This window comes from Schistocerca americana, chromosome 8 (assembly GCF_021461395.2).
Source record: "Schistocerca americana isolate TAMUIC-IGC-003095 chromosome 8, iqSchAmer2.1, whole genome shotgun sequence".
Taxonomy (NCBI): Eukaryota; Metazoa; Arthropoda; class Insecta; order Orthoptera; family Acrididae; genus Schistocerca; species Schistocerca americana.
This window is the reverse complement of record NC_060126.1, coordinates 491005211-491149389: the sequence shown is the minus strand read 5'-3', so window position 1 is coordinate 491149389 and position 144179 is coordinate 491005211. Positions and strand designations below refer to the sequence as shown.

General features: G+C 40.5%; 1 protein-coding gene across 1 annotated transcript; it reads right to left on the bottom strand.

Annotated features, from left to right (window-relative positions):
• Positions 1 to 38987: 38987 nt before the first annotated feature.
• On the bottom strand, positions 38988 to 124319 carry LOC124545478. Its single transcript, XM_047124411.1, has 4 exons — positions 124244 to 124319; positions 116345 to 116418; positions 81561 to 81719; positions 38988 to 39945 (listed from the first exon to the last, which is right to left on the bottom strand). Exons 1-4 carry the CDS (start codon positions 124266 to 124268, stop codon positions 39763 to 39765), a joined length of 441 nt encoding a protein of 146 aa, XP_046980367.1. The 5' UTR covers positions 124269 to 124319; the 3' UTR covers positions 38988 to 39762.
• Between the last annotated feature and the right edge of the window lie 19860 nt (positions 124320 to 144179).

Genomic DNA, 144179 nt, shown 5'->3' with positions numbered 1-144179 from the left:
TGAAGTAGACTTAATCCAGATTTAAATATGGCAATGGGAAGATGTGAGATGGGCTCACCAATTTGGCTCAGACTGTGTGAGTAGATGCTCCTGTCAAGGTTCTAGAATATTTCTCTTGAGTGGGCCATAGGAATAGGTAAAACACTTTAAATATCTGCTAACACAGTATGTGGGACTATTGAATCAATCCTTGATGTATTGGTGCTGTAGCGCAGTGGTCAAGCACACCAACTGACAATTGGTTGTCTTAGGTTTGATTCTCACTGCTACCATTTTTTCCCTCACAATGTTAAACTATTCATTATAAAATCTGAATATATTTCAACAGTTCAATTTATATACATGAAATAAATATATTCATTTCAGTTGGGATTATTACCCTTGTAAATCAAAATTCTATAGACGGTGGTAAAAAAGCGAGTACACAAGGAAATTTAATATGAATGTTTGCAATACACATTTAGATTTCCATGTTTGTTATCCAGAAAGAGTGATGTGTGGGGTAACATGGGGAGTTAAAGATCTAGGAAAAAATTAATACAGTAATAAAAATAGTGAAAGTCATAAATATATAAACAACACACTTGATCTTAGTGCATTAGATAAAGCTAATATCACAATAATATTGAGTTGCACCTATCACGACAATATAGTGAAACACAGTCTGTTTATTTCTGTAATATTGTAGCAAATTGGTAATATTTTGAATGATTTGCAAACAGAGTTCACGAATGGGGCTTTTTGATTACAGAGATTTCACATGAGTTTAACATGCACAGTATACGGGTCAATCTGTACCAAGTGGTCCAGCACTGGTTGCTTGATCATCTCAGAAAAATTTTATATTTGCTGGGTAAATTCCCCAATGTTTAGTAGTCACAAAAATATCTTTTTTAAAAAAATTATTGTTTATTATTTTGAAATGGCGGTCATATTTGTTCCAGGCCTCATGGTTTTTTTTTTTTTTTTTTTGTATTTACAACCATCTACATTTTTTACAATTATTCAGTAGCGGATTGTCCTAAGCCTTTCAGATAAAATGCATTTTGTTCAACACACTCTTGGGCTACAAATTACTATCACTATCTCTTAGCTCCCGGCAGAGGTTCGAATCCTCCCTTGGGCATGGGTATGTGTGTTTGTCCTTAGGATAATTGGTAAAGTAATGTGTAAGCTTAGGGACTGGTGACCTTAGCAGTTAAGTCCCATAAGATTTCACACACATCTGAACATTTATTACTTAGCTGAATGTATTCTTTAATGTATTTTTAAAAGTTCAAAGTTATCAGCCACAAATTAAAAAAACTCCATTTTTGAACAGTAGTTTTCCAAAGAAAGATTAATTTCTCAGCTTTAATATTTTTCTGCTATTACACTGTATAGTATAGTTACTTTTTATAGAGTATCAATGGTGAGCAGCTTACACTTAAAAAAATACACTATTTTAGAAAATGGATTTTATTTAATTTTTTCATTTTGTGGCCTGCATTATCTTTGTTGGGGGACCAGAAAAAAATCTGAAAATTTCACAGTTAATAGACCTTTATGATATGAAACGTCAGTATAAATTTGAACTTTGAGATTCAATTGGACATTATGAAAAAAGTTTACAAACTCGAGTCAAAAATAAGTTTTTTAACATCTGCGATATCTGGTAGGCTAATCGAATAAAGTATACCAATTGCATAATTTAACACACCAAATTATACTAGGTAATGATTATTTGTCGAAACAGTGCTGTGGTAATTGTGTCAGCAGGCTAACAACTGCATCTGTAAGCCTATACAAGTCTGATTGTTGTCTTCTCACTTACACCAACAATTGTCTACTCACACTTATTTAGCTAGAAGTTCTTGAAGTGTGCAATTGAAAAATGGTGTCTCAGTGTTTTGTTGGTGTTATTATTAATTAAGCATGTCATAAAGTGTGTGTGGAGTGTATCCTAAAGACATTACTTTAATCAAAGATTACAGTGAAGAAGAAAAAGTATTGTTTTACTTATGAGTCAGCCCAGAGGTCACATCAACATACAAGTACCATGAAATGAAATACTTGAAAAAATTTCAACACCGTTTTGGTCAGTCTTGCATGGACCCTTTTGAGAAACATAAGGAACCTATAACAAAAGGTCTGTGAGAAATAACATTTCATCATTTTTCTAAAAATAAAAGCCCTTTTGTCAATCTCTTACTAGGAAAATCATTGTGTCCAACATGTTGTTCTAAGATGTTTGTAATTCACAAGAGAAAGGATAGTGAAACCTCTGATACAGAATTTTGTGACTTATCAGCAACTGTTAAAACAGTAGATGCAGCTTGTGAAATCCCGGGTATATCGCCTGCTAGTAAAATTAGAAAACTGAGTCAAGATAAAAGACCAAGTGCCTTGAATACAAAAATTGAGAAAGTGGCAGCTACAGTCAAAAAGAATTTAGAAGTTTCATTTCAAAATACAATTTGTACTAAAACAGATAGAAGTTCTAAAACTTCACCAACCAAATATGATGATTTGATAGAGAAACTAAAAACTAAATGCAGTACTTCAAACAAAGAGAATAAAACTAAGATTATCAGTTTACTGCCGAATTCTTGGAGTCGAGGAAAAGTTAGTGGTGAATCTAATGTGTCAGAATGTCTTGTTAAGTTAACAAGGCAATTAGTAAAAGAACAGGGAATTTTACCAGCATTACAAAAGAAAAGTGCATCTAATTTGGTAGATGAAAACACTGTCAATAAAGTTATTAAGTATTATGATGATGACAATAACAGCCATTTGATATCTGGCAAAAAAGACTGTGTGAAAGAAAATGGTTCTAAGATTCAAAGACAAAAATGGTTAATATTGTGTAATTTAAATGAACTATTTACTGAATTTAAAAAAGAAAATCCTAACATGAAAATTCGAAGATCAAAGTTTTGCAAGTTGGGACCAAGATGGTGTATTGTTGCAGGGGCATCTGGCACTCATAATTTTTGTGTTTGTTTGTATCATCAGAACATAAATCGATGATAGATGGGGCCAATCTTAGAGTTGACTATAGAGACCTTTTGGAAGTTATGGTATGCAATATTGACAGCTACATTTGTATGATCAAGGGAAAATGTGAAGATTGTCCAGGCAGACAAGACTTACTTGACACGCTTGAAGAATCCGAAGAAGATGATTTGATGCCTGACAATATAAAATACAAACAATGGGTGACACAAGACAGAACTGAAATGGTGACAGTCATAAAATCATGAGAAGAGTTTTTTGAAGTGTTGGTGGCTAACCGTGAAAATCTGAAAATGTATCATTTTATTGCAAAAGCTCAAAGTAAATTTTTGAAAGACAAGAAGCAAACCTTGGCAGTGGATGAGTGCTTAGTTCTTGCTGACTTTTCGGAAAATTATTCCTTTGTTGTTCTAGATGACGTACAAGGGCACCACTGGCTAAACAAACAGGCCACAGTTCATCCATTTGTATTCTGTTATAAAGATGAATAAACTAATGAGCCACAGCTTTTGTGTCATAAGTGACTACCTTGAACACAACACTACAGCAGTGCCCATTTTTCAACTAAAATTAACAAACTACATTAAACAGCACCACCCTTCCATAAAAAAAAAACTGATTTACTTTTCGGATGGGGCAGAAATTCAATATAAAAACAAAACCAAAAATTATTAATATCTCCTTTCATAAAGAAGATTTTTGGGTTTGGTGTAGGATGGCACTTTTTTGCTTCATGCCATGGGAAGAATGCTTGTGATGGTGTCAGGGGTACAATGAATCGAGCTGTCACAAAAGCAAGTCTGCAGTGGACCAATGACAATCATATCATAACACCTCAAGAAATGTTTGAATTCTGTACAAAACATATCAAAGGAATTATCTATGTTTTTGTACAATGTGAGGAAATACAAGAAGTGTATGACAATGTCTTGAAGGAAAGGTACAACACTTGTCAGAAGATTAAAGGCACCTGGTCTTTTCATTGTTTTGTACCCCATTCACACAACTTACTGAAGTGTAAGATCACATCAACTTCACCCGATAGTGAACTTCATCAGTGTGGAAAACTTATGCAACTGGTTCTTCAAGATAAAGGCATAGTGGCTTGTGAATAGTGGTGGATTGGCAAAGTTGATAATATTGACTGACAAAACCAAGGTGTACATATTCACCCTCCAGGACCAAGGATATCTTTTAAAAAAATTGAGAAGGATCAAGTTTGGATTCCACTTAAAAATGTACTAAGGAAGCTGTCACCCATGAAATTTACAGCTGTGACTGGGTGAACTAATAATGTGCCACCCAAACTGAGTGAACAGATTTCTCAAATGTTCAATGAGCGATGTACTAAAAACAAATAACAAGATAGCAATATAATGTAATTAGTAGGCTTATTTTCAATAAAAAAGTAAGTTATCATAAATATGATTAAATTATATACTGTAACATATATTTTATTCTATAAGCCTAAATATTACAGATGTTAAAAAATGTATTTTTGACTCGTGTTTGTAATTTTTTTCCCATAACTTCCAATTAAATCTCAGACTTGAAATTTATACTGACATTAACTGTGAAATTTTCAGATTGTTATCTGGTCCTCCAACAAAGATATTGCAAGCCACAAAGTGGAAACATTTTAAAAAATCCATTTTCTAAAATAGTGTATTTTTTAGTGTAAGCTGCTCACCATTGATACTCTATAAAAAGTAACTGTACTATACATTGTAATAGCAGAATATAATATTAAAGCTAATAAATTAATCTTTCTTTGGAAAACTACTGTTCAAAAATGTTTTTTTTTAATTTGTGGCTGATAACTTTGAACTATTAAAAATGTATTAAATAATACATTCAGCTAAGTGATAATGATGTTAATTAGTAGCACAGAGTGTGTTGAACTAAATACATTTTATCTGAAGGCTTAGGACATTCCACTACTGAATAACTGTAAAAAATGTAGATGGTTGCAAATACGAAAAAACGCATGCAGCCTGAAACAAATATGGCAACCATTTCAAAATAATAAACAATAATTTAAAAAAAAAAAAATTTGTGGCTACTAAACATTGGGGAATTCACCCAGCAAGTATAAAATTTTTCTGAGATGTTCAAGCAACCAATTATTTTTTTCTTGGACCACTTGGTGTAGATTGACCCATACTATTTGCAATATTACAGCGAAATGAAAATGACAGCAGTCATATAAATGCAGATTCCTGACCAGTTGTCATCTCATGCACAGTTCTGATTGTTGTTGTTGTTGTTGTAGTCTTCAGTCCTGAGACTGGTTTGATGCAGCTCTCTATGCAATCTATCCTGTGCAAGCTCCTTCATCTCCCAGTACCTACTGCAACGTACATCCTTCTGAATCTGCTTAGTGTATTCATCTCTCGGTCTCCCTCTACGATTTTTACCCTCCACGCTGCCCTCCAATGCTTAATTTGTGATCCCTTGATGCCTCCGGACATGTCCTACCAACCGATCCCTTCTTCTAGTCAAGTTGTACCACAAACTTCTCTTCTCCCCAATCCTATTCAATACCTCCTCATTAGTTACATGATCTACCCACCTAATCTTCAACATTCTTCTGTAGTACCACATTTCGAAAGCTTCTATTCTCTTCTTGTCCAAACTATTTATCATCCAAGTTTCACTTCCATACATGGCTACACTCCATACAAATACTTTCAGAAATGACTTCCTGACACTTAAATCTATACTCAATGTTAACAAGTTTCTCTCCTTCAGAAACGCTTTCCTTGCCATTGCCAGTCTACATTTTATATTCTCTCTACTTCAACCGTCATCAATTATTTTGCTCCCCAAATAGCAAAACTCCTTTACTACTTTAAGTTCTGACAAGGAAACCCCCCCATCACACCCCCCTCAGATTTAGTTATAAGTTGGCACAGTGGATAGGCCTTGAAAAACTGAACACAGATCTATCGAGAGAACAGGAAGAAGTTGTGTGGAACTATGAAAAATATAAGCAAAATATACAAACTGAGTAGTCCATGTGCAAGATAGCCAACATCACGGAAAGTATGAGCTCAGGAACGCCGTGGTCCCGTGGTTAGCGTGAGCAGCTGTGGATCGAGAGGTCCTGGGTTCAAGTCTTCCCTTGAGTGAAGAATTTAATTTTTTATTTTCAGACAATTATTATCTGTCACCAGTGACATATAGAATACATCAGACGTGTTTTCCTGTGGAGGAATCGGTTGACCTATGACCTTGCGATCAAATGTTTTCAGTTCCCATTGGAGAGGCACATCCTTTCGTCTACTAATCGCACTGTTTTGCGGTGCGGTCACAAAACACAGACACTAAACTTACTACAGTGAACAGAGACGTCAATGAACGAACGGACAGATCACAACTTTGTGAAAATAAAGAAATTAAAATTTTCACTCGAGGGAAGATCTGAACCAAGGACCTCTCATTCCGCAGCTGCTCACACTGACCACTTTTTTTTTTTTATAAAAAATGTCATTTTGTTCATTTTAATCTGATCGGGGCAGACGTCGTAAGACACCCTTTCAAGTTCGTTGTTGATCTATTAACTCAGTTTTTTTATTTCAGAGGGCAGCTAACCCGCTGACCGAACACGCTGAGCTACCATGCCGGCACCACTGGACCACAGAGCTCCTATCCTCATGCTCTCCTTGATGTTGCCTATCTTGCACATGGATACTCAGTTTGTATATTTTGCTTATTTTTTTCATAGTTCCACACAACTTCTTCCTGTTTTCTCGGTAGATCTGTGTTCAGTTTTTCAAGGCCTATCCACTGTGCCAACTTATAACTAAATCTGAGGGGGGTGCGATGGGGAGGTTTCCTTGTGAATGTGCAGTATGTAATACTGATGTCACAAGTGAATACAGTCAGCCACAAACTGACATTAGCCTAAGTATCTTAAGAATCTTAACTAATCTAAATTAGCAGAATGTTCTAATTTTTAAAAAATGATGAGAAACACTAGCCTACATTTCTGATCTTTAGTTCTAGCACTGGCAGTGGCATTTACCAAATTCTGCCAAGTTTTCTCATTCCACAGATATTAAATAACAAGTAATTCAAATGAATGCAAGCAACCTGCCTCTTGCATTACCATCTTTCCATCACATTTTCAATTGCTGGCAATAGCAAATCTCTGATTTCACTCTGTTGCATAACACTTTTCCTAAATAAATAAGTGGCAATCAATCCAGTTGTGTTACTATCTGTCACTAGTGTTTGAGTCCTGATGTCAGTAATTTCCAAATTTCACAATTTCTTACTAACCTCCACAAGAGTTCTCATAAGCCCCCTCCCCCCCCCCCCTTTGTATTTGACCCTGATACATGCATTATGTGGACAAAGTACCCTTTCTCTCCTCCAGTCTACTGGATGTGGGAAGGTATACTCCCGTACTCATTACTTGTGATCAGGTACTTTCTCATTGTTGTCATTATGAACTGAAAACCTCAGTAGCAGGTGAATACCTTTTCCTGTGAAGTTTGACATCATGTAATGTAGTGATAACAGAGTAAGTATAGATGAAAATTCAACTTAAAGTACATCAAGACCTTTCGTTCACAAATACCTGAAGTTTCCCAATCGCTTTCATCAGTGTCATGGCATTGTGGGAGTGGGGGGTTGGGATGGTGGGATGTGGGGGAGGTCAGAGAGGTAATGTTTATTTAATACATGCTGGTGCTGGTGTAGGGAGTGCAATGGTCAGTGAGGTGGAAGAAATTACTCATTCAGAGATAGTTTCACACAGTCAATTACTCTTTGGGTGCAAACCCACCACAGAGCCCCCACCCCTACCCACCTTCAGTGTCGAGCACTGGTGGGCATGAATGTCAGTGGCAGTGGAATTCTTGGACCAGCTATCTGAGCATGACCAGTCATGCTGTAGCAGGCTGCAAAGCAGAGCATGATGGGACAGTTGCCATGCTGTCCTCTTCTGATGAGTTGTTATGGCAGGAAATCATTGGTGAAGATCAACTACTGGTTCATTTTTCTCGCGTTACAGATTAATGTAGGTCTCTGTAGTCCCATTGGTACTGACTACGATGGGTGGGGGGGGGGGGGGGGGGGGGGGGAGCTATAATGATGATTGTAGTTGGTATCCTTCAGTTCTGTAAGTTATGGGCAACGTTGGTGTCTCAGAAGAGACATTTTGTTTGTGGAATTCAGTGTTGTTTTTCCTCTCTTGTGACTATGGGCTCTACAGTGGAGTATTTTCCTCATCATCATTTGTCAGGTTCCACAGAACCCAGGCTGGTTCCAGTCACTGTAAGAGACTGGAAGGATTCCCACAGGGAATTGCATCAAAAGTTTACTTTCCTTGTTCAAGGTTGGGATGCAATCATGTGTAAGGATATTTGAAAGCACTACAGAGTGAGTCACCTCTGACCATTATGTATGAAAAATCTGCCAAAGCTTCACGTATCCTTATGTGTAGCTCACCATACCGTTGTAGAGATGTTGTTGTTGTTTTGGTCTTCAGTCCTGAAACTGGTTTGATGCAGCTCTCCATGCTATCCTATCCTGTGCAAGCTTCTTCATCTCCCAGTACTTACTGCATCCTACATCCTTCTGAATCTGCTTAGTGTATTCATCTCTTGGTCCTCCTCTACGATTTTTAACCTCCACACTGCCCTCCAACGCTAAATTTGTGATCCCTTGATGCCTCAGAACATGTCCTACCAATTGGCCCCTTCTTCTTGTCAAGTTGTGCCACAAACTCCTCTTCTCCCCAATTCTATTCAATACCTCCTCATTAGTTATGTGATCTACCCATCTAATTTTCAGCATTCTTCTGTAGCACCACATTTCGAAAGCTTCTATTCTCTTCTTGTCCAAACTATTTATCATCCATGTTTCACTTCCATACGTGGCTGTACTCCATACAAATACTTTCAGAAACGACTTCCTGCCACTTAATTCTATACTCGATGTTAACAAATTTCTCTTCTTCAGAAATGCTTTCCTTGCCACTGCCAGTCTACATTTTATATCTTCTCTACTTTGACCATCATCAGTTATTTTGCTCCCCAAATGGCAAAACTCCTTTACTACTTTAAGTGTCTCATTTCCTAATCTAATTCCCTCAGCATCACCCAACTTAATTCAACTACATTCCATTATCCTCGTTTTGCATTTGTTGATGTTCATCTTATATCCTCCTTTCAAGACACTGTCCATTCCGTCCAACTGCTCTTCCAAGCCCTTTGCTGTCTCTGATAGAATTACAATGTCATCGGCAAACCTCAAAGTTCTTATTTCTTCTCCATGGATTTTAATACCTACTCCAAATTTTTCTTTTGTCTCCTTTACTGCTTGCTCAATATTCAGATTGAATAACATTGGGGAGAGGCTACAACCCTGTCTCACTCCCTTCCCAACCACTGCTTCCCTTTCATACCCCTCAACTCTTATAACTGCCATCTGGTTTCTGTACAAATTGCAAATAGCCGTTTGCTCCCTGTATTTTACCCCTGCCACCTTCAGAATTTGAAAGAGAGTATGGCAGTCAACATTGTCAAAAGTTTTCTCTGAGTCTACAAATGCTAGAAATGTAGATTTGCCTGTCCTTAATCTTTCTTCTAAGATAAGTCATTAGGTCAGTATAGCCTTATGTGTTCCAATATTTCTACAGAATCCAAACTGATCTTCCCCGAGGTCGGCTTCTACCAGTTTTTCCATTCGTCTGTAAAGAACTTGTATTAGTATTTTGCAGCTGTGACTTATTAAACTGACAGTTTGGTAATTTTCACATCTATCAACACCTGCTTTCTTTGGGATTGGAATTATTATATTCTTCTTGAAGTCTGAGTGTATTTTGCCTGTCTCATACATCTTGCTCACCAGATGGTAGAGTTTTGTCAGGACTGGCTCTCCCATGGCGATCAGTAGTTCTAATGGAATGTTGTCTACTCTCGGGGACTTGTTTCGACTTACATCTTCACGATGTATCATATCTCCTATTTCATCTTCATCTACATCCTCTTCCATTTCTACAATATTGTCCTCAAGTACAATGCCCTTTTGCAGACCCTCTATATACTCGTTCCACCTTTCTGCTTTCCCTTCTTTGCTTAGAACTGGGTTTCCATTTGAGCTTTTGATATTCATAAAAGTGGTTCTCTTTTCTCTGAAGGTCTCTCTAATTTTCCTGTAGGCTGTATCTATCTTACCCCTAGTGAGATAAGACTCTACATCCTTACATTTGTCCTCTAGCCATCCCTGCTTAACCATTTTGCATTTCCTGTCAATCTCATTTTTGAGACATTTCTATTACTTTTTGCCTGCTTCATTTACTGCATTTTTATATTTTCTCCTTTCATCAATTAAATTCAATATTTCTTCTGTCACCCAAGGATTCCTACTAGCCCTCATCTTTTTACCTCCTTGATCCTCTGCTGCCTTCACTACTTCATCCCTCAGAGCTACCCATTCTTCTTCTACTGTACTTCTTTCCCCATTCCTGTCAGTTTTTCCCTTATGCTCTCCCTGAAACTCTGTACAACCTCTGGTTTAGTCAGTTTATCCAAGACCCATCTCCTTAAATTCCCATCTTTTTGTAGTTTCTTCAGTTTTAATCTACAGTTCATAACCAATAGATTGTGGTCAGAGTCCACATATGCCCCTGGCAATGTCTTACAATTTAAAACCTGTTTCCTAAATCTCTGTCTTACCATTATATAATCTGCCTGATACCTTCTAGTATCTCCAGGATTCTTCCATGTGTACAACCTTCTTTTATGATTCTTGAACCAAGTGTTAGCTATGATTAAGTTATGCTCTGTGCTAAATTCTACCAGACGGCTTCCTCTTTCATTTCTTACCCCCGATCCATATTCAGCCACTATGTTTCCTTCTCTCCCTTTTCCTACTCTCAAATTCCAATCACCCATGACTATTAAATTTTCGTCTCCCTTCACTACCTGAATAATTTCTTTTATCTCATCATACATTTCATCAATTTCTTCATCATCTGCAGGGCTAGTTGGCATATAAACTTGTACTACTGTAGTAGTCGTGGGCTTCGTATCTATCTTGGCCACAATAATGCGTTCACTATGCCATTTTATAGTAGCTTACCCGCACTCCTATTTTTCATTCATTATTAAACCTACTCCTGCATTACCCCTATTTGATTTTGTATTTATAACCCTGTATTCACCTGACCAGAAGTCTTCTTCCTCCTGCCTCCAAAAACTTCTCTAATTTCCACTATATCTAACTTTAACCTATCCATTTCCCTTTTTAAATTTCCTAACCTACCTGCCCGACTAAGGGATCTGACATTCCACGCTTCGATCTGTAGAACACCAGTTTTCTTTCTCCTGATAATGACGCCCTCCTGAGTAGTCCCCGCCCGGAGATCCAAATGGGGGACTATTCTACCTCTGGAATATTTTACCAAAGAGAACGCCATCATCATTTAACCATACAGTAAAGCTGCATGCCCTCGGGAAAAATTACGGCTGTAGTCACTGTTGCTTTCAGCCGTTCACAGTACCAGAACAGCAAGACCGTTTTGGTTAGTGTTACAAGGCCAGGTCAGTCAATAATCCAGACTGTTGCCCCTGCAACTACTGAAAAAGCTACTGCCCCTCCTCAGAAACCACATGTTTGTCTGGCCTTTCAACAGATACCCCTGCCTGACGAAACTTGACAGCTCCCTGGCATTTGGCAATGGGGCAGGGGCAATAAATTCCATGTAAGATTTCTAATAAAGATACCTTAAATCTTTTTTGAAAGTCTATCTAGAACCTGGAAGCATTCATGACAACACTTCCATCCACTGTTCTTTTTGGCACTTCAGCACAGTCTTAATTTTATGGTGCCAACACACTATGAGACCATTGCTCTATGGATGGTCAGCCTTCATGCTGAAGTTCTGGAAACTGCAATGTTTGCACAGTTCTGAAAGTAGTAAGGATTTGAGCTGGTGGCCTTGGTCCATTGTAATTCATATATGACAACCAAAGAGTGCTACCTACATTTGTAAAAATATTTTTGCCATAGATTTGATGGTATTATCTACCAAAGGCATTGCCTCTACCCAGTGAGTAACACAAACTGATGCTGAGAGTATGTAGCAATATCTTTCTAACTCAGGCATACATCCAATGAGGTTGAGATGTACAATCATCAAACATTCTTTTGGTATTGTGTAGCTGTCATGTTTGGAGGAGGGGGGGGGGGGGTGCATGATGTCTGAATTTACTATCCTGACAGCTGTTGCCAGCTTTTGTCCATTCCATAACTAACTTCGTGGTTGGCTGTACTCTGTGATGATGCACATTGTGCAGGCTGTTGAAAACTGCTCAGCTGGCCGGAGTGGCCGTGCAGTTCTAGGCGCTACAGTCTGGAGCCATGTGACCACTACGGTCGCAGGTTCGAATCCTGCCTCAGGCATGGATGTGTGTGATGTCCTTAGGTTAGTTAGGTTTAAGTAGTTCTAAGTTCTAGGGTACTAATGACCACAGCAGTTAAGTCTCATAGTGCTCAGAACCATTTGAACCATTTGAAAACTGCTCCATAAAACTTTTGTCGAACAACTGGATTTAACCTGTTGCATGAGATATTGCTCCATAATTGTGTACCTGTTCCATGGATCGTCACCTGCTCCAGTCGAAGGCCAGTAGTGCAGTAGTGAGTAATATCATAATGTGGATTCTATTACTGTGCTTCAACAAGTTCTTCATAACCTATATTGAGTCACTGCACTAATATGCAAGAGGAAACCAGCCACAATGTTGTCATCTCCTTTATGATGTCATACATCTATGGTAAATTGGTTGATGAAATCAAGTTGGTGAAAGCACTGATGATTGCAGTCATTGCCCAGCTTGTGGATGGAGTGCACTGGTGGCTGATGGTCTGAAAAATTGTGAGAGATCTGCCTTTGATGTCTTCATGAAAATGCTTCAGCACTCCATAAAGAAATGCCTACAATTTCCTATTACAGGCTGACCATTTGTATTGTGTTACTATGAGTTCAATGAGAATAACCCTCAGTGGTTGCTGCTAGCCAGTGACTGTTTGCTTTAAGGCCCTGCCAATAGCAGTTTACTGGTGTCTGTCATAACAGAAAAATGTGATGAAGACACTGGATGTGTGAAAGTAATGGCTTGGTGTATACAATCTATTTGACTGAATGCTTGTTGCATCTGGCTGGTCCATGCCAGTGTCTGTTTGCCACATGAATTCTTTCCAGTCAACTGCTCTCTTACTTCTGCTGCCAGCAGTATATGATGACAGTGGAGACTGATCAAGCTGAGGAAATGACATAATTTATGGAAATTTATTGTTCTAGGTATCTGATGAATGAAGTCCTTGCAGTGATGTGTTGCTCTAATACCTGTCACGGAATGAGCGAGAAAGGTTACTTCCAGTTTGTGAAGTTGGCAATTTTCCTTTTTGATGATTATCTCACATTGTTCTGAAGCTTCAAAATTTATGGAGGTGATTTTCATACTATTGGAGAGATGGTGAGAACATAGCAATATCGTCCAAGTAAGAGAAAGAAAAAAGAAATCTTTGGAGAACTCCATCATTAAAATATCACCAAGTTTGTGCAACATTTTTCAATACAAAGGTAATAAAAATACATCCTTATTGTCCAAAATGCATAATTTTAGTACTTTTAGGTACATTTTCAGGAGTCATTGGCATTTGCAAATTTACCTGGTAAATCTTGTACAAAATCTTATATATTGCTTCACAGATATCAGTCAAGGGCTGTGGGTCTGGTAATCCTCACATATCTGGTATGAATCATCTTTATTGGCACTAAACAAATGAAGGTAGTCCATAAGATGCGTGAAAGGTGTACTGTTCTTGTCTGTAATAAATCATTGATGGTAACCTACATCTACATCTACATTTATACTTCGCAAGCCACCCAATGGTGTGTGGCAGAAGGTACTTTATGTGCCACTGCCATTACCTCCCTTTCCTGTTCCAGTTGCGTATGTTTCGTGGGAAGAACGACTGCCAGAAAGCCTCCATGTACGCTCGAATCTCTCTAATTTTACATTCTTCATCTCCTTGGGAGGTATAAGTAGGGGGAAGCAATATATTCGATACCTCATCCAGAAACACACCCTCTCAAAACCTGGACAGCAAGCTACACCATGATGTAGAGCACCTCTCTTGCAGACTCTGCCACTTGAGGTTGCTAAACATCTCTGTAACGCTATCACACTTACCAAATAACCCTGTGATGAAACATGCCGCTCTTCGTTGGATCTTCTCTGTCTCCTCTGTCAACCCGACCTTGTATGGATCCCACACTGATGGGCAATACTCAAGTAGAGTTTGAACGAGTGTTTTGTAAGCCACCTCCTTTGTTGATGGACTACATCTTCTAAGGACTCTCCCAATGAATCTCAACCTGACACCCACCTTACCTACAATTAATTTTATGTGATCATTCCACTTCAAATCGTTCCGCATGCATACTCCCAAATATTTTACAGAAGTAACTGCTACAAGTGTTTGTTCCGCTATCATATAATCATACAATAAAGGATCCTTCTTTCTATATATTCACAATACATTACATTTGTCTATGTTAAGGGTCAGTTGCCACTCCCTGCACCAAGTGCCTATCCGCTGCAGATCTTCCTGCATTTCGATGCAATTTTTTAATGCTGCAACTTCTCTGCATACTACAGCATCATCCGCAGAAAGCCGCATGGAACTTCTCACACTATCTACTAGGTCATTTATATATATTGTGAAAAGCAGTGGTCCCATAACACTCCCCTGTGGCATGCCAGAGGTTACTTTAACATCTGTAGACATCTCTCCATTGAGAACAACATGCTGTGTTCTGTTTGCTAAAAACTCTTCAATCCAGCCACACAGCTGTTCTGATATTCCATAGGCTCTTACTTTGTTTATCAGGCGACAGCATGGAACTGTATCAAACACCTTCTGGAAGTCAAGGAAAATGGCATCTACCTGGGAGCCTGTATCTAATATTTTCTAGGTCTCATGAATAAATAAAGTGAGTTGGGTCTCACAAGATTGCTGTTTCTGGAATCCATGTTGATTCCTACAGAGTAGATTCTGGGTTTCCAGAAATGACATGATATGCAAGCAAAAAACATGTTCTAAAATTTGACAACAGATCGATATCAGAGATATAGGCCTATAGTTTTGCGCATCTGCTCGACGACCCTTCTTGAAAACTGTAACTACCTGTGCTCTTTTCCAATCATTTGGAACCTTCCGTTCCTCTAGAGACTTGCAGTACATGGCTATTAGAAGGGGGGCAAGTTCTTTCATGTACTCTGTGTCGAATCGAATTGGTATACCATCAGGTCCAGTGGACTTTCCTCTGTTGAGTGATTTCAGTTGCTTTTCTATTCCTTGGACACTTATTTTGATGTCAGCATGTAACTTGTCTAGAGCTAGCCATCATGCTTCTGGAAAACTGGGGTCACTTGCATAGAATTTATCCCATGACCGTGTCATTTCTGATGCCTCTCTTTGCCTGTGGGACAAGCAGAACACTGGCTATACTGTGGCCAAAGGTTTATCTTCTGACATTGGTGTTATTGGTCTGCAGTAATGTGTAAAGATCCTAATGAGTGGCATGTACATGCTACTGGAACAAAGTTCAATTCTTCTTGACACCTGTGGCTGCAGCTGATTGCCCCAGGATACTGATAATATTTCTGTATTTGGCATATTGCATCTTTGTGTGCTTGTCTCACATTCTTCTTGCCTTTAGTGTCTGTATCATTTAGCTCTAATGAAGTCCTAGTTAACATTTTCTCTATATGCATAAGCTGCTTGTGATATCTGGAAGATATTTTTTAAAATGTTCCAGGTTCTTTAAAAGTGCATGAATATGCATAGTTATTGTAGTTGTTCTCACCGATAGATAGTGCCCTCCTTCCTCCTTCAATGTAACTATTCACTTTGTAGCACTTTCCAATTATTTTCTCTTGTTGGTTAACTTGGATTTTAAAGCTTGATTTTCCTAGTGTATTTTCGCTTGTTCTGTCCTTGTATCTTCGTATTTCTTGTTCATAGTGACCAGTTCCATCTTCAAGGTACAGCATGAGTTCATCAACTGTTTATTCACTGTTATATTGGTAACTTGTGGATGTGTGAGTGGTCCACCTATTATGCCCAGATCTGACTCTTCGTTTCTAGCATGATAGAGAGTGCTGCAGAGAGGTTAGGAGGGATAGAAAACTGTCTTAAAAAAATCTGCACTCAATAGCAGCTCATTTACATCAGAAATTGTAAAATGCCAGGTGAAAGTTTTGTGTAGTCTGAGGTCCACTGTGTTAGTAAGTGTTCCACACAATTTGATGTGAGTATCATTTGTGGATCACAGCTGAGAAATTGAATCTGAAATTTCCAATTGAGATGTCATTTTGGGAAGGGTGCTCACCATAGATCACATGTTGCTAAGGAAGCATGGTTTTGACATCTTGTTTTGGATGTACATCCTGCAGCTGTCCTCAGTAGGATGAGCTACACTGGCTTGGCCAACCCATCTGTCTGAAGGTGCTTGGAGCTTGGGCATTTCCATGGCGCAGAGCATTAGCCTACTCGGTTCCCAAAATGGCCATGCATAGAACATCCATCCTTGTCAACTGAGTGTGTGACTGCTGCATGCAACTAGAGTCTGGAATTCCCATTAACTGCTGTGGCATGTTTTTTACATGTAGTTTCACTGTCATGTACCTCAGAGAGTGCTTGGGTTCTTGACCAATTCATTTCCATTACAGAGATCTTGAAGACTGCTGCCAGTGTAGGTTATCATTGCCAACTTAATAACGTTACCAATGGTGTGTGAGTGCCAAAATTCTGTATGCAGTTCATAATCTCCTTCCCACGTATCATATTTCTGTAAAATCATTGCAGCCTATATTTGTTGGGGCAACTTACTTGGCCAAAACGTCCACATCATGACATCTGTCATTTATGTTGGATCAATTAATTCCAATAACGTCTATAAAACTGTGAAGGCATTTTGCTACCCAGTTTTTCTGTTTACTTCACTCCCCATTTTTGTTGTTCTGGTGTTTTGGTTAGGCTTTGAAGCAAAGCAGCTTGTGGCGACCATCGACTGCGAGTAACTGCCACCTATGAAGGGCAGAGTAAACAGTCTTTGGGGTCTTGTAGTTTTTTTGGTTGGGTCTTGTGGACTTCGGCTTCAATGTGACTTTTGTGAATTTCTGTAGTGTTTTTCTTGTGATTTGTGTAATTACACAAACTTAATAAGAGTGCCTGATCATAATTGGTTGAAATTTTCTGTGCACAGTCAGTTGCTGCAGCCAGAAAACCCACAAGCTTTTGCTGTGTCAGATTCACAAGTGGTGTGAAGCAATTGGACCATATCACTTATGACATAGGTGTAATCCCCATCATTACCTACCAGGGTGAAAACCTTAAAGTGTAGTGCATCATGTCATGACCAGCAAGGATTGTTTTCACAATGACAGACTATGAGTAGTTATCCAGTGTATCACAAAACACTCCAATAGTACTCAAGAAAGGGTCGCTGTTAAGACAACACTGTAACTGATAAGCAGTATACGAGGTCTGTTCTAAAGATTTCAGAACTTTGGCAACAAAATTTTTTTTCACTTACCTTTTACTTATTGTGCAGGGACTCCTTGAAAATACTGTCCTTCACAAATGATACACCCCTCACAGTGCCACTTCCGCTTCCAGAAGCAGTCTTGGTAGGCCTCTTGCTGGACCACATGAAGCACCATTTGCGAATTTTCTTTTAGCTCATCCATTCTATCAAAACTTTCTCCTTTCAACAGGGTTTTCAACTTTGGAAATAAAAAGAAGTCCACTGGGGCCAGGTCTGAATAGTATGAAGGATAAGGCAGCACAATGATTTTGTTTTCTGTGCAATAGTCACGCACCGGCAGGGATGAATGTGTGGGTGCATTATCATGATGCAAGAGCCATGAACTATCTCACCACTTTTCAGTCCCCAACCAAATTTTCTCACAGGCATTGTAACACATCCCAGTAGTATCATTGATTAACAATTTGTCCCTGTGGCATGAATTCATAATGAACTAATCCTTCAAAGTCAAAGAATACTATCAGCTTGGTTTTGACATTTGACCTGACATGATGAACTTTCCTTGGTCTTGGAGAACCTTTCCCAGCTCACTGTGAAGATTGAATGTTGGTCTCAACATTATAGCTGTGGACCCATGTCTTATCATCAGTTATGATTCTCTTAAAGAGCATCTTGTTCTTATTTATCCAATCCAAAAGCTCTTCCCAGATTGCAAGATGAAAGTCTTTCTGGTCTTGACTCATAAGCTGTGGGATGAACTTAGTGGTAAGATAATGCACTCCAAGATGCTGTGTCAGGATTTTGTGACATGACACAACTGAAATGTTACATTCTTCTCCAACCACTCGAACTGTCAGTCTTTGATTGGCACACACAGTTTCAGTGATGTTCCTGATATGAGTGTCATCAGTAGATGTCAAAGGGCACCCTGATGAGGGGTAATCTTTAACATCCGTCTGGCCATTTTTAACTGTGTGAACCATTCATAACACAGAGTATAGCTTCATCACTGTAGGCTTCTTGCGTCATTTGGTGTGTCTCTGTAAGGGTTTTCTTGACTTTCACACAAAATTTAATGCATGCATATTGCTCCTCTAACTCTACCATCTTGAAAAATTCACCAACTGTGTGACACAATGTTCTACTCAATACAGGACTGAACAATAACTAACAGACATACAACAATGAAACTTCCAGCAGTTACACAGCACATGCAGGGATGCCAACTACATTTCACTCCAACATACCTTTGGGGCTAAATAAGTTGTTCTGAAATTTCTTGAAGACCTGGTATATGCGAGGATGTTTCCTCCAGGATGGGGTAATGCTCTTATCTCATGGTTACTAATGAGGTCTTCTGGTGTCAGGCTATACACTGAGCTAATTATATTGAAGGTCACACGACTATCACCCCTACCCCCCTGCCCCACCCACTGTGGGGATCACTGCAACTGTATGTCATACACTCAAGGTCACCCAGGCGAACCTGAGGCAAATTGTCTACTTATAGACAAGGTCATAACATAATTTGATACTGGTGATACGGACTTCTGTGATATAAAATTGGTGGTAAACCCATATCTCTCTCAACCAATCAGAACACATTAAAATGGTGGGAAACCACTCTCCTCCCCTTGACCAACAAAGTTAAGCTCCACCCCTCCTCATCCTTTATGACTAGTTCAGTAGCATAGGACTATTCATTTGAGGGCTGTGCATCATAAGGAGATGTTCAGGTTTGCCTTAAACAAACAGTTATGAAAAATAAATCTATAGTGAACTGGTCAGGATAAAATAAGATTTTTTTTGTCCTTTTATTGAATTCTTTACAAAGCTTTTTTTTCTTATAACAATAATGTGCAAAACTATTTTTTACAATTTTTTGTCAATTTATTTACAAAGCTATTTGTTTATAACATACAATAATTTCCAAAGAAAACGTTCAATTATTCATAAAGTTATTTAATAGGATAGATAAAAAATCTACTCACTAAGCAGCGGGAGAGCACACACCGAAACGACTGTTGTGATAGGCAAGCTTTTGGAGCCAGTGGCTCCTTCTTCAGGCAGAAGTGTTGAAGTGGATGGAAAAAGGGTGAAGGAGAAGGAATGTAGAGGTCTAGGAAAAGTGGTAGATTTTGGAAAAGTCACCCAGAACTGTAGGTCAGAGGAGACTTACCCTATGGATGAGAAGGAAAGGTAAGTCCCCCCTGACGCATGGTTCTAGGTGACTTTCCCAAAATCTACCCATTTTCCTAGACCTCTCCAGTCCTTTCCCTTCACTCTTCTTCCTTCTCCTTGAACCCTTCTGCTTGAAGAAGGAGCCACTGGCTCCAAAAGCTTGCCTATCACAACAGTCTTTTATAGGTGTGCTCTGCCGCCACTTGGTAAGTAGATTTTTTATCTATCCAGTTAAATAATATTTTGCGAAGGTATTTGTTATAATATTGTGTTGGTTTGTTTAAATAGCTCTTTGTAATTGATGAACAACAAAATGCAAGTATTCTTTTGTAATGGCATATATACACTGGTTTATTTACAGAGCTATTTTTTTTTTTTACAGAAGACCTATATATGCAGTACTATCAAGTACACTAAAAACTTAGATACTAAGTTTATCATTGAATTTGTAATTGTTGTGTTTCATTCTATATACACTTTGTATATTTTGTATCACAGATGACTCTATCAACAATATTTACATTTTTAATCAAAATCTGTATTAATCAGAGTTTGCGCGCACACGCGCGCGTGCACACACACACACACACACACACACACACACACACACACACACACACACATTTATATGCACTTAGAGTGCAGCTGTGTATGTAGTACACAATATATACATACATGTATTGTGCAGTGAGACACACACATGGTCAGACACACAACAAGCAGTTTATCCAACTATTCCACATAAACTCACATCCACAACCATTACTTATAAACAAATGAATACACAACCACACACTCAATCACTCAATGAATACTGTGAGTACAGTAATGCCCCATCCTATCCCCAGAGGTGAGCCATTTGTCACCATGACGCAACAATCTCACTCAAAAACTTGCCTGGCTGGCTATATGTGGAGCAGTGCCAGTTTGTTTCAGCACCCACCTCTTGTATAGTCGAACATGAGAGCCTTAAGGGCCTTGCGATGCAAGCCCTTGGCTTTCCTATGGGTGGCAACAGCATGTATACAGTACGCATATTTTTTTGACCTTAACCCTATAAAATTCACAATCTGTGAACCATTCAGCTCGTCTTCCATCAAATAATAACCTTCTTGTTTTGAGGTGTTATTCGATAAGGTTTATTGGCCAAATATCAAGATGTGTCATATGCTTCAGGATTATACTTAATTACTTCATATGGATCACAGTGTTTCACCCAGATGGTGAAGCTATATGATCCATATAAAGTAAATTGGGTTCATAATTTTTGCTTCACAAACAAATAGTCAGTTGGTACATGTGGAGTTTCAAAAGGTCCTGAATACACATACAAGAACAGACAGGCTTTGTGAACTTCACTGAAACCTTGGCCATCTCCACAGCAACTAGTCTGTCATTGAGGATGGTGGCCTGCTTGAATTTCAGCCTGGTGATATAATCTCCGGTGCAATAACACCCATCCCAAAGGTAAACTAAATCAATTTCATGGTATTCTGTAACATTTTCCATTTTTTTTTTTTTTTTTTCAAAAGCTGAATTGTTCATTAATTTATGAAAATCTTTTTCAAAGTCACAAATTGCAAGAGTCCTCTGTTTGGTGTTTTTATCAATGCAATCTTCAACCAGAAATGCTGACTGAACAAGAAGCCATGGGTGATTCAAAAAAGTTCCATCCCCAAAATGAGATTTCTATAATGTATAATGTATCTCAACTTATTTTCTTCAATGTTGTAAACAACTTCAGGGGAGAAACGTTACATGGGAATAGGTGCTTCAGACACTGGCTGTGTGCTTCATGCACACGGGTGGGATGCATCAGTTCTACATCCAAAATATATCCCACGCCAGAGACAGTGGCTACATTTCAGATCTCTTTTACCAATCTGACAGTTTTATGATTGGGTAGCCATTGGAACCTTCCAATCTGTAGAAATTCTTGCACAGCATGCCTGCAGACATTGCTTATTACCAAGTAAAGGATGTAAGTTAAATTGTTTGAAAACTTAGCTTTCTAAACTAAAGATGCTGTCTACTTTTTGGAGATTAAACAATTCCACAGGGTCACAAAATGTCATAGATATGCTATGGATGACATTCTATGAGTGGGTAATTGTAGTGATCCTAGATGGTTACACTCTGATCTGAATTTAAGCTACTGATGCCAGGTTTTTCTTCTGGTTTGTTCATATTTCCATAACTGATTATTTCTACAGGAAAATTTGGTGTACTAACACACTTTTCAGTTGTTACTATTTCTTCATTTATTTGTTTATTTCCTTTTTTATTTTTTTAATCTGTTGACTATCTATGTGATCAGAATGTAAGAATAAGTAAACCATGGAAAGTTAGTCACACTAGGACGTTTATGGTTAATTTAGACAAAAAAAACCTTGATAAACACTTGATTAACACAAGCTATATTTTATGGTCATACATGAAGTCCTGTTTTTTACTGTGCAGTATGCGTGTCAGGGTTTATATTTAAATCTTTTAATTTCTATAAAATTTGTCTTTTCTTTTTGATTGCCTTTGGCCTTGTGAGGGCACCAAGGCAAGCGGACATTCTGATGTCTTTTCTGATTCAGTCAAGGTGTATCAGATTGCTAGAGAGTCAAACATGTTGTATTCACACACTTAAAACATTTTATGTTGTTTGTTGTAGCTGTTTGAAGTTTGAGAATGAAGTACAGTATTTGTGAATCAGTAGTTCTGTTTATGAAACTTTGAGTGAAAAACATTGCAAGAAATTAAAAAGTGGGTGGTATAACTTCACTTCAATCTACAATGCAAACCATTACCTGAGTTCTGGAATGTTTGAAAGGATCTTTGCTGGCTCTAGACAAATGCTGCCAGAGGAATATCAGTAAATTAACTTTTCTTTCTATCACTTTTACTATGACATATGCTCAGTGCATATGCGATATCCTTCTGGCTCAGTAGTCAATTATACCTCTCTTATGTATGTCTTTGCCCCAGTTTTGGGATACCAAATGTTGGTGACCTGTGAAAGGGTATGCAAGAAGCAGTGGATAGCAATATAAGGGTGTCCTCAGCAACCAAAGGGCAGCACTGTAGGCAGTTGGAGAACAGGTTTCAGCTAGGATGTGTGAGTGCTCTTTGGGCCAGACATTGCTGGAGGGTGATGGCCTAGCCTGTGAAGTATTATTGGTGCCATCATGCTGGTTGGATTTCAACTGTCAGCTTCTTTAGTGCAGGAGGAAGTGATCGTGTTTCAGGAACCACTGAGTGCCTATATAATGGTCTACATGGTGAGTCTTTTTGTAATGAGCAGTAAGTTTGTTCTTAACTGAGGTGTGATCCACTGCATCCTGAGTCTAATTGGGTCTACTAGCTGGTTGCTGTTTAGAGCCAAAGGTGATCATTTGTATTTTTCTATTAGGTTGTGCTTAGCTGATTTTCTGGACACGTATTCATGATGTGTGGTGAATGTGGATTATAATTTGATTTTGTTGTCTGCTTGCAAGCCTGCTCTTTCTGTCAAACTCTGCTATAATTTACATGTCTGGTGCATTATTTATTCATTTCTCACCAGCCTTCTGTAATTCATTGGTGTCTTGTATTTTATTAGATTTGTATTTAACACGCTTACTGTTTAACGTAACTGCAAGTTATCTGTTAACATATTATCTATTCAATGCTTGTCAGCCTTTCTTCAATTCACTGTTGTTTTGGCATTTTACTGGAACAGTGTGTAATGCCTTGAATGCTTGCCAAACTGATTTAAATCTTTGGTGTTTTGTATTTTATTATAATACTGTTTAAGGATTCAGAGTACTTACAAATGGAGGAAAATAGAAATTTTTTAATGACTTTATTAAATTATATAGTCTTTCCAGATTACATTGATATATACATTACAGGGTTTCAAATGAAAAGTGATGTATACAGGGTGTTACAAAAAGGTACGGCCAAACTTTCAGGAAACATTCCTCACACACAAAGAAAGAAAACATGTTATGTGGACATCGGTCTGGAAACGCTTACTTTCCATGTTAGAGCTCATTTTATTACTTGTCTTCAAATCACATTAATCATGGAATGGAAACACACAGCAACAGAACGTACCAGAGTGACTTCAAACACTTTGTTACAGGAAACGTTCAAAATGTCCTCCGTTAGTGAGGATACATGCATCCACCCTCCATCACATTGAATCCCTGGTGCGCTGATGCAGCCCTGGAGAATGGTGTATTGTATCACAGCCATCCACAGAACGAACATGAAGAGTTTCTTCATTTGGTACCGGGGTTGCGTAGACAACAGCTTTCAAATGCCTCCATAAATGAAAGTCAAGAGGGTTGAGGTCAGGAGAGCGTGGAGGCCATGGAATTGGCCCACCTCTACCAATCTATCGGTCACCGAATCTGTTGTTGAGAAGCATACGAACACTTCGACTGAAATGTGCAGGAGCTCCATCGTCCATGAACCACATGTTGTGTCGTACTTGTAAAGGCACATGTTCTAGCAGCACAGGTAGAGTATCCCGTGTGAAATCATGATAAGGTGCTCCATTGAGCATCGGTGGAAGAACATGGGGCCCAATCAAGACATCACCAACAATGCCTGCCCAAACATTCACAGAAAATCTGTGTTGATGACGTTGAGGGAATATGGTATAGTTGTAGGTAAACAACTAGAATTCTCTCATATACAGATTTATTCACACTTAGCGTCTACACAGATACAAGTCCGGAGGCTAACTGCCGTTAGTGTCCAACATGCTCTCCCAAAGCCCTCTCCTCGAAGATAGCACACTTACGCACAGAACAAATATCGATTTTTATGGCGCTCTAAGCCACATAGCCCCCCCCCCCCCCCGCACCCTCCCTCCCCCCGCACAGTATAGAGTACGTCCCTGTGAATGGGGGGGGGGGGGGGGTGAGAAGTTAGGAAGGTAACGCACAGTTCTTCTGCGTCAGGCGGAAGCAGTAGACTGGTAGGAGACCGGGAGATGAAGCCCGGTACGTCGACGGTGAAGTCAGCAAGCAACGCCGGCGGCTGAAGACGACGTCCCGTCCTGGAGTGAAGGTGTAGCACTTCGTCAGCCGGCAGGCGGAGAATCACCTTGCCAGAAGGCCTAACGAAGGCACGCAAATTGCCACACGCAGCACTTCTGCTCAATTTAAAGCGGCGCACCACACGAGATTCTGCACTTCCTCCCTCAATATTGTCACACGCGAGTACCACACACACTGTATCGCCATCTACGACAACAGATAATTTATGTATGTCATCAGGGTGCACATGTGTTGTGAATTCTTGGATGGCACCTGTACGAGCAATGGTAGGGAGGCAGGGAGGTGTGGGAAAGCCATGGCAGTGGGAAGCATCTGCTAAGAGGGGGGTGGCAGTTGCACTAGACTGTGCAGGAGACAACCTCGGGCGATCAGCTGACAGAGGAGGGAATGTGACCGAAGGCAACGAGGAGCCAGCGTGGGTTGAACGTAATGACAAAGAGCTGTCACACAAAGATGGTAACACAATGGTAGAATGCGAGTGGTTGGCCGTTCAACTGCGAGGGCTGTGAGGAGTGAAGCCCCGAAAAGATTGGCCACTCGAATTAGATGAACGCGGAGGAGCAGTGCTCGGCAGAGAAACACGCTGTGGAAAATCAATACCCAAATGCATGGTGTGGGAAGATGGATGGCCGCTCGAAGCAGGAGTAGGAGAAATAGGGGCAGAATCAGGGAGGTTCACCTGAGGCTCAATGAAAGCTGGTTTCACTCCGTTGAGTGAGACCGTGGTTACAGAGTCTTTTATGAGGAGATCCATGTTATTATCAGAGTGTTTGACGACCTTGTAAGGAGCTGTGTAGGGCGACTGAAGCGGGGCTTTGACTGAGTCATCTCTGAGAAACACGTACTCACAAGAGTCTAGCGTGTGCGGTACGTACACGTGCGGAGGTGTATGAGCAGCTGGAGGTGGCGGCTGAATTTTGCTGCAGTGCAAGCGCACCCGCTCGAGAAGTGAAGGGAGTTCAGAGGGCCATGGAAGTGGGGTCGGAGTGACTAATTCTCCAGGCAAAACCAGAGGTTGGCCATATACAAACTCGGCTACGGACCCCTTGAGGTCTTCCTTGAATGTCGCACGAAGGCCAAGGAGCACGAAGGGCAGTGCTTCTGTCCATAGTGAGTCATGGCAACGCAGGGCAGACTTCAGGGTGCGATGCCATCACTCGACAAGCCCATTGCTTTGGGGGTGGTATGCAGAAGTATGAATTTTGACAATACCACACATTTTACATAAGTCAGAGAAAACTGAAGACTCGAATTGTCGCCCCTGGTCAGTGGTGAGGTAAACAGGTGAGCCAAATCTAGAGATCCACGAATCTAAGAATGCTCGACTTACTGTCTCAGAGGTAATGTTCGGAATAGGCACAGCCTCAGCCCACCGAGTCATCCTGTCAATAGCTGTAAACAAGTAACGGAAACCCTCAGAGGGGGGCAAAGGGCCTACGAGGTCGACATGAACATGGTGAAACCAGCCTGGAGGTTGGGCAAAACAGCCAAGGGGTGGAGAAGTGTGCCTGGAAACTTTGTTCTGTTGACACACCATGCATGCCCTTGCCCAAGACTGACAGTCACGGCGCATGTTTCTCCAGACAAACCGTTCAGCTACCAGACGGGTGGAGGCTTTGACACCAGGGTGTGCTAATGTGTGTAGTTTGTCAAAGACCTGGCGTTAAAGGGGCTTAGGAATGAATGGCCGCAATGTACCAGTCGATTCATCACACCACACTGAGTCAGATATTCCAGGGAAAGTAGAGCGTACCAGTTGGAGAGAGGAGCTGTGGTCTGAAATTAACTGCATGGTATCAGGGTCTGCCGATTGCAACCGAGGTAGGTCCATTAAGTCAATTAAGGTTGACCGAGCGAGGTGGCGCAGTGGTTAGCACACTGGACTCGCATTCGGGAGGACGACGGTTCAATCCCGTCTCCGGCCATCCTGATTTAGGTTTTCCGTGATTTCCCTAAATCGTTTCAGGCAAATGCCGGGATGGTTCCTTTGAAAGGGCACGGCCGATTTCCTTCCCAATCCTTCCCTAACCCGAGCTTGCGCTCCGTCTCTAATGGCCTCGTTGTCGACGGGACGTTAAACACTAACCACCACCACCACCACCAATTAAGGTTGTGACAGCACCAACACGCGAGAGAAAATCAGCGACCACATTGTCCACTCCTCGAATGTAGCAAATGTCATTTGTAAATTGCAAGATTTAATCGATGTGACGAAAGCGTCGTGGGGGCGGATCAGGCGCAGGATTTTTTATGGCAGGAACCAACGGCTTGTGATCAGTGAGCACATAGAAATCTCGTCCCTCAACATCAGTTCTGAAGTGTCTTATGGCCTCGTAAACTGCAAGTAGTTCTCTGTCGAATGCTGAGTATTTCTTCTGCGCGTTGTTTAGCTTTTTTGGGAAAAACTGCACGGGGGTCGTAACATCGTTGTATGTCTGACTCAGTACTGCGCCGATAGCATTGTCACTAGCGTCAGTAGTGATAAACATTGTGGTGTCCGCCCGTGGGTGAGCAATAGTGACAGCGGAAGCCAACAGCTGTTTGAGTTCATTGTATGCCTTGTCCATGTCTGGTGTCCATGGTACCTGGCGGGTGCCAGAAGTTTGTGGGCCAGCAAGAGCATCTGTGAGAGGAGCCTGCACCGCAGAAGCGGCTGGCAAATGTTTCCGGTAATAATTAACTGTTCTGATGAACCTGCGTAATTCCCTGTAGGTCTGAGAGCATAGCATCTCGAGAACAGGCTTGATCTTGTCCTGTGGTGGTGTCAGACCGTCCGATGACATAACATAACTTAGGAATGTGATGGATGACTGGTGCAATTGAGTCTTTTTATTGTTCAGTTCAATACCAGCGGCTGCTAAAATATCTGTCACGACTTGAACACGCTCCTCACTCTCTTCTAAAGTAGAAGCAAAAACCAATATGTCGTCCATATATACGAAACAAAAGTCTAGATGGGATAAAGTTTGATTGATGAAACGCTGCCACGTTTGGGGTGCATTTTTCAACCCAAACGGCATAAATTTGTATTGGAAGAGCCCAAAGGGAGTGGTTATGGCAGTCTTTTCAATGTTCTCTGGAGCCATAGGAATCTGATGAAATGCGTGCTTACAGTCCAAAACAGAGAAGTACTTTGCACCTGCGAGCGCATGATTGAAGTCTGCGATGTGTGGGACCGGATATTTATCAATGATGGTGCGGGCATTTAAACACCTATAGTCTCCAACCATACGCCAAGTACCATCTTTCTTTTGGTCAAACAGGATAGGACTAGCCCAGCAACCGGAAGAAGGTTCAATTATTCCCTTTTGTAACAGATCGTCCAATTGTTCTTTTGCAATTTTCATAAATTCCGGCTTGAGGTGGCGCGGACATTGCTATATGGGCGGCCCATGGGTTAGACGTAACCGATGAACTGTGCCGTTGGTGACTACTGCAATATGTGGCGCGGCACGATAGTCAGATGTCCGTGAAGCGGAGCAGGCAGTGGCGGACGGGCTAAGCTGTGGCACTGAGGGCATGGAAGTACAGGTGTGCCACCCACTCGTAGGCTGCGTAAAGGCCGCACACGTGTTAACATGGGCGAGGTTGGTACACTGGTTCTTGGTAGCGGGCCGTGCCACTACGAGCGCTGTAGGCACGAGTGGGTGTGGCCAGAGAGCAGATGGCCGTAGTTCGTTGCCACAAGCTTGGCAAGTTAATTTTCCATTCGGAACGCAAGGAGCATGAGCACTCGGGCATACCCTATCATTACAAAAGGGGGTGCTGACACAGTTTACAGAGTTCACAACATTGTCGTTAATGTGTGCGGGCATGGGAACACCAGATTGGCACGGACTGACCTTGTCTGTAGCCGACGAGTCGCCTGCTTGTAGTGCCGTGAGGTGTTGTTGTGTGGAGGCCAACTCATGGTGTATGTCGCGGAGATGCAGCAGCGTTTCCCCATGTTCCATTCGCAACTTAGAAGACTTGGCGCACTCCACTAGCCACTTGTTTGTCCAAGATTGCAGCTCCAAGGATAGGTTTACACACTTCTTAGCACAGCACACATGTTTGGTGTTAGCCGAACTGTCACTCAGTGAAGCGAAAGGAATATGTTTGTTAAGGGGGGGGGGGGGGGGTAAAACACAGTATTTGGCACAAAATCTAGTGACAACTGATAGTGCTTGAGGAAATCAATTCCAAGAATAGGTTCTTCAATTGTTGACACTAGGAACGTTCACTCCAGCTTGCACTTGGGCGAAAGTTTCACTGTATACAAAGTGGAACTCGAACACTGTAGGGTAGACAAGTTCACTGCACAAAGTACTGTTTTGTGTGGTTGCACTTTATTGGTTGCTAGGCGAACCGGCAGCAAAGAGACGTCTGCGCCAGTGTCTACCAGGAAACATACACCTGATCATAAATCGCGAACATAGACTCGACCACACTTACTGTTATTGTCCGAAACGGAGTGCAACGTGGGATGGTGCCTGTTGTTTACATCGCAGGAGGTGGCACCGTAGCCTAACTGTGGTTGGAGTTTGGGTAAGAACACGGTGACTGGCATTTGCGAGCTTGCTCCCCGAATCTCACGTGGAAAACACAGTAAGGTTGGGCGGGCCTGTGCCCTTGTGGGTAGTTGCTAGGTGACGGAGTATGTGCCCCAGAGTCTTCCACAGAGGCCGATGCACTGTCGTTGCGAGGAGTTGAAGGTGCAGGCAGGGCGGCTAGTTTAAAAAACTTGTTATCAGCAGCACCAGACAAGGGCGTTGTGTCAGAAAGCATCTTAGTGCGGTCACGTCCAGAATGCAGTGCACGGAGCTCACGTTGTCTGGCGGAGTACGCTCTGTCGGCGGCGTGTATACGTTCATTTACTGGCCTATCTTCATACGCAGAGATTGCAGTCTGGACAGGCAAAGGCAGCTTTTCAGTCCAGATTTCTGCGAGCATGTCATCAGGCATAACTTGCTCATCGACGAGAAGACGGATGCACCGCCACAACTGGGACGGAGACCTGTCGCCGAGATGCTCTTCGTAGATGAGCTGTCGCACATTTTCTCTCCTGGTTTTAGAGATGCACTCCAGTATCGTTTGTTTTGCCACAGCATACTTCCCTGCTAGGGGGGGGGGGGGGTGCTTTGACCAGATCATAAATTAAATCAACGCGGTCGTGAAGATGGTTCATGAGGCAGGCGAAGCGTGCGTCGTCGTCCAAAGCACAGACATTGAATGTTTGCTCAACCAGGTTAAACTAGAACTCCGGGTGAGCGGGTTTGAAGTCTGGTAATTTCGGCAGATTCGGCACTGCAGTCACTGCGGAGGTGCGCCTATTACATCGTACGGAAGTAGAGCATGCAGAAGATTGCGAGTCCGGATTATTGGCATCCCGTAATGCGGGAATCGCGAAATTCACTTGACGCCGGGGGGGCGGCTGAGAAGCAATGGACGCTCAAACGGTGTGAGGATCGTAATCAAAATGTGCATCCTCATTGATGTGGTAGCTTGGAGAGAAGCCACAAGTGCTTAAGTACGCCGGTGAATGTCCGTTATGCACAGAGTATTCACTCGACCGTGAGTGGTGGGACTGGTTGTAGATGTCGGAGTAATTACTATCCAGCACAGAATTGTTGACCTGATTAGAAGCAACACAAGGATCCCACACACGTCCACTAGGATGCACACTCGGTGTGATATTTGCTGTTTGGCGAGCATTGAACACCTGTTGACTAGCCGGTGCGGAAGGATACACACGTGGCGGGAACTGATTCTAGTTTGAATTTACTACTGGATTTTCCAAAGTAGCAAAACCTCACTCGACACCACGAACTGTATTGAATTGTGTGTTCGACACAGGAGTAAAAATGTTCCAACCAACACTCTGTGGAGAACACGTGGGAAGATCCAGGCTAACAAAGCCAGAGTCCACGACCGTTGGCGGTTGGAAGAAATTGGCGGCACTCGATGAATTCCACTGCATGTTCTGGCTGAAGGATTCCAGTGAATGCTGAAAGGCCATTGTCTGGAGCTGAACAAAGGCCCTCGCGATCGCGGAGAAACCCGACGTGGTAGGCGCGTAAATAACCTTCGGGCAGTAACTCAGACGCGTATTACACAAAAAACGGGGTCACCAGTGAGGGAATATGGTATAGTTGTAGGTAAACAACTAGAATTCTCTCATATACAGATTTATTCACACTTAGCATCTACACAGATACAAGTCCGGAGGCTAACTGCCGTTAGCGTCCAACATGCTCTCCCAAAGCCCTCTCCTCGAAGATAGCACACTTACGCACAGAACAAATATCGATTTTTATGGCGCTCTACACCACAACGTGATTGCATGTGGATTCTCATCAGCCCACACATGTTGATTGTGAAAATTTACAATTTGATCACATTGGAATGAAGCCTCATCCGTAAAGAGAACACTTGCACTGAAATGAGGACTGACACATTGTTGGATGAACCATTTGCAGAAGTGTACCTTCCTTCAATTGGGCCAACTGGCAGTGAATTGAGGAAGTACAGTACATACTGACGAAACTAAAATGAGCTCTAACATGGAAATTAAGTGTTTCCGGACACATTTCCACATAACATCTTTTCTTTACTTGTGTGTGAGGAATGTTTCCTGAAAGTTTGGCCGTACCTTTTTGTAACACCCTGTATATACCAAATTTTAAAGTTATGGTCATGTATGCCAGCACACCAGTATTATTTCAAAAAGAACAGTGAACTTTCTGTTTCCAGCAATTATAGGTATGATACATTGTATATGTTGGTAACAGTGCAGGTTTCTAGTGTCTGTAAATGATTATCTTTGCTAGTATTTACTTTTGTTTTGCTGAAGCAGTTTGTTCACGTATTACTGAATGTTTGTTGCCCAAGTGCTACATATATTTGTGGGAGTACATATCCTTTAGCATGCAATAAATACAAACTATCCACACATCAATAAATTCAATAAAAGGAAATTCCATGGTAACCAGTTCACAAACAAAGCAAGCCACACTGCTGAAAGTAACCTATGTATCAGTTCTTCAGGGAAGAAACTCCAACACGACACGCCTCCTGGTGATTCAAATTTTTGTGTTAACAATGACGCTTTTTGTAGTGGACTTGTTGTTGTTGATGTGGTCATCTTATCTTCTTTGATAAAGGAAGTGGCAAAATGTAAACAATGTGATTGTCTGGAAATAACTGAACAACAAAGTAGCAGGAGGGGCTTAGCAGCAAAATTAGTTGTTCGTGTAGATTCTGCAATAAATCTACCTCGGAAATGACTTAGAACATTGTGCATAATTCATATGATGTGAATTTGAAATGAGTCTATGCAATGTGTGCAATAGGAAAAGGAAAAAGAGGCTGCTCAAATGTTTTGTTGTTTGATCGACCTTCCTCTTCCTTACAGTAGGTTCAGCAAGTACATAAAAATACTTTTAGGTATATTGACAGTTGTGTCTAAAGCATCTGTGAAATGTGCAGTAGAATAAACTGCAAATATTAGTGGGATCAGGGACATTGCTGTTTCACTTGATGGAACATGGCAACGTCAAGGACATCATTCCTTGAATGACGTTGTAAGTGCTACTTCTCTGGAGAATAGAAAAGTTGTTGATGTTGAGTGCTTATCTAAGTATTGCCCTACCTGCCATGTGGTAACACTGAAGGACATATTGAACATAAAATTAATGAGTTCAATGTTTATGGTGATACCTTGGTAACAATACTGGAGTGTTGTGGACATGTGGAAAAGAGGATGGGTGCTAGAAGAGAAGAGAAGAGAAATGAAAGGAAAGTTGCTATCTTATGGAAAATCTCTGCCTGGCTGAGTCAGATTGACAGAAACTTAAATAGACCTTCTTCAGAGTTATTGTGGACTGGCCATTAGATGAACTGCACCTCTGAATAATGTTACAGCAATGAGAAAAGCTGTATGGGCCACCTACTTTCATAAGCTGTCCACAGACGACCACCCTGTTCAAAGACTTTGCCATAAAGGAGCAGATTCTTGGTGTGGTTACCAAAAGGCAAAAGAAAGAGGTAAAATATACCATCATAAGCATTCTGTTCCTGAGCCTGTTATGAATCATATAAAACCAATTTTTAGAGACCTGAGTGACCCTGTTTTTCTTAGTAGCACTCCAAATACAAATGAAAGTGTCAACCACTGCATATGGGAAGAATTACCCAAGAATATTTTTGTAGAACTAAATGCATTAAAAGTTGGTGTACTAGATGCAGTGATATGTTTCAATGATGGAGTGATATAAAGGTGAAAGTCCTGAAAAATTTGGGCATAAAATGTGGCTCTGATATGGAAGATCAATTGCTTGTGTGTGACAGACAACAGGTACATGAAGCTGAAAGATTCACTCTTCAAGTTTGCAAAGAAGTAAGAAGTGCTAAGAGTAATGCCAAGAGGAACCTTGAAGATGAAGAAATGCTGCAGGATGAAGCCTATGCTTCAGGAATGTTCTGAGGCACAGTTTAATAGGACTCATATCTTCATTCGCAATTTCCCGCAAATTGTATTTTTCAGAATTCAGATACCAATATTTCCTAAAGTTTATAAAGCATTGCTCTAATTTTTTTCTGTAACTTGCAATAGTCCACACTTATTTAGTAGACCTAAGCTTTATTGGAGAATCGACTAAATTATAGAAAAAATAACATTTATACAGGGAAAAAAATTATAAAAATTAAAATGTTATATTTGATACTTTTTTATCCTTGTAATATACATAATAGGTGGAATTAAATAGGTCTAGTACCTCAGCCATCATGTCATGCATACCTGGTAAAAATTTGGTCTCCTTCACATTGGATTAAATGGTACCTCAATTTGAGGAAGTATTTTGGAAAAAAATTGCATCAATTTCTTTGTAATTTTTTTAAATAACTCTAAGCAGATTCAAAAATATTCAAAAAACATCTGTAAAACATATACATTATTAACAGTGCTTGAAAGAAATAGGTGTTGATTTTTAAGTAATATTGAGCCAGAAAAGTACCCTGTACCCTTAATCCTTTCATTGCTTGTCAAATTGTCTTATTCATTGGTATTTTGTATTTTGTTAGAATAGTGCTTATTCCTGCTTATAAATGTGTTTTACATGGCATATTACCCTTTATTAGTACCTTTATTTATTGAATCCAGGGGCAAACCTGGAAGGTAAGCTTTGGTTGGTCTTTTGGCATTCACAAAATCATTTTTTTATGTAAACTCCTTATACATCTGTTGGAAAGATGTCTGTTATGGTAAGACAACTGGCCAGCTCATTCTACACTCATGCTCATAAATTAAGGATAATGCTGATACATAGTGAAAAAATGCTCTGGTGGGTGATTTTTGGGTTTAAATCACCTCGGGGTATGACCATGCAGTGCATGTGACCTACAGTCATTGCTTGGTGGTGCTGGCAGCAGTCCACATATGCATAGGTGTGTTGGTGCATGTCAGAGTAAGGTGCAGCAAGTAAGTGTGCAGATGTTTTCAGACGTGCTAATGATGACTGTGTGTTGAAAATAGCTCAAAGAACACATACCGTATTTACTCGAATCTAAGCCACACTTTTTTTCTGGTTTTTGTAATTCAAAAAACCGCCTGCGGCCTAGAATTGAGTGCAAAGTAAGCGGAAATTCTGAAAAATGTTGGTAGGTTCCGCCACAACTAACTTCTGCCATCGAATATATGTAGTGCTACACAGGCATGCTTTGCAGGCACAAAGATAAATACTGGCGCCAAAACCTCTGCGTCAGTAAATAAATTTAAAAAAATAGGAGGAAGACGAGCTTTTTTCTCCGCCCCGAGTTTCGACCACTGCATTTTCATATATTATCCAACGAAGTAAATACAAATTCCGTATTGTTCATCTTTGAATGTAGCAGCATTTCAATGTACAATGAAAATCCGACTGGCAAGACTATTTGGGATGTTTGTCAATATGGCCAACTCTACATTCTGAATTTTTTCCTATCTGTGAGAAGAGATGGTTGCTAATAGGAACTTTTATGAATTGTGAATCACATGCAGTATTCTCTCCACCATAAGAATAATATGAATACAAACATTTTGCCATGTATTCTTTCATGTTTGCTGCTATCTTGTTTAAATCCTGTCTGCCTAATAAACTACAAAACTAGTGTGAGACAACAGCAAACGCGGAAGAATATACATATCATGTCATGTTTATTATTGTATTATTCTTATGCCTAATAGTGATACAGTCAGAAATGAAGCATGGCAATTGACTAGATTTTTAAATCTAAGATGACTCTAATTTCTGTGCAGAATGTAATGTACAAAAGAGACACGTGCAAAGATTTTCAAATGGAGAAAAATTTTCACAAAACTCTCGTTCAGAACATCATCTATCATATGCAGTCTATTATTTGGTTCTTGTTGGTCATTATCAAAGAAAGCAGCAGTGTAAGTAACAACAAATAAAAGTCTCCTGCCATTGTTTAGCTAATGAGATGATTCCTCTCTTGTTTTTTTAGTTGTAAGCGGTGGTAGCGTGCACAAAAGCAAGCCATGCCGCGAGCAGCGACAGGTCGTAAACACTCATTATCAGAATGTGACAAACAATGCATGAGTGACGTAAACACCTATAACAAAGACAATGGCACTTATCAGATAAAAGAAAAATAAGCAATCAGTTCAAACCAGACGAAGCATGTGAAAAAGGAAAGGTACCCGTATAAATACACATGGAGCACCTGACGCATAGCAGTGGCTACCTGGTAAAACTTAACTGCTAAGCTTACGACCCAAACCAAACTACTGTAGCTGTATCGTCATTCATTCGACCTAAATTGTGTCTCATATTACAATGGACCAACTTTGTTTCGATTTGGAGGTGTGGCCTAAAACTTTTCTCTCCCTTTGAATTTTGAGTCTCAGATTTCAGGTGCGGCTTAGATTCGGGAAAAATTTTTTTCCTTGATTTCGAGTCTCATTTTTCAGGTGCGGCTTAGATTCAAGTGCGGCTTAGATTCAAGTAAATACAGTATTGATGACGTTATATGAGGGGTAGAATACTAGGGTGACTGGAGGCTGGTCAAACACAGCAGGTCGTAGCACAGGCCCTCAGTGTGCCACAAAGTGTGGTCTCAAGATTATGGTAACGATTCCAGCAGACAGGAAATATGTCCAGGTACTACAAGACGGGACGTCCACAGTGTACAACACCACTAGAAGACTGATATCTCACCATCAGTGCCCACAGACGGCCATGGAGTACTGCAGGTAGCCTTGCACACAGTCTACAGACGACTGAACAAACATGGTTTATTCGTCCAGAGACCTGCAAGGTGCATTCCATTGACCCCTGGTCACAGGAGAGCCCGTAAAGCCTGGTGTCAAGAACATACATGTTCATTGGAACAGTGATCCCAGGTTATGTTCAGGTATAGTCTAAACAGTGATTCACACCAGGTTTTCATCTGGCATGAACCAGGAACCAGATACCAACCCCTTAATGTCCTTGAAAAGGACCTGTATGGAGGTCGTAGTTTGATGGTGTGGGGTGGGATTATGATTGGTGCACGTACACCCCTGCGTGTCTTTGACAGAGGAACTGTAACAGGTCAGGTGTGCTGGGACATAATTTTGCACCAGCATGTCCACCTTTTCAGGGGTGCAGTGGTTCCCATCTTCCTCCTGATGGATGATAACTCACAGCCCCACTGAGATGCCATCGTGGAGGAGTACCTTGAAACAGAAGATATCAGGTGAATGGAGTGGCCTGCCTGTTCTCCAGACCTCAACCTCATAGAGCGTGCCTGGGATGCTTTCAGTTGACGTATTGCTGCACATCTTCAAACCCCTATGACACTTACAGAAGCTCCGACAGGCACTGTTGCGAGAATGGGAGGCTATACCCCAGCAGCTGCTCGACCACCTGATCCAGAGTATGCCAACCCATTGTGTGGCCTGTGTACATCTGCATGGTGATCATATCCCATATTGATGTCGGGGTACATGGGCAGGAAACAGTGGCATTTTGTAGCATGTGTGTTCTGGGACGGTTTTCTCAATTTATCACCAATACTGTGGACTTACAGATCTGTGTCATGTGTGTTCCCTATGTGCCTATGCTATTAGCACAAGTTTTGTGTAGTGCTATGTTGTGTGGCACCACATTGTGCAATTATCCTTAATTTATGAGCATAAGAGTAGTAAATCCTCGTTACTTGTCATTAGGTATTTTCCACACTAGCTACCTTTGTATTATCTTGACATTTCTTTGTTTACCATTTCTGCCCATCAGGCTTGGCTGATTCCTCCTGTATAATTGGCTGGCTGTTGCTTTTGTTTGTTTACCTGTAACACCTGAAACTAAGTGTTTGCCTTGCTTTGGTGTTCAATAATTCAATTGGCTTAGTACTAGCAGGGGAATCTTTACATTTATACAGTAATAAATTTCCTTTATGATTTAATCCAACTGATTTCCTCTAATTCTGCTTGACTATGTCCAAGAACATCACCTACAGCCTGCCTTTGGTAAAGTTCAACCTAGTGTTTTGGTTGGACTTTGCAGTGTAAAATTCGGTGTATTTATAAGCCTGCTAACCTGCTTGTCTGTGGAGGCACATTTAAATATGAGTTTAATATCTCTCAAAATACTTACTAAAGGATTTCTTGTATTTTATCCAAATTTGATGTAAGCACCTTCATAAGCTGTAAAGCTTATCTGCATGGCCATCAGTCATTAATTCTGCTATTCTTTATTTGCCTTAAATGGTATTTAAATACTGTGCAGTGAAATTCTGTTCACTTAATGCTGGCCTGTTTTGGCACAAACTGGTCTTTATGCCTGAGATATTGTGTTCTTTAATGAAATTTGTGTCCAAAATTTAAATTAATTTGACTTTGCTGTGATAGGCAACTATCATAGCACCTTAAGCCATCTGTGCAGCTGCTAAGTATAATAAGTTACTTGATAAGTGTATGTCCTTGGCCTGTAACTGTCCATTAAATGTTTGATGGATTTAGGGAACATGCTATTAGTGGCTGTGAATCTTCCCTCACACCTCATGCATTAGAAGCATGGCTGGTTGTGAGGCTCTTCCCACAACTTGCTCTCTAGAAATGGCCTGTGTTTCTGGCCAAAGCATAGTTCACATTGCTTGATGCTTTTGATGAAGTAAGCCAGCAGCATACCTACAGAAAACCACGCACAGGAAATGTGGGAGGATGTCACTTGTGTCTCCAGAGATGGCCAGTGGAATGTGGTTTCCAGACTATTGGCTCTGTTTCTGCCTTCAGCCTTTGACCTCCTAACATGGAGTCCCCCTTTGTTCCGGTCATTCCATCTTAATCTGTCCTGATGACTCCTCCAAGCAGCTGGCAATCTGCTCACTTTCCCAAGGTGCTCCTTATTTATTCCATATCTCAAATTTCACAAATTCCATCCTGTTCTCTACTTGCATCATGAAATCTCCTTCCTTGGATGTCCACTCCTGAGTCCTTCACTCATACCCCTGCCAGCAGGATAGCAGTAGACTGAATAGTCTTTTGAGGCAATGGTTAAAATGTTTCACCAGTTATTTTAGGATCAAGGCTTCAATCTAGGAATCGGATCATGGGAGTTAGGGACTGTATAGAGACCAGTGTTAGTTTATGGTTTTTTGGGCAGAACTAAGTTGCTGAGAGAGGAAGACTAGCAGATTCTGATTCCAGGAGATATATAAAGCATTATAGTACCAATACATATTTTGTGTCTACTTATGTGATGAAGTGACAGGAAACATATAACTACAGTAGTTTACAGCATTAATACCTCAACAAACAACTACAAATAAATACAAATATATTGCTCCTTGCCATATTGGTTAAGCATTTGTCATATTTTACAGTAGCTACTGACTTGTGTGTTATAAGTAGTCACTTTCCGTATAACATATTAAAAGGGTATTAAACAAATTTATCCATGAATTAAGGGTTTTGGGGAAGAAGAAATGACAGTTGATTATGAAAATATCTATGGTTAGGCCTGTGGGCAGCAGGAATCCGTGAGTTAGCAGTAATTCAGAAATAGTAAGATGCATCAGAGTACTCATTCTCCACTAAACTCTTGTAAACCCATAAGCCTGCTTGTGCCCTTTTGTTATTTACATACCTTACTTATTATCTATGTATCTATCTATGGCTCAATGAATCATTGTGCAGTGTGGGGATATTGAACTCATTGCAATAGTTTATATCAGTTTTATGTACCTTCAGCAGAAATGAACACTACAAGTCTCATTTAGCTGAGATGAAAATACCATTTTTCTTCAGTATCCATAGGCACCCAAGCCTACAATTATTTGTAAATAATAAAGAAGTGTATGATTCAATATAAATTATAACAGAAGGAATATTTAATGTTCAACAGCAAACCTATGGTGGCAGTGCTAGAGTCACACTATATCCTTGGCTACTGCACACTGACTGTATTTTCACATAATTTGACCAATATTTTTTATAGTTCTATCTTCCTAATCTTATTAAAAATTGACTTGGTTAGCATCCTTGTCTTTCGTAGCAATTCTGAAACTTTGGGTACTTAATACAACAGTTCCGCCTAATAATAATATAACATTGCACTGGATCACAGAATATGTGAAAATAGCATGCTACATGTGAAAACAATTTTTTTCTGTCATCAGGGATGGCATATATTCTCTCTCTTGCACCATAGATTATTCATTGTTGTTACTTGGTAGTTATAAATGAGTCTTATAACTGTATTATTCAGATATTTTTACAGCCATACAAGAGTAAGTACATTTACATCTACAAAATTATTTGGTTTTTCAGAAATGAAGGTTGGTAATACCAAAATTATGAAGACATGGGGCCCTTTAAGACTAATACAAAGTATGACATAACAGTCTCATCATTCCAGGTGACATTATTATAAATATATATTTTCAATACAGACTTTCACATATTCAGTACATACTTTCAAATTTTCAGTACATACTTTCACATGTGGAAATTTAATCTATAGGGATGTAGTTGCGTCGGTAACACAAGGAAATGAAAATATCACCTAAAAAAAGAATGCCTTCAACAACTGATATTATCCCAGAAGTCACTACACTAGCACTCTTACTTTTTTGCAGCAGGAATATTCCAGTGAGAGTAAACATCAGACAGCCAAACACTGAGGATAGCACCAACTGAAACAAAGAGCCACCTGTAAATGTAGTTTGGAAAAAGTAGTCTGTCAAATTTATAATGCAAAATATATTACTCAGCTGTCATTTACCAAAATTTTCAATGCTGTATTGAATTAATAAGTTTTGGAATGTACTGCATGGTATTTCTAACAGATATGTTACATTAAAGCACTTCACTTGTCATGGCTGAATCAAATAAAGATGGCACCCACAGTTGATGCAAGGGACCTGTGTAAGTGGGTAGGAACAGGACTGGCTTACATCAGGAACTACCAGTGGGTACAGGAAGTACTTTCTCTCTGGCTTTGGGACAGTTATCACATATCCCAGCCCAGAAGAGACACCAGAGTTGTAAAACCATTGACACAGTGGAAAGACAGAGACAGTGTAGCATTGGTGAACTGATTGTTACATGACTAGGCCACACCTTTATTGGGGCTTACGCGATGGGGACAGATGCCCTGGCAAAAGAGAGATGAGCAAAGCCCATATAAATATACTTATTTCTAGACAGATGAATGCAGTCTGACAGTCACTAGTTTCAAGAGGAGGTCTATGCTAGTCTTTGAGTCAACATGAGTCAACAAGCCGCAACCACTGGACTTTGTCACTCACTAGCCACTGGCCTACTATCCATGCTAGATTTGAGGCCACTAACATGGTGCCCTCCAACTGGTGATCTACCTGCTGGCCTACTTTGTCACTGTAAAATGTATACTTTTACAGCTGAAATGTCACAGTTAGTAAAATGTTTCAGACTGTTATACTGTGGTAAAACTGAATTCACCTTAAAACCCAATGTTTTATCCCCATATGCAGAGAAAATTTTCAAGGGGAATCATAGCCACTTTGAATATCCAATCCACACCTTGGCTCAGGCCTGACTACAGCAAAATTCCACTTCTGTGTGCTTCAGTGCAGTGGCATGATATCACATGTTTTGAATGTGAAAGTGCAATTTACCTTTGTTGACTGCTGTCATCTGCTGTTGCTATCACCTCATGATTGAAGACTGGTACACAACTTCTTCAGCACCAGAATCTGGATGTCATTCAGTTTCACGCCATCCCCCTTTCTATTAAAATATGTGGAGTGTTTTACAATTTTATGGTCTGTCTGTATAATCTTTCATGTATCCACTTGTGGCTGCCAGTACTTGAGTCCTATCAAAATGAATGTGGTAGTCTCCTGGCTGCAAAGCATGTTCCACAACAGCTTATCTGTCAGTCTCTCTCTTCTGCAACTGCCTTGTGCTCTTGTAGTCATTTTTCGACCATTTTTTTGTAGTACCCACATACACCTCCCCACAATTCACAGAATCCTACAAATTACTGCTCTTTCCAGCAGTTTGTGACACCCTTGGCCAATTTTGAGTGGTCTTGTACATCCAGGAGGGTTTGTATATTACCACAATGTTCCCCTTTCTCACGATTTTTCCTTTGAGGTCAGTAATGTCCTTAATGAAAGGCTAGAAAACTTTCAACTTCACCAGTACTTGACCATAAAATAAATAAATGTCATGTGACTAGGGCCTCCTGTCAGGTAGACTGTTCCCCCCGGTGCAAGTCTTTCAATTTGACACCCCTTCCTCCGACCCATTCGGGAACTGAACCAGCCCTTAGTCATGCTGACCACTCAACTACTGGGGACAGACACTTGACTATCACTATAATTTATACACGGTGGTCTCAATGCTCTTTTCACCTCAGTGGATGAATAACCATTCTTGAGCAATGCATTTGTGAGAAGTTTTAATTCTACATCAAGCAGCTCTGGTTCACAGATTTTCCTTGCTCCATCTACCAATGCCTTTATGATGCCTCACTTTTGTTTTGGGTGGTGGTTCAAATACTGGTGTAGGTACTGGCCTGTGGGGTGGGTTTTTGATAAACTGTTTGGCCCAAGCTACCATCTTCTTTCTTGAAAACTAGCATATCAAGAAAATTCAATCTTCCACTTACCTCCTCCTCCATTGTAAACTGAATGTTCAGATCAATCCCACTCTGATGTTTGTGAAAATGATCCAGTTCCTCCCTGCCAAGCCGCCACAAAACAAACATATCATCCACATACTGGGACCAAATAATTGCTTCCTTGTTTCCATTTGTCTACTTGTTACTGCCAGTCTCCTACCGTAGCTGCAGTTCAAGTCCAGGGCTGGGCAGCTGCTCAGACACCTTCATCTGTGCAGGCACTCTCTGTCACTGCCTGCCTCTGCTTGCAGGGGTAGGCTGCTGTTGTGAACTGTTTCATCCACAGTGGGTCTTCAGCAAGGTTCCACACACTGTGGTGCACCCTGCTCTGAGCTTTTTGGCTGTGACAGGTCTGTGTGAATGCCAACATGAGCCATCATATTCTCTTTGTGTTGGCAGCCTTCATGACTCACTGAGTGAAACTGCAAGCTGTTGGTGAAATTAGGCCACTCGTCTACCACAGCACCTCTTCACTGTCCATCATTATGACTGTAGTTGTTTGCTGATGAATAAAATGAATGTTTAAAAATGCTGTTTCCGTTATGATACGTCAGACAACAATGAGACATCTACTTATTGCTCCATGGCAACCTGCCCAAGATGGTGAAGTACTTGTTTCCTAACAACCTTGTTTTGCCACTCACCATACGGTACTCATAGACACCATCCACTCCTGACCTCTACAAGTGATGTCAGAAGCGGTTACAGGTGTCTGCACTGCAGTTGGATCCAGGACCATGTCTCTAGCAGCAGTATCTAGAAACGCAGTGGGGTAAGTGGACTGATTCCCCCCCCCCCCTCCCCCCCCCCCCTTCCTCACTATTTCATTTGCAATGGTAATGGTTGGGAAACGACTGTCACAGAATGTTGAAGGTGGAGTTTGTGGAGCTGGAAGAACAAGCTAATTGTCACAATTCCACAGAAATGCTAATAGGATTATGTGGTCAAGTGCCCAGTGAGGTGCACCCAATGCAACCTACTGGGTGCACCATGTGCCTAGTCAGCACCAGCTAACTGTCACAGGAGGTGATCAAGTCTTTGATGAATCAAGTAGCACAGTTAGAGACTGCTAACATAGATATATAGGCAGCTAGTTGCTGAGAGAGAGAGGGGGGGGGGGGGGGGTAGGTCCTCATACAGTTTAACTACTAATTCATTAGATTCAACAGCCACCACTTTGCTTACCATTTTTTCTGGCAGATCAACAAAGGATATGTTTTCATTTGTTGATGACCTAGTGGCAACCAAAAGGCTAGATATCTGAATGGACTAAGAGTTATTACAGATGACTTAATGCGTGAAGGAAAGGCGTTAGTGAGGCATCATAGAAGTTTGAGGGGTGCAATTACATCTGAGTAACTAAGGGAGGATCTTGTGCAACACTACAAGAAGCAAAATAGCTTAAGATCCTTTCATGAACAGCTGAGTGACATATTGCAGAGGCATAATGAGTCATTAGAAAATTTTGTTAAGAGAATAAAGAAAATCAATGTGAACAAACATGAGCTGACAGAGAGTGATGAAACATAGGAAGTTATTTTCAAGGAGGTGGAACATCAAGCACTGGATGCTTTCCTAAATGGACTACAACCCAATATGTCAAGGAGGGTAAAGGCATGAATCCCAAATGTCCTTACTGCCACCATCAGGATAGCAACAGAGCTTGAAAAGACAGACATAGCAACAAGGGTAGGGAATATAAGAGGTTTCTTATCTACTGATGTAAGGTATTATAGATGCAGACAATTGGGCCAAATTCAAAGGCAATATCATCAGGCAATGTACGAAATATGGTATAGTTGGACGCCAGCAGCAAAGTTGCAGAAAGACTAAATACACAGGTGTGGAATAATCAACTGTCAAACATCAATGAGAATTCAAAATGGTGAACTCCCAGTACATTCACTGCCACTTGACTGGGTTACTCGCAGTAAATAATGGTTATTTACGTAAGAATTATTTAAGGTGCCACATGATAAACAAAGAGGAATACTAAACAAGAGTAACTGAATGGAATCATTTACTGTTAAATTATTATAAATTATTGCTAAGGAATTTTTCAAGAAGGGAGAATATAGTAATGATACTTTACTAGTTTGTAAGTGATGATTCAATGGAATTATGTCCAAGTGAGGAAAAAAGAGAAAATCAATAAGCTAATCACAGCAAATAATGTTTAGATTATAAATACAGTCAATTAAACTTGTGGGATAAGCCGAAGTAACGTAAGGAAAAAACTGAGAGTACAGGACATAATTGTCATCTAAAAGATGTGTACCAAGTCACTGCAGAATTACCATGAACTTCAATCCAGTGGACTCTTCTGAAAAGGACAGGCATGTTGCAGCTTAACTATTTTACTTGGCCACATGAGGACTCACATCTAGACACTGCCACTCGGCTGACCTGGTGATTTATGGTTTGAGCCTGGGTCTGTGCAGCTGCTCAACTGCTTTCGTCTGTGTGGGTAAATTCTCTCATGTTTACCTTCACTTTTATGGAGAAGAACTGCTGCTGTGAACTGTGTAATCAGCACTGGGTCTTAGGCATGATTCCATGTGCTCTGGTGCACCCTGCTCAGAGTTGTGAGGCCACACCTAGTCAACGTGCATTCCAACACAGGATGTCATATGCTCCTTCTATCAGTGCCCTTGCTGACTTTCTTACTTACCCTGCCAAGCGATGCCACACACTGTTAGTGACAACATGCTGCTTGCCTACCACAGTGTCTCCTTACCAGCTGTGTGCTGTCTGTACCTTGGCAGTGCTGTCCTCTGACCAACTGTTGTAGTCTGTTGAGCAATAAAATGAATGTTAAACAATACGATTTCATTATGATATGTCAGACAACAAGCAGCCTTCTACCTGCTGCTCCACTGCAACCCCATCAGAACTACTGGCATCCTGACCACTGACAACCAAGTTCCACCTCCCAACATAGAGATTATCCTCTCGTGGCTTCTATAGATAGCTTCTACTAGATAGTATGACATGACACAGAGAATCAGGTAGGTTACTAGGGAGTGCTAATGTTTCGAGTAAATATGAAGAAATATCAACAGTAAAAATGTGAAATACACTCCTGGAAATTGAAATAAGAACACCGTGAATTCATTGTCCCAGGAAGGGGAAACTTTATTGACACATTCCTGGGGTCAGATACATCACATTATCACACTGACAGAACCACAGGCACATAGACACAGGCAACAGAGCATGCACAATGTCGGCACTAGTACAGTGTATATCCACCTTTCGCAGCAATACAGGCTGCTATTCTCCCATAGAGACGATCGTAGAGATGCTGGATGTAGTCCTGTGGAACGGCTTGCCATGCCATTTCCACCTGGCGCCTCAGTTGGACCAGCGTTCGTGCTGGACGTGAAGACCGCGTGAGACGACGCTTCATCCAGTCCCAAACATGCTCAATGGGGGACAGATCCGGAGATCTTGCTGGCCAGGGTAGTTGACTTACACCTTCTAGAGCACGTTGGGTGGCACGGGATACATGCGGACGTGCATTGTCCTGTTGGAACAGCAAGTTCCCTTGCCGGTCTAGGAATGGTAGAACGATGGGTTCGATGACAGTTTGGATGTACCGTGCACTATTCAGTGTCCCCTCGACGATCACCAGTGGTGTACGGCCAGTGTAGGAGATCGCTCCCCACACCATGATGCCGGGTGTTGGCCCTGTGTGCCTCGGTCGTATGCAGTCCTGATTGTGGCGCTCACCTGCACGGCGCCAAACACGCATACGACCATCATTGGCACCAAGGCAGAAGCGACTCTCATCGCTGAAGACGACACGTCTCCATTCGTCCCTCCATTCACGCCTGTCGCGACACCACTGGAGGCGGGCTGCACGATGTTAGGGCATGAGCGGAAGACGGCCTAACGGTGTGCGGGACCGTAGCCCAGCTTCATGGAGACGGTTGCGAATGGTCCTCGCCGATACCCCAGGAGCAACAGTGTCCCTAATTTGCTGGGAAGTGGCGGTGCGGTCCCCTACGGCACTGCGTAGGATCCTACGGTCTTGGCGTGCATCCGTGCGTCGCTGCGGTCCGGTCCCAGGTCGACGGGCACGTGCACCTTCCGCCGACCACTGGCGACAACATCGATGTACTGTGGAGACCTCACGCCCCACGTGTTGAGCAATTCGGCGGTACGTCCACCCGGCCTCCCGCATGCCCACTATACGCCCTCGCTCAAATTCCATCAACTGCACATACGGTTCACGTCCACGCTGTCGCGGCATGCTACCAGTGTTAAAGACTGCGATGGAGCTCCGTATGCCACAGCAAACTGGCTGACACTGACGGCGGCGGTGCACAAATGCTGCGCAGCTAGCGCCATTCAACGGCCAACACCGCGGTTCCTGGTGTGTCCGCTGTGCCGTGCGTGTGATCATTGCTTGTACAGCCCTCTCGCAGTGTCCGGAGCAAGTATGGTGGGTCTGACACACCGGTGTCAATGTGTTCTTTTTTCCATTTCCAGGAGTGTACATATACAACATGAGCTCTGCATTGTGATTCAACCTTGTTCAATTAAAACAGATCCATTTTGTGTAAAAAGTAAATTAACGTTTCTTACACAGGTAATTACAACTCTGTAATGTGAAATTATTCAGAAAAACTATTATTTTCATCTGTTGATATCGCAGAGAAATTTTATAATGTGTTTTGTAACATCAGATCATAAAATTAGAAATTTTGCAATTTTCATATTAAAATGAAAAATGTAAAAGGGTGAAGTGGGCCATTACTATGATGTAGTTATCAAAATACAACTGTAAAAACAAAGTTCATAAAATGTAACAGAAAGGAAAGAAAACTAATCAGCTGGGAAAAAAAATAACTTTGTTGAAAGGTAGTAATAGAACTTTACTGAGAATATGTAAATGTTATAAGTCAGTCTTACATTAAATACAAGGTGACCATACATCCCGATTAATTGGGATTGTCCCATTTCTTGAGGCTCAAAAATTTGTCCCAACTTTTTTTTTAAAAAAAACAAGCAATTTGTCCCGACTTTCAAGGATTATTTTCACACATTTACAAAGTGGTTACAATATTTTCTGTGTGTTGATTTTATAAACTATCAATTGAAACTGACATTCCGTACATTGGAATCCCCTGATAATGTACAGATTAAGCACTATAATTGTTGCATGCTCTTATTTCCTTTGCTTTTGCTTGCCATTGTTGTCAGCACCCAGTATCAGTTTCATGGGGTGCTAGCACATCGTGGCAATGCCGAAACGAAAATCAAAGTTTCTGGAAGAGCTTCAGAGGAAATTTCCTTGCTTCACTGCTACAGACAATGACTGTTCAGCAAAATGTAACATATGTAACTGTGCTGTATCCATGTCTCATGGTGGTGCTGCAGATCTCAAGCATCATATGGAATCAGAGAAACACAGGAAGAATCTTCAATTGGCAGGTTCCTCACAAAAAATGACGAGATATTTTGTAACTTCAAATACACAGGAACAGAAACACGTAGCTGCAACAGAGGGAACCCTGTCATTCTATGTTGTTAAACACCACCAAAGCTTATCATTCTAGTGACTGCAATGTTCAACTAACCAAAAAAAATTTCCCTGATTCTAAGATTGCAGAAAATGTTTCATGTGGAAGAACAAAGTGTGAAGCAATTATCAACAATATTAAAGCTCTGCATTCCCAGAAACAGGTAATAGCTGCTGTAAACAGTGCAAAATACTTTTCAGTATCTACTGATGCTAACAACCATGGGCATCAGAAAATTTTTCCTGTGATAGTTCAGTATTTTTCTGTAAGTGAGGGTGGACTGCAGACGAAATTGCTTGATCTTGATGAATTGCAGAATGAAAAGTCCGAAACAATTTCCAATTATCTTTCTCATGTTATACAGTCATTCAGTATCATCTCAAAGTGTGTTGCATTTGGTGCAGACAATACTAACTGTAATTTTGGGGGGGTTAATTAAGAAACGGAGTAATAGTGTTTTCGCACATCTGAAAGAAAAATTAAAAAACTCTAACATTGTTGGCGTAAGTTGTCCAGCACATGTTGTTCATAACACACTTCAAAGTGCTTGTGATGTTTTACCTGTTGACATTGACTGCATTGTCATGAAGTTGTGCAACCATTTTCATATTTTTTCTATTCGTGTTGCAGAACTCACTGAATTCTGTGAATTTGTTGAAGTCACTTACAAAAATTTACTTTCCATTTCCAAAACAAAGTGGCTTTCATTGTTGCCAGCCATAGAAAGGATCTTGAAAATGTATGAACCTTTGAAATCTTACTTTTTGTCACAGTCTAACTCAAAGTGCCCTGCAATCTTAAAGAGTTTTTTCAGTGATCCTATAAATGAATGTTATTTACTTTTTGTACATTCAAAAATGAGTGTTTTCCAACAATCCATTCTGAGCATTGAGAAACAGAATAATTCCATATGTGAAGTATTAGCAGTCTTAAATAAAGCTGTGACAAGTCTAAATTCAAGGAAACATGAACATTTTGTGCCACTAAGTGTAAAAAAACTGCTGAATGATTGTGATTATTAGTCTGTTAAGAAATTTGACATAGCAGTATCAACGTTTTATGATGCTTCAGTAGACTATTTATCCTCATGGCTACAAGGAATAGCTGAGTTTTCTGTATTCTAATGGATGATGCTCACAGAACCGCCAGAATGGTCAGTAGCTGAAAATGCTTTAATGTGGCTAAATGAAAAGGGTATTCTAGTAAATGACAGCCTCTTATTTGATGAAATAGTTCATATACAGTCATTTATAAAACAACAAGTGGAAACAGACAGTGAACAATGGAATCAGTTAATGGCACATGAAAAATGGTGTAGGTTTTTCAGATCTTGCCAGTGTAATGAACAGTTCAGAGAATCACTTAATATAGCGCAGTACTTCTTTTCACTCCCTTCCCACAATGCAAATGTTGAAAGAGTTTTCAGTTTACTATCCTCACAGTGAACTGATGAGAGGAATAGATTTATGGTGAGGAGTGTTAAGCGTATTTTACTGACTTGTTTAAATTTCAGTAAATACAGTTCCACTGACTTCTATTCATACCTATTAGGCAAACCTAAGTTGCTGAATGAAATTTCATCTTCGAAGAAATATGATTGCAGTGTGGAATCCACAAAACCATAAATTCCTTGTGTTCACTAAGAACTTTTTTTGTAGTGATTGTTACTGTATGTCTTTCTACATTCTGTGTTATAAATGTTACATTTCTTAATGAGTAAATTTCTGAAAACTTGAAATCTACTTCTTTACAGTCTTTCCATTCTTTGTTTGGTTTTGTACACACACACACACACACACACACACACACAACACACACACACACACACACACACACACATATTTGCAGAGGAAGAAGAAATGTTAGCATTAAAAGTGATATTTAACGAGAAATAAAAATTGTCCCACTTTTTGGCCAAGAAAATGTATGAAAGTCCCACTTTTGTCTGAAGAAAATATGGTCACTCTAATTAAATATTATAAAATATTCAGTTTTGTTTTTGTGCCAAAATTGCCACAGGATGTGTTTATACAAAGCAGTTATGAGAGCTGTGAGGAATAGCTCAGTTCAGAAAGCTCCTAGGTACTCATAGTGCAAAGCTGTCATGTAGTGTTCCCAATGGAAAGTTATGCAAAGTAGCAATGTGAAATCGAAAGGAAGAATATGTAAAGTTTTTAGTTCAACATTTTTTTGAATATATTTGAAAATGGATTAAATAGCAGATAATCAGATCTGCATTTTGACTTGCATGACAAGAATGAGAACCTAAAACACAACTTTACATTATTCAAATTGTACCCCACAATGCAAGTATAACAATTACACCATCAAATTCATGAATGATGCAAATTGCTCACTCTCTCTGTTTCTGGTTGGTGGAAGTGAACCCAGGTAATGTCCCCAATATTGATTCTTGCAAGGAAGCCATCACCTTCTCATTCAAAGTGCCGAAGAAGTTATTCACAAGCATCAACATGTCATTCTCTCATTTCAGGAGTCAGCTGCCATGGCACCCATCTTGCAGACACTTTGTGAAACTGGAGCACATCATGCACAGTGTGGTGTGCTGACCCATGGCTAATCTGTAAACATGCTGCAATGTCATTCAGTGTCACTTGGCAGTTTTCCTTCACTATGGCTTCAACTGCTGCAATGTTCTGTGGAGTCACAACTCATTGTGCTGGACCTGGTCGAGAAGCATCTTCCACTGAAGTCACACCATTTGTGAACTTCCTACTCCATTCATAGACTCGCTGCTGTGACAAACATGCATCACCGTGCTGCGCTATATTTCAATAGGTTTCACACCCTCACTACGCAAAAACCAAATAACAGAATGCTGTTCTTTCCTGGTGCAAGTCGCAAATGGAGTGGCCGTCTTTATACTGATACTGCGACGGTATGTGTGCATCTGCACTATGCTGCCACCTACAGGCCATTCTGAACGCTGTTTATAGCACACTTACCAACTTACTGGATAACGGTGCGAAATTTTGATTTATTATTTCTTACATCCTTCATTTACACAAAAACCACAGCGACATTACACATTCTTTGGATCATTTTGTTTTTAATGATACACTGACTTTCCAACGTATGTATTGCAAAGATCATTATCCTTATGATATTTTAAAGAACTGTTTCCTTGTATTCTCAATATACATACTGATTCTCTTAAGTGAGATAATACTTCCATTTTTTATGTAGTGAATTATTTTTACATCAAAATGACAAAAGGCATGAGATATCTCTTAATATCATGTTGGACCTCCTTATGCCCAGCGCAATGCAGCAACATGTTGTGGCATGAACTCAACAAGTGAATGGAAGTTCTCTGCAGGAATACTGAGCCATTGTGCCTCTATAGCTATCCATAATTATGAAAGTGTTGCTGGTACAGGATTTTGTGCATGAACTGACCTCTCAATTATGTCCAATAAATGATTGATGGGATTCATGTTGGGTGATCTGGGTGCCCAGATCATTTGCTCAAATTGTTCAGAATGTTCTTGAAACCAGACATGAACATTTGTGGCCTGGTGACATGGCGCATTGTCATCGATAAAAATTGCATCACTTATTGGCTTCAAATAGCTACCCAGTAGTTGAACATAACCATTTCCACTCAATAATCAGTTTATATGGACCAGAGGACTAAGTCCATTCCATGTAAACACAGTCCACACTATTATGGAAACACCACCAGCTTGCACAGTGCCTACTTGGCAATGTGAGTCCATGGTTTTGTGGGTCCTGCACTGCACTTGAACCCTACCATCAGCTCTTACCAATTGACACTGGGACTCATCTGACTACATCTACATCTACTTCCATACTCCACAAGCCACCTGACGGTCTGTGGCGGAGGGTACCTTGAGTACCTCTATCGGTTCTCCCTTCTATTCCCGTCTCATATTGTTTGTGGAAAGGAGGATTGTCGGTATGCTTCTGTGTGGGCTCTAATCTCTCTAATTTTATCGTCATGGTCTCTCTGCGAGATACACGTAGGAGGGAGCAATATACTGCTTGACTCTTCGGTGAAGGTATGTTCTCGAAACTTCAACAAAAGCCCGTACCGAGCTACTGAGCGTCTCTCCTGCAGAGTCTTCCACTGGAGTTTATCTATCATCTCCGTAACGCTTTTGCGATTACTAAATGATCCTGTAACGAAGCGTGCTGCTCTCCGTTGGATCTTCTCTATCTCTTCTATCAACCCTATCTTGTACGGATCCCACACTGCTGAGCAGTATTCAAGCAGTGGGCTAGCAAGCGTATTGTACCCTACTTCCATTGTTTTCGGAAGTCACAGTTATCCAGGGTCCAACCTATACGGTCACGAGCCCAGGATAGGCACTGCAGGTGATGTCATGCTGTTAGCAAAGGCACTGCATTGGTCATCTGCTGCCATAGCTCATTAATGCCAATTTTAGTGCACTGTCCTAATGGATACATTTGTCATGCATCCCACATTGATTTCTGCAGTTATTTCGAACAATGTGGCTTGTCTGTTAGCACTGACAACTCTATGCAAATACCACTGTCCTTGGTTGTTAAATAAAGGCCATTAGTTGTATTTATTTTTATTTATTTGGTATGTCTATTCGATGGATCCGTTCAAGCAAGTGATTCACCTGGATGTGGAACGTGTCAATACAATTGTACAAATACAATTAATGTTACAGAATTGTAATATAACACAATGATATTAATATTTATAAGTATCACTTTTGTTATAACGTCAAGTTTAACACATATATTTCAGAACGACACAACACATATACGTCACAGAGTAAGTTAACAAGCAAGACATGTGTACACATTAGCATTCGAATGAGCACTGAGTCCCAGTCTAGCGGCCGCTGCTCGGCTGGCCGCTTAGGTGGCGCAGCTGCTGCATGGCTGGCAGACAGCAGCGCACGTAGAGGACGCGCGTAATTGCGCGGCAGTGCTTTGAATGATCGGCGAGTCACAACAACTTTTTCTCATTTTCAAGCTGTCATTTAACTAGTATAGCAATTCACACTATGACATTATAACTATAACATTAACACTATAACATTAACATAATATTGTATCATCCATCTAATAACTAAGAGACTAAGTACATCTATTGTTAAGGGAGTGCATTATTTTGGAAAAAGAACTCATCTAAGGAGTACAGTGGATGGTCAAGCAGGTATTTTTTTAATGTACCTTTGAACAGCGTTTCATTTTCTCTTGTACATTTAATTTAGGCAATGCATTAAAAGTCTTTATAGCAGCATACGTTACTCCCTTCTGTACAAGTGATAAATTTTTTAGTTTGACATGTAGATCATTTTTACCTCTAGTATTTTAGTTATGGTATGTACAATTTGTTTCACACTGAGCATAGTCTTTATTAACAACATTCATCAGAGAGTATATGTACTGACATGTTGTAGCCAGTATACCAAACTGTGTGAAAAGTTTTCTACATGAGGCTCATGGAGGAACCCCACACATGATTCTGTCTGCTCTCTTCTGAGCAGTTAAGATTTTTTTTGAGGCTGGTGAATTACCCCAGAAGATTATTCCATAACTCATTAATGAGTGAAAGTATCCAAAGTAAGCTGATTTTAAAATGTCGATGTCCCCAAAATGAGTAATGATTCTTAAAGCAAAAGTTGCTGATGAAAGCCTTTTTATACTAAGGGATACATGCTGTTCCCAGTTGAGCCTACTGTCAATGTGAACCCCTAGGAATTTAGTGGAGTGCACCTGTTCTGGTTCCTCGTTGTCATGAGCAATTATTACATTTTCTGGTGTTTTATTTTTTGTGTGTAACTGTGTAAAATTAGTGTTTTTAATATTAACTGAAAGAGAATTAATTGAAAACCAACATGCAACTTCCCTGGGTATATCATTAACATCAGTCTCCAGATCAGCAGTAGACTTACCATCTACTGCCATGCGTGTATCATCAGCAAACATTGTGAATTCACAATTTTTACTAATGGACAGGGGTAAATCATTAACATATACACTCCTGGAAATGGAAAAAAGAACACATTGACACCGGTGTGTCAGACCCACCATACTTGCTCCGGACACTGCGAGAGGGCTGTACAAGCAATGATCACACGCACGGCACAGCAGACACACCAGGAACCGCGGTGTTGGCCGTCGAATGGCGCTAGCTGCGCAGCATTTGTGCACCGCCGCCGTCAGTGTCAGCCAGTTTGCCGTGGCATACGGAGCTCCATCGCAGTCTTTAACACTGGTAGCATGCCGCGACAGCGTGGACGTGAACCGTATGTGCAGTTGACGGACTTTGAGCGAGGGCGTATAGTGGGCATGCGGGAGGCCGGGTGGACGTACCGCCGAATTGCTCAACACGTGGGGCGTGAGGTCTCCACAGTACATCGATGTTGTCACCAGTGGTCGGCGGAAGGTGCACGTGCCCGTCGACCTGGGACCGGACCGCAGCGACGCACGGATGCACACCAAGACCGTAGGATCCTGCGCAGTGCCGTAGGGGACCGCACCGCCACTTCCCAGCAAATTAGGGACACTGTTGCTCCTGGGGTATCGGTGAGGACCATTCGCAACCGTCTCCATGAAGCTGGGCTACGGTCCCGCACACCGTTAGGCCGTCTTCCGCTCACGCCCCAACATCGTGCAGCCCGCCTCCAGTGGTGTCGCGACAGGCGTGAATGGAGGGACGAATGGAGACGTGTCGTCTTCAGCGATGAGAGTCGCTTCTGCCTTGGTGCCAATGATGGTCGTATGCATGTTTGGCGCCGTGCAGGTGAGCGCCACAATCAGGACTGCATACGACCGAGGCACACAGGGCCAACACCTGGCATCATGGTGTGGGGAGCGATCTCCTACACTGGCCGTACACCACTGGTGATCGTCGAGGCGACACTGAATAGTGCACGGTACATCCAAACCGTCATCGAACCCATCGTTCTACCATTCCTAGACCGGCAAGGGAACTTGCTGTTCCAACAGGACAATGCACGTCCGCATGTATCCCGTGCCACCCAACGTGCTCTAGAAGGTGTAAGTCAACTACCCTGGCCAGCAAGATCTCCGGATCTGTCCCCCATTGAGCATGTTTGGGACTGGATGAAGCGTCGTCTCACGCGGTCTGCACGTCCAGCACGAACGCTGGTCCAACTGAGGCACCAGGTGGAAATGGCATGGCAAGCCGTTCCACAGGACTACATCCAGCATCTCTACGATCGTCTCCATGGGAGAATAGCAGCCTGCATTGCTGCGAAAGGTGGATATACACTGTACTAGTGCCGACATTGTGCATGCTCTGTTGCCTGTGTCTATGTGCCTGTGGTTCTGTCAGTGTGATCATGTGATGTATCTGACCCCAGGAATGTGTCAATAAAGTTTCCCCTTCCTGGGACAATGAATTCACGGTGTTCTTATTTCAATTTCCAGGAGTGTATTAAAAACAGCAAGGGTCCAAGCACAGACCCCTGGGGAACTCCATACTGTATTTTGTCCCATTCAGAATCTACTAGATTAGAAGACCCTTTGTTGCAGCCATTTAGAACCACCTTTTGTTTCCTGTCTTCAACATATGATTTTAGCCAGTTACCTATAGGCCCTTTGATTCTGTAATGATAAGTCTTCTCCAAGAGTATCTTGTGGTTTACACAATCAAAGGCCTTGGAAAGATCACAGCAGACACTAACTGGTGACTTCTTACTGTTAATAGACTCCAAGACATCATTTGTGAGTGAGTATATGGCACACTCTGTGGAAACCCCCTTTTTAAAAACCAAACTGTCTATGGTTAATAATATTAAGTTTATCAAGATGCGCCACAATCCTCTTATACACTGCCTTTTCAAGAACCTTTGAAAACATTGTTAAGAGAGAGACAGGACAATAATTTTTGACATCTGTAGCATCGCCAGACTTGAGAAGAGGTCTCACAATGGCATATTTCATTCTCCCTGGAACAACTCCCTCATAAAGAGATGTATTGGAAATGTAAACAAGTTCTACACTTACATCATTACTGCAGGCTTTCAACAGTTTACTAGAGATGTTATCTATACCTGAAGATCCTTTACTTTTCAACGAGTTAATTATTTTTTTATTTCATTAACAATTATGGGTGGTACATTTCTATCATTAAAACTTTGTGGGAGGTTAAGTTTCAGAATATCTGCAGCTTCCCTTAGGTCACCACTGCAACCTATTTCAAAAGTGATGGTTAGAAAGGGGTTATTAAATCTGTCTGCTATCTGTTTACTATCAGTTATTTCCAAATCGTTAATTTTTAGGAAAATAGTTTTTACATTGTCAGATGGTGCAGTACCTGTTTCCCTCTTTATTACATTCCAAATCTTTTTGATTTTATTATTTGAACAATTAATTTCACATTCTATGCACATACTTTTAGATTTTTTAATGACTTTAGTTAAAATTTTACAGTATGTCCTATAATAGTTCATCTGGAGGGGATTATTGGATCATTGTGGTCTCTGTGGTGAGAAGTAATGAATGAAATTTTGTATTCTCGGCAGTCTCTTGACACTATGGCTCTTGGACTATTGAATTACCTAATGATTTACAAAATGGAATGTCCCATATTTCTTGCTCCAACTACCAGTTCATGTTCAAAGTCTGTTAATTCCTGTCATGCTGCCATATTAATGTTCAAAACCTTTTTGCATGAATAACCTCAGTATAATGGAGAGCTCCACCAATGCAATGCCCTTTTATACCTTGTGTACATGATACCACCAGCAGCTGTATGCGTGCATACCACTACAGTTTGACTTTTATCCCCTCAGTATAAATACAATTTCATATTTAAAAAAAATATAGAAGAGCTATTTCAGAATCTGACTACCCACTTACTGGAATTCTCACTTGATTACATTTTGCTTATTTCTCATTGTCCACTGCCACTAACACAACTTGCATGTACTTGGCAAGAAAATAGCAAATGGACCACTGATTCCATTCAAAAAGAAAGATACTCTCTAATGAAACCACTGCTTTTCTTCATGTGAGATTACTTTCAAAACAAAAGTTTATTGTTAGCAACATCCAAATATTACAGTCATCCTGCAGTCTGAGATACTTAGATATATTTTTACATTGAAAATGCTTAAAACTTAATTCATTTTTCGTGGTTTGTTCATATACACGCCTAATACTCCGAGCACACACTGGTACTTTTGCAGCTGCCTAAAGTGTCTATGATGAGATAGTTAACAAGATTTCTAGACTATCAGTCACATGTGAATCCATGAATTATGCTTCTGGAATCAAATGATTAATTTTTGTCTTGTGAACATACTCAACGTTATGGATAGAACTGCTTTAGTGGGCAGACTGTGCAGAATGGATTATTGCTGTCAATGTTGTTAGTGAAAGATAATTGAAAGTTTTAGTTCCTTACTCCTGATGTGTTCAACATGTCCCTAATAGTCAGGTGAGAAAGCTTGGAAGCTCTCGGAAAAGTTTCACACTTACCACGTATCATATTGTCCATGTATTGCATTGCTCATCAGATCTTATTTAACAGAAAACTTAGATATCACACAAACAAACAAAATAGAATAATTAATTGGAATAGTACAATGTAAGTTAGTTGGCATTTGAGAATAAGTGGGTTGGAGTGCTTCCGCCAGCAGTTCATCAACCCAGCAACTCAGCATTCTCACCTTCCATTATGTAGTCACTTCCACTATATAAAGCACTGTGATTACCAGTTCTCAATAAGTAAACTTTCTCTGATGCAAAAACTTTGCCTGTTTTTGAAATAAACTGAATTCCACCCCAACTTAAAATTAAAAACTGATTTTTGACATGCTTAGAGGGGTTATAGAGATTTTTATCATAAGGGCATTCATAATTTTTACATGATTTTTGAAAGGAACAGAGACTTTAAGTTTACTGAATTTAAACTTTACACTTGTCACAAATTAAATATTTTTTTTATAAAAAGTCATTTTCCAATGTTTGCTGAGTGAGGTAGTATGGTCATCAATGCAAACAAAAGTTTTTCATTGCGTCTGATGGTTTTTGGAAATGACAGAATAAGTTTTACATTGTTTCTCAAAAGGAAAATCCTCAGCTTGTTATGTATCTAAATGGTATATCATCTGCTTCATTTACCAGTACCAAGCAAATAAAAGGTCATACCACAATAAAACATATGAACACACAAATTAGACAAGGCAGACAATGAGGAGGTAGAAAGTGTGACTGTGGTATCCGATATGCTGGTTGACTTGGTATTGGTAACTGAAATAAATGACAGCCCATTTTGCCACATAACAAGCTGAGAATTATCCTTTAGGGAAACAATTACAAAACTTTTCTTTTCATTGACTACCATAATATTGCACTCAACAAACTTTGGTAAATTGGTTTTTCTAAATAGATATTTACTTTGTAACAAGTATAAAGTTTAAAGTCTGTAAATTTAAGATCTCAACATTATGAAAAGGATAGTTGACACTGACCTTATAGCGGAGTTGCTGAGTCACAGACATATGCAACAAAAGGACTGTCACACAACAAGCTTTCAGTCAACAAGGCCTTTATCAAAAATAGATACACACACACACACACACACACACACACACACACACACACACACACACACACACACACATATTATGTGTGTTTGCGAGTGTATACCTGTCCTTTTCACCCCCTAAGGTAAGTCTTTCCGCTCCCGGGATTGGAATGACTCCTTACCCCCTCCCTTAAAACCCACATCCTTTCGTCTTTCCCTCTCCTTCCCTCTTTCCTGATGAGGCAACAGTTTGTTGGGAAAGCTTGAATTTTGTGTGTATGTATGTGTCTGTTTGTGTTTCTATCGACCTGCCAGCACTTTCGTATGGTAAGTCAGATCATCTTTGTTTTTAAATATATTTTTCCTGCGTGGAATGTTTCCCTCTATTTTTTTATATATATATATATATATATATATATATATATATATATATATATATATACACACACACACACACACACACACAAAGATGATGAGACTTACCAAACAAAAGCACTGGCAGGTCAATAGACACACAAACAAACACAAACATACACACAAAATTCAAGCTATCGCAACAAACGGTTGCTTCATCAGGAAAGAGGGAAGGAGAGGGAAAGACGAAAGGATGTGGGTTTTAAGGGAGAGGGTAAGGAGTCATTCCAATCCCAGGAGCGGAAAGACTTACCTTAAAGGGAAAAAGGACAGGTATACACTCGCGCACACACACACACACACACATATCCATCCGCACATACACAGACACAAGCAGACATTTGTAAAGGCAATGAGTTTGGGCACAGATGTCAACCGAGGTGGAAGTAAAGAAGCAAAGATGTTGTTGAAAGACAGGTGAGGTATGAGCGGCAGCAACTTGAAATTAGCAGAGGTTGAGGCCAGGCGGATAACGAGATGAGAGGATATACTGAAGGGCAAGTTCCCATTTCCGGAGTTCTGACAGGTTGGTGTTAGTGGGAAGTATCGAGACAACCCATATGGTGTAACACTGTGCCAAGATGTGCTGGCCATGCACCAAGGCATGTTTAGCCACAGGGTGATCCTCATTACCAACAAACATGCGAATGGACAGTTTGTTGCTGGCCATTCCCACATAGAAAGCTTCACAGTGTAGGCAGGTCAGTTGGTAAATCACGTGGGTGCTTTCACATGTGGCTCTGCCTTTGATCGTGTACACCTTCCGGGTTACAGGACTGGAGTAGGTGGTGGTGGGAGGGTGCATGGGACAGGTTTTACAACGGGGGCGGTTACAAGGGTAGGAGCCAGAGGGTAGGGAAGGTGGTTTCGGGATTTCACAGGGATGAACTAAGAGGTTACGAAGGTTAGGTGGACGGCGGAAAGACACTCTTGGTGGAGTGGGGAGGATTTCATGAAGGGTGGATCTCATTTCAGGGCAGGATTTGAGGAAGTCGTATCCCTGCTGGAGAGCCACATTCAGAGTCTGATCCAGTCCCAGAAAGTATCCTGTTCACAAGTGGGGCACTTTTGGGGTTCTTCTGTGGGAGGTTTTGGGTTTGAAGGGATGAGGAAGTGGCTCTGGTTATTTGCTTCTGTACCAGGTTGTGAGGGTAGTTGCGGGATGTGAAAGCTGTTTTCAGGTTGTTGGTGTAATGGTTCAGGGATTCCGGACTGGAGCAGATTCGTTTGCCATGAAGACCTAGGCTGTAGGGAAGGGACCGTTTGATGTGGAATGGGTGGCAGCTGTCATAATGGAGGTACTGTTGCTTGTTGGTGGGTTTGATGTGGACGGATGTGTGAAGCTGGCCATTGGACAGATGGAGATCAATGTCAAGGAAAGTGGCATGGGATTTAGAGTAGGACCAGGTGAATCTGATGGAACCAAAGGAGTTGAGGTTTGAGAGGAAATTCTGGAGTTCTTCTTCACTGTAAGTCCAGATCATGAAGATGTCATCAATAAATCTGTACCAAACTTTGGGTTTGCAGGCCTGGGTAACCAAGAAGGCTTCCTCTAAGTGACCCATGAATAGGTTGGCATACGAGGGGGCCATCCTGGTACCCATGGCTGTTCCCTTTAATTGCTGGTATGTCTGGCCTTCAAAAGTGAAGAAGTTGTGGGTTAGGATGAAGATTGCTAAGGTAATGAGGAAAGAGGTTTTAGGTAGGGTGGCAGGTGATCGGCGTGAAAGGAAGTGCTCCATTGCAGCGAGGCCCTGGACATGTGGAAGGTTTTTTAAAGAAGGATTGAGAGGCAAACTTAATCCTACTCCCAACATCACCACTGCTGTTACCCAAGCTATCCATGATCTGAAGGCTGACCGTTCCATCATCATTCTTCCGGTGGACAAGGGTTCCATGACCGTGGTACTTGATCGTTGGGAGTATGTGGCTGAGGGACTGCGTCAGCTTTCAGACAACACCACATACAAAGTTTGCCAAGGTAATCCCATTCCTGATGTCCACGTGGAGCTTCAGGGAATCCTCAGAACCTTAGGACCCCTACAAAACCTTTCACCTGACTCCATCAACCTCCTGACCCCACTGACACCTCGCACCCCTACCTTTTTCCTAAAATTCACAAACTCAATTATCCCGGCCACCCCACTGTAGCTGGTTACCAAGCCCCCACAGAACGTATCTCTGCCTACGTAGATCAACACCTTCAACCCATTACATGCAGTCTCCCATCCTTCATCAAAGACACCAACCACTTTCTCGAATGCCTGGAATCCTTACCCAGTCTGTTACCCTGGAAACCATCCTTGTAACCATTGATGCCACTTCCTTATACACAAATATTCCGCACGTCCACGGCCTCACTGTGATGGAGCACTTCCTTTCACGCCGATCACCTGCCACCCTACCTAAAACCTCTTTCCTCATTACCTTAGCAATCTTCATCCTGACCCACAACTTCTTCACTTTTGAAGGCCAGACATACCAACAATTAAAGGGAACAGCCATGGGTACCAGGATGGCCCCCTCGTATGCCAACCTATTCATGGGTTGCTTAGAGGAAGCCTTCTTGGTTACCCAGGCCTGCAAACCCAAAGTTTGGTACAGATTTATTGATGACATCTTCATGATCTGGACTCACAGTGAAGAAGAACTCCAGAATTTCCTCTCAAACCTCAACTCCTTTGGTTCCATCAGATTCACCTGGTCCTACTCTAAATCCCATGCCACTTTCCTTGACATTGATCTCCATCTGTCCAATGGCCAGCTTCACACATCCGTCCACATCAAACCCACCAACAAGCAACAGTACCTCCATTATGACAGCTGCCACCCATTCCACATCAAACAGTCCCTTCCCTACAGCGTAGATCTTCATGGTAAACGAATCTGCTCCAGTCCGGAATCCCTGAACCATTACACCAACAACCTGAAAACAGCTTTCACATCCCGCAACTACCCTCACAACCTGGTACAGAAGCAAATAACCAGAGCCACTTCCTCATCTCTTCAAACCCAGAACCTCCCACATAAGAACCCCAAAAGTGCCCCACTTGTGAACAGGATACTTTCTGGGACTGGATCAGACTCTGAATGTGGCTCTCCAGCAGGGATACGACTTCCTCAAATCCTGCCTTGGAATGAGATCCATCCTTCATGAAATCCTCCCCACTCCACCAAGAGTGTCTTTCCGCCGTCCACCTAACCTTCGTAACCTCTTAGTTCATCCCTATGAAATCCCCAAACCACCTTCCCTACCCTCTGGCTCCTACCCTTGCAACCGCCCCTGGTGTAAAACCTGTCCCATGCACTCTCCCACCACCACCTACTCCAGTCCTGTAACCCAGAAGGTGTACACGATCAAAGGCAGAGCCACGTGTGAATGCACCCACGTGAGTTACCAACTGACCTGCCTATACTGTGAAGCTTTCTATGTGGGAATTACCAGCAACAAACTGTCCATTCACATGAATGGACACAGGCAGACAGTGTTTGTTGGTAATGAGGATCACCCTGTGGCTAAACATGCCTTGGTGCACGGCCAGCACATCTTGGCACAGTGTTACACTGTCCGGGTTATCTGGATACTTCCCACTAACACCAACCTGTCAGAACTCCAGAGATGGGAACTTGCCCTTCAGTGTATCCTCTCCTCTTGTTATCTGCCAGGCCTCAACCTCCGCTAATTTCAAGTTGCTGCTGCTCATACCTCACTTGTCTTTCAACAATATCTTTGCCTCTTTACTTCTGCCTCGACTGACATCTCTGCACAAACTCTTTGCCTTTACAAATGTCTGCTTGTGTCTGTGTATGTGTGGATGGATATGTGTGAGTGTGCGAGTGTACATCTGTCCTTTTTCCCCCTAAGGTAAGTCTTTCCGCTCCTGGGATTGGAATGACTCCTTACCCTCTCCCTTAAAACCCACATCCTTTCGTCTTTCCCTCTCCTTCCCTCTTTCCTGATGAAGCAACCGTTTGTTGCGATAGCTTGAATTTTGTGTGTATGTTGGTGTTTGTTTGTGTATCTATTGACCTGCCAGCGCTTTTGTTTGGTAGGTCTCATCATCTTTGTTTTTTTATACGGGGAAACATTCCCGCTTCCGGGATTGAAATGACTCCTTACCTTCTCCCTTAAAATCCACATCCTTTCTTCCTTTCATCTTTCCCACTCCTTCCCTCTTTCCTGATGAAGCAACCATGGGTTGCGAAAGCTTGATATTTTTGTGTGTGTTTTTTATTGTGTCTATCTACCAGTGCTTTCCCGTTTGGTATATATATATATATATATATATATATATATATATATATATGACTGGTTTCACAGGTATCCTTCCTTTCATGGGATAAGTGATATTTGTGACCGTACTGAAGAAGGTAGCAGTGGTAGGATGTATGGGACAGGTCATGCAACTAGGCCTATTACAGATATATGAGCCATGAGGCAAGCTGTCGGAAGAAGGGATTGTGTATTCAATTCAATTTTTATTATCACAAAACATGCCTTATTCAATCAAAGAGTGTGACATAGGTGACTTGTCAGTTTTACACTATATATAACTATATATAATAATACTAAAAATAGACAATAAACTAATAATATATATGGTGTAACATCTTCAAAGAGGTATTTTAATTGCAATTATACTGCATTGTTGCCATTCATGAAATCTTCTGCACTATAGTAACATTTATCTTTCAGATATTTTTCCAGGTCTCTTTCGGTACCTTTTACATTTGGGTCATCCATATCTTTCCATATTTTATTTACAAATTTCATGCCCATATAGTACGGGGTTTTTTCATATTATTTGAAATGGTGGGACGGTAACATGTAGCTTGTTCTATATCTAGTATCATATTGATGCAAGAAGAAGTTGCCCTCAAAAAGTTGTAGGTTTCTTTTTGTGAAAGTGAGAGTTTCATAGATGTATACACTTGGAATGCTTATTAGATCTAGTTTTACAAATAAAGGTTTGCAATGTTGCTTTGGTTTTGCTCCCACCATTGCTCAGATGATTCTTTTTTGTAGTCTATAAGCTCTAAGTAAATTTGTTTTTTCAGACCCCCAGAAAATTATACTATACCTAATGCCTGAAACAAGATATGCATTATATACAGTTTTTCTTACAGCTAAATCAGTAATACTATACAAGATATTCATAATATATACAAGGCTATTTAGTCGACCCAGTATGTTGTCCCCATGATGACTCCATAACAGGTTTTTATTGACTAACACGCCAAGGAATTCAACACAGTCTGCAGTCTCTAATTTTTTGTCCCTATACCTTATTTCACTTATAGACTGTGCAGATTGTTTTGTGGTAAAATGAACAATTTCTGTTTTTGTAAAATTTAATGCTAACTTATTGTTTTTGACCCATACCTCCACTTCCCCAAGTGTTTTTTCAGTATGACGAATTAGGTCTACCTCATTTTTACAACAGACTACAGCTGTTGAGTCATCTGCGTAGAGGATAGTATCAGACTGTACCTGACATGGCATATCATTAATATAATACAGAAAAAGCAGTGGCCCTAATATTGAACCTTGTGGAACACCTAATTGAGTGTTTTTCCAGCCAGAGAGAAATTTCTTGCCGTTGATGTTAATAAGTACTCTTTGTTGTGACTTGGCAAGACAGCCAAGCCACTAGGAGAGGAAGCCGAAAGGCACGCGTTTAAGCTCACGCAGGCTGGCGTGAGGTCTGGAACAGGTAAAGTAATTATACCAGCAAAAGTAGGTACGTAGCTTCTGAAATACTTAAATTTAATCCGTAATTGGTGAACATCGGTCTGACGGTACATGCATCACAAGATAAATAGCAAATGATAATGGCGCCTTGCTAGGTCGTAGCAAATGGCGTAGCAGAAGGCTATGCTAACAATCGTCTCGGCAAATGAGAGCGTAATTTGTCAGTGAACCATCAGTAGCAAAGTCGGCTGTACAACTGGGGCGAGTGCTAGGAAGTCTCTCTAGACCTGCCGTGTGGCGGCGCCCGGTCTGCAATCACTGACAGTGGCGACACGCGGGTCCAATGTATACTAACGGACCGCGGCCGATTTAAGGGCTACCACCTAGCAAGTGTGGTGTCTGGTGGTGACACCACACTCTTTGTTTTCTGTTTGCCAAGTATGATGACATCCAGCTTAGAGATTTGCCTTGAAAACCACAGCGTACCAATTTTTGGAGAAGTAGGTCATGATTTACTGTGGCGAAGGCTTTGGGCAGGTCACAAAAGATGCCTGACACACACATTCTGTCATCAAGACATCTGCTGACTTTTGTGACTAATTCATTTATTGCATGGATTGTGCTGTGGCCTTTTCTGAAACCATATTGATTGCCTAAGATAACGCTGTTAGATGAATTGTGATTTTCGATCTGATCGCATGCAGCTCTTTCAAATATTTTTGAGAAAATTGGTAACAGTGAGATTGGCCTAAAGTGCCCAATTCATCTTGTTTGCCTTTTTTATGTATGGGCCAAACTTCTGCATATTTTAATCAATCTGGGAAACATCCCTCATCAAAAGATTGGTTGATTATGAAAGAGAGTGGATATGCAATACTGTGGCGGACTATTTATATTATTTCAGTGGGGACCTCATCCCACCCCACAGATTTTGACTTTTTTAGGGACATTATGATTTTGATGACATCTGAGATGGAAACATGAGAAAACTTAAAACATGGGCAATTGCTATCTGTCATATTGGGCTTTGTTTTTGGTGGTGAACAGTCACCAAATTTGTTACAGTTTATGAAAAAGTCATTGAATGATTCACAAATGTCACTGGGTTCTGTAACAGCTCTACCATTTATCACTATTTTAGAAGGGCTTTTTCTCTCTGCCTCACTGCCAACTTCGCTTCTTATAACAGACCAAACAGCTTTTGATTTGTTTTTTGCATTTGAAATGAAGTTATTATTCACAGTACGTTTTGCTAGTTTAACTATTTTGTCAAATGTTTTTTTGTATGTGCTTACATACTTAAGAAATTGAGGGCTTCGATTTACTTTTGCCGCCATATGCAGTTTCCTCTTAGTAGCACTAGACACTCTAATTCCTTTTGTTACCCAGGATCTACTTTTTTGGGACCTGGTCCTCACTGTTACAAAAGGGAAGCATTCATTGAATATACCCAAGAATTCAGTTAAAAAGTTATTGTAATTGTCACTTGTGGAAGTGTGTCTGCTGACTGTCCACTTGGTTTGGCTTAGTTTTTTGCAAAATACTTCCACATTTTTTTGACTGAAATTCCTACATCTTTTCATTGTGCAGACTGAATTTTGCTTCGGTAGTGATACAAATAACGCTTAATGGTCTGATACTCCTAAGTCTAAAAGAAACTTTTCTTTTACATAATAATTAATACTACTTACAATATTGTCAATACATGTTGCAGAGGTTGGTGTAATTCTTGTGTACTGATCAAAATTGAGATTTAGCCCATTTGTGGCAACTAGGTTCTTTAAGTGTGAAGAAAATTTGTCATCAGTCCTTACATTTATGTTTGAGTCAGCACATATAACCACTTTCCTGTACAGTTTCTCACATTTTAATTTATGTAGCAAAGTATCAAACTAATCTAAAAATACAGAGGTTATACTGTACTCAGGGGTGCGATATATGCTGATAATTAGTATGTTATACTCTTTAAGTTCTATACAACTTTCAAATGTACCTTCTTCATTCAGATGGCTAAAATTCTGTCTGATATTGTAGTCTACCGTGGAATGAACTAGTATGCAAGAACCTCCATACCCATTGGTCCTACAAAAGCTGGTAGCCAGTTTATAACCTGTAAGTTTATTTAGGAGACTGATATTTTCAGATTTTAGCCAATGTTCATTAAGGCATATTACTTTCACAGATTGTTTTACACTTTCTAGCAAAATTTCTATATCATAAAGCTTCCTGATCATCTGATGTTTAAGTGCATAACGAAATTACTACTGCATATATTATTAGGTAGAGGGTCTTTAAAACTAATTTGACTATAAAGTAATGGAGCATCCACCTGAGTGTTGATTGCTTGTTCTGGATTCATTGTATTGGGCTAAATTCGGAAAGAACTGGCCCCTTCATCAGTTTCACTGTGTGTGAGCATCTGGATGATGAGTAGGTACAGTTTTATTGATGATAATTTCAGTCTCTGTTGTATGTTCTGAGGCTGGTTCTGGCACCGTCTCATCTTCTGGACGTGATGTTCCTGTTTGAGCTGGTGCTGTGGCTGCAATTTTGAAAATGTTTTCCCGTTTATCCATTTCCTTGGTCGAAACTGGTTGCATAGCAATTGGTTTTCTTGCAATGTCGTCGTCTTTTTGTGTTAATTTCGCTAGCATTTTGCCAACGTATGACTTGCCAGCATTATTATAATGTAGTCCATGTTTCATAAACAAACCTCTTGCATCTGGAAGATCAAAAAATGTTACATTTTGTTGGGACTTGCATATTTTGCAGAAGTGTCTGTTAACTTTTGCAAGCTCCAGATTTACGATGGAATTGTCTTGCAGGTCGTATCTCTGAGGTAAACTAGTAACTATGATGTTCGGAACTTTCAGATCAATTAATGTAGTTTTTAACACTAGGCTGCATGTTTACTCTCATTTCTGTATACATCATTACATCCACCCATGATTATGACGACATCATTCTTAGATAGCTCATTAAGTGAGTTGCTGCTCTTAATTAGCTCACTCAAAAGTGCGATGGGTTTCGTCATACCTGTTGCCGTGAATAACATACTGTATTCATTTATTTTTTTGGCAATTTTCTTGGCGTGGCTATCACGAAGTACAACAACTCGTCGTTTGATGTTCACTGGCTTATTTTTCGTATTAGATGCTTTCTTGACTGTGCACTCGATTGGAAATTTCGTCACTGATTTTTGTTCGTCATTGTTCGTTGTCTTATCACAGTCTTCATCTAGTGCTGTGAATTTATTTGATAGCGGTATCGCCGGAACTGTACTCACTGTCTGTTTATTTGTTTTTTTCGGCACACGCCACGTTTTTTGCACAGAACGACGGTTAACAACACTGTATTGTGCTAGATGATGATCTCGCTCTATCTCTTTGTATTTCATTTCCAGTTCTTGATATTTCTTCATATTTCATATTTATAGTCATTAAATCATCTGTAAGCACACTTATTATTTTTTCTTTTGACTTTATCGTGTCCATTACCTTATTTTTCATGACACTCACAACGCACTGACGGCATGTCCAGTCATGTTCATCTTTTATATATTTTAGATTCACTTTAACACATTTGTCATGATACCACGACCTGCACTGGATGCATAGGATACCTCTCTTTACCTTTTTTACGCAGATTTTACACACATCACTATCACTTTTTAAGGAAACTGAGATATCGTAGGAATGGATTAGGATATTGTGGAGGTGTGGAGGCCAGCAGAAAGCAACTGTGGAGGGTGTGGGAAAGATAGTGGGTAGGATACTTCTCATTCCAGGAAATGGTGAGAATGTATTTAAGTTACTCCACTCCCTAAAGGTACTGAGTCGTGAGGGAAATGTTCCTGTCTGGTGTTGTGGTAGGGCATTCAGAGGTGTAGGCGACTGGAAAGATAAGGCATGAGAGATTTGTTTTTGCAGAAGGTTGGGCGGGTAATAATAATATGCAAAGGACTCAGTGAAACCCTCAGTGTATTTTGAGAGGGACCACTCATCATTGCAGATGCAATGGCCATGGGTGACTAGGCCATATGAAAGGGACTTCTTGGTATGGAATGGGTGGCAGCTGTTGAAGTAGCAGTATTGCTGGTGCTTGATAGGTTTGATAGGGACAGAGGTACTGATGTAGCCATCTTTGAGATGGAGGTCAACATTGAGGAAGGTAGATTTTACAGTTGAGGAGGACCAGGTGAAGTTGATGGGGGAAAAGGTGTTGAGATTCTGGAGGAATGAGGATAGGGTGTCCTCACCCTCAATTCAGATCATGAAGATGTCACCATTGAATCTGAACCAGATGAGGGGCTTAGGACTTGGGTGTTTTGGAAGGATTCCTCTAGATGGCGTATGAATAGGATGGTACCATGCAGGTGAACATAGCCATACCCCAGATTTGTTAGTAGGTAAAGATTTCAAAGAAAAAATAATTGGGCATGTGGATATAGTTGGTCATGGCAAATAGGAAGCATGTTGTAAGTTTAGAATCTGTTGAGCATTGGGAAAGGTAGTAGTCAATAGTGGTAAGGCACTGGACATTAGGGGCATTAGTGTAAAGTGAGGGAACATCAACAGTGACAAGCAGGGTACCATGTGGTAAAGGAACAGGAACTGTGAATAGTCGATGGAGAAAATGTTAGCTATATTTTATATAGAAGGGTAGGTTGTGGGTAATAGGCTTAAGGTGTTGGTCTAGAAGTGCAGGAATTCTTTCAGTGGGATCACAGTAACCAGTCTAAATGGGGCTTCCTGGGTGGTTGAGTACATGGGCCTTAGGAACATTTAGAAGATAAAAGTGCAGGGAGTGGTAGGGGTGAGGCAAGTAATGGACACTGTGGAGAGAATCTGGGCTGGGCATAAGGAACTGAGGAGAGACTGGAGATTCTACTGGATTTCTGGGATGGGGTCACTGTGGTAGAGTTTGTAGGTGGATGAATCTGACAGCTGGCAGAGTCCTTCTGCCAGGTAATCGTTGCAGTTCAAGACAATGGTGGGGGAGCCATTGTTAGCAGGTAGGATTATAAGCTCAGGATCAGTTTTTAGGTGGTGGATTGTGTTCCTTCTGTGGATGTAGGATTAACTTTCATGTTCAGGCATTTGAGGAGTGATGGAGAGTCATAGTTTGAGGTACAAAAATTCTGGAAAGTTAACAGGGGTGATTTGGGGACAGAGTGTGTGGGTCACGGTTGGATTGAGGAGTGAGCTGAGTCAGGCAGGGTTCAGCATTGGTCTTGGGTTGAGTCTGCCACTGACCACACTTCTATAACAACCTCCAAACCTGCCCAACACCTCTCATAGCTGAAAAACACTGTCTTGCAGACCTACAACATTTACCCCACTCTCCATAACTTCCTACAATCACCACACTGAATCCAGAACCTAAACAACCCAAAACATAACCATTATCTTTTCCCATAGGCATCACCTTTTGCCCCATTCCCAAATTCAATCATGCAGAGCTTGTTAAAGAGCTTCTTTCCCTCTTCCAGACACTACATTGGAAACAATTTTTCACCACCAACTCTACCAATCAGACTCAATCTAAGAACAGTGAATGGCCTTTCAGACCATGGTGCACAAATTTTAACACTAAAATGTGTTTGTACTCAAAAGACTGTCAGATATAATCACAAACTATGTGGGATAGTTAATCCAGTGGCAATAGGGAGATTTTTAAAACTTATTAAGGAACAAGAGTGGCAGGATGTTTATAGCGCTGATAACATAGATGACAAAGATAATGCTTTCCTTATCACATGTCTCATACTTTTTGAGATTTTCTATCCATTTGAACATTCTAAACAGGGTACTAGCAGTAAAGAGCATCCTTTGTGGCTGATTAGTGGGATAAGGATATCATGTAGAGCAAAGTGGGAATTATATCAAAATGTCAGAAGTAGCCACAATCAAGCTACAGTTTCCCATTACAAACAGTATTGTGAGGTGCTTAAAAACGTTATTAGGAAGGCAAAACGTATGTGGTTTGCAAATAGAACAGCTAATTCACAGGATAAAATTAAAACCATTTGGTCAGCAATGAAGGAAGCGTCTATTCAGCAGCACAAGGTTGACAATATAAAGTCAGTTTGTAGTAAAAATATTTCTGTTCCTGATAAATCAGATACATGTACAGTATTTAACAATCATTCTCTGAGCATTGCTGGTGAATTAAATAAAAATTTAGTTTCTATATGAAATCATGTAACTCTTTTGGAAAATGCCTTTCTGAGACTGACGTCTGAAATACTCCTCTGTGCTACTGACAAGGGGGAAATTGGGTCAATAATTAAATCACTGAAGACTAAGGACTCTCATTGATATGATGGCGCACCTAGCAGAATATTGAAGTACCGTGCTGCACATGTTGGCCTTGCATTTAGCCATATTTGTAATTTTTCCTTTACAAATTGTGTGAATCTTTTTAAATGTACAGTTTGGCTTTAGAAGTTGTTTAACAACTGAAAATGCTATATTCTCTTTTCTCTGTGAGGTACTGGATGGGTTAAACAAAAGGTTTCAAGTGATGGGCATATTTTTTGATTTAACTAAGGTGTTTGTGTTGATCACAAAATATTGCTCCTGTAGTTGGACCATTAAGGAATACGGGGAGTAGCTCACAATTGGTTCACCTCTTACTTTAGCAACGGGCATATAGATGGTATGCCTTCTAGGGTAACTCTAAAATATTTTTGTTTTCTGATGACACTAGCTTGATAGTAAAGGATGTTGTGAGCAACATTGGTTGGGTTTCAAACAGTCCAGTTCATGACATAAGTTCAGGGCTTACAGATCATAAAGTAATGCTAAATCACAATAACACCCAGTTTTTAATTTCACAGAATGGGCATATGATTAGTGAACCTGAACAGTTGAAATTCCTAGGTGTTCAGATAGATAGTAACCTGTTGTGGGAATCCCACCTTCAGGATCTTGTTCAAATACTTGTTGCCATTTTTACTATTCAAATGGTATCTGAAGTAAGTGAACGTTTGACACAAAAATTGTTCTACTTTCCTTATTTTCATTCTCTTATGTTGTTGTATGGTATTATATTTTGGAGTAGCACTTCCCATTCTAAAAGGATATTTTCGGCTCAGAAATGGGCAATTCGGGCAATAATTGGCATAAGTTCAAGAACCTCTTGTTGGCCCCTGTTCACTAGTCTGGGTATTTTGACAATGGCCTCTCAATATACATATTCTTTATCGTCAATTCTTGCTAACATTATCAGCTTATTTCCAAGAATAAGCAGCTGTCAGCCAGTTAGTACTTGGCAAAAATCCAGCATGCATTTGGATTGGACTTTCTTAACTCCTGTGCTGCATCTGCTTCCAAAAAGCTACCACAAGTTTTCAAAAATCTTAGCAATAATCCACATGCTTTCAAATCTAAACTGAAGTGTTTCCTCATGAGTCACTCCTATTCTGTTGACGAGTTCCTTGATAAGTTAAGCTGATTTTTATGTTATGTTGTTGACTGTGTTTGCTGAAATTTATGACCTGACATTTTTTGGGGTCATAAAGATTTTATTTTTATCTGTTATTACTTTTATGTTGCAATTTCATGTACTGACATGTTCCATAACCTTGGACTTTTGCTCCTCAATTTGGTTCTGTGCAACTTGACGTAACCAATGTTGAACCCTGCCTGTGTCAGCTCACTCTTCCATCCAACTGGGATCCACATGCTCTATCCCCAAATCACCCCTGTTAACTTTCCAGAATTTCTGAACCTCAAACTGTGACTCTCCATCACTCCTCAAATGCCTGAACATGAAAATTAATCTTACATCCACAGAAGGAACAAAATCCACCAATCTGTGAAATTAAAAACTGGGTGTTATTGTGATTTAGCATTACTTTATTGTCTGTAAGCCCTGAACTTATGTCATGAACTGGACTGTTTGAAACCCAGCCAATGTTGCTCACAACATCCTTTACTATCAAGCTAGTGTCATCAGAAAACAAAAATATTTTAGAGTTACCCTAGAGGGCATATCATCTATATGTCCGTTGCAAAAGTAAGAGGTGAACCAATTGTGAGCTACTCCCTGTATTCCTTAATGGTCCAACTACAGGAGCAATATTTTGTGATCAACACAAACACCTTAGTTAAATCAAAAAATATGCCCATCTTTTGAAACCTTTTGTTTAACCCATCCAGTACCTCACAGAGAAAAGAGAATACAGCTTTTTCAGTTGTTCGGCAACTTCTAAAGCCAAACTGTACATTTGAAAAGATTCACACAATCATAGCTTTTGGCCATTAAGGCCTTTGTCAGCAGTAGACACACCCACACACACACACACACACACACACACACACACACACACACACACACACACACACACACAAACACACACATATATGCAAGTGCAACTTGCACATCATGGGATGTGTGTGCAAGTTGCACTTGCATGGGTGTGTGTGTGCGTGTGCATGTGTATGCGTGTCTACTGCTGACAAAGGCCTTAATGGCCAAAAGCTATGATTGTGTGAATCTCTTTATTGTGCCTATCGCGACTCAGCACCTCCGCTGTATGGTTAGTAGCAACTTTCCTTCTCCTGTATTGTTACATTCCATCATAGATTTTCCATTGTTTGATTCAAACTGTACATTTGATAGCAAATTGAGTGATATAAAATGATCGATTATCCTTACACACACAGCCTTTTCAATATGTTTAGCAGACACTGATGGCATAGAAATAGGTTTAAAATTGTCTACATTACCTCTTTCTCCCTTTTTGTAAAACATCTTTTCTACTGAGTGCTTTAATCATACAGGAAACTAAACATTTGTAAAGGAAAAATTACAAATATGGCTAAATGCAAGGCCAACATGTGCAGCACGGTACTTTAATATTCTGCTAGGTGCGCCATCATATCAATGAGAGTCCTTAGTCTTCAGTGATTTAATTGTTGACCCAAATTCCCCCTTGTCGGTAGCACAGAGGAGTATTTCAGACGTCAGTCTCAGAAAGGCATTTTCCAAAAGAGTTACATGATTTCATATAGAAACTAAATTTTTATTTAATTCACCAGCAATGCTCAGAGAATGATTGTTAAATACTGTACATGTATCTGATTTATCAGGAACAGAAATATTTTTACTACAAACTGACTTTATATTTTCAACCTTGTGCTGCTGAATAGACGCTTCCTTCATAGCTGACCAAATGGTTTTAATTTTATCCTGTGAATTAGCTGTTCTATTTGCAAACCACATACGTTTTGCCTTCCTAATAACATTTTTAAGCACCTCACAATACTGTTTGTAATGGGAAACTGTAGCTTGATTGTGGCTACTTCTGACATTTTGATATAATTCCCACTTTGCTCTACATGATATCCTTATCCCACTAATCAGCCACGCAGGATGCTCTTTATTGCTAGTACCCTGTTTAGAATGTTCGAATGGATAGAAAATCTCAAAGTGCATGAGACATGTGATAAGGAAAGCATTATCTTTGTCATCTATGTTATCAGTGCTATAAACATCCTGCCACTCTTGTTCCTTAATGAGTTTTAAAAATCTCTCTATTGCCACTGGATTAACTATCCCACATAGTTTGTGATTATATCTGACAGTCTTTTGAGTACAAACACATTTTAGTGTTAAAATTTGTGCATCATGGTCTGAAAGGCCATTCTCTGTTCTTAGATTGAGTCTGATTGGTAGAGTTGGTGGTGAAAAATTGTTTCCAATGTAGTGTCTGGAAGAAGGAAAGAAGTTCTTTAACAAGCTCTGCATGATTAAATTTGGGAGTGGGGCAAAAGGTGACGCCTATGGGAAAAGATAGTGGTTATGTTTTGGGTTGTTTAGGTTCTGCATTCAGTGTGGTGATTGTAGGGAGTTATGGAGAGTGGGGTAAATGTTGTAGGTCTGCAAGACAGTGTTTTTCAGCTATGAGAGGTGTTGGGCAGGTTTGGAGGTTGTTATAGAAGTTTGGGCAGTGGCAGACTCAACCCAAGACCAATGCTGAACCCTGCCTGACTCAGCTCACTCCTCAATCCAACTGTGACCCACACACTCTGTCCCCAAATCACCCCTGTTAACTTTCCAGAATTTCTGAACGTCAAACTGTGACTCTCCATCACTCCTCAAATGCCTGAACATGAAAATTAATCTTACATCCACAGAAGGAACACAATCCACCATCTAAAAACTGATCCTGAGCTTATAATCCTACCTACTAACAATGGCTGCCCCACCGTTGTCTTGAACTGCAACGATTACCTGGCAGAATGACTCTGCCAGCTGTCAGATTCTTCCACCTACAAACTCTGCCACAGTGACCCCATCCCAGAAATCCAGTAGAATCTCCAGTCTCTCCTCAATTCCTTATGCCCATTCCAGATTCTCTCCCAAGTGTCCGTCACTCGCCTCACCCCTACCACTCCCTGCACTCCTATCTTCTAAATGTTCCTAAAGTCCATGAACTCAACCACCGGTTACTGTGACCCCACTGAGAGAATCCCTGCACCTGTAGACCAACATCTTAAGCCTATTACCCACAACCTACCCTCCTATAAAAATATATCTACCATTTTCTCCAATGACCCTCCACAGTTCCTGTTCCTTTATCACATGGTGCCTTACTTGTCACTTGTGATGTCCCCTCTCTTTACACTAATGTCCCTAATGTCCAGTGCCTTACACTATTGAACACTACCTTTCCCAGTGCTTGACGGATTCTAAACTTACAACTTGCTACCTAGTCACCATGACCAAATATAACCGCAAGCCCAATTGTTTTTCCTTTGAAAGCATTACCTACAAACAAATCTGGAGTATGGCTATGTTCTTCTATGGCATCATCCTATTCATGGGCCATCTAGAGGAATCCTTCCAAAAGACCCAAATCCTAAACCCCTCATGTCTTTCAGATTCAATGGTGACATCTTCATGATCTGGATTGAGGGTGAGGACACCCTATCCTCATTCCTCCAGAACCTCGACACCTTTTTCCCTATTAACTTCACCTGGTCCTATTCAAACAAAAATCCACCTTCCTCAATGTTGACCTCCACCTCAAAGATGGTTACATTAGTACCTCTGTCCATATCAGACCTATCAACCATCTGCAATACTGCCACTTTGACAGCTGCTACCCACTCCATACCAAGAAAACCCTTTCATACAGCCTAGTCACCCATGGCAATCGCATTTGCATTGGTACCGCCCAAAATACACCAAGATTCTCACTAAGGTCTTTACAGACCATTATTACCCACCCATGTGCAAAAACATCTCTCATGCCTTTTCTTTCCAGGCACCTACCATACAGCCACATAGGACATTTCACTCATGGCTCTGTACCACACGGGATTGGAGGAACTGAATTACATTCTCCACCAGAGTTTTGACTACTTCTCATCATGTCCCAGAGTGAGAAATGTCCTACCCACTATCTTTCCCACCAGCAGCACAGTGGTATCCTGCCACCCAACAAACCTACACAATATCCTCGACCATCCCTACACAACCCCTGTTCCCACCCCCTTGCCTACTGGCTCATATTGCTGCGATAGACCTAGATGCAAGACCTGTCCCATACATCCTCCCACCACCACCTGCTGGAGTTTGGTCACAAACATTTATCCTATCAAGGGGGGGGGGGGGGGGGTACCTATGAAACCAGTCATGTGCTCTACAAGCTAAGCTGCAACCACTGTGCTGCATTCTATGTGGGTATGTCAACCAACAAGCTCTCTGTCCGCATTAATGGCCACTGACAAACTACGGTCACAAAACAATTGGACCAACCTGCTTCTGAGCACACAATCCAATGCAAAATTCTTCATTTCAATGTCTGCTTCACAGCCTGTGCCATCTGGATCCTACCCATCAACACCAGCTTTTCTGAACTCACCCTGCAATATATCCTACATTCCCATAATGCTACTAGCCTCAACCTTCATTAGTCATTGTCCTTAGCCACCTAGCCCCTTCCCTGATCCCATTCCAGCACTGCACAGCCCTCTATTCCACCGACACACCCAGTCTTTTCACCTCTCTCCTTTCCGGTATCCTTGCTTCTGATCCCCTATCTCTGTCTAACCTTCCGACTGCTTGTAGCTGCCCTACCCTCTCTCCATCCCGTCCCTGCTTGCAACTGTAACACCACTTTACCATTCCCCACCCTTACCCCGCTTTCCCTCCTCCTGCACCCCCAGCCTCTTTCTTACCACCATCCAGTTGTCTCTCGCATCACAAGCTGCTGAGTGTAGTCTGGCTTCACCTGCCAGAGTCTGTGGTCATTTTTGTGTAAGCTGCATTTGTGTGTGTGTGTGTGTGTTTTATCTGTTTCTGATAAAGGCCTTGTTGGTCGAAAGCTTATAGTGTGACAGTCTTTTTGTTGTGCCTATCTGTGACTCAGCATTTCCTCTATTTGGTGAGTAGCATCTATCCTTTTCATAATATTGTTATAATCCATCATAGATTTTCGATTATTAAAGTTAAAGTCTCTATCTCCTTCAAGAATCATGTAAAAATTCTGAATGTCTATATGGTAGAAATCTCTATAACACCTCTACGCATGTCAAGAATCTATTCTTAAATTTAATTAGGTACAGAATTCAGTTTATTTGAAAAACAGCCAAAGCCTTTGCTTCACAGAAAGTTTCTTAACCGAGAACTGGTCATCACAATCCTTTATGCAATGGAACTGGTTGCACAATGGGATGTGAGAATACCAGGCTTCCATTTATGAATTGCTGGTGGAAGCACTCTGACCCACTTACTCTCAAATGCCAACTAACTTACATTGTACTATAATCTTCATGCCAATTAATCATTGTCTTTTGTTTGTTTGAGTGATATCTAAGTCTTCTGTTATATAAGATCTGATGAGCATTGAAGTACATGGATGATATGATACATGGAGTTACTTTAGTGAAGTAATTGTGAAGCTTTTCCAAGAGCCAGTATTAATTCTTTATGTACAGTTTGCCCACCAAAAGCAGTTCTATTCATAAGGTTGAATACATAAAAAAAATAAAAAAAAAAAATAAATAAATAAAAAAAAAAAACTAATCATTTTCTCTGATTCCAGGATGATAATTTATGGATTCACACGTGACTGATAGTCTAGAAATCATTTTAATTACCTCACCCAAGACACCTTAGGCAGCTGCGAAAGTACCAATGTCTGCTCACAGTATAAGGTGCGTAAGTGAACAAACTGTGAAAAATGAATTCAGTTTTAAGCACTTTCAGTTCTTGTTTATGTAATATGTAGCCACTTATTCATTTTTATTATGCAAATTAATAGTTCAAAGAACATTCTCTTTACTGTTAACATGTTTACATTTCTGGAGTTGAACTTTCACTTTCTCACACCAAAGTTTGTAAGTGAAATAGAATATACTTTACACATAAATTCTGAAATTATGAAAGTAATAAATACCTGTTGTAATTTAGATGTAATTAAAGATTAGTTAAACTCATTGTTTTCTAATATAACATATAATTTCATACAGTGAGTATAATGTACTCTGAAATATATTTGTGATACATGCCTCTTTATAATGTACAGTGATCCTTGAGATGTGACACTTTCTCCAAAATTGCAACTTTTAATAGTATATATAATGTTTCCAATAAAGTAATGCTATACTTTTGGTTACTGTAAAGTTATTTGAGATGATGGAGAAGTGACTGTGTGTGGCAGTTATGCACCGCTAAAATAGGCAGTTGTTGGGCAGACTTTGTGACATGAAATCTGTGCCAATCAGTATAATGTAAAGATGAACGTCAACTGTTCTGTTGGTTTTCATAATACATTTAAGGTTAAAAAAGACAGTGGTTGTTAGAGTGCCAACATCATGTTCCAACAAGCAGGAACAGTGCGTGGTTATAAACAGCTATTGTTGCAGCAAAGCAGGATTCATAATTTACCACACTACCCCTAAGCATTAAATTCAAAGTTAAGCTGAATCCAATTTAAAAGCAACGGCAGCAGTGTGCATTCAGGTGTCTGTGTGGCTGCGTACATGAATTCATGTACTTTCTGCTAGAATAAGAGCCATAGCTTGAAAGGTAGTGGAAACTGCTGCTCTTATGTGTATCTATCCACCACACATCAGTCCACTGCAAGTGAATGGTAACCTTTCCCTTATTTTAGACACTGTTGCAGCCAGGAACTTCCATTGTTGTTATGAAAGGGTGTGCTGAAAAGTGATGCCTGGTTGCCCTTACTGCTTTTCTGATACAAGTTGCAGCTCCCTGTCTGTAGACGGTTCTGAAATGTAGCTTGTAACATGATGGTGTGTAAAGTAAATATGTCAGCTAAGAAACGGCATGCTGAAATTGAGTTCCTCACAACACAAAATATGCCTTCAATTGAAATCCATACAAGCATGAAAGATGTGTATGGCGATGATTGTATCAACATCACTAATGTGTGATGTTGTGCTGTTCGTGCTCATAAAGAAGGAAACAGTGTCGCTAACTGAGCCGTGGTAAAAATTGCTGTTTTGAAGAGCGTGCCGCAGAGCGTAGTGTGAAGCAGTCACCCTCCGTTTCTGGCGGTGGCGCCACTGTGGCAATCGCAGCTTTGGTGGCTCCCTCTGGTGGGACAGGTGAAAGGTAGCCTGCTCACATGCATTTAAGGGGCGCTATGAGCTCGCTAGGTAGCGAGTCTGGTCAGTTGGTCAGCTGGGTCAGTGTGGGGCAGTCAGTGTCTGTCTGTCGTCTGGAGTGCTAGTGTGTGGTAGGCCGCCAGTCTGCTCAAGTTTGTTCAGGCAATGGTCATTGGTGGTTGGATTGATTGGTTGGTTGGTCACACACTGAGACACAAGATGACTGGTCCGTCTTGAGCGTCGGCACGTGTGAGGTTGCCACGTCAGTCCAGTGGGCCACGCCGTATAGCGAGGGGTAGTGGCTTTGCGCCCGACACTAGAGCAAATGGAGTCAACCCACGACACTGGTCGCACCGCTGCAAGCTGCGACACCATGAGATGGGAGATCAGCGCACCTTCCAGCGTCCGTTGAAGCGGCTGGCAGTGGACAGTTCAGGAGAGCATTATGGGGGTGCTGTGCTAGGTCTTCACCAGACATCACAGTTTATTAGAATTAAGTGATTCATGAAATGTTGTTTAATTTAGTTGTTAAATTCTACTTGTTTTCTTGGTCAGTCTCTCATCCCCAGCTTGCTCATCTGTCTCCCGTCTGCATTTGTTAGGCAGTTAGTGTCTGTCTGTCAGTCTGCCATATGTTAATAGCTGCCTCTGTCATTTTTGTCGGATTCGGTTTAATGAATTTATTGCTTGAAGTGTAACAGCTGAATTCCTGAAATATGTTTTTATCTTGCTTATCATCTTGAGAGGTGGTGTATGTGTAATGTAGAGCATGTTTGGCCAACCTGGTATATTTTATGTAAGACTGCATTTCATGGGTTTTATTTAAATGGTGATTTTAGTATATAAAGTTGCCACCCTTCCACCATAAGGCTTTTTTAAAAAAAATTAAGTTGGACCTTCGGTGGCAAGTTAATCTTTTAATGTTAGTGTTTTGTATCATTTCCATCCCTCGTAAGGGGTGCATAGTTATGTGCTTGTGTGAGTTGTAAAAATTTTTAGTTTAAAGTAATCTGGTGTGTTGCAGATTTGCACCAGTGTAGTCTTTCAGAGGTTGTGAGCGGTCACGACTATGGCCGTGTCAAAAGGGAGCAGCAAGGTTCTCAGCCTGAAAGCTAATACAGTAAAAAAAATTTTTTTTTCTGCCTTGGAATAAATTGTAACTTGATATTTAGAGGGTGCTTTCTGATTATAATTTTAAGTCTGTTTCTAAAAAAAAGGGCTTTTAGGAATAAAGTTTCATTTGTTGAAAGGAATTTGATTTGTTTTCATCAGTTACCCACTGGCAACTACTTCCATGCTCACATAGTATGATTAAATGTGTTAATGTTCTTGATGAATCACTAGTAAATAAAGTAAATTCTTAAGTATATTCTTAAGAAAAAGTTTTGAAAGTAAATTCAGTTCACTAACCTCTACATGTGTGACAGAGCTTGGAGTGGATGATCACTGATGAGACTCTTCAGAACTGTGTTGATGAACTCTTCAGAGAAAATCATCAGATAACACGGTTCTCAGGTAAGAATGTTGTATCATAAGAGTATGTAATGGCCATCATTGCAGAACTGCAGTACAGAAAATTGTGTGCTCATTGAATGCCTCAGATGCTCACACCTGACATGAAACAGAGGAGGCTGGATATCTGTCATCAATTTCTTTTGCGTTTTGAGAGAGAGGGTGATGGGTTCCTTAACAACATTTTGCAGGTGATGAAAGCTGGGTTCACCATTTTGACCTTGAATACAAGAGAGCAACAATGGAGTTTCATCACAAAGGACCACTGGTACCAAAAAAATTCAAGACCATGGCATCACCAGGCAAAGTCGTGCTCACATTGTTCTGGGATGCTGAAGGTGTGGTGCATTTGGAATTCATGCCTAAAGTCACCACCATTAGCTCTGAAAGATACTGTGAGACACTCAGAAAAGTGAAAGCATAAATTTGAAGAGTTCACACACACATGGAGCACCCTTTTCTCCAGCAGGCCATGCCACACCACACACAAATCTCATGACATCTGCAGCAATCTGACTCCTTGGGCCCACTGTCGTTAATCACACCATTCCAACTTGAACCTGAGTGATTTTAATTTGTTTACATTTAGGATCACCTTTGAGAACTTCACTTTGATAGTGATGAAGAGGTGCAAACAGAAGTGAGATTGTGGCTCCATCAGCAAAGTCAAACAGTCTACGGTGAGGTTATTTACAAACTGGTCTCTTGGTAGGAGAAGTGTGTTCATTGTCAGGTTGACTGGATTGAGAAATAAATATGTAGACATGAAGAATAAAGATTTAGAATGGCAATAATGATTTTCTTATTTAAAAGTATTCACAGAAAAAGTTCGAATTCATTACTTTTCAGTACAGCCTCATACTTCATGAGCTTTGTTTCGAGCACATAACTATTTTATCTTCCCTAGTTTTTAAAATTTCATTTAAATGTTAATCACTCTAACTTGAAATAATAGTAACAATATGCATTTAAGTATGAAGATTGTGTACATCTACACTAGTATTTAAACATGTATGTTAGTCAAATTCAGTGGTGTTCTTGTGACAGCAACTGTTAAATAGGCAGTCATCTTCTACCATTGTCAAATGAAAAATCATGTTGTAAAGTATTAACAGCAAGGGCTGTTATTAATTCATCTCTTTTGTTTGTTGGCAAAATATGTTCATGCTGTTTGAAATAATTTTCTCCCGTGTCATTTTATTATAATTTTTTGGTAATGTTTCTTTCTAAACATGTTACACAAATATAGTTCAGGTCTTATATTGTCAAGAAAAAGTATGTGTTTTTTTCCTTAGCATCATTATTTTCCAATTACTTCACTAGCACATATTTTTAACTAAAACTTCATATTTATTGTGAAGAAGAGGATTCAGAGTTACATACCGGTGCTTTCCCCATTGGTTGTGTGAGCTCAGCAAAAATAATAAGGACATTGATCATAATGAAGCCAATGATTGTTCCATGCACTATTTCAGCTTTGAGCACAGTGTCTGCAATACTTAAATTCTGAGACAACAGTGCCACTGTTGAGACTGCAAGAGCCTGTAACAGAAATTTGTTTACTGGTATTTTAACTGATCAAAATCAGATTATGTTAAGCTGCACTTCATCTTATTTTATCAGAATGTCTGTCTAGAACAGGCTCGTCCAAACAGCGCCCCGGGCAAATTTGTATGTTGTCGCAGTGGCCGAGCTGTGTCACTCAGCTGGCCGTGCAGACCGCCCGCTGTCCTTCGCCATGCCGCTGTATGCGCACTTTGTAAGGACAACATGTCCGAAAGAACAGATACCATCGGTGACCATGCAGCTCATTAGAATGAAATTACAATGAAATGAACACACTTAGCTGCTTACAGGTGTTGACATACGTCAACGGGGACAGATGAAAATGTGTGCCCCGACCGGGACTCGAACCCGGGATCTCCTGTTTACATGGCAGATGCTCTATCCATCTGACCCACCAAGGACACAGTGGATAGTGCGACCCTTTTTGAAAATGAAAGGATGTCCAGAAGAATTGCTTTGTGGCCCTAAGTAGGTGGCGAATTTGGCTTTTTTGAGTGACCTTACTGGTCATTTAAATACTTTGAACATTTCGCTCCAAGGTGAAAATCACTCTGTTGTTGATTTAGTGCAGACAGTTCAAGCATTTCAAAAAAACTTATTTTGTGGGAAAAAAAGTTGTGCGAGAATAACTATGGACACTTTCCTGCACTAGACAGCGGTAAAGAAGACTTGGACTTTTCAGATTATGTTCAAATCATTTGCGAATTACAAGAACAGTTGAAAACAGATTTTTGGAGATAAGTGAGCTTCAACCAGCCTTAGATATATTTGTTTGCCTATTTTTCCTTCGGGCAGAGGACGTCTCACAAGTGTTCCAACTAGAGCTGATTGACCAGCAGTGTGATGTCCACCAGAAGGACCGCTTTCTTATGTGTAAAACTTTGGATGACTTTTACAGCTGTCTTCCACGAGAAAAATATCCTCTTTTGCACAAGCACGTGGTCAAAGTTCTCTCCTTGTTTGGTTCCACGTATATTTGTGAGTGCTTTTCCTCTCTTTTAAAGCTTGCTAAAACTAAGAACCATTCATTACTTGGCGATAAAAAATTTGACTATTTCGTTAAGGTTAGCAGTCTCAAGGAATATTCTACCAAGCCTAGACAAAATCGTTTCTTCAAGAAAGAAAATGTGTAAAATGTTAATTGTCTTCTTTAACAATGTTGACTGTAAGAATTAAAGAGCTTTATAACCTTAATTATATTTTGTAATTAGTTTTCAACTTGGTCAGTTAAAATTATTATGTACAAAACAGCAAACTAAGGATCCAATTTCTAAACTCTGAAAGGGGATACAAAAAGCTGTAGTATGAAGTACAACAAAAAATATTTGCTTGTAACTACTAACAATAAGAATGAGACTCTACATCCCTTACATAAGATTATTTCTAAAACAGAATATTTATGACTCTAGTTTCACTTAAGAGACTGATATATTTTTCAGAAGATGCCTATTGTACATAGCCGGCCAGAGTGGTCAAGCGGTTCTAGGTGCTACAGTCTGGAACCGCGCGACCGCTATGCTCGCAGGTTCGAATCCTGCCTTGGGCATGGATGTGTGTGATGTCCTTAGGTTAGTTAGGTTTAAGTAGTTCTAAATTCTAGGGGACTGGTGACCTCAGAAGTTAAGTCCCATAGTGCTCAGAGCCATTTGAACCATTTTTATTGTACCGCAGAAAATTACTAAGTTGTTCTTCAGTTTTTGTTTTGGATGTTTTCTATAGCTTTGCATAGTAATTCTGCCACATGAACACTAGTTGTTACCTGAACAGTAAATGGTTTGCTTGTTTTATCACTCATGGACCTCTTTTACAGAGGTGCGCTTCCTCTTTTATTTTGTTTACGTTGGATCTGACCGTGGGACAGCCCAGCGCAGAGCTGGGCTATGCTGTATCTCTCACTCCACGGCAATCTCCCTTGCTCCTATGCTGACACTAGCGACACATGGTCATGCACGGGGCGCTGAACTACACTGCCTTGTGCCCGTGGGGTGCGGGCGCGCCCGCCGGGCATAATTCTTGGATGAGCCTGGTCTAGAACATGAGTTCGAGACAGTTTTTTTTGTATAGACAATAAAATGACTGATTATGATTATTATGGTAACACAAAGTTCTAATAGAATGTAAATAATTTAGGGGTGAAGTTCACAATTCACCAAACAGTAAAAGTGTTAAGATTTTGACAGGTACATAAACAATATTAACCTTCCAACAGGCACACCTTCTAGTTGCACAAGGACGGTTGCTTGTATCTCACAGATAGCACGTTTTGTTAGTACACTTTATGTCGTTTTAAATATTAAATTTTTATCATAAAAGTAATATTAGGCATTATTCATGGGTTATACAAACAAAAGCAAGGCAAAAAATTTATTTAAAAATAAAGTTTCAAAACACACATTTTCTTCTCACAGCTTCTCGAGGTACTGTTACTTACTTTCTGTATACGAATGTCAAATTTATATAGGATTATGCTTGAAATTTTGGTTTTTCAATATACTGAAGTTATTTAGAAGTTGAAATACTAACACTGTAAACATTTCTTGAAAGATGTAAACAAAATTTACCGCCTATATATCTCACATTTAAAGCAGGTTATTATTTAGAAGCTGAAATACAGTTGTTGCAAACATTTCTTGAATGTTGCAAACAAATAAACTGCCCACATATTTCACATTTGAAACAGATGATTCTCTTTTCTTACTACTAAACATGGCCTACATCTTTTCTTCAGAGGCTCCTGAGGTTGATCATCTCCTCTTCCTTGTTGCTGTTGGTGTTCATCTTCTGTGGGCGACAAATTTAAAACTTTTGTATGGAGGTCTCTATTTACTTTAGTACTTCTCCTTTTTACATGTTCCTGTACAAGTTAGTTTGAAAGATATCTGAGACATTTTCTTCTCTTGAGATTATGGCTTGTGTTTCCTTTCCAGATTATAAATGAATTTATGGCAGCAACATTCATTATCAAAAAAAGAAAAAAAAACAGCACCAGAGGCCATTGCTTTGCGTTTCTCGCAACATTGAAAGACCCCCAAAGTTTGTCGACAGTGTCAACGCCTCCTTTTGTGTGATTATAAAAAGTTATAATTTCTGGTTTCTTGAGATCACCTGTTCCTTCATTGGTTTTTCCACCATTGTGAAGGCTGGATATCAATGAAACATTCTTGTACTTTTTTGGCACATTTGAAGCAAGTGTTGCCTCTTTGCGAAAATCAAACAGACATGAGTGACACTCTCGCTTCCTGCTCACTGTGAATTCTGGAGGAATTTGAGGCTTACTTTTACCTAACATGCCAACGTATGATTTTTTTTTTTTTTTTTTATGCCAATGCCTCTACCAAATCATAATCCATAAACCAATTGTTGGATGCGATATTCCCCCACTGTAGAAAATGGGTGCTGCTAACCTTTCACAAAGTCGGAAGGTTTATTGCTTACACTAAATGGACCCTCTGGTTTAGTTCCAGCATATATTTCCAAATTACATGTATAAAATAGCCGAGAGTTGACTAAAGCATAAATTTTTATGCCATATTTGCTTGTTGTTTTGGCTTATGTTGTATGAAACCGTATCTACCTCAAAAAAGCCTTGAGTTTTTCATCAGTTGTGAAATTTTCACCAAGTGAATAGCATTTTTGGCAGTTCACAACAAATTCTTCAAAAATAATTCTTGTAGGAGCTAGGCAGTCAGGTTTTCTTCGTTCTCCTCTTGTTTCTGCATAATCAAAAAGAATGAATCACATTAAGAACTGAAATCTTTTTACAATCATGATGGTTAGGAAGCCATCCATCCACCATAAGTTGTTGAGATTCAGACTAATCACATAGTACAACCCGGTGAGATAAAGCAGCCTGAATAAGGCTTTCATTTCAACTGCATCTGTCTGTTAAGCATCACTTGAACAAGAATAGTTATCTTGTATTGTAAGAATAAATTTGTTTGTATTTTCTACAATACGTTCAATCATTGTGTCAAAGATGGGGCATTTCCATGAATCTAGAATATTAGTCACATTGTTTGCAGGTCTGACTACTCCGGGCAGATGAAGTAAAATATTTTGTTTATCTCATCTTTGCCTGTTCCTTGACTTTTTTTTGCCATGACCAAACCTCAATTATTTTTTAATTTTTCCTTTGAACAGCTTGAGATGTCGAATTGGTGCTCTCATCTCTGTCGTCTTCTGAGCTGGACTGAGCACTCACTCATTTCTGTTTCAGAATCTCCATCTCTTTCCAATAGGTGCTCTTCTTCATCAGTGGTACAGTCCCCTATAAAACTGTTGTCCTGATTATCCTCATCATTGGTATCATGCAGAATTGCATTTATCACAACTTCAACATTCAAAGGATTGTTTAACTTAAACATCTCTTCGTCCCCCATAGTACCTAAGAAATAAATATGAAACAAAACTGAATAAATAACATGATGCAAGCATTGAAGGTCACACATATTTGACACATATAATTTAGTTTAATTTCATTGTCGATTCAAGACACATGTAAATTCATCATGTACACTACTTTAAATTACTAATAAGCATTAAACATTTAACAATAAATGATGGAAAATGAAAAATTAAAAACTTACATGGAGGATTGCACGTATTCCTCAGATATGAAACATGTGTTACTAGTTTGCTGTTTAGTGTTGCGGGCAGGGCCAGGACTGAAGTAGGCTGGGGTCAGATGAGGAGGCTAGAGCAAAGGGGGGTTTACCTCCCTCCCACTTTCCAAGAAAAGGTAACAAACATTGTTGCTGTGTATCTGACATATACGTGCACCTATCAGAAGGTTAATAGTAAGTACAGATTTTTTTCAGCTCATGCAGCTATCTATAATGAAGTACTGTCTGAAAAAGGTTTCACAAATATTCCATCAGACCTTGAAAAGGTTTCAAAGAGGTGCAAGGATTGGGAATTTGCATTAAATGTTCAAAAATGTAAAATTCTGCACCTCACAAATCATAGTATCCTTTGTCTACAATATCTGTGACACAGTAGGAATCAGGCAACTCATACAAACATCTATGTGAAGCAGTTTCTATAGATATGAAATGAAATGATCACATATTCTCAGCTGTAGATAAAGGAAGTGGAAGACTTTGGTTAATTGGTGGAATACTAAGAAAATGTGTTCAGTCTACAAAAGTGACTACTTACAAAAAAAACTTGATCCATTCTAGATCATTGCTCAAGTTTGTGGAACCCTATGAGATAGGTTTAACAGCTGATTAGTTTCTTATACTCCAGTATGTGGTCACAAAAATCATCTTTACACAATGGGAACTCCACATTGGAACATCAACAATGAAAGGAAAAGATAAATTGCTACTTATCATAAAGATGACAGGTCAAGTTGCAGGCAGACACAACTAAATGACACTTACACATCAGCTTTCGGCCACAGCTTTTGTCAGAAAAAGAAAAACACACACACGCACATTCATTCACTCAAGCACACCTCACACACACATGACTACCACCATCTCTGGCATTCCGGTCTAAACTGCTGGAGATAACAATCATATGTGGATGAAGTGTGCTTACTTGTGTGAATGAATATGGGAGTGTTTCTTTTTCTGATGAAGGCTGTGGCTGAAAGCTAATGTGTAAGTGCGTTTAGTTGTATCTGTCTGCAGCTTAACATGCCATCTTTGAGATAAGTAAAAATTATCCTCAGATTATGAATCTTCAGATGTTTACCAGAAGCTATAAATTATGCCATAATAAAAAGTATTGTTTTCATACATATATAATACATGTCCTTAACAGTGCAATGAAGTATACTTGTTTAAAACATATCCAAATATAATGCCACAGTGACACTGACAAGATATATGATCAAGATTAGCCAGGCATTGTGGAACATAAATAAAATTATGGTGAAAATTAGGCCACATTCCCAGCAGAGTTATCATATGAACCGTTCATTGCCACAAAAAATATGTTTCTGTCACAAACTCGACAGTTGGCAGTGCTGTATACATGTTTGACTAATGCAGTTTATACACTGCCGAAAAAATAGAAGAGAAATGGCACACCCTTTTAGAGGACTCCAATTCACTCAAGATTTATAGTTGCAACAATGCATATGGAGTACATGATATGATTGCATTTACAGATCAATAGCACATGTGATTCTACGGAACCAGGTACCCATTCTGGAACACCCATATTAGTACATGGTGTAGCCCCCATGGGCAGCAATGCAGGCACTGACTCTGGCTGACTCTGGCATCCAGTCTATCATACAGATGACAAATACTGTCCTGGAATATGTTATTCCACATCTTTTCAACTTTTTCATGTAGTTCTGTAAGAGTTATTGGTTGAGGAGTCACATGAGTCACTTCTCGTCCCATCCCATCATATCCCACATCTGCTTAATTGGAGACAAGTCCTGGGATTGTGCTGGTCAGGGAAGTTCTGCAAATTTTGCAGAGCACATTGAGTTTAACGGGCAGTATGTTGGTGAACATTATACTGTTGGAACAACAAACCTCCATCCTACTGCAAGAATGGGAAAAGAACAGGTCTAACAACATTCTGCACACAGTAAGCACTGGTCAGTGTCCCCTGTAGAAACACCACAGGTGAACAAGAGTTGTAGCTTATCACACCCCACACCATAAGGCCTGGGATGAGGCCAGTGTGTCTTTGATGAATGTACTCTATAATACAGCGCTCACCAGGTCTATGTTGTATGTGGAAATAACCATTACTAGTGTGCAGGCAAAAATTGCTTTCATTACTGAAGACTATGGCAAGCCATTACATCTTCCAAGTGATGGCACCAGCCAGGCTGTGCATGTTGATGCTGTGGCATGAGTGGAAGATGGGCTAGAGATGTGTGTGCCCATACTCTCACTGCTAATAACCAGTTTGTAACAGTTCATGTTAACATGTCATAGCTCACAAGCCATCTCATCTGTGTTGTCATAGCTGTACGATCTGCCCCTGCTGCTCTTAAAATAGAATAACTCTGTTGGGCATCTGCACTGTGTAGATGTCCAGAACCTCACCTACAGGTGTGAGAATGTTCATGTGACCACTGGTATCACCATACTTGCAAAAGGGACACAGCATGACCAACTTCTGTGACAATTCTCTAAAAAGACCCATCCTGCTGCTCAGAAGGCCATAATTTGAATCCTTTAAAACCAGCTAAGCTGGATGGAGGGACATGAGTGTGCATCCATAGTTTGGTTGCCTGCTTGCTTGCTTCACATGTCTGCACCATATTGAGCCTTCTGGTTGTGGGCATCCCCCATTAAAAGATAGACACAGATGGCACTCTGGTAGCTATGCCACTGCATAATCTGTTGGTAGATGACACTGAAACCATTATCAGTACATCTGCTGCCTCCAGGGCACATATGCCTTCATTAGATTGAAGCCAGTCTTATCTCTCCAGGTTTACTCTTTCTTTTTTTTTCTTTTTTGTAGTAGTGTACAAAAATGTAGTTAAGTAAAAATGTGTGATTAAGTAGAAAGTATTCTTCTGCACATAACTGCATTTTTGTGTAATTTTATATTGGGTAAATATGTATTTAACAGCAACACCTGACAAGTTTATGAAAAACATATTTTTGTGGCAACAGTATGCAACTTGTTATGAACAGTAGTACCATCCACATGATGACTACTGCCACTGTGGCCTAGTTTGCACCATATTTTGGGTTATGTTTGATGATATCTTAGTGATTTTGTCTGTATTCTTTGTACTGTCAGTATGACTTCATTATATTAGGATAAGTTTTAAAGAAGTATGGTCCACCACATTTTAGAGCTCGGATATTCTGTATGGATTTTCATATATGTACTTTCCATAATTCTTTTCACTATGTCATAATTTCTTGTTTACAAGGTGTAGACTGTCCATTAGTTGCATTTGCTTCCAGTCTTTCTGAAGATACTCATCATTGACTGAAATTGATAGTTTGATGACAATTTCTGTGGTCATAGTTTGTAGGTTTGTTTGACCCATGGGAAAGCATCATGGAGAAGCTGAAAAAACTGAACTGGCAGACACTTGAAGATGGAAACAAACTATAGAAAAGCCTATTTACAAATTTTGAAGAATCAGAGTTAGATGATGAAACTATAAATTTACTAAAACTCCTTTGTACCACTAGGGATTGTGAGGCCTAGATTAGATTGATTGAAGAGTGCACAGAGACATGGTAATTCTTTCTACACTGCATGTGTGAATAGCGTGAGAAGAAGCCCTTACAATGGATACAACAAGAAGTATCCTCCACCAAATACTTTACAGTGCTTTACAGAGCATGGATTTAGAGGTAGATGTAGACAGCAGAGGGACTGAAATGTTGACAGATACATACAATGAGGTGACAAATGTCATGTGTTAATGATATGGCTGTATACAGTTGGTGGTAATATGATGTACACAAGGTATAAAAGGGCAGTGCATTGGCAGAGCTGCCATCTGTACTTAGGTGATTCATGTGACAAGGTTTCCAAAATAATTATGGCCACATGACATCAATTTGCGGGCTCTGAACATGAATTTGGAAATTGTTAGGTGATTCAGTAGGCTACTCTAAGATCCACAGTGTCAAGAGTCCACTGAGAATACCCAAATTTCAGGCATTACTTCTCACCATGGACAACACAGGGGTGGCCTTCACTTAATACTGGGAGCAGTGGTGCTGGTGTGGAATTGTCAGTGCTAACAGACAAGCAACACTGCATGAAACAGCTGAAGAAATCAATGTGGGACATACAGTAAATGTATCCATTAGGACAGTGTGGCAAAATCTAGCTTTAATGGGCAATGGCAGCAGACAATATTGCCTTTGCAAATAGCACAACACCAAATGCAGTGCCTCTCCTGGGTGCATGACCAAATCAGTTGAACCTTAGAGACTGGAAAACCATGGTCTGGTCAGATGAGTCCCGATTTCACTTCATAAGAGCTGCTTTAGGGTTCAAGTGTGGCGCAGACCACATGAAGCCATGGATCCAATTTGTCAGCAAGGCACTGTGCAAGCTGGTGTTGGCTCTGTAATGGTGTGGGCTGTGTTTACATGGAATGGACTGGGTTCTCTGGTCCACTTGAACTGATTGTTGACTGGGAATGGTTATATTAGGGTACCTGGAGCCGATTTGCAGCCATTCATGGACTTCGTGTTCCGAAACAACGATGTGCCATGTCACTGGGCCACAATTGATCATGATTGGTTTGAAGAACGTCCTGGACAGTTTAAGTGAAGGATTTGGCCACCCAGATCACCCAATACAAATCCCATTGAACTTTTGCAGGAGATAATTGAGATGTTAGTTTGTGTACAAAATCCTGTACCAGCAACACATTGCAATTTTGGATAGCTGTAGAGGCAGCATGGCTCAATATCTCTGCAGGGGCTTCCATGCTATGTCGAGTTGCTGCACTGTGCCAGGAAAATGGAGGTCCAACATGATATTAGGAGTTATCCCATGACTTTTGTCATCTCAATGTGAAGAAGACTGAAAACTTCTAATACACATTTTCAGTCTTGTTTATGTGCCTCTTGATATCTCAACACTTCTATAATTCCATAGAGTGTCACCTTTACTCTTAAATTATGAACACTATATACATCTAAATAGGATTCCCCTAATCTTTAGGGTCAAACTATGGAGAAAGAACATCAAAAACTGACCGACTATGAAATAAGAAACTAATGGAGGGAAATGAATAAATAGTCATTTGATTACATAAAAAACTTAAACTTGGTAGCAACAATCTGAGCCAACAGCAGTTATTGAAAAGTGATAACCATCAGCCTCAGTGCATGCATCACATTGCACAAGCTTTGCTACACTTTCTTAAACATGCCTGTTGTATGTTGTTGAATAAGACAGGCAACTAAGACCCTTTCAACCAGTTCTTCTTCTTTTTTGAATGGAGTTTCAGACATCAATGACTTCATGTAACCCCTTAGGAAAGAATTTGTCATGGACACACCACAGATGATTGTGTACTGTTTCTCAAGCTTACACTACTATCACTGATGCGGAAACATTACCAGTTTCCTAACACATACCTAACACACATTATTGAGTTAAGACCTTTATAACATGTCAAATATTAAATTCTCATTGTTGGCTGTCTATCTAAAAATAACCAACAGAAGTCCCTTTACTACAGGTTGCTCTGACTAGGTGTCCACCCATGGGAAGCTGGTCACCCACAGCACAAGTGGACAGGGTTGGACAAAAACCTGTTGCAGAGGTATTTAGCTTAAACAATCACACTGCACTGGCAGAGTGCACAGTGGCAAGGTGGCAAATGGGCTTGCACATGGGCAGATGTTTAAAATATGGCCCCCTGGTAGGTATCCTCTGCTAGCTGTACCTGCCCATGGATGAGGTGATGGGAACCATGGATTGCCCTTGTACTTGCCCTTGTACTTAGGGGCAGCACTGGAACAACTTTCTCTACCATACCCATAAGTTTTACCTCAAAGGTTTTCAACAACCCGCATAATGGTCCTATCAAAACAATGTATCTAAATTTCACACTATAACCACAAGCACTGATCTTAACATAAAATTAATGATTGCATACCAGGAAATAACATACACAAAAATTTGTTAGTATAATGTATAGTGCTTCATTAAAACATGAACTGGGAAAATCTTTTATAATGTGTATATCTTTATGTGATTTACATATTAAATGTGGGTTATTATTACCTAGTAAAGACACAATACTAAGCAGATTCTGAACTTTGTAGTGTGATACATTATAGTATGTAGTGCACAATATTTCTGAAAATTGAAATTTTTTATCATGATTTCTATTATATACATAACTATATTTGTGATGTTATTGTGACTTAATCCAAACAATGCCTTCTTTGTAGGGTTTCAATATATTCTGTTACTTTTTGTATGCTGAGTGATGCTGTAGTTAAAATGTTTAACTCCTTAAATAGTCACCCACAACATAATTGTGGTTGCAGATAATTTCCTGGAGCATTCATTGTAACCAGTGCACTGTCTGTCCAATCCTCAAGAATTCTTGCTATAATTACACAGTTTTGTGTGTGTGTGTGTGTGTGTGTGTGTTGTGTGTGTGTGTGTGTGTGTGTGTGTGTGTGTGTGTGTGTGTGTGGGCGCACGCGCGCCCGTGTGTGCATGCGTGCGTGTGTGCGTGCTTGTACATATAAATGTATTTGAAAGACTGAGCTGTCAAATACCTGTGCATTAAGAGGCAGAAGCAGCCTCTGTAAGCTATTTCTGTGAAGTACAGCAATAACAAATTATGATCCATGTTGAATTACTCACATTGAAAAGTAAGTGTGTGTTGCATGAGTCAACTGCCTCATCTTTGAGAATGAAATTCTTTGAAAGCTATTGACCTCAGTGTGTTCTGAACTCTGTATTCGAGCTGATGTGTTTGTACCGAAATGATCAAAATAAAGTTAATTCATTATAAACGAGCAAATACTTAATGTTGGGTTTGATATTACTTTATGTAACATCTCGATCCCCAAACTGATGACACTGACACTCAAAAACGATGCATACGATGCCACAAATGTGTAATGGAACATCGCCATGGACAAACAATGCAGCAACCGTTTGTCAGATTTCTATGTCCATCGACTTTGCATCGCGCCGCATCTGGATGCAGTGTACAGGAAGTGTAATTATTGTGTAAATTCCAAACTCTTGTGTGAATTGTGCTTTTTGGTAACTTTCATCATCTTCTCACACATCGACAATGCAACCGAGGCGCGCACGTCGTCAACGCGTCGGTAATTTCACTTCTGGACAGTGCAGTGCTCCTTTGCCGATTAATTTGGACAATTTTGATTTGCTATTGTGTAATGCATTAACTTTGTACAGCACTTTGATACCGGACAATCATGCCAAACAATGGATTGCAACAAACGGGGACTATGTTGCAAATCCCACTCCGAACTACGGCTAAATCGCATGCCTGGTCAAATTCTCAGGAACAATTTCATCAAGGACATCCTACTGATCAACGACAATGCACCAATTATGCCGACGACAATGCCAGCTGTTTCTCAGTGAAACAATTGATGTGCCATGCCTCCCTCTACACAGCAACCGAGCCACACCGACTCTGCTCGACCGCTACTGACAGCGACATCATGGCCACCGCCTGCTGGCTCACTGACCTCAACCCAGTCAAAACAAACAGCTGCGCGACATATGATCCCGTCACGGCTACTGCACCCGCATCTTGTCAACAACTCGCCGACACTATGCACGCTTACTGCCCGGCCATTCACTACTGGATCGTGCCCGAAACTTGTTCACCCACCCTAGAAGACAATTTCAGCCATATCAATGCTTCATAAAGCAGTGAACGTGTTCTCACTCCACCGTCACCGAGTACTGAGTTTCACATTCGCGATCGCACACAGATCTCTTCTACTTGAACTGTTACGTTAATACTGTGCTGCCGACCTTGTCTTGTGTGCCAGGTTACCCTTTGCTTAGAGACAGATTCTGATTTCGACCCCATCTTACTCAGTGTTACACAGCAGACTGCTTCACAACATACATTTTTGCCCGAACAACTGCGACAGCTAAGTGAGCAAATTGTGCCATACAACTTGTTGGTACAATATCAGTTACACATGCTGCAGCCGACACCGACCGAGCACGACATGCAACAAGATGCTTCTGTCATTGTTCCACCTCTGACTGCTGATGATCCTTCGCCGTTACTACCAGCTACAACTAATACCCTGACGATCATGCTACATGGATCTATGTCCCAGATGTCACAACTGTCAACATCACACCGCCTCAAGTGGAAATTCTGTGTTACTGATGTGGTACAAGCAACTTATTTACACCGCTGCCACCTTTCCTTGGTAGTTCCAGACACTTTGTTTATGTACCACGGGATAACCAGCTGCATTCCAGTGCGACTTGCATTGCCGCCCTCTTCACTACCTCTGCAATGTACGACCAACACATTGGGCATTTCTGCTTTGACAAGTGAGCATCTTTCCACTCCAACACATGACCGTGCAGCAGTTTTGCGCGAGCAGCATGCAGCCTTATGACTCAACCCCAGTGCCGACAGCGACAGCACACACGCAGCTCCAGTTCCATCGAACTGTGTCACCTCTCCGCCACAGACCAGTAGTTCATCCACCGATTCGACTTCTTCACGTTTACATTGTCTCATCGCCAACCTGCTCTGACCATGGTTTCACCGACCATGTCTGCCTTCCACCACCTCTCGCCGTCACCATGCCTTATGCACAGGGCTCACGGCCACGCCCCCCAACCTTCGATCATGGCTGTTTCGCACATCAAAACACCAACACTGTCAACTACGCTTGGAACATCCTGCCAGCTACCTCTGTAACACACTCACCGTCCATGGACTCTGAGGTGATGCTTCCGTCTACACCGAAGTCATCCGCCGCCAAGGTCAGTCATGTGTAGCTTGCTGTTTTCTCCCCAGGTGTGACATCAAGCACCTCTATAACTCTGTCATTAACGTGAGTGTTGCTCATCTGGCATCTCTTACGCAGCCTGTTAAGCCACAGCATGCTTGCTGTTACCAGACACATTGCACTTACCATGGCGCTCACCGGCAAATACTTTGGCAAAACATTGCATTGCATCTTCGACACACTCTGCACCTTTGATCGGATCAAAACCCCACTGTGCCACACGGCCTCAGCACAAAGATTTTCTCCCCACCGACATGGCGCCGCCTTCTGCTTCCACCGTGCCATCAGCAGCATGGCACGGTCAACCTGTGGACACCTTCTGCGCCTCCTTCCATCCGCTGGTCATGCCTACCAAGACATCAAGAAATGGTCCAATCGTGCCTCGCACTAGCGCCTGCCATGACACGATTGGTCATGCGCACCTGCGCCATCAGCCGGCCGGGTGCACAAATGCCTCTCATCATCCTTACCGTGCTCTGCACTACCAGCGGGGGCTCTGTGGTGGTTATCGACTGCAAGAGTTAACCGCCTCATCTTTGAGATCAAACTTCTTTGAAAACTGTTGATCTCAGTGTGTTCCAACTCTGTATTTGAGCAGATGTGTTTGTACCGACATGATCAAAATAAAGCTAATTCATTATAAATGAGTGAATACTTAATATTGGGTTCAATATTACCGTACGTAACATCTCGATCCCCACATGCTGAATGTGTTACATTAAAAGTATTGCATATCTATTAAAATAGTCTTAACTGATTACATATGAGCTACAGAAAATATAATGAGATTTTTGGAATCATAAGACACCCTAGAACACACTAAAATTATTGCCATAGTTGTACAACATCTTAATTGTTATTTAAGTTTAAATGTTTATTTATTTATAATAATTAACAGACATATTAACACATATGACACACAAATGATAGGTTGTGACTCAGTTACATGATGAGCCAGCTTGTGTGATATGTCTCAAAACAAATTGTCAAACAATTGATTTATAATTTTAATTAAGCTGTGACAAAACAGAGAATTCTGCACATGAACAGTATTATTTGACTTCAGCTTGTTGATATTACAGTTTGGATTACAATATAAAATTTATGAAAATAGGGTTTGCTATGTTCATAAAAAATTAAGACATTTGCTTTGTCCTGTAGTGCTGCAACGACAACTAGAATACAGGCCCATATTTGACTAGCTTCTGTGATTTCTTTCTGCCCAAAAGTAAATCAATAAATTAAAAGAATAAATTATAGACATTTCATTATGGTATGGTGTATTTAGATTTAAGAATATGTTAATTGAATTTTCATAATTATACAAAATAATGTACAGTGTACTTTTGATAATGAGGGAGAGGGATAGTAAGACTTGACTCCAGTAGTTGGTAATGGGACCAAGCCCAGGAGCAAGCAAGAAGAAGAGCCTTGTAGTCTTTCTGTTGGTGCAGTGAAAATAGTCTTTTAACCATTGTTGTTGGAAGGGTGAAACTCTTTTTTGTGACAAGACTGGACAGTCAGTGACCTGCATGTGATAAAGTAGTTCAGGATAGTGGCTGTACAGACTTAGTGTGAGTGTAGTTGACCACACTGAGATGTTAATGTATGAACCAAGTGAATAGTAAGACTGATATGAGTGTCGTAATTTATTTGGTTTTAAATTAATTTTAGTGGAACTTTGGAAACATTGCAAAGTGTTGACATTGTGTTACATGCACTAGAAACTCTGAGGCTCATTAGTGTTTGGAACTTTTCATTCAATGAAATGTTTGCTTTGCTCTGCTCTGTGGAGTGATTCATTCAAGTATCTATTTCAGATCTATTTAGAAACATATGGCCATCTTTGTTTGACTCTTTGCTTACAACTACATTTACAAGTTGAATTAAACCAATGCATCAGTCTACCTCATTATCCTTCTGGATACTACACCTCAGTTCTTTTGTTAATAATTTTGGTTTCATATATTTAAAAACATCTGTGTAATTCCATAAAATTTCACAGACTATTATGCTAAACTTCATCAATGTTTAATTATTTGGGGCTAAAGGCAGTGGTACACAGCCAACCTTTGGATTTAGTTGAGTCAGAATTATTGTAGGTTGTGTGCTTGCCCAGTCACTACAGGTTGCTATTAGTAGGATCTTACTGAACACACAGTTGGATCACTTGTCCTAAAGTAACCAGTCGACTAGCATATGTTTTACATTGCTGCCTTAGCAGACAAGATTTATAGTGACCTCAGACTTTACAGTTGTTTATAATGGACCCCTATCTGAAAAAAAGTAGCGCAGATATACTCTGAGGTCTTGATAGCATTTCAGAGTGGTGCAAAGATGTGGCAACTTGCTTTAAATATTGAGGAATATAAAACTGTACACATAAGTTACTGAAAAAAGGAAAACATGTTACAAAGAAATGGAAAACTCATAGGTATGCCAGTTGGCAGATTTCAGTTCATTGGTATCATACTGGAAAAATGTAGTTTGTCTACAAAGGAAATTGCTCACAGAACACTCATGCAACCAATACTAAAATACTGGTCTAATGTGAGTTGACCTATACCAGACAACACAAGCAGGAGTTTTTGAATGTGTAAAGAAGTGAAGCACAAAAGCTCACAGGTTTATTTTATTCATGGGAAACTGTCATAGAACTGCTGGGAAACCTGAATTGGCCAACACATGGAAATATATGCCATCTGTCCATTGAAAGCCTACTTACAGTGTTTCAAGAATCAGTATTAGGTGAGGAATCTAAGAATATACTACAATGCCTATGGATGCTTCCATAGGGACTGCAAAGACAAAATTAGGATACTTACAGCAAAGTAAAAGGTATTACACAGTCATTCTTCCAATGTTCCATACTCCAATGGAATGATGAAGAAAACATATGTGGCACAAGTGAAACTACCCTCTGTATGTACTTCACAATGGTTTGCAGAATGGGGATGTAACTATAGATTTCCTCAGTGTCTGTTTATATAAAATACTTCAAACAAAGCATTTAAGTAGCTCTTCACCCAGCACTATCAGCTATTTGTATACTGTCAAAGAGAAGATCTTTGCTGTAAAAACATTAGACTTGTTGAATTTACATCACTGAACCCAAAAAACTCTGAGAAATTTTGGATGGACTGGCTGGCTAATAAGTCATTCTTTTATCTTGTTTTTGAATATCTTATAGTACTGTAACACATCAAGATAAGTTTTAAATAAGCCAGGAGTAAGCACATCTTGTAAGAAACTGATGATTCAGACAGTAAAATCAAATGAAAACGAAATATTGTTAACAAGACAGACAGGAAAAGAAGCCAATGAATTAATATTACCTTTGTTGAAGAGAACGAGAGCTTCATTAAAGACAATTCATATGTAGCAGATAATTTCAATAATTACTATTGTTAGAAAATTGGTGCATACAGTTCGGAAGAGACAGCAGAAACAAAGAGGAAGGGCACTTTGTGAAATAAAAATTTACCTCATATCCCAATCTTAACTAAGTAAGATCATCACACCACCAAAAAGTAGAAGTTCATATAAGGTGGATAATATCACTAATAAGACGTTACAAAGGTGTGGCCCTCCATTAATCACATACATAATGCATCATTAATTCAGGATATTTTCCCAGAGAGTTTAAAACATGCCATTGTTAGGACTCTTTTAAGAGGGGTGGCTTCACAGATGTCAATAGCTATCATGCCATGTCACTTTTTATGTCATTTCCTACATTTTTTGAGAAGATAATGTACTTTTGATGTTACCCACCTATCTGCTAAATGCATACTTACTCAGTTACAGTTTGGATTTCAAAAGCACCAGTCAGCTGAGACAGCTGTTTATGTACACACATCAAGAAAAGTTTTGCATCACCCCGGTTCCCAGAACTCCTGAAGATAGACTGTGTATATGGTATTGCAGGCACAATCCCTTTGACTGTTTAGAGATGTCATTAAAGCTGCCCAAAGATGGCAACAAACATGCATGAGCAGCACATGTTAAACAGAGGGGGCCCGACAGCTGATCAGTTCTGGCCATTCCACCAGAAAGGAAGTAGACAGCTCATGTTGTCTGCAATTCAACCATGCCTAGATGATCAATACAGCGGTTTGATCACATCCGCATTGTTTTCTTGTGCCAGGAAGTGTCCAGAGTGTCTCAGAGTGAAATAAAGTGATGTTGTTCACAAATGGAAGAGATACAGAGAGACAGGAACTGTTGATGACATGCCTCGCTCGGGTCACCCAAGGGCTACTGCAGTGAATGACTGCTACCTATGGATTAAGGCTCGGAGGAACCCTGAAAGCAATGGAACTGTCTTGAACAATGCTTTTCATGCAGCCACAAGATGTCATGTTATGACTTAAACTATGCACCATAGGCTGCAAGACACGCAACTTCACTCCTGACTTCCATGGTGGGGTCCATCTTTGCAACTATGATACCATGCAGCACAGTACAGATGGGCCCAACAACATGCCGATTGGAGTGCACAGGATTGGCATCACGTTGTCTTCACCAACAAGTGTTGCATATGCCTTCAACCAGACATATTTGGAGGCAACCCGGTCAGGCTGAACACCTTAGACACACTGTCCAGTGAGTGCAGCAAAGTGGAGGTTCCCTGCTGTTTTGAAGTGGCACTATGTGGGGCTGATGTATGCTGCTGGTGGTCATGGAAGGCACCGTAATGGCTGTACAATATGTGAATGCCATTCTCCAACTGATAGTGCAACCATATTGGCAGCATATTGGCTAGGAATTCGTCTTCATGGACGACAGTTCACTCCTCCATTGTGCATATCTTGTGAATGACTTCCTTCAAGACAATGACATTGCTCGACTAAAGTGGCCAGCATATTCTCCAGACGTGAACCCTATTGAACATGCATGGGATAGATTGAAAAGGGCTGTTTATGGCCAATGTGACCCACCAACCACTCTAAGGGGTCTACGCCAAATCGCCGTTGAGGGTGGGACAACCGGGACAAACAGTGCCTTGATGAATTTGTGGATAGTATGGCATGATGAATACAGGCATGCCTCAATGTAAGAGGATGTGCTACTGGGTATTAGAGGTACTAGTGTGTACAGCAATCTGGACCACCACCTCTGAAGGACTCGCTGTATGGTGGTATAACATGCAATGTGTGGTTTTCATGAGTAATAAAAGGGGTGGAAATGATGTTTATGTTGATCTCTATTCATATTTTCTGTACAGGTTGTGAAGTCTTGAAACTGAGGTGATGCAAAACTTTTTTTGATGTATGTATTTGTTGTTGTGGTCTTCAGTCCTGAGACTGGTTTGATGCAGCTCTCCATGCTACTCTATCCTGTGCAAGCTTCTTCATCTCCCAGTACCTACTGCAATCTACATCCTTCTGAATCTGCTTAGTGTATTCATCTCTTGGTCTCCCTCTACGATTTTTACCCTCCACGCTGCCCTCCAATACTAAATTGGTGATCCCTTGATGCCTCAGAACATGTCCTACCAACCGATCCCGTCTTCTGGTCAAGTTGTGCCACAAACTTCTCTTCTCCCCAATCCTATTCAATACTTCCTCATTAGTTATGTGATCTACCCATCTAATCTTCAGCATTCTTCTGTAGCACCACATTTCGAAAGCTTCTATTCTCTTCTTGTCCAAACTATTTATCGTCCATGTTTCACTTCCATACATGGCTACACTCCATACAAATGCTTTCAGAAATGACTTCCTGACACTTAAATCTATACTTGATGTTAACAAATTTTTCTTCTTCAGAAAAGCTTTCCTTGCCATTGCCAGTCTACATTTTATATCCTCTCTACTTCGACCATCATCAGTTATTTTGCTCCCCAAATAGCAAAACTCCTTTACTACTTTAAGTGTCTCATTTCCTAATCTAATTCCCTCAGCATCACCCGACTTAATTTGACTACATTCCACTATCTTCGTTTTGCTTTTGTTGATGTTCATCTTATATCCTCCTTTCAAGACACTGTCCATTCCATTCAACTGCTCTTCCAAGTCCTTTGCTGTCTCTGACAGAATTACAATGTCATCAGCGAACCTCAAAGTTTTTATTTCTTCTCCATGGATTTTAATACCTACTCTGAATTTTTCTTTTGTTTCCTTTACTGCTTGCTCAATATACAGATTGAACAACATCGGGGACAGGCTACAAACCTGTCTCACTCCCTTCCCAACCTGCTTCCCTTTCATGCCCCTCGACTCTTATAACTGCCATCTGGTTTCTGTACAAATTGTAAATAGCCTTTCGCTCCCTGTATTTTACCCCTGCAACCTTTAGAATTTGAAAGAGAGTATTCCAGTCAACATTGTCAAAAGCTTTCTCTAAGTCTACAAATGCTAGAAACGTAGGTTTGCCTTTCCTTAATCTTTCTTCTAAGATAAGTTGTAAGGTCAGTATTGCCTCACGTGTTCCAGTGTTTCTACAGAATCCAAACTGATCTTCCCCGAGGTTGGCTTCTACTAGTTTTTCCATTCGTCTGTAAAGAATTCGTGTTAGTATTTTGCAGCTGTGACTTATTAAACTGATAGTTCGGTAATTTTCACATCTGTCAACACCTGCTTTCTTTGGGATTGGAATTATTATATTCTTTTTGAAGTCTGAGGGTATTTCACCTGTTTCATACATCTTGCTCACCAGATGGTAGAGTTTTATGAGGACTGGCTCTCCCAAGGCCGTCAGTAATTCCAATGGAATGTTGTCTACTCCGGGGGCCTTGTTTCGACTCAGGTCTTTCAGTGCTCTGTCAAACTCTTCAAGCAGTATCGTATCTCCCATTTCATCTTCATCTACATCCTCTTCCATTTCCATAATATTGTCCTCAAGCACATCACCCTTGTATAGACCCTCTATATACTCCTTCCACCTTTCTGCTTTCCCTTCTTTGCTTAGAACTGGGTTTCCATCTGAGCTCTTGATATTCATACAAGTCGTTCTCTTATCTCCAAAGGTCTCTTTAATTTTCCTGTAGACAGTATCTATCTTACCCCTAGTGAGATAAGCCTCTACATCCTTACATTTGTCCTCTAGCCATCCCTGCTTAGCCATTTTGCACTTCCTTTCGATCTCATTTTTGAGACGTTTGTATTCCTTTTTGCCTGCTTCATTTACTGCATTTTTATATTTTCTCCTTTCATCAATTAAATTCAATAGTTCTTCTGTTACCCAAGGATTTCTACTAACCCTCATCTTTTTACGTACTTGATCCTCTGCTGCCTTCACTACTTCATCCCTCAAAGCTACCCATTCTTCTTCTACCGTATTTCTTTCCCCCATTCCTGTCAATTGCTCCCTTATGCTCTCCCTGAAACTCTGTACAACCTCTGGTTCTTTCAGTTTTTCCAGGTCCCATCTCCTTAAATTCCCACCTTTTTGCAGTTTCTTCAGTTTTAATCTACAGGTCATAACCAATAGATTGTGGTCCGAGTCCACATCTGCCCCTGGAAATGTCTTACAATTTAAAACCTGGTTCTTAAATCTCTGTCTTACCATTATATAATCTATCTGATACCTTTTAGTATGTACACCGTATACCTTTTAGTATACCTTTTAGTATGATACCTTTTAGTATGTATTTAATGGTCATATAATACAATCCTGAAATGATGAAATATCACCAACTGAGGTCATCTGTCAATTATCAAAGACATTTTACTTTGTCAACCACAATATTCTATTACAGAAGTTAGATGTTTTATGGAATACATAAATCAGCAAATTCCTGGTTTAGTCCTTATTTAAGAAACAGAATGCAAAAAGCTACTATAGTCTGTGGGTAATACAAAGAAGTGTGCCACACCATGTGCATGGAGAGAAATTACAATGGCTGTCCCACAGGGTTTGATGATTGGCCAAATTCTGTTTTTGTTTTATGTTAATGATCTGACATTTTATTTAAATCAGAACAGAGAATGATTCCTGTCTCCAGACAGTACAAGATTTGTTTTGAAACTGAACAAAGAAACAGAGAATATAGTAAATGATGTTTTTGTGAAAGTTAGTGACTAGTTTTGTATAAGTGGACTAGTTTTAAACATTGAAAAAACACAGCTCATCCAGTTTTGTACACTCAGTGTTCTTAGGTGCCCATATTGATGAAAATTTAAACTAAAAAATCCATACAGCATACCTGTGCCATGAGACTTACTGTCAACTTTGGCGATGTAGAAATCTGTAAGTTAACATTTTTGCATATTTCCACTCACATTAATGTCTTATGGGAAACCATCCTGGGTTATCTCCTCAGTTAGGCAAAAGTATTCATTGCACAAAAGAACATAATGGTAATTAAAATTATGTATGTGATTTGCATATGTACATCTTGAAGGCATCTTTTAAGTGGTTAGGAATGTTAACCATAACTTCACAGTGGTTTATTAACTAACAAGATTTGTTATCAACAAACCATCTAAGTCTGAGAGTAAGAGATATATTAACAAATACAATGTTGGAGGAAATATTATTTGTGTTATTCTTTAATTAATCTAACTTTGGCACAGAAAGGGGTGAAATAAGTGAATATAATACATCTCTTTGACAGTCATCCACAGAAAAGAAATTTCTGACAAATAGCAGTACAGTTTTCAAATATAGATTAAAGATGTTTGTCACCAGTAACTCTGCCTCTAACATAGAGGAATAAATAATTAGTGGTACTGTTATTCATTTTTACAGAAAAAAGACCTGTAAATGGCCAGGATATAATCATACAAATATTTTTTCATCTATCTGTTGTCTAACAACAACCTGTTATTCTGAACAAGAAATAGGGGTGCACTTCATTTTAAATTCACTGTTTTTGTAAATCACAAGTTCCGTTAGGGAATACATGCTACAAGTAAGTGTATGAATCCATATGATCCAGACAGGCTTACATAAGGTGTTTTCTTATCAATAGTACACAATATTTTCCTGCAAGCAACTGTAGAGTAAATACTTGTTTGACCTTACCTGCACTGCACCAGACAATTGTAACATATGACAGTACTGCATGAATGTGTGTTAGCAGTCCTTTACAAGACAACACAATGAAATAGATCTCTAAATGCAAGGTAGATGGCTTTGAGCTCTTTTGTTAACTTATCAATGTCCTGATGCCATTCTGGATACCTACGCTCTTCACAAATGAAACTCAATGAAGGGTGGGTGCCTTAATTTTTATCAGGATAAAGACACTTTTTCCTCTTTTTTCATTATATTATTACTATTATTAATATTATTTGTTTTAGTAATCTAGGTTTAGGGTGTTTTTGTTCAAAAACATATTCTACCAACAAACAGATGGATTAGCAATGGGTTTCCAGTTACCTCCAATGCTGTCAGAAAATGTCTCATATAATTTTGAACTTAAACCTGAACATTTAAGAAATCAGTATAAAACATTACTATATCTATCAACAATTCTCCAATGATTGTGAGAAAAATAAGTATATTTTTTGGTAAAATCCAATTAAAATTACTTATGTTGACATACGTCATTTGTGGCTTCATTGTTACCACATGAGATACTGGCTAGCACTCTGTTACAAGTGACACACAAACATGGTGGTTCATGTCACAAATGCTGTTAATGTGTAACAGGGAGAAATGTTGGAAGTGGCTGCCTTTGAGGTACATCAGAAATGTGAGTTGCTCAGCCAACAGCTCATTTTAAGTGACCAGTGACTAAATTGCAGCAGATGATGTGGTTTGTAAACTTGAATTTACAATGCTGCTATAAGCTAACCACAACCTCATGATGTGCAATATATCAACAAATATGGCTCCCAAAAATCTGTGGTAGAACTGAAGTCACAATCACTTTGTTCACAGCAATTAAGCTAATCTCTACAAGCAAAGTCAATTCAATATCAGTGCTGAAAGTAAACTGTAATATCTCACCAAAAGCAAATAAGAGCAAATTAAAAGTCAATATGTTGATGGAAACATGGAAAAATATTTAAAAAATTAAACCAATTAATTGAATAACAAATAATAATCAAACTCTTTTGATAAAATTTGGAAATGGAAAAAAGTTCACTGCATTTGACAAGATTTGGACCTATGACCTTCAGCATGTCATGTTTAAACAGTAATCACTGTACTTTTCCACTGTACTATGGATTACATAGTTATATTTACAGTGTGGTGACCAAGTTGCAATGATGAACTGCAGCCTTCATGAAATGTCATGTGAAGCATATTGAATGTAAGCTAATCTCTGTACTCATGACAACTGTATATGTGATACTGTATCTCATCTTGTGCAGAAGTATCCAGTATTGTTTGTTTGTGCTGCATATGAAATATGTGCATTTCATTAGTGTTGCTTTGTGTGTGTGTGTGTGTGTGTGTGTTTGTGTGTTTTTGTGTGTGTTGTTTCGGGTGTGGCTATTGTATGTTATGAAATATGACAGAGGTGCCAGATCCAATATGTGGCATCCAAGTACATCAAGAAAGAAAGCCAAACAAGAAACTGGAAGCTGAAGTGTCCAACAGTTGTGGCAGTTTGGCATTGGTGAATGATACAGGCATAATGTTGAGCACTCTGATTGGAGGAAACCAGCTCCAATGTGTGAAGTGTCAACTATCAAGTAATTTTAATTGTAATGTAGATTGGCCACCAAAGTAAACAATATCCTTTAGAAAAAGAAATATTTCATGACCTAACACAGCAACAGAGAGAGTAGAAGGCAATTTGTTTAAGCAGGAAGACAAATGTTCCCCAGTGAACAAAGGTGAAATGTATAAGATCAGCTGCAAGGAGTTTAGCTTATACTACAAAGGAAAAACTAGAATATCAGCATGTGCCAGACCTAAGGAACACCAAAATATCTGCAGTCCACAGAAAACTGACTCCAAATTCATGCAGCATTGGTTTGGGGAGAGGAACCAAACAGTGAGGTCATCAATCCTATCCAATTAGGGAAGGATGGGGAAGGAAGTCGCACATGCCCTTTCAAAGGAATCATCCCAGTATTTGCCTGATGTGCTTGAGGAAAATCACAGAAAACCTAAATGAGGACAGCCAGATGCAGGTTTTGAACCGTCATCCTCCTGAATGCGAGTCCAGTGTGCTAACCCCTGCGCCACCACACTCAGTAGTGGCTCGTGAATGGAGGCTCTGCTGGGGAGATGACAGCAGCTGAAGTTCAGCATTCTGAGGAACTGTCAGAGTCCTAAGAAGGTTTGCAGATGGAAAATTCCATAACTTTTTCATAAAGGCAAATGATGCTATCTGTAAAATCTTGTGGCCCAAGAATGTCACCTGGAGGCACGAAAGCTGCATTTCGAAGGATTAATGATATCCCAAAATAATCAAACCTTTGAAACACTGCTGTTAGATGGTCCCAACATTGTGGTGGCAAAGCAGAAATGCCAAATCTCACTGAGGCAGGCAAACCATAAAGGGTAGGTCATGAAACACTCTGTTAATGAATCATTGCCATGTCTGTGCAGCATTTCAGAGACCAAACTTCATGTAATGTGATTCGAAGAGACCAAAGAGTATAGTGATGGCCATCTTCATTACGTCTTCTGTAGCAACTGGCATAAGTATGAATGCTTTTGTGCAGTCAAGGATACTGAACTCTGAAGTGCCACTCATGGGATGGTTGAAATTGTGGAACTTAGGGAACTGATACCTGTCTGGGATGGTGCATGCAGTAAGAGCATGATAGTCACCCAAGGGTTGCCAGGACAAGTCCTTCTTTGGTACAAGGTAGATAGAAGGTGCTGCCAAAACAGTGAATGATGCTAGTCTGAAGCATAACTTGAATTCAACTTTGGCAGCAGCAAGTTGTTTGGCATGAGACATTGTGGTCTGCCATTAACTGTATGGCCAGATTCAGTGTGGGTGTGATGAACTATGCTCTGCCATTCTTCTTGTGGTGCTCCAGGTGGGCCTGCATCAGAAGCATGAATGAGCATCAGTGCAAAGTTTTGTTCAGTGTGGTGAAACCCAATGATTGAGCTACAAGAGTCCTTGTCGAAGAGATGGGAGCAGGCAATGTCAGCAAAGTGCCAAAAAGTGCTAATAAATCAGCACCAATAACTGGCTCTGTGATGTCAGAAACATTGAATTGCCAGCCCTAGAAATGGTGCAGATGTAGATCCGATTGCACTGGAAGGACACTGTAGGTGGTGATGTTTTAGTTGTCAAGTGACCGCTGAAACAGTGTTGCTTGTTGATACCCAGGGAGGAGCATGCATGAGCAGTTGCACAGATCAGACACACTGTCCATGAGGACATGCTGGCTGGATCTTCTGAACAAGATGAACAAGCACTGTGAGGCAGCATGTCATCTGTGCATGCTCACTTGCAGATCCCACTTTCATTTGGGTGGTTACATGGTGGCCAGTAGCAGAACAATTGCTTGCCAAATGGGTGGTGGTACCAAGACATAGAGGATTAGTCTTCAGCACAATAATGCTGTTAACATTGCTCATCAATTTTTATAAAGTTTTAGACTTCAGTTACTAATTTTAAAGTATGTTTGTGTTAATATTTGCTGTAAAACTAACTTATTAGTGGATTTTCATTAATCTCAGTCTTTCCTCCTGTGTTACCGACTCAACTGGTCTGTTATTTGTGAGTGTGCTTATGTTGTTCATCTGAGACTCACGCTTCAGTAGTGTGTTTACATTTTGCAGTGAGCAGCTGCAGTTGTTGTGGGTATAAAGCTAAGTACTGACAAAGTTATTTGTGCACTGTTATACAGATATTAAATTTAATAGTTTTCAGTGGTATTTCATGCTGTTCATGGTGAAATAACAATTTAATAAACTTTTGGAAACATTCACTTGCTGTATGTTTTAGAGTTTTCCGTGTATTGGAGTCATTTAGTGAATATTGTGCTTTAGTTTTTAGCTGATGCTTCTTATTGTTCAAGTGAAATATTTCAATAAAATTTTCATTCGGTGTTCTAACTTCGTTGAGTGTTCCAGTGGCCACTTCAATTTTTGGTTTTAGCTAATAATTTTGTGAAGTTTTGTTGGTATTGGTATTAGCTGTGGTGTAGTAGTATTAATACAAGCAGTTGCTTTCTTAGTATACAGAGAATTTTGAGATTGCTATTGTCAGTTTTATAAAAAGTTCTACTGGTGTAACTGAACTTATGTAATGTAGACGAATAGTTTTTTTCAGTAACTCTAGAATTTGACCGTGAGAAGTGTGGGCTCTGTCATAAGTTTGTGAGTAGTGGATTATGGTGTAGGATTTGTTCAAAGTATTTTCACTTGGGGAAATGCAGTGGGGAAGCCAGTGGGCATTCTAGTGAGAGCCTCTCCTAGAAATGCAGAATCTGTAATAGAAATAAGTTGATAGAGGAGCAGGAGTGTAAGATCTGTGCTCTTCAGGTGCAGTTATAATTTGCAAATGAGGAACTAGATAGGTTGATGAGGGTGAAGGGTGGTGGGGAATGGGAACTGACAGTTGGCACAAAGGCAGCTAAGAGGAGGAGGTATTTAGACAGTTATACTTTGCATATATGCAATAGATTTGACCAACTGTCAGAGTTGATTGGAGAGGAGCCTCTAGTAGCTGTAGATGAAGGGAGCATGCAGTAGTCCTTAGCAGTTAGGAGGCCTAGGTTAGTTGCAAAGTCAAATAGAAAGAAGAAGGTTCTGCTGCTAGGTAGTTCACACAGTAGAGGTGAGGGCCAGCAGTTGCAGGAAGTGTTGGGGAGTGAGTACCAGGTCACCAGCACTGTGAAGTTTAGTCTAGGGTTGGCTCAGGTGACTGACCGCACAGGGGAGTTATGTAGAAGTGTTATAAAGGAGGATCAGGTAGTGATAGTGGGTGGAGCAGGGAACAGTCTTGATAGGGTTGGGGAATGTGATGTAGGTGGTGACTTGGTAAAGATAGCTACTCAAACTTGTGACACTAATGTGCATTTCATGCAGCTGTATCAGTGTCATGATCGGCCTGATCTTAATGTGGCTGTTAGGTGCATTAACATGGGGCTGGAGAGGGTGCTGATGGCAGAGAGCATGTGTCACATTTCAGTGGTGCCAGCTGGGTCTATCAGCAGATCAGGTTTCACTAGGCATGGCCTGCACCTCAATAGGTATGGGAAGGGGAGTCCGGCAAAGCTTATAGGTGACAGTGTAGTGGGTGGTGGTGGTATCACTTATCAAAAAATTTCTGTAGTAGTTGGTGTTAGAGGTGCTACTTTTTTAGATTGAAGTCAGCTAATAGGTATACCTGCTTAAAGGAAGTCCCTCTAAGGGCTCACCTTCAGAGGATGTCATGTTTCCAAGTAGAGAAGGAATTAGCATATTTCATTAAAATATAAGAGGTATTAGAGTTAAAGTTAGTGAACTGCTTACAGATGTTTACTCTGAAATTATTGGCATGTCAGAGCACCACTTAAATAATTTGACAATTCAGAGACTTCCTTTACCAGGATACAGATTAGCTGGCTGTTCTTCAAGGAGTTCCTTATGGAGTGGGGGAGTGACTATGTTCATAAAAACAGTATTCCATTTGAGTCCAGAGACCTATCACATCACTGGACTGAATAGATATTTCAATTTTGTGCAGGGGCAGTTGAATCTAGTGAAACTAAACTTCTAATTGTTGTTGTTTATAGATCTCCTAACTCTGACTTCAGAGCATTTCTGCTCAAGCTAGAACTGCTCTTGATTCATCTCCTAAATTCATATGATATGATGCAGATTATGTTTTTTCCAACTAGGGTGCAGAGGAACAGTAGCACAGCCATAGACGATATTTTTATTCATTCTTCATTATTAGATGGGTATTCTGTTAGTAAAAGCGTGAATGGCCTTTCAGACCATGATACACAAATTTTAACACTAAAAGGCTTTTGTGCTCAAACAAATGTCACAAGTAATTACAAACTATGAAGGAAAGTTAATCCAACAGCAATAGAGAGTGTTTTAAGCCTCGTCAAGGAACAAGGGTGGCAGGATGTTTATGGTGCCAATAACATAGATGACAAATACAATGTTTTCCTTAACACACTTGTCATATGCTTTGAGAGTTGCTTTCCATTAGAATGTTCTAAATAGGGAACTAGCAGTAATAGCCAGCCCAGGTGGCTGGCTAGTGGGATAAGGATACCATGTAGAACAAAGCAGGAATTATATCAAAATGTTACATGTAGTCACAATAAAACTGCAGTAGCCCTTTACAAACAATATTGTAAGGTGCTTAAAAATGTCATCAGGAAGGCAAAGTGTACATGGTATGCAAATAGAATAGCTGATTCACAGGATAAAATTAAAACCATATGGTCAGTTGTGAAGGAAGTGTCTGGTCAGCAACACAAGGTCGATGATATAAAGTAAAAATATTTCTGTTACTGATAAGTCAATGATATGTACAGTATTTAACAATAATTTTCTGAGTGTTGCTGGTGAATTAAATAAAACTGTAGCTTTTACAGGAAGTCATATAACTCTCTCAGCAAATGTCTTTTCGAGGTTGATGGCTGAAGTACTCCTCTGTGATACAGACAAGGGGGTGATTCAGTCAGTAATTAAATCACTGGAGACTAAGGACTCTCATGGTTTTGATGGAGCATCTAGCAGAATATTAAAGTACTGCACTGCACATGTTAGCCCTGTATTTAGCCATATTTGTAATTTTTCCTTTATGAATGTTCAGTTTCCTGAACGATTAAAGTACTCAATAGTAAAGCTGTTTTATAAATATGGAGAAAGGGATAATGTATACAATTTTAGACCTATTTCTATGCCATCAGTGTTTGCTAAAGTATGTAAGGATAATTAATCATTTTACATCACACGATTTGCTATCATATGTACAGCTCAGCTTTAGAAGTCACTTAAGAAATGGAAAATGCTTTATTCTCTTTCCTCTGTCAGGTACTGGATGGGTTAAACAAAAGGGTTTGAACGCTAGGCATATTTTTTGATTTAACTAAGGCGTTTGATTGTGTTGATCACAAAATATTGCTCCAGAAGCTGGACCATTATGGAATACGGGAAGTAGCTGACAATTGGTTCACCTCTTACTTTAGCAATAGACAGCAAAAGGTTATTATTCACAATATTGAGAATGGCTGTGATGTGGGGTCTGAGTGGGTTACGGTCAAGTGGGCTATGCCCCAGGGATCAGTGTTGGGGCTGCTCCTGTTCCTTATTTATATAAATGATACGCCCTCTAGTATTACGGGTAACTCTAAAATATTTCTGTTTGTTGATAACACTGGCTTGGTAGTAAATGATGCTGTGTGCAACATTGGCTCGGTTTCAAATAGTGCAGTTCATGACCTTAGATCATGGCATGTAGAAAATAAACCAATGTTAAATCACAGTAAGACTAAATTTTTACAGTTTCTAACACACAACTCAACAAAACCTGACATTTTAATATCACAGAATGGGAAAATGATTAGTGAAACTGAACAGTTCAAATTTCTAAGTGTTCAGATAGATAGTAAACTGTTGTGGAAAGCCCATGGTCAGGATCTTGTTCAAAGACTTAATGCTGCCATTTTTACTATTCGAATGGTGTGAGCGAGTGATTGTTTGGCACAAAAAATTACTCTACTTTGCTTATTTTCATTTGCTTATGTCATATGTTATTATATTCTGGGATAAATCTTCCCATTCTAAAAGGATATTTTTGGCCCATTACTGAGAAGTTAGGGCAATAAGTAGTGTAATTCCACGAACCTCTTGTCGACCCCTGTTCATGGTCTGGATATTTTGACATTGGCCTTTCAATGTATATATCCATTACTGCCATTTCTTATTAACAATATTAGCTTATTCCCAAGAGTAAGAAGCTTTCACTCAGTTAATACTTAGCAGAAATCAAACCAGCATTTGGATTGGACTTCATTAACTCTTGTGCAGAAATTGTGCAGTATACTGCTGCATACATTTTCAATAAGCTACCACTCAAATTCAAAAATCTTAGCAGTAATCCATGTGCTTTCGAATTGAAACTGAAGAGTTTCCTCATGGGTCACTCCTATTCTGTCAAGGACTTCCTTGAGAAAGTAAGCTGATTCTTGTTGTATTACTGATTGAATTTACTTAAACCTATGGATTGACTTTTTTCAGGTTCATAAACATTTTATTTTTATCTCCATGACCTGGGAGATTTGCTCCTCAATTGGATCCTACAGAACTTGATATGTAAATAAAATAAAATAAAATAATGATCATGGGTGTGCTATTGAGGATGTGGCTGTGTAATAGCAGCAACTGGTTGGGCATGAGGTGGAGACATTTGAGCCATGAGGTCTTTGATCTGGGCCAAAAGCAGCTGGAATTCTTGGTTGGCCATGTGTGCTGCCGAAGCATTGCAGTCCACTGTGCTGGCAGGTGGTGTACTTGTATCCGGGGTGATGTTAGTTAGGCAGGTGGCAGTAACATGAGCTGGGCCAGGAGATGGGGCCACCTTGAGAGCCTCAAACACAGTGTCTGTGAATGTTGCTTCTTGTTGCAGTGGAAGTGTCAGCTGAATTATGAGGATGGCAAATAGCTCTCTAGGCAGCTGATTCAGACAAAAAGCACATGGAACTATTTGTCTGGAACCATGACAATGTCAGCCATACTATGGAAGTTGTGCAAGAGCTTCAACAACGTCCTGTCACCAATACTCATTTGATATGCACTCTCATCTGGTGATACAGAACAATGGCTTATGAGCTCCCTGAATAGCTCACTGAATAGTGGGGCAGTGATGATGTTGGTGACCCTCACAGTGTAATGTGGGTCAAGCTGGTTGACAACATAGGCGTAATTTGTATAATCTGACATTAACTGCTGCAATCAAAGCTGGCCTTGCCCTGCATGAAGCAGAGGTCTGGATGTGAAGGCTCAAATGGTGATAGTCGGATGGCGATGCGGGAGACCATAGAATGCAGCTCACTGGACAATGATGTGCCACCTATGTCAATAGTGGTGGTGGAATTGGCTTGGAGGACATCATTGGAGATAATCATTACATTCCACATGTAAAAAGCAATTGGTCTGTTCCAGCTTGGTGTCACCACTGAGGGGTATTTTACTTAGTGAGTAGAAAAGGTGTGATCTGAAATATAATAGACACAATTGCTCACAGAGTTGACATTTTTTGAAAGGAAGGAAGTGATCACGATGTCACCAAACACTATCCGTTGCAAGGGTGACTGCTAAAATGCTTCACATGGCCCATCAAGGGAGTGAGTACTGAAACACCATACATGATCCCCGTGGGAGTGACCAATGGCATCACTGTTCAAAATCCGTTGATTGGGGAACTGCTGTAGGCACTTAAGTAGCCTGTCACACAAGCAACCACTGATGGCACTACATAATGTGTCACTTGGGCGACCACTGAACTTACAACACCATCACAACATAAATAACAAACCAGCAACTGCTACCAGGTGTCTATAGGGGTATGCATCATATGCAGGTCCAACAAAGATGCATTTGTGGAGAACATTTCAGATTCTTCAGCTCCATAATGCTGCTGGATCCCTCCCCCTCACCCCCAAAGTTGGGCACATTGTGGGATGATAATACAGTGATATAAATTGGATGTCAATCTCACAGCCTCTATCGTTAGGGTCCTATATTGTATTTTTATCTGGGGTGGTGCATCTGAATATTAGCGGGGTCACACTGCAGTCAATACTGTAAGCTTGTAGCTTGACTAACTGTACTGAGTGCTATATTCAGGACTACACTGTAAGTCCATAGTTTAATTAGCATTTTCCAGAACTGGGTTTGGCTACACTGTGTGATCACAGAGCACAGTTGCTACATATTCAATATGTATGGGGCGGCAGCAATTGTTTTGCAGGTGTCCATATACCTGCTTATTTTTCAATGCAAACAACTTTTAAATCACATTAACAACATCATATTTATAGCCAACACAAGAGGATAATAAATAAACAACAGGATTAAATAGAAATACCAGCAAAGATAAAAAAAACATTGTTGGATCTTGGAGGTGCTTGATTGACTATTATGACAAAACATGAATTGTTAAATTCTAACATGCAGAATGCCTTCTGTAGCGGATCCATCATCTCACATATGGCATGAAATTTTTCCATTATGCATTGCTGCACAAGCCCAGCTTCTGATTCACTGTGCTTGTAAGATGATGAAATTTTTAAAGCATGTATTATACTCTGTATATCAATGTATCATTATCCATTAAATAGTTATAGACATTTTTAATTATAATTTTCATTTTGAATTGCCCTATATATTAAATTAAACGGAGGGTGGGGGTGAAATCCACATACAGCATCCCACATGCTTCAGTGTAAGGTCCACTCCCCCATTCTTTATCTTCATAAATGACCAACTTATGGCACTGTAAAGCTTTCCAAAAAAAATAATTTACTGATTACTTAATTAAACTAATAACATGTCAAAACTCAACAAGTACAGTGTGTACAACACCTTCGGAAACTGCATCAATTCAGATGTTTATCAAGGAGAAATTTTTTTGCTTCTACAATTAAATGTTTCATTTTGTAAAACTGCTTCTCTCTAGAGAATTAATTTTTCTGTTGCTGCAAAGCTCAAATGGAAGCATTTAACATTAGATAGAATTTTTAATATGAATGAAAAAGAATCCACCACGTGCATAAAAATGTTTTGAACCATAGGTGACAGAAGCTGCCTCCATTAGCTTTTTCTGATAATGTGTAGAGGTTTTTTTAAGTGCCTATACCAGCAGATTATTATTTTCATCTACATGAAAATATACACTCCTGGAAATGGAAAAAAGAACACATTGACACCGGTGTGTCAGACCCACCATACTTGCTCCGGACACTGCGAGAGGGCTGTACAAGCAATGATCACACGCACGGCACAGCGGACACACCAGGAACCGCAGTGTTGGCCGTCAAATGGCGCTAGCTGTGCAGCATTTGTGCACCACCGCCGTCAGTGTCAGCCAGTTTGCCGTGGCATACGGAGCTCCATCGCAGTCTTTAACACTGGTAGCATGCCGCGACAGCGTGGACATGAACCGTATGTGCAGTTGACGTACTTTGAGCGAGGGCGTATAGTGGGCATGCGGGAGGCCGGGTGGATGTACCGCCAAATTGCTCAACACGTGGGGCGTGAGGTCTCCACAGTACATCGATGTTGTCACCAGTGGTCGGCGGGAGGTGCACGTGCCCGTCGACCTGGGACCGGACCGCAGCGACGCACGGATGCACGCCAAGACCGTAGGATCCTACGCAGTGCCGTAGGGGACCGCACCGCCACTTCCCAGCAAATTAGGGACACTGTTGCTCCTGGGGTATCGGCGAGGACCATTCGCAACCGTCTCCATGAAGCTGGGCTACGGTCCCGCACACCGTTAGGCCGTCTTCCGCTCACGCCCCAACATCGTGCAGCCCGCCTCCAGTGGTGTCGCGACAGGCGTGAATGGAGGGACGAATGGAAACGTGTCGTCTTCAGCGATGAGAGTCGCTTCTGCCTTGGTGCCAATGATGGTCGTATGCGTGTTTGGCGCCGTGCAGGTGAGCGCCACAATCAGGACTGCATATGACCGAGGCACACAGGGCCAACACCCGGCATCATGGTGTGGGGAGCGATCTCCTACACTGGCCGTACACCACTGGTGATCGTCGAGGGGACACTGAATAGTGCACGGTACATCCAAACCGTCATCGAACCCATTGTTCTATCATTCCTAGACCGGCAAGGGAACTTGCTGTTCCAACAGGACAATGCACGTCCGCATGTATCCCGTGCCACCCAACGTGCTCTAGAAGGTGTAAGTCAACTACCCTGGCCAGCAAGATCTCCGGATCTGTCCCCCATTGAGCATGTTTGGGACTGGATGAAGCGTCGTCTCACGTGGTCTGCACGTCCAGCACGAACGCTGGTCCAACTGAGGCACCAGGTGGAAATAGCATGGCAAGCCGTTCCACAGGACTACATCCAGCATCTCTACGATCGTCTCCATGGGAGAATAGCAGCCTGCATTGCTGCGAAAGGTGGATATACACTGTACTAGTGCCGACATTGTGCATGCTCTGTTGCCTGTGTCTATGTGCCTGTGGTTCTGTCAGTGTGATCATGTGATGTATCTGACCCCAGGAATGTGTCAATAAAGTTTCCCCTTCCTGGGACAATGAATTCACGGTGTTCTTATTTCAATTTCCAGGAGTGTATTACACTTACCAGTTCAATAAGTTTTGTAAAAAGTTGTGGCCTTTTATAGAAAGATGGTCTGCTACTTCTGAGTTGCACATCAGCTGCCAAACAAAAATAACATAAGGAAATATTAGTATTAGGAATTAATGTATCACTTTACAGCAGAGTTAATGCTATTATGATGCTCCCTGGCAGATTAAAACTGTGTACTGGACTGATACTAAAAACCAAGTCCTTCCTCTATATGGATAACATTTTCCCTGTCAGAGCTGTGCTGGTATTATTGTCAACCAGACTCAAAGAGTCAGTCTCTTGGTATGTTTCTCCTACTTTCCAAAATTCCAGTCACCCTTGTTTCTGTGAAAATAGCTTCACAACAGTGAAGAGTCCTGTAATATGCAACAGCTAAAACATACAACACATGCCACAGAGCAATACAACAACCCTCAGATGAAATACATACACTTTTATCACAGGACATTCAGTCAGTCATGTCAGTGCATAGTACAATTTGTAACACATGCAGAACTGTTCTATTACAGGTATTATTCAAAATATCAACCACCATTATTGCAACAGAGTATACAGCAATGCATCACTGATTGTCTTACACGAACAAGAATTCCAAGAGTTTAGTCTACTACTTCCAGGAATGTGATAATCCTAGGAATCAGACCCATGCAAGTATTGACTGGAGTCTCACAGACTAAGTTCTTCAACAAGTCCCCAGAAGAAGAAGTCCACTGGTGTCAAGACTGGTGATGACACTGGCCCTGGAACGGGACCAGAATGAGCAATCCAGTGTCCTCCAAACTGTACTTCAAAGCGGTTCCTAATGTCAAGTGCAAAGTGTGTCAGCAGCACATAATCTGATGAATACTCAGTGGCACATTTAGGAAGTATGGGAGGACATGCTGAAGAAGCATTTTGTACATGATTCTGTTCAGTTTGTAAGGATGTAGGTGAAGTCCAGGTCAAAATCATTAACAAAACCAGCCCATAATTTCACAGCAAACATCTGTTGATAGGACAGACACATCAAAGCCTATGGATTTTTGTCATCCTCTGTTATGAACATGGCCACCTCTGGAAACAACATGAAAGCAGGAAAACTGGCATTCTTGTACATTGCTGTAGAAACCAATTTGCAGGCACCAGTCAAAATTTGAAGCCAACTGACTGCAATGTTAACATCATCTTTGGATGATATGGATACAGCTGTTGTTCATTAATGACCCTCAAAACAGCTGACTGGCTTGTGTTGAAAGCTCAAACAGTGCATCTGCTACTAGAGACAGGATTTTCACCAGTTGTGTGTAACACTTTCTCTTCCTTATTGGGTGCTCCAGTTTACCTCCTACAGAATTCTTAGGTAACACAACCCGGTACTTTGACCACAATGGTGAGTATTCATTATAGACAAGGGTGTCATCAGGAGAACCCCAGGGAAGTGTGTTAGGACAGTTATTATTTAATATATACATAAATGATCTTGTGTACAGGGTGGGCAGCAGTCTGCAGTTGTTGCTGATGATGCTGCAGTGAGCAGGGAAGTGTTGAAGTTGAGAGACTCTAGGAGGATATCAGATGACCTGGACAAAGTTCCTAGTGGTGTGATGAATTGCAGCTAGCTCTAAATTTAGAAAAATGCAAGTAAATGTGAGTGTGTATTTGGATACAGCATTAGTAGTATCCTGCTTCAGCCAGTCACATCATTTAAATATCTGCTCATAATATTGCAAAGTGATATTAAATGGAGGATGCATGTGGGGATGGTGGTAGGGAAGGCAAATGGTTGACTTCAGTTTATTGGGAGAATTTTAGGAAAGTATGGGTCACCTGACAATGTGATGCTGGCAGCAGGAAGCTAGCTTGATCTGCAGAGCCAAACTAAAAAAATGGAGTGATCAGTTTGTGTGACACAGTTTGTGCCTTAATTTGAAGAAAACTGAGTACATGACATCAGACAGACATGAAACGGGAACCATCATGATTAATGGTGAAGATCGGAGTCATGTGAGTAAGTTTAAGTACCTTGGTTCCATGATAACTGTAGATGACCGTCTCACTGAAGAGGTCAACACCAGAACTCAGGCAGCCTGGATGAAGTGGAGAACAACCACTGGAGTCACTTGTAATGGCAGGATGAAAGATAATTTAAAATAAAAAATCCATCGCACTGCCATCCAACCAGTCACCTTGTGTGGTTGTGAGTACTAGCCGACTACAGATGAGACAGAACGCTGCCTAAGTGTAGCGGAAATGAAGATGCTAACATGAACAGCAGGCCTCACTAACTTAGATCACATTTCCAATGACAGTATTAGGAAACAGTTTGGTGTTGTACTGATCCAAGACAAGATGCGGAAGAGTCATCTTGGATGGGCGTGTTTTGTGGGCCAGTGATGACTCTATTGCCAAGGTGGGTTACACACTTGAAGTCGTTGGCAGAAGACCCAAAGGATGACCTAAGCAATGTTGGGCTGATATGATTCATAAAGACCTTAAATGCGTGAACATGCACCCAGATCCGGCCTGTGATAGAGTGAAATGGAGACGACGGACCAATGTAATGGACTCCGCAGGCACTTGGGACAAACACTGAATGAAAAGAGGAAGAGGAAGAAGAAGAAGAATATGGGCCACCTGTAAAGTAGACCACATATTGGCCATTAGTGTGACCTACTCCTGAATACAGCTTGAGTGTTTGGGATCCCCACCAGGTAAGATTAAAGGAAGATGTCAAAGAAATTCAGAGGTGGGCCCATAGATTTGTTACTGGTAGGTTCAAACAACATAGATGTTACAGAGATGCTTCAGGAACTGAAATTTGAATCCCTGGAAGGAAGGTGAACTTATTTTCTAGGAACGCTATTGAGAAAATTTAGAGAACCGACATTTGAAGCTGATTGTGGAATAAGTCTGCTGCTGTGAACACACATTTCATGTAAGGACCACAAACATAAGATTGAAGAAATTAGGACTCATGCAGAGGCATATAGACTGTTGTTTCACCCTTACTCTATTTGCAAGTGGAACAGGACAGGAAATGACTAGTAGTGGTACATAACACAATACAGTGGCTTGTGGAGTTTGTATGTAGCTGTAGATGTAGATTCCAACACTGAAGGATCCAATTCCTCATAGGAGCAACTGTGCAGTTTCAGAAGTACTGTGGTGTGCGTGCTAGCAGTGTGAGAACAGCTCAGCAGAGCATTATCATGCATATCTTCAATTGCATTCAGCGAACCCATACACAAGGTGCATACTGGCCAACTGGCCATCAGGAAACATACCCACAGTACTGCCTATATCACTGTTAATACCCAACTAAAACATCCACAAAACAAAACCCTTAACAGAACCATGAATGCAAACCTGAGGACAATGAGATAAGGATGACATTAATACTGTCAACAGCAGGCACTGTGAATGAATGGAAAACAGATACACAACACATACATTGACATTTCCACTGTTGTGCACTATTTTCGGATGCAGATACAAAGCTGAGTGGGTCAAGAAACCAAATGAAGTGCAATAAATCTGTAATGAGCTACCTCTCTTCCGCTTGAGGGAGGAGCTATTAGTTCTTAAATCTTAGATAGTACTGTATATTTTTGTTGCCACTGAAATTGCACCTTTTGGAGGTGAGTACTGGCCAGCAGTTCTGTCTCTCAGTTTTATAACATATTTAATTTTTATTTTTCAGTTCTCACATCTGAATTTTATGTTCATTGTTAGATACTAACATCATCATATTCAGTTAATGGCTCACTGAGATGTTTCAATTGTTCCTTCCCCTCTCTTTTCAGGTTTTCTCTATATCCTTCCCAGTTTATTCCTTGTTCTTTAGTGCACTATTAATTTCACTTCTAATTTCTCTTTCTCTTCATTCATCTTTGTTTCTCATCTCTGAGCTGTCATAGTGCACACTAATGTACTACCTTTGACCTCTTTTTCTTTCTGACACTTTCCCTTCACCTTGGTCTCTCTTTGTTTCCACTCTGTATAAAGAATTTCCAGCTATGTTAGCAACTTTCCTTTTAACCATAGTACAGGTATACTGTAGATCCCTCTAAACAAAACTAAAAACAAGCCAATGATTACAAAAAACTGCTGGTCTCATCCATGTAAAACAAGAAATGCAAACTGATTCATGCAACTACCATCCAGTATCAGAGGCATGTTTCTGTGTATAATCTTAAAACATATTCTGAGCTTATATATAATGAAGCATCTAAACAGAATGACCCCTTTATACCAATCAGCATCAATTCCACAAAACATCAGTTAACTATAATGAAGCATTTTCTAAATGAAAGGCTGCACAAATATTCAGCTTTTGAGAAAGTTTCAAAATGCTGCAAAGAGTGGCATCTATCTTTAAATGTTCATAAATGTGGAACTGAGCCCTTAGCAAAATAAATAAATAAATAAAATAAAAAACATATCATCCCATGACTATAATAACAGTGAATCACAACTGGAATAACTCAACTCATAAGAACACCTGTGTGTAAGAATATTTGGGCAGTGAAATGAAATGGTCAGTCACAAATAAAGCAAGTAGCAGACTTTGGTTCACTACTAAGATACTGGGAAAATGTAGTCATTGTACAAGGAAGATCATCTGCAAAACACACGTTGGATCCATCTTGGATTATTGCTGTAGTATGTAGACTATTTACAAAGTTTCAAAAACCAGTATTAAGTGAAAAATCCTGGGATATTTTAGGGCCCTTTACATTTCAATCTCGTAATGACTATGATGACAACATTAGACTACCTGCAGTGTGCACTGTGACATTTAAATAGTCATTCTTCCATTGCACAATATGCAAGAGAAATGGGGAGAAACTAATATGTGGTATAATAGGAAATACCTCTGTCATGCATGTCACAATGCTGTGAAGAGTATGGCTGTAGATGTAAATTTGCACTGTGCAAATTGGTCTCTGTTTTTATGACATCTAGGTAAATAATTGATGAATTGTCTCATAGTTTTAGACTGACTGACTTTTAAAAAGGTAAAGATGTGTTGTTCAGAGTGACACATTCCATAAAGAGATTAAGAATACACAAAAACCAAAGAAATATCAAAGGGAATAATAGATTACAAACAGTTCTACCATAAATATCATATACTGTAGGCACTGAGAGAGGCACATAAGCCAGAATGGTTATTTTCAACACACTGTCCCAGTTCAGTGGGACACAACTATTTTACAAATTTGTACATTTCTACTTCTTCTGACAACCATTTTTTAATGTTGCATAGACAATGTTTTGCAAAGATATCAACAAATAGAGTCTCTGCAGCAGCATACTTAACATATATTTTTCTTTTCAAAGATAAGTTTTCAACAAACTCATATTTAGCACTCAAATGTTTCTAGCATTTATGTTTCAAATTATGCAGGGAGGCAATGGAAGACTGACTGTAGTCGTAAATCACAAGTCTCTTTATTCTCAAAATCCGTAGGTCATGCAACAGTTTCTCACAGTATAAATATTCTGCAAGACAAATTGCAAGTGAAAAAAAAATCTAATTCTGCAGAAAGAAATATCATTGTACTTTTTTTCTAGTTGCCCAGCTTACCATGTTACTAAACAGCTTAGATATATAACCTGGTGTTGAATTTGCACCTCAGGTAGTCATCCAGACAGCATTTTAGGCAGCAGAATTAATGCCTTTTAGTGACTTGATGAATTTTGTAAATTTCTCAGATGCCGTGTTTCTTAAAGTAATATTGATTTAGTTTATGTTGAATTAAAAGGAATACATTTGTGAACAAAGTAGTCTGGATTGTATTTTATTTAATGATCACAACTGTGTTTCACCAACTTAGACCATCATCAGATCTAAATCTAAACTATGGATGATCTACTGTTGTGGAACAGCATTTAATGAACTGTTTCATGTAATACCATTAACTTGATGGGGCCAGGATCTAACTTCATTTTTATATTGATTAGCAAACGCCTATTCTACTTCCTTGTTCTATAATAGTATTTTCTCAGCTTTTGTCTGTCAAGATGAATATACACAAAAAAATAAATTAAAATCAATGTGAACAGTAAACAGCAAGTAGAGCCTTACTACAGCACTTATGGACTCTAAAATGTGTGCACCTAAATGTAATAACAGCTGTAGATAATCATAGGCCATTTTTGTAATGCCTCTTTCTTTTTTGTGAAACAACAGCATAAGATCAGTTACTACAACAGTTTAATGATAGTTACTTGCAAATAAATCCCATACAAATTGCTTTAGACAGCTGATCATTGGTATCCTTGATGGTTATCCTTTGGTATATTATTTATGAAACATGATGAATGAACAAATAAATGAGTGCATCAAGAAATAACCACTCTAACCTTCCACCTGCTGCAGGATCACATTTTATTCTGATTTCTTTTGTGTAAGTTCCAAATATTAAGCCTTATTCTGAATGCTCAGATCTTTGTTTCTCTTATATTTTTCACTTAAATATTCATTTATTCTTAACACATGATCCATAAGTTGAAGGATTACAGTTAATGCTCAGGAATGCAGAAGAAATGAAACTATAGATATCCACACATATGAAGCTTCAATGAGATGCTTTTGTAGTGTCCATTAATAAACCTGCTTTTGTCTATTTAGTGTTCTGCTGTTATTTATCTACTATTACATTCATTGACAAATGTACTGTGTATTTTTAAGGGCTGTTAATAATGTCACTCCAAACCAGATTTTGTCATAGCTGCTCTCTGTGGTAATATATTTATTTCGCAAATAGATCTTTCACTATGTAGTGCAATGTACACTGTTGTGAAACTTTCTGGCAAATTAAAAGTTCCACCTTTGGCAGTCAATATTGGAAGCAGCAAGGACATTGTTAATGAAATGAAAAGCCTCAGGCTCCCTAAATGATCCACCAGACAGATTTATATCACGCTGTTTCAGTGAATATTTTCATAAATTTCATATTCCTGAGGTTTCTCTAATCTGAGATGCACAGAACAGTATTTATGACAGAATGAATCAATAAATGAATACTGGGGATAGATTACACACACACACACACACACACACACACACACACACACACACACACACACACATACACACACATGCAGACCACTACAGTTTGCAGATGCTGCAGCTTGACTGTAAACTTTTTTGAAGTTATTTTCTAAAGTTCACCTGTCTTTTAGAACATGTTAGTGGGAAAATATTGGCACTATAATATAAGCAAGTATGTTCACATACTCTCTCACACAGAAGCGTTCACATAAGCACACAACTTCCAAACTACACAACTTTCAAACTTATTCTGAACACTTAAAACTAATACACTCATTAATAAATTTTTTGTTTCTTTCATGTTTCCTCTCATTTAACATTTCTGTCAAGTTGTGCTTTTAGGTCTACAGACGATCATCAATGTTATTTTTCCTTTTTTGCTTCGTAGTTCCATTGAATAATCAAGACTTTATACACGTATTTTCATTATTTTTGCCTGTGAGTCTGTTTGGATCTGTTTGTAAACACAGAGCAATGCAGTGACTAAAATTTGAATCTGAATTTCTTTGTTAACATTCTTAAATGTATCAAATGCATCAAATTCAGTTATTTAAAACATGCAGACATATGACTATTACTCAATGATAGCATAAAAATATGTACATTACAGTCAGAAAAAGTGATGTTTTAAGATTTCATCCAGAATATCAATTGCAAAGCATGTTTAACACTGAAGCAAATTACGTTTAGACACATTAGAATATTGTGAGGTTGATTTAAACTCTTGGAATGATATAAAGGCTAGAAATTATACTCTGGATGGCAAACAGAGACATTTGTTTATTTAAACATCTTGTCATGCACCTGACTGATAATTACTTTCATGATAAACAACATACACATTAAATGTTTACCATTATCAATGAGTGCTGCTTCCATTCTTCAGCACAGGATCTTTGGTGTCTCACATGTGTTTATCTTAGCTGTCAGATTTACTCAACTTAGCTATACATGAGACTTACAGCTAATCTGGTTCTTGCCATCTCCAGATAAAAATACTTCATAACTACAGTCAGCTGATAATATTATCTTATCAGCTTAGAAGCCTATATCCTTATAAGTAATTACCAAGTTGTTGCAGAATACAAATATTTTATGAATGCTGAGACAAGATGTGAATACTGTATCTGTGCTTGTCAGCATGTACTGAACTTTATTTGAAATATTATTGATTTATTACGTCAAACCAAGCATTTACATTTGTCTATTTTTTTTGCTGTTATAGTGATTACTTTTAGTTCATAATAAAGCAATAACAGTTACAGATTATTTAAAGTTTTCTTTCTACTGACATATGGCCTCCTAATTACAGCATACAGTTCATGAGTACAAACCTCATACAACTGAGTCTTAACATTTTCAGTCCCAACAAATCAAACAGCATTATACTTCTCAAGACATGGAGCAGTCCCTAAGTTACCCTATTGCAATTATATGGCTACAGATAGAGTTTTCTGAGATTGGTATGTGAATCAGTTTTGGATCACAAATCCAAAGGATTAGGGTCCAGTTCAACAATTTTTTTATTTCTACATTTACCACTTTTTTCAGACAAAGACTGATTACCATGCAAAATGACATGCTGGATCACAATCTGGAGTCCTCTTTAAACTATAGGCACTCTATTACTGGCTGGATAAGTTATTGTAACAGCTGGAGGAAACCAAGGGCATACTGCTTCAACCAGGACTCTGTCAAGTAAAGTATTATGGTGTTAAAAGCAACATTTGTATTGAGGACAACTTCACCTTTTGTCTTAAATATTCCTATAAATAAAAATTAATTTCATGTTTTCTCAGAAAATATTAATTCTTTTTTTCCCTATAGAACCACTAGCCAGATGTACTCCTAAAACTTTGGGAGTCATACACTTATTTACCAATACTTTGGTTCTTGATGATAAAACAATGAATTCAGTTTCTGTAGACATATGATGACCATATAAAATCTGGCAATAATTTCCACACATACTAGTTATTAGTTTTTGTGCACTCAAAAGATGTTATTCTGGTGCAAAGATATTTGACACTGATTCTTTTCAAAACAAAAGAAAAGATACTGCAATAATCTAGTGAGTCTGAATTATATTGAAAACTTAATTTTCATCAAAGAAAAGATATTACAGTAATCTAGTGAACCAAAATCATATTGAAACCTTATTGACTGTTGGAGTTATGGATTCTGAGTTGCAAATCCTTGTCACCATCGTAGGGAAAAATTTTTGTTCTAAATAATACATAACTACTGTAATTCTTTAAGGATAATCAACACTATCACATAATTGTTAGGTATGTCATGGCAGATGAAAACCAGCTAGGAAAGCAGCATTTGAAAACAAAAGTGGCATCTTTTCAGGTAATGGTGTGAGATTAGTTTGTTCAGTTTTCTCAATATACCTACTGGTACATTATTGGGTGTGTTCCTGCTTCTAGTGTCTGCTGACAGCATGTGTATAGTGTCTGTAAGGTGCACAGAGATTGGTGTTGAAAGATGAATAAACACTGTAGGACTACCCTTTTATGATTTGAAGTACATTCTTCACAAGAAGGTGAAAAAAAAAAAAATTGTACACCAGGGATAAACCAACTGAAGTCGCACTGTTTTTAACAGATGGGCCTTGTATACTGTGAGTCATTTTCCTAAATTACTTCAGACAAATATGATAGTACCATGACCAACCACCAGTCTAATCCTTGTCAGATTAGACCTGTTAATAATAATAATAATAATTGCTTTATTCAACATCAAATGTATATAAATGCCTGTACATAAAAAATATTTTTTCTTTAACTGCAGTACTATGTAGGTCCTGTAGACTATCATTGTAAAGGTGACCAATGGATGAATAGAACCACTACTACATGACAATTGCCCTCGAGAAATATTGTAAGCTTTTTATCACTGATAATATGCAATTATTAATGCAGTCTAAACTAAGACTTTATTAGTGCTTCATCTCTGTTATAATTCATAATTTTCTAATAGAAAAATTGTTTAAGTACCTAAATTTCCATATTTTGTACAATAGTTTCCTTTCAAATTAGCTTTATTAGAGTTAATGTTGATGAAGAATATTACAAAAGTTACAGTGGTTTTACAGATATTTGTCAAACACCCTAATGAGGCAATGGAAGCTCTTCAAACAACTTTCATTCATTCATTCATCTATTCATTCACACACATTGTTCCATCAACCCGATAATGATGTGATGTTGAATGAGTGAACTTTAACAATCAAATGGCAGGAGCAGCCACGGAAAGTGTCATCTGTAAAGAATTTTAACAAAATATCGTGACTAGTGTCAGTTTAACGACACTGGTAATAATGGGACCTGCTTCTAGATTACTTCTTTTGAACTTCTAAGATGCCATTTTCGTCTGGTAGTTTGACCAAAACATTTGGGTGACTTTACACATAACACTATCTGCTGTCAACACACTGGTAATACAAACATTAAAATTAATTAGAATTTTCATGCCCAAGTCCAAATATTCTGATGAACTGTGGAAGCAATGGCTAATGAGCTATTATTTCACTACATCAAAATCTCCATATATGTTTCCTTAACCACCGTGAAGTGCATAGCAAAGTGTGTTTAGTGAGGTACATGTGTTTTCCCAATCCAGTTGCATACAGAGTGTGAGGAAAATGGCTGGTTAAATGATTCTCTGCATGCTGTAATTAGTCTAATCTCATCTGCACAGTCCCTACAGGACTGATATATAGGAGGATGGAGAATGTTCCTATATTCTTCAGTTAACCATAGTTCATGAAAAACTTTAAGTAGGCTTTCATCATGCAATTGGCATCTGTCTTCAAGTGACTGCCAATTCTGGCTTTTCAACATTTCCATGAGATTCTTCTGTAAGTCAAACAAACCTGTGGCCATTCATGCTACCCCTCTTTTTACACACCCATAAAGTTCAGTATCCCCTGTTATACCTATCTGGGTTGGAACACACCCAATGGAGCAATGTTCTAAGATGGGACACTCAAGTGATTTGTAAGCAGTCTTATTTATACACTAAGATCATTTTCCAGTGCCCTGCCATTCAAATGAAGTCTGCCAACCACCTAACCTATGAATGATCATATGTGACCATTCCATTCCATACCCCTGCAAACTGTTACATTAATGTCTTTGTGTGAGTTGACTAATTTTGTAGTCATAGGATATTACACTTTGAAACTTTCTGAAGTGCACAGTTTTACATTCCTCAACATTTACAACAAATTTCCAATCTTTGAACCATTTGAAACCTTATCAAATACCATATCTGGAGTTTTCGATTTCCTGATGTCTAGTGCCAAGATTATCCCATACAAAATCAGGCCTCACTGAGTGAATGTAGTTAGAAATCCTGTTTGCAGGTCAACATAATCAAACATATTTCTCAGTGCAAAGTGGGTGAACTGTAGTTTTTGCCCCAATTCTCCCATGTGCTGTGGCCACCTTTTATCATCGACCTGAAGTGTAGTAACTTTATACATAGAATCTCGTCCAGAGTGTTTCCATTGATTCCTATTTCTGGTACTTTATTTGCTTAGAATTGCATAATGAAAGGTTCAACTATTAGGCAGGCACCAGTGGTGGGCCCATTCCATTTCTCTCTTGGTTTTATCTAGTGTGTATCTTTTGGGACTCTTTAATACAACACTTATTTCTAGCATTTTATCCATTCTCAGCAACTATAGTGGTGTATTTTGAAATAATCAGGAACCAATTCCATAACATAAATTTAGTTTCTTAACTAGTTTTGATCAGAAGGCTGTACAGGAAAATATACCACAAATAAGTAGAAGTAAGATAAGAATATTAAAATTAAGGATGAAAAGTTTAAAAATTTTAAAATTTAAAGACAAAAATAGTACATACTTATAGGAACTAATATGAACCATCACTGTTGTCAGTGATTCTGAAACAGGAAGTTTGTTTGGTTATATTTTAGTAAAAACTTCTCTGACTTTGAGTCATCTGATCAAGAATCACGAATCAAGAATCTTTATTCATCATAAATCATTTCACAATGTAATGGGTTTTGTCAATTTGATACAAGGTAAAGTATATACAATGCACAGTAGTACAATGTGTAGCATTAAATATCAGTCCTACAATGTTTATGAAGTACATAATAACACAATTAAAAGTAACAATTTTTAAAAGTTAATATAATAATCTTGTAAATCAAAGTATTCTTTGATATTATGAAAAGGGTGATCTGTTAATCAGTTGTACCACTTATGTTTAAAACTAATTATATCCACAGTCTGAGCAAAGACTGGTAACTTATTGAAGATTCTGAGTGGGTTTTCTTTGTGAGAATTTCCAGTCATTGCTAACCTGTGTCTAGGTATATCTAACTTTGACCTAGCCCTAATATTGTGGTAATGAACTTCCCCCCTGACAAAAAGTTCTGCCATATTATTTTTAATGTGAAGTCCTGCAAAACACACACACACACACACACACACACACACACACACACACACACAGATATACATATATATATATATATATATGGTGTAACACTGTGCCAAGATGTGATGGCCATGCACCAAAGCATGTTTAGCCACAGGGTGATCCCCATCACCAACAAACACTGTCTGCCTGTGTCCATTCATGCAAATGGACAGTTTGTTGCTGGTCATTCCCACATAGAAAGCTTCACAGTGTAGGCAGGTCAGTTGGTAAATCATGTGGGAGCTTTCACACATGGCTCTGCCTTTGATCGTGTACACCTTCTGGGTTACAGGACTGGAGTAGGTGGTGGTGGGAGGGTGCATGGGCAGGTTTTACACCGGGGGCGGTTACAAGGGTAGGAGCCAGAGGGTAGGGAAGGTGGTTTAGGGATTTCATAGGGATGAACTAAGAGGTTACGAAGGTTAGGTGGATGGCGGAAAGACACTCTTGGTGCAGTGGGGAGGATTTCATGAAGGATGGATCTCATTTCAGGGCAGGATTTGAGGAAGTGGTATCCCTACTGGAGAGCCACATTCAGAGTATGATCCAGTCCTGGAAAGTATCCTGTCACAAGTGGGGCACTTTTGGGGTTCTTCTGTGGGAGGTTCAGGGTTTGAAGGGATGAGGAAGTGGCTCTGGTGATTTGCTTCTGTACCAGGTCGGGAGGGTAGTTGCGGGATGCGAAAGCTGTTTTCAGTTTGTTGGTGTAATGGTTCAGGGATTCCGGACAGGAGCAGATTCGTTTGCCACGAAGACCTAGGGTGTAGGGAAGGAACCGTTTGATGTGGAATGGGTGGCAGCTGTCATAATGGAGGTACTGTTGATTGTTGGTGGGTTTGATGTGGACGGACGTGTGAAGCTGGCCATTGGACAGATGGAGGTCAACGTCAAGGAAAGTGGCATGGGATTTAGAGTAGGACCAGGTGAATCTCATGGAACCAAAGGATTTGAGGTTGGAGAGGAAATTCTGGAGTTCTTCTTCACTGTGAGTCCAGATCATGAAGGCGTCATCAATAAATCTGTACCAAACTTTGGGTTCGCAGGCCCGGGTAACCAAGAAGGCTTCCTCTAAGCGACCCATGAATAGTTTGGCATACGAGGGGGCCATCCTGGTACCCATGGCTATTCCCTTTTAATTGTTGGTATGTCTGGCCTTCATAAGTGAAGAAGTTGTGGGTCAGGACGAAGCTGGCTAAGGTAATGAGGAAAGAGGTTTTAGGTACGGTGGCAGGTGATCAGCGTGAAAGGAAGTGCTCCATCGCAGCGAGGCCCTGGACGTGCAGAATATTTGTGTATAAGGAAGTGGCATCAATGGTTACATGCATGATTTCCGGGGGTAACAGACTGGGTAAGGATTCCAGGCGTTCGAAAAAGTGGTTGGTGTCTTTGATGAAGGATGGGAGACTGCACTTAATGGGTTGAAGGTGTTGATCTACGGAGGCAGAGATACGTTCTGTGGGGGCTTGGTAACCAGCTACAATGTGGCGGCCGGGATGTTTGGGTTTGTGAATTTTAGGAAGAAGGTAGAAGGTAGGGGTGCGGGGTGTTGGTGGAGTCAGGAGGTTGATGGAGTCAGGTGAAAGGTTATGTAGGGGGCCTAAGGTTCTGAGGATTGCTTGAAGCTCCACCTCAACATCAGGAATGGGATTACCTTGGGAAACTTTGTAAGTGGTGTTGCCTGAAAGCTGACGCAGTCCCTCAGCCACATACTCCTGAAGATCAAGTACCACTGTCGTGGAACCCTTGTCCGTCGGAAGAATGATGATGGGACGGTCAGCCTACAGATCACGGATAGCTTGGGCTTCAGCAGTGGTGATGTTGGGAGTAGGATTAAGGTTTTTTAAGAAGGATTGAGAGGCAAGGCTGGAAGTCAGAAATTCCAGGAAGATTTGGAGGGGGTAATTTTGAGGAAGAGGAGGTGGGTCCCACTGTGACGGAGGACAGAACTGATCCAGGCAGGGTTCAATTTGGATAGTGTCTTGGGGAGTTGGATCACTAGGAGTACGATTGGGATCATTTTTCTTCATGGCAAAGTGATATTTCCAGCAGAGAGTATGGGTGTAGGAAAGTAAATCTTTGACGAGGGCTGTTTGGTTGAATCTGGGAGTGGGGCTGAAGGTGAGGCATTTGGATAGGACAGTGGTTTCGGATTGGGAGAGAGGTTTGGAGGAAAGGTTAACTACTGAATTAGGGTGTTGTGGTTCCAGATTGTGTTGATTGGAATTTTGGGGTTTTGGTGGGAGTGGAGCTGGAAGTGGGAGATTGAGTAGATGGGAGAGACTGGGCTTGTGTGCCATGAGAGGAGGTTGAGGTTTGCTGGAAAGGTTGTGAAGGGTGAGTGAGTTGCCTTTCCGGAGGTGGGAAACCAGGAGATTGGATAGTTTTTTAAGGTGGAGGGTGACATGCTGTTCTAATTTGCGGTTGGCCTGTAGGAGGACGCTCTGAACAGCCGGTGTGGATGTGGGAGAGGAAAGATTGAGGACTTTTATTAAGGGTAGGAGTTGACGGGTGTCTTCATTGGCTGAGTTGATGTGTAGGTGAAGGATTAGGTGGGTGAGGGCAATGGATTGTTCAGTTTGGAACTGGTATAGGGACTGATGGAAAGAAGGGTTGCAGCCAGAGATGGGAATTTTAAGTGTGAGGCCTTTGTGGGTTATGCCAAATGTCAGACAAGCCTGAGAAAATAAAATATGGGAGTGTAATCTGGCTAGGGCGAAGGCATGTTTGCAGAGGGAATGTAAATAAAAGTTAATGGGGTCATTGCGGGGGTGTTGTGAGGGTGTCATGGTATTAGAAGGTGGAAAGTGTAACATGAGGCTGAAGTGAAAATGAAAATGAAAATAAAAATATATGGGGAGAGATAAAGGTGAACTAGAAAGCAACTGGCGATCTGGTGTGAAAAAAGGCGAAAGAGTGTTGGTAAGAGCTGGGCTATGTTGATCCTGTGGTGAACTTCTGTTGGTAGACAACGATGTGCATAAAGGTTAGGTGGTGGTGATGCCGCCAAAACACATTAAAGGGTGGAGAAATTCGGGAAAATTTCGAAAAAACTACATGTAAATGTATTAAAAGGAGTGGTTTAGTGGTGGGAGATGATGAAAATGAGGCTAACAATTGTCTGGCGAAGAAATAATGACGGTAAAACCTGTGGGAGGCGGCTAAAAATGACCAGTGATGTGAGAAAAACGGAAATGGAAATAAAGCAAAAGTTATTAGAACTAACCGAAATGGTTGTTTAATAGGTGACAGGAACTGTTTGTGAACTAGAAACGGTGATTTTATAGCAGCGGTAGTGTTGAAAGCGGAAAAAAAATTTTTGTTTTGTTTTTGGTTATGGTTTGGAAGTGCGTTACGTATTATTACGTATTACGTATTATTGAGTATATATCGGCGAGATAAAATCGTACAGTAAGTTACGGAAAAAAGGAGAAGGTGAATACAAAGTGAAACTACTGGCAAAAACAGAAAGAGAAAATAAGACAACAGAAAAGATTTCAAAATGCAACAGTGACAATAACAAACGTAATTGTTGGGTTCAAATTAATTATATGAATATAATAGAGGGAAACATTCCACGTGGGAAAAATATATCTAAAAACAAAGATGATGAGACTTACCAAACAAAAGTGCCGGCAGGTCGATAGACACACAAACAAACACAAACGAACACACAAAATTCAAGCTATCATAACAAACTGTTGCTTCATCAGGAAAGAGGGAAGGAGAGGGAAAGACGAAAGGATGTGGGTTTTAAGGAGAGGGTAAGGAGTCATTCCAATCCTGGGAGCGGAAAGACTTACCTTAGGGGGAAAAAAGGACAGGTATACACTGGCACACACACACATATCCATCCGCACATACACAGACACAAGCAGACATTTGTAAAGGCAAAGAGTTTGGGCAGAGATGTCAGTCGAGGCGGATGTAAAGAGGCAAAGATGTTGTGGAAAGACAGGTGAGGTATGAGCTGCGGCAACTTTAAATTAGCGGAGGTTGAGGCCTGGTGAATAACGAGAAGAGAGGATATACTGAAGGGCAAGTTCCCATCTCCGGAGTTCTGACAGGTTAGTGTTAGTGGGAAGTATCCAGATAACCCGGACAGTGTAACACTGTGCCAAGATGTGCTGGCTGTGTACCAAGGCGTGTTTAGCCACAGGGTGATCCTCATTACCAACAAACAAAGTCTGCCTGTGTCCATTCATGCAAATGGACAGTTTTTTGTTGGTCATTCCCACATAGAAAGCTTCACAGTGTAGGCAGGTCAGTTGGTAAATCAAATGGGTGCTTTCACACGTGGCTCTGCCTTTGATCGTGTACACCTTCCGGGTTACAGGACAGGAGTAGGTGGTGATGGGAGGGTGCATGGGACAGGTTTTACACCAGGGGCAGTTGCAAGGGTCTGAGCCAGAGGGCTATGAAGGTTACGAGGGTTAGGTGGATGGTGGAAAGACACTCTTGGTGGAGTGGGGAGGATTTCATGAAGGATGGATCTCATTTCAGGGCAGGATTTGAGGAAGTGATATCCCTACTGGAGAGCCACATTCAGAGTCTGATCCAGTCCCGGAAAGTATCCTGTCACAAGTGGGGCACTTTTGGGGTCCTTCTGTGGGAGGTTCAGGGTTTGAAGGGATGAGGAAGTGGCTCTGGTGATTTGCTTCTGTACCAGGTCGGGAGGGTAGTTGCGGTATGCGAAGGCTGTTTTCAGGTTGTTGGTGTAATGGTTCAGGGATTCCAGACTGGAACAGATTCATTTGCCACGAAGACCTAGGCTGTAGGGAAGGGACCATTTGATGTGGAATGGGTGGCAGCTGTCATAATGGAGGTACTGTTGCTTGTTGGTGGGTTTGATGTGGACGGATGTGTGAAGCTGGCCATTGGACAGATGGAGGTCAACGTCAAGGAAAGTGGCATGGGATTTAGAGTAGGACCAGGTGAATCTCATGGAACCAAAGGATTTGAGGTTGGCGAGGAAATTCTGGAGTTCTTCTTCACTGTGAGTCCAGATCATGAAGATGTCATCAATCAATCTGCACCAAACTTTGGGTTTACAGGCCTGGGTAACCAAGAAGGCTTCCTCTAAGCGACCCAAGAATAGTTTGGCATACGAGGGGGGCATCCTGGTACCCATGGCTGTTCCCTTTAATTGTTGGTATCTCTGGCCTCCAAAAGTGAAGAAGTTGTGGGTCAGGATGAAGCTGGCTAAGGTAATGAGGAAAGAGGTTTTAGGTAGGGTGGCAGGTGATCGGCGTGAAAGGAAGTGCTCCATCACAGTGAGGCCGTGGACGTGCGGAATATTTGTGTATAAGGAAGTGGCATCAATGGTTACGAGGATGGTTTCCGAGTGTGACAGACTGGGTAAGGATTCCAGCCATTCGAGAAAGTGGTTGGTGTCTTTGATGAAGGATGGGAGACTGCATGTCTGTGGGGGCTTGGTAACCAGCTACAATGGGGCGGCCGGGATGATTGGGTATGTGAATTTTAGGAAGAAGTTAGAAGGTAGGGGTGCGAGCTGTCGGTGGGGTCAGGAGGTTGATGGAGTCAGTCGAAAGGTTTTGTAGGGGTCCTAAGGTTCTGAGGATTGCTTGAAGCTCTTCCTGGATATCAGGAATGGGATTACCTCGGCAAACTTTGTATGTGGTGTTGTCTGAAATCTGACGCAGTGCCTCAGCCACATACTCCTGACGATCAAGTACCACTTTCATGGAACCCTTGTCCGCCGGAAGAATGACGGCGGAATTGTCAGTCTTCAGATCACGGGTGTGGAGTTGTCTGAAAGCTGACGCAGTAGCTTGGGCTTCAGCATTGGTGATGCTGGGAGTAGGATTAAGGTTTTTTAAAAAGGATTGAGAGGCAAGGCTGGAAGTCAGAAATTCCAGGAAGATTTGGAGGGGGTGATTTTGAGGAAGAGGAGGTGGGTCCTGCTGTGACGGAGGACGGAACTGATCCAGGCAGGGTTCAATTTGGATAGTGTCTTGGGGAGTTGGATCATTAGGAGTAGGATTAGGATCATTTTTCTTTGTGGCAAAGTGATATTTCCAGCAGAGAGTACGAGTGAAGGAAAGTAAATCTTTGACGAGGGCTGTTTCGTTGAATCTGGGAGTGGGGCTGAAGGTGAGGCCTTTGGATAGGACAGTGGTTTCGGATTGGGAGAGAGGTTTGGAGGAAAGGTTAACTACTGAATTAGGGTGTTGTGGTTCCAGATTGTGTTGATTGGAATTTTGAGATTTTGGAGGGAGTGGAGCTGGAAGTGGGAGATTGAGTAGATGGGAGAGACTGGGTTTTTGTGTGCCATGAGAGGAGGTTGAGGTTTGCTGGAAAGGTTGTGAAGGGTGAGTGAGTTGCCTTTCCGGAGGTGGGAAACCAGGAGATTGGATAGTTTTTTGAGGTGGAGGGTGGCATGCTGTTCTAATTTGCGGTTGGCCTGTAGGAGGATGCTCTGAACAGCCGGTGTGGATGTGGGAGAGGAAAGACTGAGGACTTTTATTAAGGGTAGGAGTTGACGGGTGTGTTAATTGGCTGAGTTGATGTGTAGGTGAAGGATTAGGTGGGTGAGGGCAATGGATTGTTCAGTTTGGAACTGGTATAGGGACTGATGGAAAGAAGGGTGGCAGCCAGAGATGGGAATTTTAAGTGTGAGGCCTTTGTGGGTTATGCCAAATGTCAGACAAGCCTGAGAAAATAAAATATGGGAGTGTAATCTGGCTAGGGCGAAGGCATGTTTGCAGAGGGAATGTAAATAAAAGTTAATGGGGTCATTGCGGGGGTGTTGTGAGGGTGTCATGGTATTAGAAGGTGGAAAGTGTAACATGAGGCTGAAGTGAAAATGAAAATGAAAATAAAAATATATGGGGAGAGATAAAGGTGAACTAGAAAGCAACTGGCGATCTGGTGTGAAAAAAGGCGAAAGAGTGTTGGTAAGAGCTGGGCTATGTTGATCCTGTGGTGAACTTCTGTTGGTAGACAACGATGTGCATAAAGGTTAGGTGGTGGTGATGCCGCCAAAACACATTAAAGGGTGGAGAAATTCGGGAAAATTTCGAAAAAACTACATGTAAATGTATTAAAAGGAGTGGTTTAGTGGTGGGAGATGATGAAAATGAGGCTAACAATTGTCTGGCGAAGAAATAATGACGGTAAAACCTGTGGGAGGCGGCTAAAAATGACCAGTGATGTGAGAAAAACGGAAATGGAAATAAAGCAAAAGTTATTAGAACTAACCGAAATGGTTGTTTAATAGGTGACAGGAACTGTTTGTGAACTAGAAACGGTGATTTTATAGCAGCGGTAGTGTTGAAAGCGGAAAAAAAATTTTTGTTTTGTTTTTGGTTATGGTTTGGAAGTGCGTTACGTATTATTACGTATTACGTATTATTGAGTATATATCGGCGAGATAAAATCGTACAGTAAGTTACGGAAAAAAGGAGAAGGTGAATACAAAGTGAAACTACTGGCAAAAACAGAAAGAGAAAATAAGACAACAGAAAAGATTTCAAAATGCAACAGTGACAATAACAAACGTAATTGTTGGGTTCAAATTAATTATATGAATATAATAGAGGGAAACATTCCACGTGGGAAAAATATATCTAAAAACAAAGATGATGAGACTTACCAAACAAAAGTGCCGGCAGGTCGATAGACACACAAACAAACACAAACGAACACACAAAATTCAAGCTATCATAACAAACTGTTGCTTCATCAGGAAAGAGGGAAGGAGAGGGAAAGACGAAAGGATGTGGGTTTTAAGGAGAGGGTAAGGAGTCATTCCAATCCTGGGAGCGGAAAGACTTACCTTAGGGGGAAAAAAGGACAGGTATACACTGGCACACACACACATATCCATCCGCACATACACAGACACAAGCAGACATTTGTAAAGGCAAAGAGTTTGGGCAGAGATGTCAGTCGAGGCGGATGTAAAGAGGCAAAGATGTTGTGGAAAGACAGGTGAGGTATGAGCTGCGACAACTTTAAATTAGCGGAGGTTGAGGCCTGGTGAATAACGAGAAGAGAGGATATACTGAAGGGCAAGTTCCCATCTCCGGAGTTCTGACAGGTTGGTGTTAGTGGGAAGTATCCAGATAACCCGGACAGTGTAACACTGTGCCAAGATGTGCTGGCTGTGTACCAAGGCGTGTTTAGCCACAGGGTGATCCTCATTACCAACAAACAAAGTCTGCCTGTGTCCATTCACGCAAATGGACAGTTTTTTGTTGGTCATTCCCACATAGAAAGCTTCACAGTGTAGGCAGGTCAGTTGGTAAATCAAATGGGTGCTTTCACACGTGGCTCTGCCTTTGATCGTGTACACCTTCCGGGTTACAGGACAGGAGTAGGTGGTGATGGGAGGGTGCATGGGACAGGTTTTACACCAGGGGCAGTTGCAAGGGTTGGAGCCAGAGGGCTATGAAGGTTACGAGGGTTAGGTGGATGGTGGAAAGACACTCTTGGTGGAGTGGGGAGGATTTCATGAAGGATGGATCTCATTTCAGGGCAGGATTTGAGGAAGTGGTATCCCTACTGGAGAGCCACATTCAGAGTCTGATCCAGTCCCGGAAAGTATCCTGTCACAAGTGGGGCACTTTTGGGGTCCTTCTGTGGGAGGTTCAGGGTTTGAAGGGATGAGGAAGTGGCTCTGGTGCTTTGCTTCTGTACTAGGTCGGGAGGGTAGTTGCGGGATGCGAAGGCTGTTTTCAGGTTGTTGGTGTAATGGTTCAGGGATTCCGGACTGGAGCAGATTCATTTGCCACGAAGACCTAGGCTGTAGGGAAGGGACCGTTTGATGTGGAATGGGTGGCAGCTGTCATAATGGAGGTACTGTTGCTTGTTGGTGGGTTTGATGTGGACGGATGTGTGAAGCTGGCCATTGGACAGATGGAGGTCAACGTCAAGGAAAGTGGCATGGGATTTAGAGTAGGACCAGGTGAATCTCATGGAACCAAAGGATTTGAGGTTGGCGAGGAAATTCTGGAGTTCTTCTTCACTGTGAGTCCAGATCATGAAGATGTCATCAATAAATCTGCACCAAACTTTGGGTTTACAGGCCTGGGTAACCAAGAAGGCTTCCTCTAAGCGACCCAAGAATAGTTTGGCATACGAGGGGGGCATCCTGGTACCCATGGCTGTTCCCTTTAATTGTTGGTATCTCTGGCCTCCAAAAGTGAAGAAGTTGTGGGTCAGGATGAAGCTGGCTAAGGTAATGAGGAAAGAGGTTTTAGGTAGGGTGGCAGGTGATCAGCGTGAAAGGAAGTGCTCCATCACAGTGAGGCCGTGGATGTGCGGAATATTTGTGTATAAGGAAGTGGCATCAATGGTTACGAGGATGGTTTCCGAGTGTGACACACTGGGTAAGGATTCCAGGCGTTCGAGAAAGTGGTTGGTGTCTTTGATGATGTATGGGAGACTGCATGTCTGTGGGGGCTTGGTAACCAGCTACAATGGGGCGGCCGGGATGATTGGGTATGTGAATTTTAGGAAGAAGTTAGAAGGTAGGGGTGCGAGCTGTCGGTGGGGTCAGGAGGTTGATGGAGTCAGTCGAAAGGTTTTGTAGGGGTCCTAAGGTTCTGAGGATTGCTTGAAGCTCTTCCTGGATATCAGGAATGGGATTACCTCGGCAAACTTTGTATGTGGTGTTGTCTGAAATCTGACGCAGTGCCTCAGCCACATACTCCTGACGATCAAGTACCACTTTCATGGAACCCTTGTCCGCCGGAAGAATGACGACGGAATTGTCAGCCTTCAGATCACGGGTGTGGAGTTGTCTGAAAGCTGACGCAGTAGCTTGGGCTTCAGCATTGGTGATGCTGGGAGTAGGATTAAGGTTTTTTAAAAAGGATTGAGAGGCAAGGCTGGAAGTCAGAAATTCCAGGAAGATTTGGAGGGGGTGATTTTGAGGAAGAGGAGGTGGGTCCTGCTGTGACGGAGGACGGAACTGATCCAGGCAGGGTTCAATTTGGATAGTGTCTTGGGGAGTTGGATCATTAGGAGTAGGATTAGGATCATTTTTCTTTGTGGCAAAGTGATATTTCCAGCAGAGAGTACGAGTGTAGGAAAGTAAATCTTTGACGAGGGCTGTTTGGTTGAATCTGGGAGTGGGGCTGAAGGTGAGGCCTTTGGATAGGACAGTGGTTTCGGATTGGGAGAGAGGTTTGGAGGAAAGGTTAACTACTGAATTAGGGTGTTGTGGTTCCAGATTGTGTTGATTGGAATTTTGAGATTTTGGAGGGAGTGGAGCTGGAAGTGGGAGATTGAGTAGATGGGAGAGACGGTTTTTGTGTGCCATGAGAGGAGGTTGAGGTTTGCTGGAAAGGTTGTGAAGGGTGAGTGAGTTGCCTTTCCGGAGGTGGGAAACCAGGTGATTGGATAGTTTTTTGAGGTGGAGGGTGGCATGCTGTTCTAATTTGCGGTTGGCCTGTAGGAGGATGCTCTGAACAGCCGGTGTGGATGTGGGAGAGGAAAGACTGAGGACTTTTATTAAGGGTAGGAGTTGACGGGTGTGTTAATTGGCTGAGTTGATGTGTAGGTGAAGGATTAGGTGGGTGAGGGCAATGGATTGTTCAGTTTGGAACTGGTATAGGGACTGATGGAAAGAAGGGTTGCAGCCAGAGATGGGAATTTTAAGTGTGAGGCCATTGGGGGTTATGCCAAATGTCAGACAAGCTTGAGAAAATAAAATATGAGAGTGTAATCTGGCTAGGGCGAAGGCATGTTTGCAGAGGGAATGTAAATAAAAGTTAATGGGGTCGTTGTGGGGGTGTTGTGAGGGTGTCATGGTATTAGAAGGTGGAAAGTGTAACCTGAGGCTGAAATGAAAATGAAAATAAAAATATATGGGGAGAGATAAAGGTGAACTAGAAAGCAACTGGCGATCTGGTGTGAAAAAAGGCGAAAAAGTGTTGGTAAGAGCTGGGCTATGTTGATCCTGTGGTGAACTTCTGTTGGTAGACAGCGATTTGCATAAAGGTTAGGTGGTTGTGATGCCGCCAAAACACGTTAAAGGGTGGAGAAATTCGGGAAACTTTCGAAAAACCTACGTGTAAATGTAATAAAAGGAGTTGTTTAGTGGTGGCAGATTATGAAAATGAGGCTAACAATCGAAAAAACTAGGTGTAAATGCATTAAAAGGAGTGGTTTAGTGGTGGCAGATTATGAAAATGAGGCTAACAATCGAAAAAACCACTTGTAAATGAATTAATCTACCTTCTTCCTAAAATTCACAAACCCAATCATCGGGGCCCCCCCTTTGTATCTGGTTACCAAAGCCCCCACAGAATGTATCTCTGCCTACATAGATCAACACCTTCAGCCCATTACATGCAGTCTCCCATCCTTCATCAAAGACACCAGCCACTTTCTCGAACGCCTGGAATGACTTACCCAGTCTGTTACCCCCAAAAACCATCCTTGTAACCATTGATGCCTCTTCCTTATACACAAATATTCCGCACGTCCAGGGCCTCGCTGCGATGGAGCAGTTCCTTTCACGCCGATCACCTGCCACTCTATCTAAAACCTCTTTCCTCATTGCCTTAGCCAGCTTCATCCCGACCCACAACTTCTTCACTTTTGAAGGCCAGACATACCAATAATTGAAGGGAACAGTCATGGGTACCAGGATGGCGCCCTCATACACCAACCTATTCATGGGTCGCTTAGGGGAAGCCTTCTTGGTTACCCAGGCCTGTAAACCCAGTGTTTGGTACAGATTTATTGATGACACCTTCATGATCTGGACTCACAGTGAAGAAGAACTCCAGAATTTCCTCTCCAACCTCAACTCCTTTGGTTCCATCAGATTCACCTGGTCCTACTTTAAATCCCATGCCACTTTCCTTGACGTTGACCTCCATCTGTCCAATATCCAGCTTCACACATCCGTCCACATCAAACCCACCAACAATCAACAGTACCTCCATTATGACAGCTGCCACCCATTCCACATCAAACGGTCCCTTCCCTACAGCCTAGGTCTTGATGGCAAATGAATCTGCTCCAATCCGGAATCCCTGAACCATTACCCCAACAACCTGAAAACAGCTTTTGAATCCCGCAACTACCCTCCCGACCTGGTATAGAAGCAAATCACCAGAGCCACTTCCTCATCCCTTCAAACCCTGAACCTCCCACAGAACCACCCCAAAAGTGCCCCACTTGTAACAGGATACTTTCCGGGACTGGATCAGACTCTGAATGTGGCTCTCCAGCAGGGATATGACTTCCTCAAATCCTGCCCTGTAATGAGATCCATCCTTCATGAAATCCTCCCCACTCCACCAAGAGTGTCTTTCCACCATCTACCTAACCTTTCGTAATGTCTTAGTTCATCCCTATGAAATACCCAAACCACCTTCCCTACCCTCTGGCTCCTACCCTTGTAACCGCCCCCGGTGTAAAACCTGTCCCATGCACCCTCCCACCACCACCTACTGTAGTCCTGTAGCCCGGAAGGTGTACACGATCAAAGGCAGAGCCACGTGTGAAAGCACCCACTTGATTTACCAACTGACCTGCGTACTCTGTGAAGCTTTCTATGTGGGAATGACCAGCAACAAACTGTCCATTTGCATGAATGGACACAGGCAGATAGTGTTTGTTGGTAATGAGGATCACCCTGTGGCTAAACATGCCTTGGTGCACGGCCAGCACATCTTGGCACAGTGTTACACCGTCCGGCTTATCTGGATACTTCCCACTGACACCAACCTGTCAGAACTCCGGAGATGGGAACTTGCCCTTCAGTATATCCTCTCTTCTCGTTATTCACCAGGCCTCAACCTCCGCTAATTTAAAGTTGCCGCAGCTCATACCTCACCTGTCTTTCAACAACATCTTTGCCTCTGTACTTCCGCCTCGACTGACAGCTCTGCCCAAACTCTTTGCCTTTACAAATGTCTGCTTGTGTCTGTATATGTGCGGATGGATATGTGTGTGTGTGTGTGTGTGTGTGTGTGTGTGTGTGCGAGTGTATACCTGTTCTTTTTTCCCCCTAAGGTAAGTCTTTCTGCTCCTGGGATTGGAATGACTTTTTACCCTCTCCCTTAAAACCCACATCCTTTCATCTTTCCCTCTCCTTCCCTCTGTCCTGATGAAGCAACCGTTTGTTGCGAGAGCTTGAATTTTGTGTGTATGTTTGTGTGTCTATCGACCTGCCAGCGCTTTTGTTTGGTAAGTCTCATCATCTTTGTTTTTATATATATATATATATAAAATATGTCTGCTTGTGTCTGTATGTGTGGATGGATATGTGCGTTTGTGCGAGTGTATACCTGTCCTTTTTTCCCCCTAAGGTAAGTCTTTCCGCTCCCGGGATTGGAATGACTCCTTACCCTCTCCCTTAAAACCCACTTCCTTTCGTCTTCCCCTCTCCTTCCCTCTTTCCTGATGAGGCAACAGTTTGTTGCGAAAGCTTGAATTTTGTGTGTATGTTTGTGTTTGTTTGTGTGTCTATCGACCTGCCAGCGCTTTTGTTCGGTAAGTCACCTCATCTTTGTTTTTATATATATATATATATATATATATATATATATATATATATATTTTTTTTAAGGATGGTGAAGAGTGGACGACAATGTTCCAAATGACCTGTCTTACAAATTAATTGCAAAACTTTCTTTTGTATTTTTAAAATGTTATCGACATGGGTAGAATGTAATCTAAGTAAGTTGTACGAGTCTTGTTATCTCACTTTTTTACCATACCAATGTTTCAACAAAATCTTTTGGACAACAAATGTTGTTCCTTGCTGTTTTTTTTTCTTTTCTTTTTTGTCTGATAGTTTCATCTGTGAACCACTAATGCTGCATGGTGTCCAATCATGAAAAGTTTCCACGTTACCCATCAGGAAAGTGGCCACATTACTCGTTGGGAAAATTGGGCACATGTTCTTCTCCTTTGGGAAAAGTTGCCAAGTTGTTTACCCTGATGGGGATTAGTTACTCTCATGTATTATGCATAATGATTCAGGTCATATTTACTTCTAAACTATTTTTTTATGAAAAGCTATTGTCTGAATTAATTTATATTATTTTAAACCATCTCTATTCTATTATATATGGCCTAATACAAAAATCCAACTGAAAACTCTCTGGTGATGGCACCTGGTATTGTTTCAGATATTAGGACATGAAGATGCCCAGAAATTATATCACAAAATCAGAACAACAAACATGGGATCCTATTACAATTTAACTGACCACATTACCACCCTAGATAGGGAAAAGCGGCCAATTTGTAAGTCTTCAGAAAGTACATATAGCTGCTATATATTATTTTTATTTTTACTTACAAATATTTGGTGTGATACCTTGTATATGTATAACCAAAAAGTGTAGCCTCCAAGCTCCTATTGATAACCATAATTAGGCACAAATCCAATTTCCCTTAGAAGGGTCGTTTTACCCCACCTTTCCCCACCTATTGTATTATTTGTGTCAACAATAAGAAGCACACAAGTAAATGCTGTAGTCCTAAAAACATACAAGAGCAACAAGTAATAGAATGCTGAAACAATTCATACAATAAGAATTCATAGATGCATCCATCTGGTTCATAATGCTTGTAGAAAATGATGTAAAAAAGTGAAACAACAAGTGCAGTCATTATGTCAAAACAAGAACTAATCAGTTGATAACATGCATAGGTTGAAGGTTGTCTCAGGGTGTGGGTAAAATTATGATAAAATAATAAAACATAACCATAAACAACTATAGCTGTCACAAGGGATAAGCAAAATATAAGTGGACATAAGCAGTGTAATAAGTAATATAAGAACCTAATGATATATAAAATAAGATAATGTCAATGGCCAGTGGCACTGCAGATGGGAAATTTGGGTGCTAATCTCCAACCAGCTGTAGTGAGGTGAATAGCATGTTAGTAGAAAACCTGTCAACAAAAATTAAGTGTGAATTGCATCATGGGGCTGGTGACTGTGGCTGAAGTACTTTGAGAGACAATTCTCAATCTTAAGCTAAAAGTATTGGAAAGAGATTGTAGAGGAAAAGAAGGTTGGACACAAGTTAAGAAATTAAATTTCATTTATGCAACTGATTGCTGATTTTTTTGATAAACACTGATTTCATTAGACAAAATCACAGTTCTTCAAGAACCCTCCAAAGTGTATGGTTAATCATTTATGGACTTCAAATATAGGAACTTTCCAAGCACCAAACCTTTTGGGACACAATATTTAACTTGGCAAATACAAGCATCATCTACAGGAGACACAGGGCTGTTGAATTCATATACAGGTAACAAACACAGATCACATATTATTTGATTTATTTAAATACTTTTGCTCATCTGACATGAACATCTATTAGGATTT

Bases quoted from the DNA above. Each gene is read 5' to 3' on its own strand.
- LOC124545478 (XM_047124411.1), bottom strand. From the start codon at position 124,268: ATGGAAGCAGCACTCATTGATAATG. The intron at 116,419-124,243 runs GTAAACATTTAA...TTTGTTTGGCAG, and splicing joins AGCAGCACTCATTGATAATG to CTGATGTGCAACTCAGAAGT. The intron at 39,946-81,560 runs GTATGTAACTCT...TCTTTGTTTCAG, and splicing joins AACCAATGGGGAAAGCACCG to TTGGTGCTATCCTCAGTGTT.